This window comes from Neovison vison, chromosome 4, assembly GCF_020171115.1.
Source record: "Neovison vison isolate M4711 chromosome 4, ASM_NN_V1, whole genome shotgun sequence".
In the NCBI taxonomy this organism is placed as follows: domain Eukaryota; kingdom Metazoa; phylum Chordata; class Mammalia; order Carnivora; family Mustelidae; genus Neogale; species Neogale vison.
Genome location: NC_058094.1, coordinates 209,198,078 through 209,328,601, shown reverse-complemented (window position 1 = coordinate 209,328,601; position 130,524 = coordinate 209,198,078). Strand labels below are relative to the sequence as shown.

General features: G+C 41.3%; 2 protein-coding genes across 2 annotated transcripts; one reads left to right on the top strand and one right to left on the bottom strand.

Annotated features, from left to right (window-relative positions):
* Window positions 1-8,885: 8,885 nt before the first annotated feature.
* Window positions 8,886-67,457, bottom strand: KLHDC10 (kelch domain containing 10). Its single transcript, XM_044246565.1, has 10 exons — window positions 67,185-67,457; window positions 36,017-36,103; window positions 19,330-19,551; window positions 17,958-18,112; window positions 15,161-15,309; window positions 13,510-13,594; window positions 12,372-12,438; window positions 11,822-11,869; window positions 9,882-10,021; window positions 8,886-9,240 (listed from the first exon to the last, which is right to left on the bottom strand). The coding sequence occupies exons 1-10, from the start codon at window positions 67,354-67,356 to the stop codon at window positions 9,031-9,033; spliced, it is 1,335 nt and encodes a 444-aa protein (XP_044102500.1). The 5' UTR covers window positions 67,357-67,457; the 3' UTR covers window positions 8,886-9,030.
* An 18,557-nt stretch (window positions 67,458-86,014) lies between these two features.
* Window positions 86,015-105,913, top strand: ZC3HC1 (zinc finger C3HC-type containing 1). Its single transcript, XM_044246564.1, has 10 exons — window positions 86,015-86,177; window positions 88,010-88,121; window positions 91,084-91,234; window positions 91,816-91,899; window positions 99,493-99,620; window positions 100,801-100,955; window positions 101,849-102,092; window positions 102,471-102,683; window positions 103,110-103,316; window positions 105,474-105,913. Exons 1-10 carry the CDS (start codon window positions 86,032-86,034, stop codon window positions 105,540-105,542), a joined length of 1,509 nt encoding a protein of 502 aa, XP_044102499.1. The 5' UTR covers window positions 86,015-86,031; the 3' UTR covers window positions 105,543-105,913.
* Window positions 105,914-130,524: the final 24,611 nt, after the last annotated feature.

Below are 130,524 nucleotides of genomic sequence, written 5' to 3'. Positions count from 1 at the left end.
CCTGTCTCTGGCTTCCAGCTTCCAGTTGTTCTTAGGATAAAAATCGGACTATGTGTCGGCTCTTTATCATCCGCCCAGCCTGCCTCCCCTTTCTTGCCTCCCATGCCTCTTCCTCTGGGTCCCCGTCCTGCTGCCACCAGGCTTCTTCCCCTTCCGGAAGACTCCAGGAGCTGGGTTTGGGCTCCGTCTGAATTCCCGGTCCCGGTGTAGTGACACTGTCCCTCGCGCACTTTCCAGCTCCTGGTGCATGTTCACCGCGGCCTCGGAGAGGCTCTCCCTAACTTTTCTGTGTCCAGCAGCTCGGAATCACTCCCTCAGCCTCACTAGCGGCCTTTCCTGGGACCGTCTCCCTGCTCCCCACCGCCCTCGGAAGCTGCGTGCAGCCAGGCGTGCTCCCCGCCGCCGCGCCGGCTCCCCGCAGGCCACGGGCGCCTACTAGGTGCTCAGTTAGTCTGGGGCGCGAGCGGGCGCGCGCCGGCCCGGGCCCCGGCCTTCGCCCCCGCGCGCTCCCTTCTTTGGGCCGGGGGCCGAGCGCCCCCTTCCGGCCGAGGTCCGCCGCCGCCCGCCAGGGGTAGGCCGAGAAGGCGCTGGCTCAGGGCGGTTGGCGTCGCGGGGTCGCAGGCACGAGGCTGTTCCAGCCGGAGCCTGGCTTGCGGAGGGGAGGCGGCGGGGGGCGCTCCCGCACGGCTCGCCCCGCCAGCCGGGGGCTCCACGGCCCCCAGGGTGGCCGCTCTGCGGCGGGCGATTGCAGGCAGAGCCAGCCTCCGGTGGGGTTCGCGGAGGTGAGTAACTCCGTAGGCGCGGGAGTCCGCCCGCCAGGCTTACCCTGCAGTCCCGGCGTGCGGAGGAGGGAGGCGCGTGAGAACGCGCGGTGGAGCCCGCGGGGAGCCCGACGCTGGGGAAGCAGGGCGCCCCGCAGGTCCAGGCCGCTCTGAGCGACCTCCAAGTTGCCGTTCTTAGGGATCCCATGGTTGTGAGCGGGAGGTCGTCGTCCTTTCCAGGGAGTTGGCCGTGCAGGGGGAGCTAGGGGCAGGTGCCAGCGCTGACCCGTCGTGGGATCCCGGCTGTCCCAGGACACACTCCACCTTGTCCTCCGGCGTGAGGCTCAGGGAGAAACCAAGACCCTGGAGGTCTGCACGTATTCCTGTGCAGTCGCCAGAGCACGGAAGTTTGCTCACGTCCGCTGGGGGAGATGTTGTCGACATTGTTGGCAGTCACAGGGAGGGCCACCTCAGCCAGGCAGCCAGGATGAACTGATCAGTCTGGCCTCTCTGAGGCGACACAGAGAGAACCTTAGCTGCTTTTTCTTCCTTTCGCAGCTGCCACTTGCACTAGGGCTGTACAGCTCGCGACCTGCGGTGGGCTCTGAAATAGTAAGTGGCCGGAGCTCCCACTTGTCCCTGTCCTCCTGTCCTCCATAGCCCAGGTTACTGCCCCGCCTGCATGCGCTGTGCTGCTGCCTTCCTTCCTCCCAGAGCTGCCCAGGCCGTCCTGGAGGCTGGCCGCTGGGCAGGAGCTCACACACACTCAGATACTTGAGAATCAGAAAAGCATCTCACTGCTCCACTGGAGACTTTGGGGCCAGACCCCGAGGCCTGTGCAGGACGGGCGGATTTGCCGGCTCTGCTCTGTGTACCGCTCAGAAGCCCTCCATCTCCTCTCACGTCACTGTGGAATATAGGAAAGAAAAAGCCTCCAAAGTGATGTTCTTGCTTGATTCTATGAATGGACAGCATGGTGAGGAAGGGACTCTGGGCAGCAGAATAAAACCGTGTCTAAACCTTGAGAGATTGGTGTTTTGTTTTTAAATTCTCTCCCTCCCCTGCCTTTTTTTCTCCTACTAGCTCCCAAGACTGGCTTTTAAATCAAAGATTTCCAAATACTAGTCAAGTTATGACTTAATCAATAAAGAACTTAAAAACACTAATACTCCTGAGGCACCTGGGTGGCTCAGTCCATTAAGCCTGACTTTTGATTAGCTTAGGTCATAATCTCAGGGTCATGAGGTCAAGCCCTGTGGAGCCTGCTTGAGATTCTCTCTCCCTTTACCCGCCTCCCCCTCATGTACAACTGCACTCACTCTCTTTAAAAACAAAAACAAAACTAAGACTCCAGCCCTACCTTTTGAATTACCCAGTTTTTTACAGCCTAATTTGGTCAGAAGGGACCCAGAATCACAATATCCTGAAGAAGGCCTCAATCCAAAGAGCTGTGAAGGGTTGGGCTTTATTAAGGAGAAAAAAGGGGAAAAATGATCAAAAAACCATGAACGTACTTAAAAAATCCAGCAGTCCCTGCTTTGGCCCGTCACACCTCCCAGGCCATCTTGCTCCTGTTAGCTCTATGGGCTGTTTTCCATTTTGTTTTTGATACCTTCCTTTATGCCTCTACTTGATACGCTTTTCTGGTTATTGCTTAATTTGAGACATTCTATGTATTAAGTTCCTGCTATGGAAGATGAGGCTTTAGCTCACTTATATCATCACCCAGCAGCCCCCCCATCCTCTTTGTTTCTTTACTGGTTAACTTTGTAACTTTGAGTCAATACTTCATTTCTTATGACAGCAGCTAGAGAGCAGTAGCAGTAAACACCCAGCCGCGCTTCCTATGTGCTAGGCGTTCTTCAAAGCACTTCGCATGTGAGTTAAGCCACACAGTAATACTGACTGAGCCCAGAACTAATAAGCTTCGGTCCCCCAACTCTCCAGATCACCTCCTTCCAGAGCTGTGCTGTGGTAGCCACTAGCCATGTGTGACTGTTCACATTTTAGTTAAAATTAAATAGAATTAAAAATTTAGTTCTTCACACGAAACACATGGAAACCGGATGGTTTTATCAATGTTCTCTCCCCTCAAGCAATTACTGCAGATTAACCATAAGAGAACTGTTCAGTTATAATGGCTTAGTGACAGCATTTTGACGAACTCGAATTTTATCCATGGAACTAGAAGAAGAAAACCCCCCAAACCAACTAAGCCACTGAAACCTAATCCCACCCAACCCAAGCTGGGGCTTAACTGAGAACCGAATCAGATACAAACAAGAGTTCATTTCAAAGCTCTGGCTGGTCGGAAGTCGAAAAGGTATTGGGTCCATTTCTTATTCCTGGTAGGTCTCAGGAGAGTAGACCTCAGAAGGGGTAGGAGAAAGAAAGCAAGGGAAACAAGACTGCTCCGCCTAGTAAGTGTATTAACCGTACCTTACACATTAAGGGGTAGAAATTACATGTTTTCCTCTCGTTGGCTTATATTGTAATATCTAAGATTATTAGTCCCCAGAGGGTATATTTAATCCAATCGTTTGTCGATGGAAACACTGAAAGCTAAGAGGCGTGTGTGCGGTTCTGGATGGGAGACCTTACAAGTGACCAGACTTGGAGTGTCCACACCGATGCCAGACTTCAGAGTTCACAGAAAAGCACTGCTGGGAGAGGGGTCCTAGCTGATGGCAAAGCGACACAAAGCCGAGGTTTTGGATAAAGAAGCATCTGGAAGACCAAGGCCAGAGCTGGGAACTGTGGTTTCATCCCTAAGGGACTCCTGCGAAGGGCTCAGTTCCTCCTGGGTCTCTTCTCTTGAATCGTAAACAGTTGTGACTCCTTATGTAAAGATTCACATTTTCCCTTTGAATTTCCTTATTGCTCCTCCAGCTCTTCAGAAATGTCTTGACACATCCACACACACTCGGCTAGTGGTAGTTCGGGGAGTACGCAGGGTGGGACAGGGAAAGGAAAAGGGAGCGTGCTCTGCCGCCGTGGTCACTCACTCTTCTGCTGATGTCCTGAGGGGAACAGCGTTCTGTTGCGGGGGCGGCTGTGTGTCCACGAGTTCCAGACAGTGAGCAGAGGGAAGGAGCCCCAGCAGGCAGCGGTGGAAGGCAGATGACTCACAGATATGACAAAGAAAAGTGGGCCCTGCTGGGTCGGGAAAGGAGCGGCGGAGGTGGGTGGACCGAGGCTTCCATCCCAGCGGTGAGCTCACATACACGCAAATGACCGTCAATCAAGGTAGCCTTGCGCCAAATCGATTTGGATAAGATTTATTGATCAGATTGTTTTTAGAAAACCAACAGCAAAACACTGACAAGGTACATAAATACAGATCGGACATTTTAGGGTAAATTCACTATTTTTCCTACTTGCCTGTAGGAAACCAGGTAAGGTGGAGAAGCTGTCCTGATCATATGGCATGCACACCAGACTGCAAAAGGACTTCCACACTATTGAACAGGACTGTGGCAAATAGCTTGAAAAGTAAGGCAAGCATCGTGTGTGGCCTAAGCACACCCTGTACGGAGAGCCAAGCCCAGGCCTGCCCTCAGAGACTGCGAGACAGGTTTCCCTTTCTTGCCTAGGTTCTTCCAGTCAAATGCTCATCGGCAGGTGCTTTTACAGGGAGATGCCTGGCGCTGTCCCTGCTCAGACTCTGTGTACAAGGAAGTGGCTCTGGAGAAAGTCAGTGTGTTTCTGATGCCTCCTTTGTATTCTAAATGTGCAACTAGTAAAACAGCAATTGCTACACCTTGGTGAACCTGCCTCTGACTCACCCTGTACACTGACTGAGCAGGGCCTTTAAAAAACTTCTAGCAAGTGAAAAAAAAAAAGATAAAATCATGACTATTAGACTAAAAAGATGGTACCACTTTTGAAGCACACCTCAGAACTTCTTTTTGTAACCCCAGGTAAGAGAAGAGGTCACTTTCTGGCAAATCCAGTGACCTCGGAAGGGAAATGCCATCGCCGGCACGATCCGCACGACATGCCCGGAGAGTAGGGAGCCCTGCCGAGCCCGCCTCAGGCGCGGCCAACACTCCAGGGGCCCCAAGGAATCTGGGGAACCAAAGCACTTGAAGCTAACACAGACCAGTCTAGGGAGCTCATGACCACAGGACCAGAAACCCTCATCCGTCCTGGAGCTCAATGCCAGAACAATGAAGAGAAGGAAAATGGCTTTTTGTGCTACATCAGAGTGCTGGCAGCTGGACAAATGAAGAACGGTGCCACTTTCTAAACATCTTTAAGACCACATAAAAACAAACCTCTTTTACAGAATGAAGACCAACACAGACTTCCAGGATAATTCAACCTTTCCTACATGCCAAGCTATATGGCTGGAAAGGGTATTTCCAAAGGGAAAATAAGGCTCCTGCAAGAACAGAGGAAATGCAAGTATTTGTCAAGAGCCAAAGAAATGTGTTCAAATGATGGGATTTCCTCTGCTTCACACACAGTAGCTGCTTCTTCCCGTAGGCGCAGAGAGCTCTTTGGTGGTTAGAGGAGAGACAGCCTGGAACTCAGGGCAGGAACACTACGCCGAAGCAGAGGAGTGAAGAGTTAACATCTCAACTCGGGATTACCACCCATGGGTCCTAATTTCAGCGTTCAACAGCTGTCATCAAATTGACAATTACGGCTAATAGGGCTGCTTATATGCTTGCTGGTTTCTAGCCCTCCGTGATTCTTCTTTTTCATTTCTAACTACTTATTAGCCCCACTCCACTAAAAAGGAGGTGCTTATGGGAGAGAGCTAGGGAGGAAGAATATAAATGAATCAATTGTTTGATAGAAAAGTTGAAACACTGATTAATTATGAATTTCAATTATCTGTGCTTTACCCTAGCTACCCTGGGTAACCAAAGGTCACTGTTAATAAACCTTTTGCTTAGAAAAGTTAATGTTTATTATTATACGTTTAAATCTAGCTATGTAATGGAAATGAATAATTTAGAGCAAATTTTTACACCAAGTCACTAGGGCCCTGAAAAAAAAATTCTGCCAGTGGAAAGGATTTCAGTTTGGCCCCTGAAGAACAGTTAAAATTTCCATCTACTCTATATTGGCTTATAGATTTTCCAGAATGTGGAAAATATTTTATTAAATGAAGAAAGCATCATTGTCTTCATTTAATCACGTATTATGTTCACAGATAAATTAGTATATACATGGGAGAACTGATAGTATTAAATATTAGGCTTTAATTCTCCATTTAGGAAATTCTTTACAGGTAGACTTCTCTTTTTGTGGGCAAAGAAATGTAGGAAGATACGCACACATGAGATAGTACAAAGATGACTGGGGAAAAGTCTCAACTCTAACAAGCCCAAGGAATAAAAAGTCTTTAAGAGTTGGAGTAAGAAAACACAGACTTGAAGATCCAGACTGACCAAGAGTTGGTTTATGCTAGCTGATCACATCTCACATTCTTGATATAAGCTGACTCTAAAGCAATGAGCTGGCTTCCCAAGGCAGATTAAAAAAGAAAAAAAAAGTAGTCTACCTGCTTTATAGTTACACCCTATATATAATCTGTATATATTCATATGTGTTTCTATATATTGCACTTCAATTTACAGGACTGCAGTAAGATGGCAGGGAGTGCCTCAAAGAGGCAGAGAAGCAGCAGGCATAAACTTTTCTAAACCAAGTAACAGTGTCAGGAATTCAGGGCGCTGGTTACAGGTATACTAAATGGCTGGGGAACCCCCTATATAAAATTCTAGTCATGTACACTTAAGTCATCATACACACAGTCTCATTTGGCATCCAGAACATGTGCATATGTGCGGTTCTATAGCACTCTGAGCTGGTCACACCCACATCCTTTTCACTAGTATTATATTAAAAGAAGACACTTTAGACCAAGGATCTGTACTTTTATAAAAACATCACATACAAGGTCTTGGATGTCAGGCCTCCAAAAGTCTACCTCAAAGAAGACTGCCCTCAGAAGGCTTAAATCCTTTTTTGCCAGCAAGTGTGGATTGAATTAGACTTTCTTTCTAGCTCTCCAGTGTAGCAAAGCTAGAGATCTGCTTATTTCCCAAGGAGCATGGGAAGATAAGAACAGAGGCTGAGCATTCAGGCTTTGGTCCCTATATAAATCCATGACAAAAATCCTTTTACCACCCTAGACAGCACAGCTTATTGAACTGGATATATTCCACCAAATATCCAGAAACCAGGCTGGAGTTATGCAGCAAAGCCTTGTCTTGAACTCATGGCACTGCTCAAACTGACTTGCTCTGGAGAGAGCTCCTCACTGGAGTAAGCTAAGCAGTGGGTGGTAAGAGGTTAAATGTCAAACAGACTTGGTCATGGCAAGATTGGGGGAGGGGGGTACCTCTAGAGGAGTTGCTCCTTCTCCTCCTCTGGCCCTTACCCCTCAGTCCCCCCAAAAGGACCCAAACTCACAGGGGGAGTGGTATTCTAACACCTTGCAGACTATGGGCACCATGAACTCAACCCAACATGGGTGGGATGTTCTAATAAGGCATGGAAGTTAAAAGTCCAAGTCTAGAGACCACAGTTTTCTCTTCCCCGGAACTCAACAATGGATGGTAACTTTAGCTACAACTCAAAAGTGATTTTAAATCCACACATGAGCTAAAGAGATCCCTTCTGGGATGAAGGAAAAAAGAAGAGTAACTTTAAAAGCTAAGTGGAAAAGAGGCACTTAAAGGAAAAAAATATGTCCCAAATCTCCCATCTGAGCCTCCTGTCGTGAGATGACCGATGGGATGATCAGCACGTGCCTTCTCGTATGCCTGCAGCACCTGGCGAACACCTGAGGACTTCCAAATGCTCACATCTCAGTGACTTGCTCAAATATCTAGCAGCCTGATGGCAAAGAAGTGAAAATTTAGGTCACTCCTTTCTTAGAGTTAAAATATAAGACAAAACAAACAAACAAACAAAAAAAAAAAACCCAGAACTAAAACTTCACACCAAAAACTAATGATCCTCAGTTTCATTCCTTCCTCATGCTAGTTTTTAAAATGATACTTAGTTCATCGGGAAGGATGACTTATGGCTTCCCCCACCTCATCAAGACCTTTTATCCAATAACTAGACAATTACTCACAGCACCATGCACATTAAAAGCAGACAAAAAGGGGAGACAATAAACTAAGGGAAAAATCAAGAACCAGTTGGCTTTCCAGAGATAAAACCTGTTGCCTGAGAAAATGGCAGGTGTGTGGCCCAGTGTCAGAAAAGAAACATCTGTGAAAAGGGAGTGGCCAATATGACCGTTGGGCCTCACAGTCTGGCGCCGAGGCCCTCCCTGCCCTGCTCTTCTCTGGCCTCTTACAAGCTTCTTTATGTCCCATGGCATTTACGCCACACATTTAGGGTCTACAAGTCCCCCCATGAAGAAGTCAAAGAGATACTTGAACCCAGGAATAATAAGCACAGGAGAATTTTGAAACTGCCCACAACGAAGAACTTTGACCATCATAAACTCCTTGATTCAAAACGTTCTAGGTGCCATAATTTCTAAGAGCCACAATAAAACACACAACTACAACACACACATAAGCCTTGTGACAAGCCAAATCTAACCATTGCTGGCACCATAAGGATGAGAAAAGAAATCACTAATCAAGAGTTGCTGAACTGCTTGACGTTCCTCCAAAGTCAAAGGATGGGTTTGGGTATCTCTGCAGCAAGACGTCAACCCGTGCAGCCACCAGACCCAGCTACTCAATTAGCAGCATCTTGGAAAACAGTAAGTTAAACATCTAGGTTTGCATATAACCTGCACGATTCTCAAGGTTAGCCTTCTTGTTCTATCCTGAAACTTCTCATTGTTGTAGCTAGACTTAAATATTTAAAAATTTTATTTTTTGTGTGTCAATGATGCTTCTTTAATTTGTAGAGCACTGGCTAACATGGTCATAGTTTCAGAGTTCCTTTAAAAAATTATCCTATCTTGATTCACAACATTATTAAGGTACCTTAAGACTTTCCCTCAACTCCATCAAGGAAGAGGGAGTATGTGAATGTGTGTGTGTGTGTGTGTGTGTGTGTATGTGTGTTGGGGCAGGAGGGAGAGAAGCAAAGAAAGAAGCACAAGGGAAAGTGAGATTTCCATAAACTTAAAACCAATTTACAGAAAGGCATCTGATGTATTTTCTGAATAAGGCCTTGATCAGGGTAACCAATCCTCTTTGTAGCACATTCTACACTGCCCATAAATAAAGGAGTCTCTTTAAATTAACATTTCCAGTATCAATGAACAGTCCAGAAATCCTCATTTCAAGCGCTCGATGAGTCCCTGTGTGAGTCCAAGGTGCAGAAGCTGTGTTCGGGAGAGGTTTGCTAGGTTAGGGAAGGCCGCAAGCAGCTTCTCCCATGCCAGTTCCAGCAGGCTAGGTACCACCAGCCAGATCTTAAACAATGACCCAGTCCGTTTGTTTTCATGGATGTTCACCACTCCTCCATGAATGTACATGCAACCAGCCTGTGAACAAACGGCAGTCAAAAGGGGATAAATTCAAATGGGAAAGAAACAGATACTGAGGCTGAAGAGTCAGCAAAAAATGGCCCACTAGGCCAAAGTGAGATGAGGTGAAGCAAAAAAGAATTTCTCACAGATCCCAACACAGAGATCAAGAAGGGTTTAAATAATGACTGAGTTACTAGGAGAAAACTGTAGCTTTTTTCTTTTTCTTTCCTTTTTTTTTTTTTTAACTTCAGCAAACATTAAACTAACATTATATGAAGTATTCACAGTGCCAAATACTGGGAATACAAAGATGAAAATAAAGGCCCTTGCCTTCGTGAAACTAATGGATCTTTAACAACAGGCTTCGTGGGGATAGAGCTATTCTGCCCTCCCAGAAGACAGCTTTTCTGTCCCTACCAGGGCCTGAATGCCACACACAGCCTTCCTTTCACATTTCTGCTGCTTTTAAACTGTGTATATGGTTTCTCTCCCCTTTTCTCAGAGGGAGAGCTAGCTTTGTCTTGAAGAGAGTTGTAGAAACCCATTCTTAACTCAAGACTGCTAACTGCAGAATCTTTTTCTTTTGCTAACTTTGCTGAAAAGATTTCCTTATCACCTGCAACTATGTAAGGAAGGTTAAGAAAACAAAAACTTACCGGTGTAACAGCTGCACAGTGAAAATAAACTGGCTCGGGCATGGTAGCCGGGAGCTTCACCCACTGAAAAGTCTGCAGATTCAACTTCCAGATATCTCCCAGGATCACTTCTCCGTTATAGCCCCCACAAATAAACACATCTATCAAGAAAAGAGAGACCCCAGATCACACAAAAGAAAAGAGACACGACAACAGCATGTTTCGTAGTAGATCACCGGGCGAGCTGACAGGGGACCAGTTCTGTGCATCTCCTCCAGCACAGATGACTGTGGCTGGGTGACCCTCTCCGGCTGCTGTCATGTCCCTCAGTAAAGTACGGACACTGTGCCTGGATCTTTGCTAGGACCAGGGATGCAAGTCTCTAAGCAGGCTTCATGTCTGGGTCCTCAAATCCAAATACCTATAGGTGCCAGGCACAGGAAGTGAATGAACAAGAAGGTCCAGGGAAAATAAGCCAAGAGGAGTGCACACACTCTAAAGGGGGAGATGGTGATGCAGCGCTAGCTGACCGATAACTTGTGGAACTTAAGGCCCACAACAGCCAGATCTTCTGATTTTTCCACAGAAGCTGGAAATCTGGATTTTTTTTTTCCCTAAGGGAAACATTTTGATTTTTAAGTGTTATCCACTAATCCAAAAAAATTTAAGACACACACGAGCCAGTCAAAACATAATTGCAGGCCACCAGTTTGCAAATCCTTCTTTCAAATAATGTTCTAGAAAGGATGGATATTTGTCTGCCCATAAAGACAAACGTCCTCTATGCAGACATTTAACCTGAGGAGAAACATTCATTGCAACGTTCAGTTCAGGGGCATAAAAGTGGTTCTTCCACGCTTTCTTTAGCCAAAGGAGGACAGTGTGAAGCCCCATTTGATCTACACAGTTCTTTCTTTCAACCGTCCCCAAAATCAAAGGTTCTTCATCATTGTTGATGTTTTATGTTTGTAAAGTTAGATAGTTCTAACTGGTCAGCTTGTAACATTCAAATGAAATGCCCCAAACTAAGACTGAATTCCACTAGTACGGTATCTGGCCTCAATGGATCAAATGATGAGATGTCTTCATTCAGGTCTAGATCAAGCTCAAGCCAATACTTAATTAAACTATAAAACACACTGGAAACTTCTTTGGCTAAGATTCAAGAAAAGTTTAGCGCCAAGGCAAAGTATAGCTTTGCTTCCTCGAGAGGCAAAGCTGAACAACGCAACAACGCCACTATCTACACATCTTATCCAGAAAGCAGAAGCATCATAAAAAGCAGCTTTGTACTGGAGATGGCAGCATAATCCTAGTTAAATCCCAACTAAACTGCTGAAAGGATATGGGCTCTCAAACTCACTTATACACACCTTCCCCCCAGGAAAAATAGAAGGGGGTGTACCAAACCATAAAATAAGCTGTAAATTAGAAGACAGGAGGGCTGTCCAAAGAGGAGTCATTTATCACACTCGGACGAGGTAGGCACAGCTGCTTTGGGAAGCCATACAATGCCTCTGTTGTAATACAGCCAAAGAATGAGCTAAGAGTCCTATTTGGCATCAGAGAGAGCACAGAATAAACTTTATGAAATACCACTCTGAAGGAGTTACTGTAATTTTAATACTATGTCCACCGAGGTCTCAATTATATGTCAAGATTATCAGTATTACCCACCATAACCACAGACAGCTTTGGGGTGGGGTGCTGAAAGGTCAGCCCGTAAAAGAAAAGCTTATTTATTGCCAGTCTTTGAGTTCTCTCGTAACTGAGGGAACCCAGACACCCCACTCATGTACCTGATGAAAACCTCTAAAAGAAGCATAACTTTATGGATTTCCCTTGAGTTTAAGCTATAAGAAACAGACTCTTCTCAAAATTGTGCCCTTTATATACACATAAAGACATTCTCAGCACATACAATTATAAAACGGAACTAGAATGTTCTTTAGAAAACTTACCATTTTTTATTTGGACACAACTGTGACATCTTCGGGCTGCAGGAAATCCTGCCAAACACATAATAAACAGAAATTCCATTATTCACAGAAAAACTAAGACTAACACTGATGTGCCATGGCGAAAGACACACTAGGAATACTCTTAGACACTTAAAACAATCCCATTGTTGCATTAAGCAAACACTGACTAGTCCTTCCAATCCTTCCTTACTTCACACTAAAAAAAAGCCATCCAAGTCTCGCTGTAACCGTACAGGGGTTACAGGGGAACAAAACGGGATGGTAGGGGAAGGGGTTACTAGTGGCTTTTCCAAGTCCTTTTACCCACAAAAAGATGGGTGGATCTTGATTCAAGTGTCTGCTTCCTAACCCACCCACATTTCCCTGCTTCCTCATTAAAAGTCTCTGCACAATTACAGAGGAAGAATAATAACTGGACCAGCATAACGGATTTTACTTGTCCTATAACTAAGAGTACTTCCCCCCTTCGAAACAAGTAAAAATTAAAATATATTTATTAAAGATAAGTAAATCAATATTTTAAATTTACCTATTTTTTCATGGGGTTTTGTGGCAATTTCCTCCCATGCGTTCGTTTCAAGGTTGTATGCATGGATCTTGGGGAGAAAAAGAAAGAAAGAAGAATCACACATGTAATTTTAGCTAGACTGAAAACCGGATTTTTTAATAATAGCCTATATAAACACGTATTCTTAGTTGGAAAGTCTTCATTTCTTTTGCCTTTCTCCAATCTTCCCTAATTCTAAAAGAAGGCAAAACATTAAATGATACAGTTAAAAGTTAAACAGATACAGGATTCCTTTTTTTTTTAATCACAGAAAAAAAAGAAAACAGTTGGAATTCTGCAACTGTCACATTTTTTACAACAAACATTTGCCATTTTTATACCAGAAAGTAAGTAAGTGTTGATAAGAAAATACGATAATGCAGTTTTAACAAAACTTGAAAAAGACCAATAAAGTGCCAAAACAGCCCAGGGGCTCTGTAGCCTAATCTAGATTCCTCCTGGGAGATGTTGATTTAGCAACACCACAGGAGTGGATGAATAAAAACCCATCAGAGTGCAGCTTCCTACAGATGCACAGTCCTAGACCTGCAAAGTTCTTTCTAAATACACAGCACTGACGATGACAAGGCTGTGACATCCTGAGCATCATGGTTCCAGTTCTCATTAGTTTCTCCATACGAGCTACTATCTCTTCCTTTTAGTCACTTTCCCCATCCAGCTTATGCCCGGGATAATTTTCATGTATTTTCAGAGTATGATCGATACAATGGTCAACTGGAAAGCATATCAAGGACAGAGTTTGGCCATATGTTATAAAGAGCATGTAATATAAAACAGGTGTTAAGGGGCACCTGGGTGGCTCAGTGGGTTAAGCCTCTGCCTTCAGCTCAGGTCGTGATCTCCGGGTCCTGGGATCAAGTCCCGCATTGGGCTCTCTGCTTGGCAGGGAGCCTGCTTCCTCCTCTTTCTCTCTGCCTGCCTCTCTGCCTACTTGTGATCTCTCTTTGTCAAATAAATAAATAAAATCTTAAAAAAAAAAAAAGGTGTTAAGAAACTGTTCCAAAATTCAAATATCTATAGTCACAGAATTATCTTACTTAGTATGAAACATGCCTCTCTCTGTCCTTTTCTCTCTCATTATTATTATTTTTAAATATACCTTGTTTAAGGAATAAGCTGTCCAGGAAGTACCACCTCCCAAGATGTAAATCCTCTGCCCATCATGTGCAATTTCATGTCTGTATCTGAAAACATACATGGAATCTGTTTATAATGAAGTGAAAAATGATCTACCTAAGATTTTGCCATAAGGCTTTTGTTGGATAATTATTCATAGTAATAAACTGTTAGAAACAATCTAAGTGTTTAACAATAGTGAATTGGTTAAATGAATTACAGAATAGACATAAAATGGATTAGTTCTATCAAGAACTTCTTTCCATGTCATTAACTGAAAAAAAAAAAAGTTATGTAAGAGCAGATAGGCTGTAATCCCATGAAAAATTTATACATACACAAATATGCAGAGAAAATGACTACAGAGATAGATCCAAAATGTTAACCCTGGCTATCTCTAGATTTATATTATATTTTTTTCATTTTCTTCATTTTACTTATCTGTATTTTCCAGATTTTCTAAAATCTTTTTGTGATAACTTTGTATAAGGAGGGAAATTATTACAGAGTTTGTAAAAAGTGATCTGTCTACATTTCATTAGAAACCCCACAGTATGGACTTTCAAATTAAGATACTTATTTAATAGATACAAAAATATCAGAAGAATTCTGCCACATAGAACTGTGATTATAATGTGAAACACCTACCAGGACTTTTATCCAAGCAGTCTAGCTAGAAGTGAAACCATTTATAATGTGTCCATAAAATGATTCAAGAAGGCAACCATGTGAAAATGCTTTGAAAACTTAATCTATTTCCTCCTTTCCCTGAAGGCCCTGGTGCTGATAAAATAAATTACATCAAAATTATTCCAGCAGCAGCCCACCCCGGAGTCCTCACATGGTAGCTCTGCAAACATCAGCCCACTGCCGTCCTACAACAAAGATAAAGCCTTCCTTAGAACCTCTAGGCCGTTTTGTTTAAAGGAAACTAAGAGATAACTGGATTCATCTAAACAAAGTGAATAAAAAACTATTTACTGTCTTTGCTTTTAAACTGGAGAGGAAAAAAGTATTTCACAGAAGTATTTCTAATTCTAAGAGGCAAGTCCAAGCAGGAAAGAAAAGTGAAAGGCCTAGGACTGCTCCCAGAAGGTGGCTAGGAGCACCCTATGATGTCTGCATGCTTAACAGGGCACTTGAAATGAAGGTCCTCCCCTCCTCTCATCCACCCGTTCAACCACCACGCCCAAGTCAATATTCACTGAGTACCACTATGGGAATTGAGTGCCACAGGCTCTCTGGGTATACAGCTGCGAGCAAATGAGCCAAATAATCCCAAAACGCAAGTTAAGAAGGCAAATCAAAAAGTAACTAGAAAGTGATTGTTTTGTCTGTAATATGGTATTTAATTACATTTGCTACCACTGGTTTCTTCTTCAAAGTGTTACTATCTTCCTAATGCAGGAAAAAATGAGATATAAAAGGAAATACTATGAGAAAAAAATCTATGGTTAAGGGGGAAATATCATTCCTTAACCAGATGACTTTTCTTTAATGCTGAGCTGGAATCTACCAGCAGTTGGCTATTTTAACCAGGCTGTAAGAGTTTTCGTCAAACCGTATTAGCATTATTCAGAAAAAAGTCAAACTTAGCAAGAAAGAATAAATATGTTTTGATCCTAGAACCTCACCTCTCTTCTGGCAGATCACAGGACAGGTTGTTTGGTTTTAGTTGTGTCCACTCTCTTGTATTGAGATCTAGTTTGTGCAGATCTGTGCTGTAAATGTAGCCAGTTGTCCCTCCAAAAACATAGAGAGAGCCATTGATGATCGCCATGGCCTGGAGGGCAAGGAAAGGTGAATACCATTGATTCATTAACGCCTGGTTAAAGCATACAAACGTATTCAATACCCCAAAATGAGACTTCATGAAATTCTCTTCTACTTTTTAACCTTCTAAAAGAGCAGACCTTTAAAAGATTATAGATCTGGGGGGAACCGAGGTGGCTCGGTCAGTTGAGCATCTGACTCTTGATTTAGGCTTAGGTCATGTCATGGTCCAGGGATCAAGCTCCATGTCATTGTGCTCCCTGCTCAGTGGGGAGTCTGCTTGTCCTTTTCCCTCTGCCTCCCCCAACTTGGGCTCTTTCCCTCTCTCACTCAAATAAATGAATAAAAAATTTAAAAATTATAATAGATTTTATTTATTTATTTGACAAAGAGAGACACAGTGAGAGAGGGAACACAAGCAGGGGGAGTGGGAGAGGGAGAAAAAGGCTTCCTACTGAGCAGGGAGTCCAATGTGGGGGCTTGATCCCAGGACCCTGGGATCATGCCCTGAGCTGAAGGCGGACACTTAACGACTGAGCCACCCAGATGCCTCTAAAAAATAAAATCTTTTAAAAATATACCTAAAAATAAATAAATAAAAGATTAAAGATTTTTAGAGAACCCAGGGATTATTTTTAGAAGGGTAAAGCTTTGGGGTGCCTCGGTGGTGCAGTTGGTTAAGTGTCCCACTCTTGGTTTTGGCTGAGGTCATGATCTCAGGGTTGTTAGATCAAGCCCTGCATGGGGCTGCTCAGCATGGAGTCTGCTTATGACTCTCTCTCCCTCTTCCTCCGCCCCTTCCCCACCACATGCACTCTCTCTCTCTCAATCTAATACATAAATAAACAAATCTTTAAAAAGAAAGAAAAGTTAAGAAAGAAAGGTAAAGCTTTGCTCAACTACAAAGCAGTTCTACCTAGATAGGCAAGAGCACTGGATATCGTTTAGGGATCCTGGCCAACCAAAGAATGTATACATCACGGACATGAACATTTCCACGCAAAGCTGCTTCTCTTTCTAAGCAGTATTAAGAAAGATGCTCTCAGGAAGAAGCAGATATGAAAATAAGGCACCAGAACCCCTTAAGTAAAATGTCTAAAGCTGGTAGTCCTAAAAATGTCACATTTTCCACCAGACTCCCGTCAGCATAAATTCAGCTTTTGTTATGGTCATTTCTCAGAGTTTTAATGCCTCCTCCAGTGGAATAGAGCTATCCAGTATGTACCTCTACACATAGCTCAGGAGGTATTTATTATCAGTACTAATGTTGGCCAGTTGAAAAAGAAGCTAAAGATGCTTTTAAGTTTAGCCCATTACTCTCCAAGGGTCGCCGATGTTGGAGGGTTGCTCCCTATCTTTTTGGATAGAACTTTTCAGACCTAAGGTTTGAAGCACTGGAATTAACTAGAAACTAATGTCCACATAACCTGTGTTTCAGCTCAGCCTAGCCTGTATTAAGTCCCTTCCAAGAGCAGATATTATCTACTCTACTACTTAGGTCAGAAAGCTCTCCAAAGAATCATATCATTTTAGAGATGACAGCACCTTGACCATATGTAGAGCCCAAACTCATTGGGGGTGGGAGTGGAGGCAGGGTGCATCCTGACATTTAAAATACTTCTGTAGAGGGGCGCCCAGGTGGCTCAGTCAGTTAAGCGGCTGCCTTTGGATCAGATCATGATCCCAGGGTCCTGGGATCAAATCCCAAATTGTGCTCCCTGCTCAGCAGGGAGTCTGCTTCTCTCTCTGCCCCTCTCCCTGCTCATGCTTTCTCCGTCTCTCTCTCTCTCTCAAATAAATAAATAAAAATCTTTTAAAAAAAAAAACTTCTGTATAGATCTAGGTCATGATCCCAAATTGGATTAGAAATAAAGAGTGAGAGGGACGCCTGGGTGGCTCAGTTGGTTGGACGACTGCCTTCGGCTCAGGTCATGATCCCGGAGTCCCGGGATCGAGTCCCGCATCAGGCTCCCAGCTCCATGGGGAGTCTGCCTTGCTCTCTGATCTTCTCCTCGCTCATGCTCTCTCTCACTGTCTCTCTCTCAAATAAATAAATAAAATCTTTAAAAAAAAAAAAAAAAAGAAATAAAGAGTGAGGAAAAAAAGGAAAGGAGGTAAACAACCAGATTTGCAAATTATGACTTCACATCAGAACTGAAAAATCGGTGGGTGCCTGGGTGGCTCAGTCAGTTGAACACCTGATTCTTGGTTTCAACTCAGGCCATGATCTCAGGGTCTTGAGATCAAGCCCCGTGTGGTGTTGCATTCAGTGGGGAATCTGCTGGAGGATTCTCTCTCTCCCCCTGCCCTCCCCCCACTCATGTGTGTGCTCTCTCTCTTTCAAATAAATAAATAAAGGAAAACAAAAAACCTAGGGACATGGGTGGCTCAGCCAGTCATGGGATCCTGGGATCGAGCCCCTTGCTGGGGAGACTGCTTCTCCCTCTGTCTCTTCCCCTCCCCAAAGACTCATACTCTCTCTCATCTCTCAAATAAATAAATAAAATCTTCTTGAAAAAATGAACTGAAAAATCAAATATTAAACAGTGAATTCATTCTCTGTTTAAAAAAAAAGTAGTAACAAATATTCTGACATTGTCCTTAGAACTAGAAAGATCTGCACTAATACATCCTCCATGATTGGCCACAGATTGGTACCTGTCCGTATATACGGCTGGGTTTCTTCCCCCGACAGCTGAGTAAAGCCCATCTCTTATACTTCACGTTACACACATGGACGTCATTGCCGTTGCTCTCACCAAACGGGATGCCTGTACCTCCAAACACCAACAGGTTGTTTCCATGCAGCACAACTGGGGAAGGAGACACACATGTCCATTATGTACTGGCTACCTGCGGTATGTTCCCACGTAAACCCAGAATAAGAGAGACTAAAAAAATGTCTGCTTTAATGCTCTCTCAGAAGGTAACTCAAACCACTGATATCTAACTACTATAAAGTTCTGCAGGAAAAGGCTTACTTCAAACTGTATGGACTAAACCATAAGGCCAGCTCGTTGTTAGGTATGTGACACGTATTCAGTACATGTTTGTGGAGTTCCTGAAATACTGTGTCTAACACTACTAGAGGACATGAACTATGGCACGGCACTGTCACTGAAGACAGTTCAAGTATGCAGCAAAGCAGAGGAAATGAAGTATCATCTTTGCCTCAGCAAAGACCCAGCAGGACTCTGGATGAAGGGATAAAAGGATCATTCTGTTTTTGCCAGGGGAATGAATGATCTCTACATTTTAAATTATGCTTCTGTCACCTTAATCCTTCACCAGATAAAAAGAAACACCAATATCCTGCTGGTAACTTTGGTGTTCTATTTCTTCTGTTCCTGCCACCACATGCACACACGCACGCGCGCGCACACACATGCACACACATTCTTTCTCTAACGACAAGTACCCCCCAAATCGTGCTACTATTTTACCTCAATGGCATTTTGAGAAATCAATTGTTCAGCTGATATAGTTTGAGAGCCAGCATGTCCCTGGAGCTGTCAGAGCCAGGTTTCAATTCTTGGATGATCTCAGTGAAGTCCCTTAAGGCCCCTCTAACATCCTGTTTTCCATTTGTACAACGGCAATAACTCTAGTAAGTGCATCACAGAAATGCTGTGAGGTAAACGGATACTACGTGTGGAGTACTTTGCTCAGAAGCTACTATCGTCATTATAAACCCCCTCTGTTGAGCCTCTACTATATTTTACTTAGCCTGTATCTGCTACTCTCTATTAAACCCTCTGAAATATTATTAATCCCATTTTACAAGTAAAGACCTTGAACCTAAGAATCATCAAGCAAGGAAACGGTATACAGCTAGATTCAAACTCAGGACTAGCCTCCCAAGTGATTTTGAACCACCCTGCTGCATTCTTACCACAGTAGCAAGTCTATCCCTTAACAGGGTTTAATCATATGACAGTATTATTACAAATTATTAACAAGAACCATGTGACACTGACCTGTCCTCACAGACATTTCATAAAGTCAAAAGTTCAGAACTGCTTGCACTCACGTGACATAGATGCCAATTCCCGGGGCATGTAGCCATCTGTGCCCATCTGGTGCCATACTCCTGTAGCAAAATGATACCTCCAAAGCTCCCTGAAGAGAGGATAGTCTTCATTATCTGGCCCTCCAGATTCATCATAATCTGGGTTATAACCTCCAAACACATAGAGGTTGGTATTATCTGCCACACAACGATGTCCACTTCGTGCTGGTGGAGGTCTGTGGCCTAGGAGAGAAGAAGATGGTTTTCCACAGATGGCCAAGCAGATTAAAAGCACAAACAAATTTGGTCACAATCATTTTAGCTTTAAGAGGGAACCAGGGAAAATTTATAACATTGATTTACTTTTTATATGCTTAGGTTATTTTTTACATTCACACATGACTACTTAAGTTTTTAAGGAGCTAGTCTCCATTTCTATTTCATACAACTAACTTTCAGATTTTGGTCACTGTGAAAAGTTTTTTTTTCCAAGGGAGGTAAAATAGCATTATAAATTCAAAAAAATGGTTGACAACTTGAAATTTTCAAGAAGGAGGAGGGGTTTAATAAGCAAAAAGCTAACAGGACAAATTTTCTTATTTCCTTAGAGGAGAACAAAAACACAGGCCAACTAAATTAAACTGAAAATATTAGAGAACTACATAAATATAATCACAAATGTGAATGAGTCATGTATAAATAAAAATACACACACATAAAACCTATGATTTGTCCACACTATATAATTATACACTTAAAAAGAAAACTGGCTTTCAAAGAGTTATAGAAAGATTTAGAATTAAATACCACTCCAGACAGTATGGCAGTTAACAAAAAATATCCTTATAGTTATCTCAAAGAGCATCTTTCATCCTACTGAGAGCTTTACTAAAAAAAGCTATTCCTACAGTTTATATTTGAAAGCTATCTGAAGTTTAAATTGCATCAACTAGTTCACTAAAAACTACTTCGAGATTAGAGTAAAAAATCCTAAATTTTTAGATTATTTCTATTATCCTTACAATTTTTTATACCAGTCTACACAAACTCTTACATAGCTGCAGAACCAAAGATGCTTAAATCCATACTGGATGGAATAAAAAGCCACAATAGTTGTCAGTCACCCTAAAGACTTACCTACTTTCCTATACTAGGAATAGATATTAGTATAATGTTAATTAATATTTAGGATGATGCTGGACACCTAACGAACATGTTATATTAAAAAAAAAACACTTATTACCAACCTAACATAGGCCTTATGCATTTTGTTAATCAAAATCTCACTTCCTGGGTTATAAATTCAAATAAGAACAGAAAAAAAGTTGCACCTATCTAGAGAAACTAAAAAACAAATAAACCACAAATCAATCACTGAATCCCTCAACTCTGACCTGTCAGTCCTGTTTGAGAATCTTTGATGACTCCTTCCTGCTCAAGTACAGTTTTCAACCCACAATTTAGAGCCTTTCACAACATAACTTTGGCCTTATAGCTCACACTTCTGCCCAAGTTTGTCTCTCTGCTTATAAAGCCAAGTCCCTCCCTTAGCCCTTGGCCTGGTCTCCTACCCTTCAATGCCTACTTGTGGAAATGCCTCCAAATCCAGCCCTTATAGCTTTCTCATCAATAAACCCTAAGGCCCTTAAAGTTCAATACCCTGCAATTCAAATAATAGGATATGCACACACAGCAAGATTATTATACTGTATCTGTGTAAATACATGAATATAATATTAGACAAACTATAATCAGTTGGAAAATTTACTCACAAGCTGTGATTTACCTCAACTGAAGAACTAAATTTCTCTTTCTAGGAATCTCAAAACACAGAAAGTGTGGTGTAGAAGAAAAAGCAAAAGCTCCTACAAATGTCTAGATTTGAATCCAGGTTTCTAACTGCTACCTTGAGCAAGTCACTGACCCTCACTGTATCTCAGCTTCCTCATCTGTATAAGGGGATATTATGCTTGTACCTCACAGATTTTTCAGATTTCTATTAAAATGCATATTGGCTTATATATTAATCTTTTCAAGTGTGTGAACTATTTGAAGAAAGAGGAATGTACTTGCATTGACCTTTCTAGTACCAAGCCCAAGGCACACAAAAAACACTAAACAAAAATTTATAAATTTTTCTCTACTCATTTTGTGAACATTTGTTTTTCTTCTCCAAATAGGTTAGAAGCTCCTCAAAGGCAAGGATCATGTATAACAATTGTCCTGTATTACCCGTAACACCTGAAACCAGTGGAGCGATATAAAAGACACTAGGAGACAGGGCACCTGGGTGGCTCAGTTGGTTAAGCAACTGCCTTCAGCTCAGGTCATGATCCCGGAGTTCCAGGATTGAGTCCCGCATCAGCCTCCCAGCTCCAAGGGGAGTCTGCTTCTCCCTCTGATCTTCTCCCCTCTCGTGCTCTCTCTCACTCCCTCTCTCAAATAAAAATAAATAAAATCTTAAAAAAAGAAAAAAGACACTAGGAGTTTCATGATTCTAGTTTCAGGTTAAAGTAAACAGTGACAGGGATGATCAAAATAGTGTATAGCTCTCAATGGACTTTGGTATCATTACATTTCAGAGATATACGATTTCAGGGGCAGGGGCTGGATTATGCAATGGTCTTCTCAAAACAGAAATGCTTCTAAAAATTAGTGAGACATATTTAAAGAAAAAACAAAACAGAGTTGTTGTGGTCAACAGATGGGAGCTTTGAGAATCTTTATAACGTCATATGCTTTACTCCCTGAAGTCAACAGATACTTTTCTAAAACTGCTTTTGGACAAATATTTGAAAAGACATACACTATATTCTAGGATTTTCTCTCTATAATTTTCCACTATGAGTTACTTGACAACTATTTTTGTGACAAATATAACTCAAATGGATTAAAGGTTGAGGAGTTAGTGAAAAGATGGTCTCATATTTATTCACTCATTCATTCATTCATTAAGCCAAAAATATTACTGGATACTTGCTTTGTACCCAGGTGTTGCCTAAGGTGCTGGGGATACAGTGATAGGACCACTATCATTTCTGTCCTCTAGAGCTTAAAGTCTAGTCCTGCACTTTCAATGCAGTAGCCACTAACCGTGTATTAATGCTGAGCACTTGAAATGAGGATGGTCCAGAATGAGATATGATTTCAATGTAAAATACCCACTGGATTTCAAAGACTTCGTATCCAAAAATGAATACAGAATTACTAATTTTTGTATTGAATGTATGTTGCAATGTATTTTTGATGTCCTGAGTTAAATAGAAGTATTAAAATTAATGCCACCTTTTACTTTTTTAATGTGACTACTGGAAATTTTTCCATTTGTGGCTCACATAACATTTCTATTGAACAGGGCTGGTCTGACTCAATTGCTGGCTTTTGTAATTCCATTATCTATGCAAATTAAACTGCTGGGTAAAGAGAATCTGATCAATGTTTGATAAATATTAAACATGCTGTCAAGAAGTCTGATAGCTGTGAGTAAAAGGTAACTCTTCTTTCTCTTCAGTCAGTAACTAGAGATTTCTTTGTACATATTTATAGCCCAAGAGTGACTGACATATCAGAAAGTTAAATTTTACTTTGAATAAATCATGGGAATTTGTCAGGGCTAATGCCAGGGAGACTAAGCACTTATTTTCATTGTGTGGGATATAGCACAGTTTCATCAGCCTTGGCCAAAATAAAATTGGGTTTTAGATTGTTAAATAGTTCTCTGAATCCTCCCCCAAACTCTCCATGTGCAAATCCCACTTTCCTAAAAATGACTTGCTACTAATGAAATTACCCTTTGAATTAGGTTACCTAATTCAGAAACTTCCACTAGAAAATGTAAAAAACTCAAGCGTAAAAAAGTCAAAAATTAAAACTGAACTAATATGCAGAGGTGACTCCCAATATCCACAAGGCAACATCCAGCTAAGGGAATGTGTACCTATGATGTCTGAACCATCTTCTCTTCCGTGGGCTCACCTCATCACAAACACTTGCTCTTTAACCCAGGCAGAAGAAAGAGCTCGTGGTAACCAGGGAAATGGGCTTTAGTTTCTACTCCAGCCCAAAGGAAAAGAGAAGCTAGCTGCCCAACATTAAGGTGACAGATGATTAGCCGGATTAGTCAATGTTTTCGCCATTAGTATTTTAACAAAGCTTCCTTTACATATGTTCACATGCAAATGTCTGAGTACTTCTGCGTCAAAGGAATATATGCTTTAAAGTGTTACAGATGCAATGTGACAGAGCCATATTGCTCTCCAAAGAGACTGGAAAATTATACTCCCAAATGATTTCTGGAAGTGCTTATTTCTTCACACTCTCTTTAACCTCCCTCCTGTGTGCCCATTGGAAGGGTACAAATGAGGGTCAGCTATCTGTATTTCCCTGATTTTTTACTAGTGCACATGTTAACCAGCCCATTTATATTTCTTCTGTGGGGAGCTGCCAGATCATACCCCTTGCTTTTCTATCTACCTAGTTATTATCTTACAGATTTGTAGAAATTATTTATTTATAATATTTCTTTCATCCAACCTGCTACTTGTCTTAATTTTATCTTTTAATGTATGGAAGTTTTTGTGTTACTGAATCTCCCAATCTTTTAATAAAGGTTCCTTTGCAAAAAAAAAAAAAAGAAAAAAAAAAGACTGCTTTATATCTCATTTATCTCTGAATCATAAAATTATAAAAATATTTTCATTTAGTTCTAGTAATTTTACAGGTTTTTTTTTAATACTCAGAAACTGAATATATCCAGAACTTGTTTTTGTGGACTCTATGAGGTAGGACTCTAATTTTCCTCCCAAAATGTATAGCCTTTTGCCATCAAACCACTTCTGGAAAGCCATCTCTTCTATACTGAGTTGAAATGCCAACTTTATCACACACTAAATTGACATGCTCTAGAGTAGAATTAGGAAAATCCCAATATCCAGGTCTAATCACAAACTTGGACACAAAATCTATTACTTTTTAAGAATGCACACAACTGGGGCACCTGGGTGGCACAGTCGGTTAAGCATCCAACCCTTGATTTTGGCTCAGGTCCTGATCTTAGGGTGAGATCGAGCCCCATGACCGGCTCCACATTCAGCACAGAATCTGCTTGGGAATCTCCCTCTCGCTTTGTCTCTCAAATAAATAAATAAATCTTACAAAAAAAAAAAAAAGAGAGAGAGAGAGAGAGTGCACACAATCAATATAAAGCAAAATCACAGAAACTTAAATACAAAAGCTTGCAAGTAAAATAGCATATAACATTTATTGCTTAGTAAATTTATTACTTACAAGATGTAGCCACCTCTAAATATTAATTTGTGGGGAGGCCATTAAAAAAAAAAAAAAAAAACCTTTACTGCTGAAAGTATTAGCTAGTTATAAATATCAAATAGCCTAAAGGATATATTCAGTTTCGTTTAACTGGTCACTTTTTTCCAAATATAAAGCTTTCCATTACCTCGACCAGAGAAGACAGGTCTTCTATTTTACATCTGGAAAACTGGACTGGAAAGCCAAGGAGGAATGAGCCAGCTGGCTCCCGTCCCTGACCAGCAAGCAGACCTTTTTACTACTCCCAGAGTCCAAGCTGTTCAGGCAAAAGCAATCTATTCATACCAGCAAGCATTATTACATAGTTATATATGCATTTCCTACCAGAGGAACTCCGTACCCTATATGAGATGCATATGTAAAGATCTGGCTTCTCAGGGCAGATAATCTTAGTGTAGAAGATAGCAGCAATAAAATAAATCTGCTTTGACAGACTCTGGTGTTATGATGAGTTCATTTCAAGTACTGAGCACAGCATACTTGAGGTAGTTGTTACACTTCCTAGTTATATATCATCATTGGCTTCTGGACTCTATTCAGTTCCACCAGCTCTGCTAATTATCAACTCCTATACCATTATCACACTGTTTTAATTATGATAGCTTTGAAGTATCTTCTCAATATCCAGTAGAACAAATTCCCCTTTCTGTTACTTTTTCAAAGAACTTCTGGGCTGTTTTTCTCCATCTATACTTGCAATCAATTTTGGAGTCAGTTTGTTCAAAACAAAACAAAACAAAACAAAACAGAACAAAAAACCCCCCACAAATGTAAGAAGTCCCTTGAAGGATGCCAGGGTGGCTCAGTTCATGATCCCAGGATCCTGGGATCCAGTCCCACATGGGCTCCCTGCTCAGCAGGGAGTCTGCTTCTCCCTCTGCCTGCCACTCCCCCTGCTTGTGCTCGCTTGCTCACTTGCTCTCTGACAAATAAATGAAATCTTAAAAAAAAAAAAAATCCCTTGGGACGCCTGGGTGGCTCAGTTGGTTAAGCAGCTGCCTTCGGCTCAGGTCATGATCCCAGCGTCCTGGGATCGAGTCCCACATTGGGCTCCTTGCTTGGCGGGGAGCCTGCTTCTCCATCTGCCTCTGCCTGCCATTCTGTCTGCCTGTGCTCGCTCTCTCTCCCTCTCTCTCTGACAAATAAATAAAATCTTAAAAAAAAAAAAAAATCCCTTGATATAAGATATCATCTTATCCAGGTGATCAAAATTAATGTCATCATAACAGGAAAAATCAACACCATCTGCAAGGGACGTGAACACAATATTACTTCAGGGTGGGGACTGTGGGGTTGCCCAGTCAGCTAAGCATCCGACTCTGATTTTTGGCTCAGGTCATGATCTCAGGGTTGTGAGATCGAGCCCTGGATGGGGATCCATGCTGGCTGTGCAGCCTGCTTAAGATTCCTGCTCTCCTTCTCTCTCTGCCCCTCCTTGCTAGCACTTCCTTTAAAAAAGAAAAAAAGACTTCAGCATTCCTACCAAAAATGCATAAGCTGAATGTAATCATGAAAAAAACACAAGATAAACACAAATGAAGTGATATGTCACAGTATAACTAGTCTATAATGTTGAAAAATATCAATGTCAAAGCTAAAGATCTATGAAAACTGAATGCAACACATGATTTGGCATTTTCTTTTACTACAAAGGACATCACTGGAATAACTGGCAAAATCTAAAGGTAGGGTGTGTAAATCAGATACTGGTGTTAATTTTATCCATTCCTTCTAGTGTTACTAGTGGTAATTTCCTATTTTGGACTTGTTCTGCAGTCAAAGAGAATATTTGTTTTCCAGGAACACTAAAGTATTTAGGGGTAACAGGGTACATGTCTATAGCTTACCCTCAAACGGCTCAAACAAAAACAATATACATGTGTATACATATACATGTGTCATATATGCATAGAAAGAGGGGGTAAAAAGGAGAGGAGAGGAGAGGGAAGAAAAGAGAGGGAACAGGATCAAGCAAATGTGATCAAATGTTAACATTTGGAGAATCTGGGCAAATGGTATAGAATTTTTTTTACCATTCTTGTTGCTTCTCTGTTGAGTCTGAAATTATGTCATGAAGGAACATAGTTTCTAGCCATTTATCCTCATCTTTTTTTATAACCATCAGTATAGATTGTTTTGTTTTTTTATTTTTAAGTACTTTAAAATTTTCCATACAATGGTGAATGGTTATCTCTTTTGTTCTATTTTTTAATTGGTTGTTGTTAATATATACAGAAATAATTTATCTTTGCAAGTTCAAATTTTATCCAGTCAACTGTCTGAATTCTGGTATTAGTTATCATTAATTATCTCAGATTTTACAGTAGACAATCATGTACATGTTATTAATGACAACTTTCAGCTCTTTCTTTCCAATACATGTACTTTTATGTTTTTCTTGGTCTTCTATGGTATTGCACTTTCTCTAAAAGTGCAATAACCTCTAGAACAAGGTTGAAGAGTGGAGATGATAGTGGGCATTTTGTCTCTCTCTCTTTTTATAAATTAAAAGATTTTATTTATTTGACAGAGAGAGATCACAAGTAGGCAGAGGTGGGGGGGAAGCAGGCTCCATGCTGAGCAGAGAGCCCGATGTGGGGCTCGATCCCAGGACCCTGGGATCATGACCTGAGCCGAAAGCAGAGGCCTTAACCTACTGAGCCATCCAGGCGCCCCTCTTTCTTTTTCTTTTTTTTTTTAAGATTTTATTTATTTATTTGACATACAGAGATCACAAGTAGGCAGAGAGGCAGCAGAGAGAGAGAGAGAGAAGGGGAAGCAGGCTCCCTGGCTAGCAGAGAGCCTGATGTGGGGCTCTATCCCAGGACTCTGAGATCATGACCTGAGCCGAAGGCAGAGGCTTTAACCCACCGAGCCACCCAGGCAGTGGGCATTTTGTCTTACTTTCATTTTAAATTGGTAATGTTTCACCATAATGTATAATATTTGCAACTGGTTTCTTACACATAACCTATACAATAAAATAAATTTTCCTTTATTCTTGGCTGCCTGCCAATTTTTTCCTTACCAGGAATGGGTATTTTTTTTTTAAATTAAATTTTTTATTGAAATGGAAAATACAGAAAACTGCATATAAGAGTATAGCTTGGTGCATTTTAACAAAATGAACACACTGAGAATCAAATTTTATTCAACTTTTTTGATATCAAGAAAATCTTGTTCGTTTTTGACTTTTCTGATTTTGCTGAAATAATTAAGCTTTCTTATTTTTCTTTCCTTTTCTCCTAAGAAGATCTACATCCCATTACCTCTAATATTTTTTTTAAACCAATAAACTTGTGGCACCTGGGTGGCTCAGTCAGTTAAACAGCCGACTCTTCATTTCGGCTCAGGTTATGATCTCAGGGCCCTGGGATCAAGCCTTGGCTTCCCAGCTCCTCTCTTAGCAGGGAGTCCACCTGAGGATTCTCTCTCTCCCTCTGCTCCTCTGCCACTCGCAAGCACACGTGACTTCCCTCTCTTTCTCTTTAATAAATCTTTTTAAAAACCATAAACTTCTGTTTTCCTAACAATATTAAGAATAAACCACATATAGGCGCAACTGGGTGGGTCAGTCGGTTAAGCGACTGACTTGTGATTTCTGCTCAGGTCATCATCTCACGGTGTTGAAATCAATCCCCTCCTGGGGCTCCTGGGGCTCCATGCTGGGCTGTGGAGCCTGCTTAAGATTCTCTCTCTCCCTCTACCCCTCTCCACCTTCCCCCCAGGCTCCTGAACTCAATCCTCTCTCTCTCAAAAAATAAACAAAGGAACAAGTCAAGCAACAAACCAACTACACACGGAAGGAAACTTGGCTATTAACAGTGATTACTTCTGGACAGGGGAATAAAGTGAAGAGTAAAGATGTGAAGGGGGACCTTTGCTTTTTTAACTTAACATTGTGGTGAAATATAACACATGTACAGGAACACATATAACTATAAATGTATAGCTGAACGTATTACAAAAAAGGCAATCACCACTCGGGTCAAAATACTGAATACTGCCAGCACCCAGATGCCCCCTTACCTGCTCCTTTTGGCCACAACTCCCTGCAACCCACCTCTTTCACTTCTAGAGGAAGAACACATTCCCTAATTTTATGGCAATCATAAAACTTGCTTTCTTTTAATAGCTTTATCATACCTAAGTTTGTGTACCTAAACAATATTGTTTATTTTGGCCTAGTTTTGAAGTGTATTTTAGTAGAATGATATAGTATATATTCTTTCTGGGCTCTTTCATTCATAATTGTTTCTGAGATTCATTCATGTTGTTGGGAATGAAGTGGTCTGTTCATTTCCATTGTCAAATAGTATTTCTTTGTATGAATATATACCACAATTTATCCATTCTACGTTGCATGAATAGACATTTGGGCTGTTTCAAATTAGTGACTCTTAATGCTGCTATAAATATTTTTGTAAATGTTTTCAGGTGCACAGGGACCTACATTTGTTGGCTATAAAATCCAGAAAGGTAATTTGTGAGTCACAATACATGGAAATCTTTACCTTTGCTAGAAAAGTTCAAACTGCTTACAAAATACTTATTATTGGTATTGTCAATCTTTTTAATTAGGCAATTCTTATCCATTTGTATACCTGTTTCATTGTGGTTTTAATAGGCATTTGTCTCATTACTAATGAGACTGGGCACCTTTTCCTGTTTTCTGGTCAACTAGATTTTTTTCTTTTGAGAAGTATCTGCTCAAGACTTTAATACATTCTCCTATTGAGATGTCTTTTTCTTACTAATCTGTTCAAATTTGTTATATACAGATAAGGACATTCATTTTTCACTCTATGTATTCCCATATTATTTGAATTTAAATAAGCCCATATTACACCTGTAAATTCTGAAACAAAAAATAAGACGATCTTAAGCAGTTTTACTTTCTCCCTATACCCCATTTGTTTAAATCATCTGAAATGCTATAGAATGTTACTTATATCTATATATTCATACATATAAATACACACATGTATTTATATTATTCTGTATTTTTAGTTACAGAATGTTATATATATATATATATATATATATATAAAATATACATATACACACATTTATTTCTGTATTTTTATAAATCTTTTCTTAACAATTAAACTTGGGCTTCCCAGTCCCTCTATTTGGATGTAACTCTTTAAGTTTTACTGGTTTCTTTCCACACCGTAGCTTCCTATATCCCAATCTTCCTCTTTCTTAGATTTGTTTTCATTTTACTGGGAATAGCTCTTCAAAGTAATTTTCTCAAAAAGGCTATGTGTTGTAAACTTTCAGAGTTCTCATTTATTTTTACCCCCATTTAAACACTAGTGAGGGTACAGAGTTCTATACTAGTGGGTACAGAGTTCTGTTCAAAATAATTTTCTCTCAGGGGGCACCTGGGTGACTCAGTCATTAAGCATCTGCCTTCAGCTCAGGTCACAATCCCGGGGTTCTGGGATTGAGCCCTGCATCAGGCTCCCTGCTCGGAGGGAAGTCTGATTCTCCCTTTCCCACTCCCCCTGCTTGTGTTCCCTCTCTCGCAGTGTCCCTCTCTGTCAAATAAACAAATAAAATCTTTAAAAAATAGTAATTTTCTCTCAGAACACCGAAGGTCCTTATCTTCTAGCAAATTGTTTTGCAGGTGAGAAATCCAACACCAGTCTGATTCTTGGTCTTGGTCTAAGACTAAGAAAATGTAAACAATTTTCTGTCCTTGGAATCATAAGGAGTTCACCAATGTATAGATAGATGCTTTTGTTTTTGTGTTCTTCCTGCCTATTCCTTGGTGGGCCCTTTATACTTGAAAAGTTAGTCTTTCTTCAGTATAGGGAAATATTCTGTGTTTCCTTATTTTCCCCCTTCCACTATCTGATCTTTCCTTCTGTGATCCCATGATATGGATAGTGGAACACTTAGATTTATTCTCAAAGTATGAATTTCTCTCATGTATTTTCTCTTTTGGTCTTCTTGCTTTATGGTCTCTATATTGCCTCTTTCTTACTTTCCTTAGAATTGGTCTTAAGCTTTCTTTTAATACTCAAACTGCATCTTTTGGTCAGCAATCAAGACTTCAACACAGAAATAATTTGTTTTTTTTTTAAAGATTTTATTTATTTATTTGACAGAAAGGTCACAAGCAGGCAGAGACAGAAGGGGAAGCAGGCTCCCTGCTGAGCAGAGAGCCCAATGTGGAGCTTGATCCCAGGACCCTGAGATCATCACCTGAGCCGAAGGCAGAGGCTTAACCCACTGAGCCACACAGGCGCCCCCATAAAAAATTCTTTAATCATTCACTTTTCTCCACAGCAGTTGGTTTTTTATTTCTGGACCCAATTCACTCTTGATTCTGAGGAAATCTCCTATGATCAGATCTTCTTAAAGTTCCATCCTGCTTCCTCCTGTCCTGCTTCCCCAATGGTCAGTTATTTCATTTGTTCATCTTAGTCATCCCTTTTTCAAATCTAATCTCCCTCAGATGTCTGATGGACCTTGATCACCTATTTATATTAATAAATGAAGGACTACATTGGTTGGTAATTGTGAGAGACAAGGATTTCCTCAACAGTTGTAATACTTTGTCTCCAAACCTCCAAATGGGAGGTCCCTCTCACGGTGGGCCTCTGCAGGTAGGTGGTAGACTGACAGACACGTTGCCCTTTAGGAGGAGAGAAAAGGTGAGGAGCTTTGCCTTGGTATTGCCCGAATGAGAAAGGCTGTGTTTCGATGGTATGGTCCTTTAATGTACACCACACCTTGATGGAGCTCCCTTTCTTTTCCTGTCCCTGTTCCACCTCCCTCATCCAAAGTTCTGCTTTGTGCCCCTACTCTCTCTCCAATCCCAGTCCATGTGAACACAGGCTGCTCAACCTTCCCCAGGGCAAATCCCCTAACTCTGCCTGAGCAGCTGTCCTCATAGCTTTATCCTAGGAACTAATGCTCTTGCCAGAGCTCTTTGTGTGAAGAGAGAGAAGTAAGGGAAATAACTGTTTTGGAGGAAGACCCTTAATTTGCCTTGATGTTCCACTTTTCCTATACCTGCTCCCTATTCCCATACTTGCTGACACTGGGCCTGGAGTTTCAGGAAAGAGGCCCTACTAAGAATTCTCTGACTTGCAGCGTGCAGCAGGAACACCTACTTTGGGTTCCATTTTGTTCTGTTCTGGTTTCTCAATCAATATAATTCCAACTGCTTTCTATTGCCCTGAAATTCCTTAGAATTTCTGGCATTATAAAATAATAATGAAAGTAGCTAAGATTAATTCAACATTGGCTAAATGTAAAAAACTCAAAGTGCTTTGCACATAATATCTCTCTTGATCTCACAGTAACCCTAGGAGGCAGGTACTACCATCATCATCCTTATTTTACAGATGAGGAAACTGAAGACAAAAAAAAAGGAGTAAGGAACTTGCCCAAAGCCACATGGTTGGTAAACGGTAGAGCCTGGATTCAGACATAGATAATCTGGCTTCAAAGCTTTCCTTTTCTACAATTATGATTTGTTATTCTTCTTATGTTTACTTTGTCTTTTGCAATGATATTAAGAAGCATGGAAACATAAATGGGTACATTTAGGCCATCATTTTGTAATGGAAACCCATTGTTTTTATTTTACCAGTATTGTTTCACACCACACTTTTAATTGCTTTATGAGAAATGAGAAATAGCTTTAAGAGAAAATGCAGGATCTCGTGAAGGAATCCAGTGACAGAAAATGAGCCCTTTGAAACTATTTAAATCAGAATGAACAGAGGTAATGTACTGGATTCCCAAAATGAGTCTTAAAAGTGGCAATTTCAAAAGCATAGATTCTTTTTAATCTAAGAAAACAATAAACACCAGCATTTTTGTGTTCTCAACAACTCATTAGCTTACTGTCACACCACCAAGAGAAGTTGAGAACATATGAAAAGTTTAGTCCCATCCTATTTCCTGACAGGGGCCTTTTAAATAATTGAGTTGGGAGATGCCTGGGTGGCTCAGTAGGTTAAGCAACTGCCTTCAGCTCAAGTCATGATCCTGGAGTCCCAGGATGGAGTCCCACATCAGGCTTCCCGTCTGCTTCTCACTCTGACCTCTCCCTGCTCTTTTTCTTTTTTTCTTTAACCTCTCCCTTCTCATGTGCTCTCTCTCCCTCAATCTCTCTCTCTCTAATAAATAAATAAATCTTTAAGAAAAAAATTCAGCTGGACTGAAATAGACATGATATACCTACCACAGGTACTGTGCTACAGACTGGAGATAAAGAAATGAAAGGCACTGTCCCACTACCCCTGCCCTTACAGAGCTTACAGTCTAACGGCAGGCATGGAAAAGGAAACCAACAACTATAATTCAGTGTGATAAGTGCTATGATACAGGCAGGTACACCAAGGGTGGGATCAGAACAGAGACAGGCCTTCGAAGGAGATTTCCCTGGAAATAACTCTTACACTGAGGGTTCAAGGATACATTATTATTGGTTTGAGGAGATTGTAAACTGAATGTATCATGTTTTCTCTCAAATCTGCCCCACTATCCACCTATATAACACATTTAAAGAGCACAACAGTCCACACAGAACACTCCTCCTCTTCAATATTAGCCAAATCAATCAAGTCTCATCAAATTCTTCTCTCTTATATTTAAAATCAATTCCCTACCCTCTGCCTTCGCTGCAGCCTCTATCACTGCTCACCTTGATAACTAAAATAACCTCATAGCTGGTCTTTCTGTTAAATCTCTTCACTGGTTAAAAAAACAAAATGATTCTGAAAACTCCCCTTGGGTGGTACCCCCACCACTTGATCTGGGCCTTCTCCAGCTTCTTCTTGATCTGGGACTTCTCCGGCTTCTTCTCTCCATACTCTTTCCCACTATGCTGAACCCCCTACAGTTCTCTGAGAGTCTGTGCGCCATTTTGCCTAACTGCCTTTACTTAAGCTGTGTGGTCCCCATGATTGAGATGTTCTAACCCTCCCTTGCTCATTAACACCTACTCAGCCTTTAAGTACATCTCCTCTGAAGTCATCCTGCTGGCCACTCCTTTCCTTGCTCCCCACAAGTTGAGTCAGGTACGTCTTTTGTGTAATCCCATACCATACCACCTCATCAGGACACTTATCACAAAGAATTACACTCAAATTATTTTCTGTAATTGCTCCTTTATCTGATTCTCTACTATCTAGATATTGAGCTAGTACACTGCCTGTTGCACAGGAGGCAATCAAGAAATACTAAAAGAATGAAAGAATGAACGAACGAACGAAGAGAATTAAGTCTGTGAAAGCTGATGAGAGAACCAAAGGAGATAATGGAGAGGACAGAATGTTGGAATAATACCCACCTCTAGTGGGTAGGAAGTAAGAAGCTAGTGAGGGAAACAGAATGAACAATCAAAGAGAAGAAGAAAACATCTAGGATTGTACAGTAAAGTAACCCAAAAGAAGAAGGAAATTTAAGAGGTGCAGGTGGTCAACAGCATCAAACACTACAAACAGGTCAAAGAAGGCGAGAACTAAGACAAGACCACTGACTTAGAGGCAGTCACTGGTGACTGATGATGGTGATGCTGGGTTTACCCCCGCCTCCCTCAGCACTGGCAGAGACATCTTCCTCAGCCATTGTTGGAGGCAAGTTAGGGCTAACAAAATAATCAAAGGTGTGCAACTTACCTGTGCTAATCTCTTTTTTCCATTATTAAAAAATTGAAAAACAGAATATTCAAAAGAAAATAACATCTCACAACCAGATAATGATGCTATTTCACTGCTTTCTTTGTTTTTTTATATTTATAGTTGTACAAAATTGGTACTACATTAAATTCTACATCCTAATTAAACAATTTCTTAATTGTACTTAAATTTAGTCAGCCTGAGTTAGCTTTCTCATTGTAAAACAATAAATTAGCATTCTAGTTCATAAATGGGAAAAAAAATTATAGAATTTGATGTGCCTGCTTGGCCATGTATGCACAATGGTTCATGCCACATAATACTAAAATTATATCTTCTTAATTTGTATCAATAAAATTATTATTTATTCTAAAAGCTAGCACACTACCCTAAGTATCTTATCCTGACCCATTTAGTCTAGATTTTATTCTTTCCATGCTGTGGAACATGGTGCTAGAAATAGATTAGGTACTAGATATAGAACATCTCTAGCAGCTGAAGACTTTTTTTTAAATAATCCTCAGTTAAAATTAGACATAGTGGTTTATAATTTAATGAAGTCTAAAGCACATTAAGCATACTTGTCTGACAATTTGTTATATCTAGAAAAAATAGCGTGAACCAATTTTCAACCCTCATTTCAGATTTTTTTTCCAGTGTACAGTATGTTTTGGTGGAAAAAATAAGAAATAGAAGGAATGCAACATTTCTAAAAGTAAGAATTACTAGGTCAAAGGATGTCACCATTTTTAGTTTTTTTTTACATTATATTGCCAAACTGAATCCAGATAAGCTGAGTTAAATGTTCACTTCCCTCAGCATATGAGCTTCATGTCCCCATACCCTTGCCAACACTGGGCATTCTTATTTTTAGTCTTCAGCAACCTCATAGGTGAAAATGATATCTTATTATTTTAAGTATCATGTTTATATAATAGTAAAACTGAGTATTTGCTCATAGTTATTGACTACGAATTGATTTTTATGTCCTTTTACCTATTTTTCTAGTAGGCATTTATTTGCTTTTTAAACTGTCGATTTATATATAGTATATAGTATATATAATAGTAAAACTGAGCATTTGCTCATAGTTATTGACTATGAATTGATTATTCATGTCCTTTTACCTATTTTTCTAGTGGGAATTTATTTGCTTTTTAAACTATCTATAAGAACTCTTTGTATATTCATGATAGTAACCATTTGTTAAAAATAGTACCCTCTTTAATTTATCTTATTTATTTATTTATTTAATTTTTAAGTTTATTGAATACACTGCAAGGGAATGGTGGGCAGGACAGCAAAGGAGAGACTGTCTGCCATTATTTATAGTTTTTGACGTAAGAGGTTTTAAATTTTATATAATCAAACAAATTAATCTTTATTTCTTCCTTAGAATATTTAGAAAATTCTTTCCCACACCCATATTTTACAGAATATTCACTCAAAGTTCTTTCTCATACAGTTACAGTAGAATAATACTGATGTCAGTTAGATGATTTATTTCCACCATCTACAATCTAATACACATTGACTCTAACTCCCTAAAACTTATAATTACAATTCCAACAGTGGTCAACATGAAACACAAGTTTAAAATTAAGTTCTAGACTTTTCTTACTCCAATTTTAGCTGTTTAGACAATTTTTAAAAACCGGATATTTGAGTTTAGAAAATTCAAAGCTCCCTTTACCCCATCCACACGAAGCAGAGATCTCTTGCTAGTTATCACCCACCTCTCAAAAACCTGTTAGGGATCCTTATGATGGGACAGGACTGAATGAAGCGCCTCCTAACTGGGTCCCATCGTATTTTCTTCTTACCTGTCACCACAATTATCAGCAATCAGTCAGACACATACAACACATGGCAAATAATACATAGTTACTGTAGTTATAAAGACAGAAAAACAGGAAACAAAACAATACTTGAATACAGAAAGAAGTGATGTAAAGTAGCATTTAACCCTGTTTTGGAAGTCAAAACAAAATTAAATTAATATATAAGCAGTGATGAAGGTATTCAACTCATCCCCAAAGAGTACGAACAACATGTACACCATTTTTCAGAATTCTGGTTCAACAGTACATGCATTCAATAATCACCAATGCCATCTTGTGGCAAAAATTCACCAGGAGCTTTACAAACAGATTAGAAATTATGACATTTTTAAAAATCAGTGAATGTCAAAAAAGCAGCTCTGGCTAAAATTAATTTGGCATAATGTCGGCTTCTGTTTTCTTCCAGGTTTGGTATTCTTTTATCAGTTAAATGGTTAAGAGGATAAAGCAATGGGCACCATTCTTTGCATATGAAATAAGCTGATTAAAATGTTAGGTGACAACCAAATAAAGCAAACATTTAATATCTTGGCACTTCCACTGGGGGAGAGAAAAAAGGAAATTCATCTGCCTTCCCAGGAAGCGAATCAGCTCCATATTAATCCCAATTAAAATTTGCTTTCTTATAATATAGTAGAAAAATATAAAGCATTATTGAACTGGTAAGTGGGATAATTTTGTCTCTTTCCGAAGTTTGATAGCTCCCAAAGATAGCTTTAACTGGCAATACAATTAACGTATGTATAGAGTTTAAAGTTTACCAAGAGATTCCACACATATTACCTCATTTGATCCTCACAACAATTCTATATGGATTCAACAGTCATTTCATTAAGTATCTGCTATGCCTTGAACCCTAGCCAAGGCCTTAGGGTAGTGCAAGAAGGAGATGACTCCTACCCTCAAGAGCTCTTGGTCTTGTGAGGAAGGCAGATGTCTAAACAAATAATTATATTACAGTGAAGTAACTGCCGTAACAGTAGCCATAAAAACACTTTGAGGAAGATATTATCATCTTCATTTTATAAGTCAGGAAGCCAAAGGAACATTAAGTGACTTAATGCCTGACCCAGCATCCAAGCTCAGCCTGCCGGACTTTAAAACCAGCCTTCTATTGACTTTGAAAACAAAAACAAAAACAAAAACAAAAACCAGCCTTTTATCCACTATACTATACCACACTTACCCTGCCTCAAATTCCTTAGAAAGTGTACAGCTTTTGGGTTTGGCAACTGAAAATACATTTAGATGTTTATCAGCAAGGTCTGGTTTGTTTACTGTTGTACTTGTACACAGAGACACACAGTGTGTGATGAAATCGCATTACTGGTGCATATGTACTTATTATTGTGGAGAGGACAGACTCCTTGGCAAGGGAAAGAAGTATTCATTTTTACAAAAGGGTTATCTTTTAATCGTCCAAGTCTTTTAAAACAGCAATGCCCAAATGTTGGTCTACAGACTACTGCTAGGCTAGGATAAAGACTGACCAGCCCAAAACAAAATGAGAAAAAAGTGGACAAGGCAATGTTTTGTTTTGGTTTTTTAAAAGGTAAAATGTTCCATTTAAAGGCCTGTCCTTTTTTTCAGGGATTGGGAATTTTGTGTTATTAAATATGCTTTATTTTATGAAATGAAGGTGATAGGAAATGCATAGTTGGTTTCGGTTTTATCATTCTTTCTTGGAAAAACAGAAATTTACAAGTCTATGTGTAGCCCCAAAATACATGTATTTTTAAAATTACAAGTTAATGACATCCAAAATCTGAAGAACCACAGCTTTAAATCAACACAATTTTTGTTGATTAACTCCTAAGTCCAACATTGTAAACCATACTGTCAAAGGATACATAAAATTTATGAAAAACTTCCCCTGACCTCAAGAAGCTTATATTCGAATTAGGGAGACAAGACAGACACATAAAACAGTTAGATAGCAATACAAGACAGAATATAACAAGTGATTAGCTTAAAATTTGACATTTTTATGTATCAAAAGTGTTAAAATGTACATACCCTTTGACCCAGCTATTCCACTTCTAGGAATTTATTCCTAAAGAAACAACCACAGATGCATGGAAAGATGTATGGACAAAGATACTCACTATGGTATTATTTATAATGGTAAAAAATTAGAAACACTTTCAATGTCCAACGATAGGGAGATGGCTAAGTAAGTATGCTAAATAAACATACTTAAATATGTTCAAATTCCATACACTAAGAAGTATATACAAGAATATTTATTAACGTGAGAAAACATTCACAATATATTGCAAACAAAAAATGCAAATACAAAATAGTACCAAAGTATGATACCATATTAGCAAAGAAAAAAGTGCTTGTATAGGTTCATGAAAAATACAGGAAGCATATACATAAAATTTTAATTGTGGTTATCTTTGGGTGGTTATTATGAGTGAGTTTTGGATTTTTCTCCTTAAGGCTGGTCTTTATTTTCCAAGCTTTCCCATTGAGTAGGCATTACTTTTGGACTGGAAGAAAAATAATATTATATTACTTTTTTTTTAAACTGTGTTAAAAAAATACTGTAAAGAAACATACCAAAGTGTTAACAGTGGTTATGATTAAGGTTGAGGATTACTTCCTCTTTTATAGTATCCAAAAACTCCATGATTTATTTTATAATGGAAAAAGATACAGAAATTTAGAATAGTACTAAGGGAATAATACTGAAAATTACTGAACCAAAGTTACAATAAAAAAATCTTTTTGATGTTTTCTCAGAGCTCTGTCAAACATCTTTGGCCTGTTTCTCTCTCAGCCACCAACATACATCTGTCATAGGCACAAGCTAATGTTGACTCTACAGAGGTTAGGCCCTGGCTTCAGAACCCACGTTTTCTTCCTTTACCCGAAGACTAGAAACAGAGAGAAACTAGCAACAGAGCAACTATGTGCCTTTCTAATTTCATATAGGTACATTCCTGGTCTGAAGTTTTGTTCAATAAATCATTGATTTTTATATATTCAAACTTCCAATCTTCATTTGTGATTGCTTCTACCCTTCAAAACAAAAACAAAAAGCACAATTTCTTCAATATTTATTTTTTGCTAATGTTTACAATTTTTTTAAAGAAATCTCTATGCCCCACATGGAGCTCGAACTCAGGACACGGAAATCAAGAGTCACATGCTCTACCAACTGAGCTAGCAGGCACCCCTATTTTTTGCTAACTTTTAATTTTTTTTCCTTTCTATTAAATTTACTTCTTTATAAATATGACATAGGCATTAACAGAAATAGGGGGGTAGGCTGAGCACACTCCCCTTTCTCCAAAGGCCAGCAAATAACACAGAAGCTATTTTTTCAAAGAAAAAAATCCATAATCAAAAGAAGAAATGTTTTTGGGTGGACTAACAGTATGAGGAATCGCTGAAATACAAAAACATGGTCCTATACACCTAGAGTAGAGGGCTACTGCAAGTGGTCAGAACAGCCCCACAGTAAAATAATCCCAGAGGTGGAAAACAGCAGGAAGAACGGAAACAACTTACAGAATTTACAGGTTAGGGGGGTAGCACAGAAGTTACAAAGCAGATCAGCCTCTCCCCCATTTACCTCTTTGGGATAAACATTGTAGAATAGAGAGAGGCATTCCCAGATGGGAATAGTGGCATCAAACAAGACTGGTGTCACTCTCCAGGTAGGAACAAGGAGTATAAACACTGGATCAGAGAGATAAGACAGAACCCTGGATGGATACTGACTTCCAGGTAGAAGAGGAGACACTACTACAAAGAAGACTGGCAATGGTACACTCCATCCCATTCCATCTCTACCCACTATCAGCAGAGACCTGCTGCAGTAATAGATGTAACATTTACTGGAAGGCTAACAAGGACTCTCAAACAAAGATAAATGAATATAAAACCAAGATTCCAACATAAAAAGGAGGCATGAATGTGACAAATAGAACTCACACCCAAAGAGAGTTGACAGGTTAAATAGGGTAAGACCTTAGATCAAGTACAATTAATATCCTCAGAGATATGCAAGATAATAATATATTTATTTAAAAAAGAAATCAATTGGAGCCCTCAGAAATTAATTTTTGATCACTTAATTAAAACACTTAAGAACTGAAAAGATATAGTTAATGAACAAACTAAATTGGTACAATGAAAGATGGAGCCAATAAATTCACAATTGGGTACAGAAGGAAAAAGAAGTAGAAAGTATTTCACAAAGTTAAGATATAAAAGATTTAAGCAATTTCAACCAAAATTCCAATTGCCTTTTTTCCAGAAATGGACAAGCTAATCCTAAACTTCATATGGTAATTCAAGGAACCCAGAAAACCAAAGCAATCTTGAAAAAGAACTAAACTGGAAGACTCACACTTTCTGACTTACTTTCAAAACTTACTACAAAGATACGGCATAAGGATGGACATATAGATCAACGGAATAGAATTTATTTTTATTTTTTTTTAATAGAATTTATTTTTAAAGATTTTATTTATTTATTTGACAGAGAGAGAGGGAACACAGCAGAGGGAGTGGGAGAGGGAGGAGCAAGCTTCCCGCTGAACAGGGAGCCCAATACAGGGCTCGATCCCAGGACCCTGGGATCATAACCTGAGCTGAAGGCAGACGCTTAACAACTGAGCCACCCAGGTGCCCCAATGGAATAGAATTTTTGACAAAGGTGATAAGACTACTCAATGGGGAAGAACAGTCTTTTCAACTGATGGTCCAGATACCTACTCAAACTCTCAATTGTGAGAGTGAAATTAAGATACCTTTTAATGTACAAGAACACAAAAATTTTGTTTCCCTCAGATTTCTGGTGAAAGAATTACTCAAAGATATATACCTGGAGCTAAAAAAAACTAATCCAGAAACACTAAACAAGGTATAAGAAAAGGGTAAGGAGAAAAACCAGTAAGGCCTTAAAGTTAAGTGCTGATTGGAAAAAGAACAAACACGGTTTACTAATTTTCAAGAAACTACAATCTCAGGTGATATTGACGGGAATAACTGTGAGGGTAAGAAAGGGAAAGCGGGAAGGGAAACAGAAGAATGATGAAGTCTTTCCCTTGTTCAGAAGAAAGATATAGAAAGTGATTAATATAGACATTGATAGAAAAATACAAATTTGAGCATTGTGCAAAAAAATTTAAGAGTACTAGATGGCTTCACTCCAAACACTGAAGGAAGATATAATACTTATCTTATACAAATGCTTTCAGAGAATAAAGAAACTCATGTGTGAGACTAATAGAGCTTTGATATCCAAATCTGATAAAGACATTAAAAATAACTACAGGTCAAAATCCCTTATAAACAGGCACAAAACTTTGAAACAAAAGGTTACCAAGTAAAATCAAACTTATATAAAAAGGATAATACATCAGGATCTAGTGAAATTTATTCCAAGAATATAAGACCGATTTAACATTAAAAAATCAGTATAATTCACCACACTAACAGAATAAGGAGAAAAACCATATGATCATATCAATCATGTAGAAAAAGCATTTGATAAAATTTAACATCCAGCAAACTGGAAAAAAAGAAACTTATGCTCACACAAAAACCCGTACACAAATGTTTGTAGTAGCTTCATCAAGAATAACCAACATCTGGAAACAGATAACAACCTTTCAATGAATGAGTGATATAACTGTGGTATATGCATACCATGGCATAATACTCAGTATTAATGAGCTACTGATCTGTGTAACAACTTGGATGGCTCCCAAGGGAATTGTGGTGAATGAAAAAAGTCAATGACAAAAGGTTACATATTGTAGGATTCCATTTACATTACATTCTTGAAATGACAAAATTTAGAGATGGAAAACAGATTAGTGTTGCCAGGGGTTTACCAGGGGAAGTAGCTGTGAGTATAAAAGGATGATTCAAGGGTTCATTGTGACCGATCTGTTCTATATCTTGACTAGGTGGTTACACAAACCTACACAAGTGATAAAATTGCCTAGAACTCAATACTAACATACATACAAATAAATGCATGTAAAACTAATGAAATCAAAGTAAGGTCAGTGGGTGGTATCAATGTTAACTCTCTGGTTGTGTTATATACGATAGTAACAAGATGTTATCATTTGGGGAAACTAGATGAAGGGTAAATGAAGCATTCTATATTACTTCTTATAACTACATGTGAGTCTATAATATCTCAAAGTAAAAAGCATAAAAAATTTAAAATATGAAAAAAACTGTGTTGATATGAGACAGACTACATTCAAAATGATACGTCTAAAACAATTACAAATATTCTAACAAACAGAACTATTCAACATGACCTAAAAATTCTGATTTAGATGACTATGCCACACGGTATGTTCCTAATGCTTTATACAATTCAGTGTCATTTCAAAAGAGAAGCAAATTAATACTGTATTCAGAATCACAGTTGTGTAGATTGCTCACTTCATAAGAGCTTCAAGTGACTAAGTGGGGCTGAAATCCAGCCTCCATTCTACTCTCCAATGCACCCAAAGGACTATGTTTATCTAAAAGAGGCATTTTTACTTATTTACTTATTTTTAAGATTTTTTTTTAATTTTTAAATAATCTCTACAGCCAATGTGACACTCAAACTCACAACCCCAAGATCAAGAGTCAATCTCCCCCAACTAAGCCAGCCAGGCATGCCTGGAAGAGGCATTTTTAAATAATTTGCACAATGGCACACTTCGGGCTAGCAGTGACCTACCCGTTAAGTAAATCACTTTCTTTTGCACTTCAGGAAAATTACTGAGAATCTATTCCTAGGCACTTTAAGTTTTTGCCTTTCAAAGCAAGAAGATCTGAAACCATACCTTAGTTCTGTTGTTTTGGTGGAATATAGAGTGTTCTTTAGGAGGTTTTGGTTCTGTCTCAAATCCTTTTTGAAACAAAGTGGTATATAAATCAATACAAACCAAAATATAAATTAGAGTGCTATACTGTACTGTATCACAGCATTTTACACATATATACGTATATATACATATATATGTTTGTGTGTGGTATAAAAACAACTGCATTCCCTTAATAATAATACTATTCTAAGAACTCATTTAATCCCCGCCACAACTCTGAGATAGATAATATTATGACTCCCAATTTATAGATGAGGAAACCAAGAAACAGAGAGATAAAGTAATTTTCCCAAGGTCACTTAGCTAAGGAGATAAAAAATCTGGGATGCAAACCCATACAGTTTAGATCCAAATCACTCTTTAAATTTTTTTAAGGATTTTACTTATTTATTTGAGGGAGAGAGAGCGCACGCGCGTGCATGAGACAGAAGTTCAGAAGGAGAAGCAGACGCCCCACGGAGCTAGGAGCCTGATGCAGGACTCGATTCCAAGTCTCCGGGATCATGACCTGAGTCAAAAGCAGTCGCTTAACCAACTGAGCCATCCAGCAGGTGCCCTCTTTAAATATTTTTTTACATTTTATTTATTTAAGTAATCTCTACACCCAATGGGGGGCCTGAACTCATAACCCTGACATCAAGCGTCATATGGCTTCCAACTGAGCCAGCCAGGTGCCCCTATATCAAAATCATTCTTAACCACTCTATATTAATGCCCTTAGTCATAATTCAACTCAGCACCCGAGAAATGCATCTAATAGAGGCACTTGATAAGTACTTGTTGAATGAATGACTGAACATTAAGGCAACAATTCTCAACTAAAAGTACATTCTCCCAACCTTCCAAAGAATTTGCTCTCCTTTCCCAAGACCTTGGTATTCTCTCCCATTATCCCATCATATTGCCACCTTATTAAAATAAAAACCACAGCAAATCACTTTAATGAATGAAATAACTAGTATTTCCCAACCCTTGGGTTTTTAGGAGTCAAACAGTTATGTATGAAACTGTATGAAACATGTAGTCTGATTCTTTTAAGGGTGTGAGCAGCTATTGACTACTTACTGGCTTACACAAGAATGTATCTTTACAGAGCTACAATATATTGTTTTAAAGATTTATTTATTTATTTGAGAAGGAGAGAGAGCAAGCACGGGAGGGACAAAGGGAGAGAGAGAATCTCAAGCAGACTCCCCACTAGCACAGAGTTGATGTGGGGCTCACTACCAGGACCCTGAGATCCAGACCTGAGCTAAAACCAAGAGCTGGACCCTTAACAGACTGTGTCACCCAGGCACCTAAGGGGAGTTGCAATATTGAGGCAAAAGCACCTATATGTTCCCCCAGATATCAGATATGTTATATTGCCTGTCTTTAAACCATTTACTTATCTATTTATTCAAAGCATTCTTTTTTCCTCAGATTTTTTTAAAGTTTTATTTATTTATTTATTTTTATTTTTATTTTTTTTAAAGATTTTATTTATTCATTTTGACAGAGAGAGATCACAAGCAGGCAGAGAGGGAGAGAGAGGAGGAAGCAGGCTCCCCGCTGAGCAGAGAGCCCAATGCGGGACTCAATCCCAGGACCCTGAGATCATGACCTGAACCGAAGGCAGCGGCTTAACCCACTGAGCCACCCAGGCGCCCCTAAAGTTTTATTTATTTAATCTCTACACCCAATGCTGGGCTTGAACTCTGGACCTCAAGATCAAGAGTCATACATTCCACCAACTAAGCCAGCCTAGAGCCCCTTTTTATTTAAAACATTGTTTTCATATATATCTCTGTTTATATATAAGCCAACACTAAGAGAGGAATAAATGGTTAAATGAATGAAAATCCTGGTTCTTGGGGCGCTTGGGTGGCTCAGTGGATTAAAGCCTCTGCCTTTGGCACAGGTCAAGATCCCTGGGTCCGGGGCGCCTGGGTGGTTCAGTTGGTTGAGTGACTGCCTTCGGCTCAGGTCATGATCCTGGAGTCCTGGGATCGAGTCCCGTATCGGGCTCCTGGCTCCGTGGGGAGTCTGCTTCTCCCTCTGACCTCCCCTCTCATGCTCCCTCTCACTGTCTCTCCCTCTCTCTCAAATAAATAAATAAAATCTTAAAAAAATAAAAAGATCCCAGGTCGTGGTATCAAGCCCCACATCGGGCTCTCTGCTCAGCAGGGAGCTTGCTTCCCTATCTCTCTCTCTCTCTGCCTGCCTCTCTGCCTACTTGTGATCTCTGTCAAATAAATAAATAAAATCTTAAAAAAAAAAAATCCTGGTTCTTGCCATCTCTGTTGCTCACCATTTCTGTTGTTTATTAAAACATGTTCATTTTCCCCTGCTGCACCTTCATTATTGTTTTCTTTCACAATAGTCTCTTGTCTCTTCTGACTTTACTCCTCTGACATTTATAGCAAAATGTGTGCCTATCATAAACTTCTGTAAAAGTGAAGTAATCACAGCACATTGAGAGACGTCTTCAAATCTTAAGAGGCTCTTTATCATTTGGTTTATGTAATTAGTTACTCAACTAAACAAAAACCTTGTTGGTTGAGGAGTTTTGTCTTTGAGGAAGGGGGGAGTAGGCACAGGAGGAATTGTACTAGGCTCAAACTGTTCCAAAACCTAGATGAGTATTGAAACCAGTGTTCATAAATGACTGAATGCTAAGCCATAGTGTCCTTCCTTAGGATTCATAAAAACCAAATAGGCTAAAAATTTTATAGATTAAAAGTTAATTAGAAAGAATAATTCATAAACTTTGTTAGATTAAAATATTAAATATAACAAAAAAATCTTGGGAACACTTCTGATTTAAAACAGCACCACCACATTCTTAACATTAATGAATGCTGCCAAGGCTTTGAAATACATTTTTTAAAAGATTTTACTTATTTATTTGATAGAGAGAGACACAGTGAGAGAGGGAACACAAGCAGGGGGAGTGAGAGAGGAAGAAGCAGGCTTCCCGACAAGCAAGGAGTCCGACGTGGGGCTTGATCTCAGGACCCTACAATCATGACCCAAGCCGAAGGCAGACGCCCAATGACTGAGCCACCCAGGAGACCCTGAAATACGTTTTTTTAAAAGATTTTATTTATTCACTTGACAGAGATCACAAGTAGACAGAGAGGCAGGCAGAGAGAAAGGAGGAAGCAGGCTCCCTGCTGAGTAGAGAGCCTGATGTGGGGCTCCATCCCAGGACCCTGAGATCATGACCTGAGCCAAAGGCAGCGGCTTTAACCCACTGAGCCACCCAGGCGCTCCCTGAAATACATTTTTAAATAAAAACTTCACCCTTTTGGATCAGCTTAATCTTTTGATAGAAAAAAGTAACTACGGTATGTACATTAGATGGTCTCTAAAGCTCTAAAAATTCTACAATTCTCAATGGAATCAGAAATGCTACAAGAATCTCAAAAATAGTTCGTGAGGTGCTACAGCAATAGTTCGTGAGGTGCTGGACTTGCTGGCTCACTGCCCAAGTTATTACAAACAATAAAAACAAAACAAAAAAGCAGATTACCAGGTCCATCCAGGTAGGTCTGGCATATTAATTTTGGTGGGAATCAGGTACTATTGAGACTAATAAAAATTATTGGCTCTCTTCCCCAAAAATGCACATATATACTCACAATTTTACATTTGATACAACTCCCTGAAGACCAGCCACAGACTCCGGGTTAAACTGTAAACCCCAGGTCAAAAAGTAAAAAAACATTCAACCCCAGAATGTTATAAATGTTTTTTCTAAAGGGTGGTCAAATGGAAGAAGAAATAGATTTACTCTATACTCCAGAAGAAGACACAACTGGAGAAAGTCCTAGAACTTGCAGGTGAATTAAAAGCAAGTCTTTGTAATAATTAGAGTCAACAATCTGAGAGCTTTCTCCACAACACAATGGGCAGCCCATTAATCTAAGAGGTCAAAATAAGTAGACCTCTTTAAAATAGAGATTTAGGGGCACCTGTCTGGTTCAGTTCCTAGAACATCCAACTCTCAATCTTGGGGTGTGAGTTGAAGTTCCATGTTGTACACAGAGTTTGCTTTTTTAAAAACCCAATACAGTAAAATAGAGATTTTTTAAAAAGTTTAGAGCTATTGTGGGAAGGATTCGCACACTGGATAGAAGACAGGATAAAATAATTTCTCAGGTCTTTTTCAATGATAACATTTTATGGTTCTAAAAAGTTCTAGAAAAGGGGAAAAAGGAAAAAAATAAAAAGTTAATTTTAAAACTTTTTTTTTTTTTTTTTTTTTTTTTACTGCTTGAAAGGTGTTTTCTGTGTTTAAGATTAAAAAAAAAAAAAAAAACACAAAGGGCGCCTGGGTGGCTCAGTGAGTTAAGCCGCTGCCTTCGTCTCAGGTCATGATCTTGGGGTCCTGGGATCGAGTCCCGCATCAGGTTCTCTGCTCAGTGGGAAGCCTGCTTCCCCCTCTCTCTCTCTGCCTGCCTCTCTGCCTGCTTGTGATCTCTGCCTGTCAAATAAATAAATAAATAAAATCTGTTATAAGTAAGTAAGTAAATAAATAAATAAATAATAAATAAAATACTTAAAAAATTTTTAGAAATAAATAAATAAAAAACAAAAAAAACCTGCCTGCATTTGCCTCTGTGTATCTGTGTCAATGTGCCGGTCTTGAAATGAAAGCCATAGCCAGAGGGCCTTTTCTTCTTAATTTAATATCACTTTTTTTTTTTTAATCCCTAACAAAATTTTGTTTAAAAAAAACAATGAGCTGGGGCACCTAGGTGGCTCGGTTATTAAGCATCTGCCTTTGGCTCAGGTCATGATTCCAGGGACCTGGGATTGAGTCCTACATCAAGATGCCTGCTCAGCAGGAAGCCTACTTCTCCCTCTCCCCCTCCCCCTGCTTGTATTCCCTCTCTCACTGTGTCTCTCTCTGTGAAATAAATAAAATCTTTTAAAAATATATATGAATAGGGGCGCCTGGGTGGCTCAGTGGGTTAAGCCGCTGCCTTCGGCTCAGGTCATGATCTCAGGGTCCTGGGATCGAGGCCCGCATCGGGCTCTCTGCTCAGCAGGGAGCCTGCTTCCTCCTTTCTCTCTCTGCCTGCTTGTGATCTCTCTCTGTCAAATAAATAAATAAAATATTTAAAATATATATATATATATATATGAATAAATAAATAATTTTAAAAAAAATTTTAATGAGCTAAAATCAGTATTAAACTGTATGTCAGAGCACCTGGGTGGCTCAGTCGTTAAAGTGGCTGTCTTAAGCTCAGGTCATGATCCCAGGGTCCTGGGATTGAGCCCGGCATCAGGCTCTCTGCTCAGCAGGAAGCCTGCTTCTCCCTCTCCTACTCCCCCTGCTTGTGTTCCCTCTCTTGCTATGTCTCTGTCAAATAAATAAAAAACTTTTTTTAAAAAATTGAACTGTAAAAAAAAAAAAACTGAACTGTATGTCAACTGACTAGAATATAAATTAAATAATTAATTAAAAAATAAAAATAATGAATATGACATACATCCTACAACCCTAGAAAATAATCAGTTTCTTTATGTATAGTAATAACCCACTTAGGAGTCAGAGTATATGACGTGGTTTTTTCCTGTTTGTGGATTTCCTACACTCTAATGAGTACCCAGTATCCAGAGAATGATCTTTCTTCCCAAAAATTATCCTTGAGGGAGAACAAGAAAGACTATGCATTGGGTGAGTGTAAATATAAGAGACTAAATATGAAAAACAGATTTGTTTTTAATCAACACACTGTGACAATTATGAACTAAAATTTTGCGGGGCACCGGGGTGGCTCAGTGGGTTAAGCCGCTGCCTTCGGCTCAGGTCATGATCTCAGGGTCCTGGGATCGAGTCCCGCATCGGGCTCTCTGCTCAGCAGGGAGCCTGCTTCCTCCTCTCTCTATCTCTGCCTGCCTCTCTGCCTACTTGTGATCTCTCTCTGTCAAATAAATAAATAAAATATTTTAAAAATAAATAAATAAATAGATAGATAGATGAATAAATAAATAAAATTTTGCAACCTACCTCCCTTAAGGACCGCCAAAGATGGGTAGCTCTTTAGAAACACTGAATCCTCCCTATTTCTGCAAGTGAAACTGAGGAACCAAGCAGATAGAAATTTGAAAATTTTATAGTTAAATGAGTCTATCCAGAAATGTCATTTATCACTTTGCTACTGATTCTGTTCCCTGATTAAAATTAGAAAAGAAATCAATTTTGAAGTGAAGACACAACTGCTCTTTATGAACTCACTTTCCCTTCTCTTGGGTTACCACTTTCTATTGGCAAATGCAGTGTGTTCAAAGAAAATACCCAGACTTGACCAAAGGCAGTAAAAGCTGTGTTGAACCAAACGTGGCAAAAAGCAACAAAATATTCACCAAATAACAAAATTTTAATGTCTTCTATCTAATTTAAAACTGTGTTTAGGGGCGCCTGGGAGGCTCAATCAGCTGCGTGTCCTACCCTTGATTTGAGCTCCAGTCATGACCTCAGGGTTCTGACATCAAGCCCCGTGTTGGGCTCCATGCTGAGTGGAGCCTGCTTTGGATTCTCCCTTTCCTGATCCCTCTGCCCCTCCCTGCTCACATGCACTCTCTCTCTTCCTCTCTCTCTCGCAAATAAAATATATATGTGTGTGTGTGTGTGTGTGTGTGTGTGTGTGTGTGTGTGTTAAAAGAGTTTAGGGCACCTGAGTGGCTCAGTTCGTTAAGCAACTGCCTTCAGCTCAGGTCATGATCCCAGAATCCTGGGATGGAATCCCACATCAGGCTCCCAGCTCCATGGGGAGTCTGCTTCTCCCTCTGACCTCCCCTCTCATGCTCTCTCACTCTCTCTCTCTCTCTCTCGTAAATAAATAAAATCAAAAAAAAAAAAAAACCTGTTAAAAGTTTAACATTTAAAATCAAGCTATTTTGGGATGCCTGGAAGGCTCAGTCGTTAAGCATCTGCCTTTGGATCAGGTCATGAACCCAGGGTCCTGGGATGGAGCCCTATCCCACTCCCCCTGTTTGTGTTCTTTCTCTCACTGTGTCTCTGTCAAATAAATAAATAAAATCTTTTTAAAAAATAAAAATAAAAATAAATAAATAAATAGAATAAACCTGTTTTGAAACACTGGTAACAATCCTATTATGTAACAAGCAGAGAGCCAATAAGAAAAACTTCAGTGCAAAAGTAAAGAATATAGATATGAATACTGCTAAAGGAGACATGACTGCCAGTAAGATACCTGCCTGAAGCATTATATTAAAAAATAACAGCTATTCTAAAAAACAAAATAAAATGTTATTTTTTACTCAGAAATAAAAATTTCTGAGCCTTTTATGTGTTCTATAAGCTTGCCCAGTATAAACAACTGGTAACAGTCTAATGATCTAAGGGTTCAATATCACTAAATACTTTCAAAAAGGCCTTAAAAACAGTTCAGGGAGAAAAAAAATGAAGTGAACCTTAAAAAGTATAGAGGCTATTAAAAATTAGGCAGCATTTCAAAATTCTAAATTTATATGTCAATTTGTGATATGAAACCTAGTATTTTTTCTCACATTATAAATAATTAATAGGTCCCTAGACCACCCCACAAAAGCCTACTATACCAACAGTGACAACTATAGTACTGTAATAATAGTATTACACAGCCCACGGTTTTAGAGCCCTGGACAAGGTGACCTCTCCCTCCTTCTTGACATACTCTCTTCTCCTGGCTTCTGTGAAATCAAGCAGTCCTGGTTTTCCTCTTATTTTACTGACCTTCTTTGCCTGTTTGTCCTTTCCTTCTCACCTTCAAGTTACAGTTTTTTGCCCTTATTTCTCTTTAATCCTCCTTGGTGATCTCATCCAGTCCAGAGGCTTTTAAATATCACCTGTATGCTAATAATTCCAAAATTTATATTTTGAGCCTCTACCTCTCCCTTGAGTTTGACTTATATATGAAGATTGCCTACCCTGTATCCTCCACTTGGAGGTCAAATAGGCATCATGCTTAATATAGTCAAAACAGAACCCCCACAATCCTGCTACTTCCAGTATGTTCCATCTCATTTAATGACACCATCATCCACCTAGTTGCTCAAGACAAAATGTGTGAGTCTTCTTGATTCCTCTCTCTCCTTCATAACTCACTGTAAACCCTATTAATGCTATTTTGAAAATACATCACATATTCAATCACTTCTCACTATCTATACCACTGTACCCTAGTCCAAGCTGCCATCATCCTTTGAGGAGACTACTTCAAGTCTTCTAAACAGCTTTTATGCTTCACTTTTTACCAATTCCCATACTCCATTCTCCATCCAGCAGCTACAGAGAACTTTCAAAAATGTAAATCACTGGGGCACCTGGGTGGCTCAGTTGGTTTAGCATCCCACTCTTGATTTCAGCTCGGGTCATGATCTCAGGGTCATGAGATGAGCCCCATGTTGGCCTCCACACTCAATGAGAAGTCTGTTTGAGATTCTTTCCCTCTGCCCCTCCCCCAACTTGTGTACATGCACTTGCTCTCTCTCAAAAAAATAAATCTTTTTAAGAAAAGTAAATCACTCAGGCACCTGGGTGGCTCAGTGGGTTAAGCCTCTGCCTTCCGCTCCGGTCATGATCTCAGGGTCCTGGGATTGAGCCCCACGTCAGGCTCTCTGCTGGGTGGGGAGCCTGCTTCCCCCTCTCTCTGCCTGCCTCTCTGCCTACTTGTGATTTCTGTCTGTCAAATAAATAAAATCTTTAAGAAAAAAAAAGAAAGTAAATCACCGACTCATTTTGCTTAGCCTAATACTCTCCAGCTCCATCCATGTTGTTGCAAATGCCAAGATTTCATGCCTTTTTTATGGCTGAGTAACACTCCAGTGTATGTGTGTATATGTGCACACGCACACACGCACACACACACACACACACACATTCTTTATCCATTCCTCAGTTGATGGACAGGGAGCTGCTAAGTCAGTCAGAGAAAGACAAATACCACATAATTTCACTCATATGTGGAATTTTTTTAAAAAAATTTATTTATTTATTTGACAGACAGAGATCACAAGTAGGCAGAGGCAGGCAGAGAGAGAAGGGGAAGCAGGGTCCCTGCCAAGCAGAGAGCCCAATGTGGGGCTCGATCCCAGGACCCTGGGATCATGACCTGAGCTAAAAGCAGAGGCTTTAACCCACTGAGCCACCCAGATGCCCCTCATATGTGGAATTTAAGAAACAAAACAAATGAGCGAAGGGGAAAAAAAGAAAGAGAAAGGCAAACCAAGAACAGACTCTTAACTATAGAGAACAAACTGATGGTTACCAGAGGGAAATGGGTGGGAGGATGGGTGAAATAGGGGTTGGGGATTAAGGAAGGCACTTGTTAGGAGGACTGGCTGATGGATGAAGTGTTGAATCACCTGAAACTAATACTATACTGTCTGTTAACTAACTAGAATTTAAATAGAAACATCTTAAAAATGTATGCTAATCATATCACTCCCCTGCTTAAAACTGTCCAATAGCTCCCCTTCACCTTCAGAATAAAGAAAGGTCACAAATTCAATTTTAGATATGCTGAACTTGAGGGGTATAAGGCATGTAGGTAGAGGCATGAAGAAAGCAAGTACATGTCCTTCAAGAAAGATTGGAGCAGAAGTTACAAAGTGGCCCTACTTACTAGCATATGGATAGAAACTGAAAACCAAGGATTTGGAAGAGAATACTTGAAATTTAAGTGGAAATAAAGAAGGTGGAGGTATAGGATCAAGACATGAGAACTCACATTAAGGCCTGGAAGATAAAGAAGAGTTGACAAAGAAGACTAAGTATGAGAGGCCAGAGTCATAAAAAGAAAATCAGACCTTAATACCTGAGAAGCTGAGGGAAAAGAATGCTTTAAAATGAAGAGGGGGGGTGCCTGGGTGGCTCAGTGGGTTAAAGCCTCTGCCTTCGGCTTGGGTCATGATCCCAGGGTCCTGGGATCGAGCCCCACATGGGGCTCTCTGCTCAGCGAGGGGCCTGCTTCCTCCTCTCTCTCTGCCTGTCTCTATGCCTGCTTATGATCTCTGTCTAGCAAATAAATAAATTAAATCTTTTTAAAAAAATAAATGAATAAAATGAAGCGAGGGGCACCTGAGTGGCTCAGCCAGTTAAGGGGCCAACTCTTTTTTTTTTTTTTTTTTTTAAAGATTTTATTTATTTACTTGACAGAGAGAGATTACAAGTAGGCAGAGAGGCAGGCAGAGAGAGAGAGAGGAGGAAGCAGGCTCCCTGCAGAGCAGAGAGCCCGATGCGGGACCCGATCCCAGGACCCTGAGATCATGACCTGAGCCGAAGGCAGCGGCTTAACCCACTGAGCCACCCAGGCGCCCCAGGGGCCAACTCTTGGTTTTGGCTCAGGTTATGATCTCAGGGTCATGGGATCAAGCCCCATGTAGGGCTCCCTGCTCATCAGAGAGTCTGCTCTCCCTCTCTTGCTCCCTCTCCCTTTGCCCCTCCCCCTGCTTACATGCTTGCTCTAAAATAAATAAATAAATCTTTAAAAAAATAGAATAAAATAAAGAGAAAGATGGAGGGTGAAAAGCATCCATTTGATTTGACAACACATATGTCATTTTTTTTTTAAGATTTTATTTATTTATTTGACAGAGAGAGAGATCACAAGCAGGTGGAGAGTCAGGCAGAGAGAGAGAGAGAGAAGCAGGCTCCCGCCAAGCAAAGAGCCCGATGCGGGGCTCGATCCCAGGACACTGAGATCATGACCTGAGCCGAAGGCAGCGGCTTAATCCACTGAGCCACCCAGGCGCCCCAACACATATGTCATTTGTGACATTAACAAAACCAACTTCAAAGATGTGATGGGGAGGTATGGTGATTAAGACAGCAACTCTAGTCGATGCTTTCACAAATATGAAGGGAAAAGGAGAGATCAGAAGAGATGAAACTGAAAGCTCAAATGCTAGAGGAATGATTTGATGGAGAGAAAAAGGTTGAAGTCACAGAACAGAGAAGTGATAATGTAAATTTTCTGAATAAGCAGGAGGGAACAGAATAAAGGCACAGATGGAAGAATGCTACAACTTTTTCTGATAATATTCAACATAAAAGTGTACTTGGAAAAAGAAAGTATTTAGAAAAGCCATACAAAAATTGTATGTGCTAGGGGTACCTAGGTGGCTTAGTCGGTTAAGCATCTGCCTTCAGCTCAGATCATGATCCCATGGTTCTGGGATCGAGCCCCACATTGTGCTCCCTCCTTAGCAGGGAATCCACTTCTCACTCTCCTTCTGCCCTGCCCCCAACTTGTGTGCATGCACACGCTCTCTCTCTCTAATAAATAAAATCTTTTTAAAAAATTGTATGTGCTAAATTCCTTAGTCAAAAAAAAAAGTATTTTAGACTGTGTAATGTAAAATAGCTCTCGTGTAAGAATAACTACAGATGTTGATAATTATTCATTCGATAAATTTTTTTTACCAGAAGCTGGACAGTGTTCTAAGTTTCTGTAGAATATGATGATAAGGAATAAGACATTATTTTTGTCTTTAAGGAACCCACACTTAGTATGTAGATAAATTGAGAAACAATCGCAATTCCGCATACTTAAGTATCATGATCCTTTGTAGGAAGGTGGCGGCACACAGAAGAGGCACAAGAGCATAGGCTTTGAAGTCCAACAGACTGGCCTGAATCTGTACTCTGACATTTATTAGCTACATAACTTTGCACAAGTTATGTAGTCTCTCACTTATCCTCAGTTCCCTGTCAGAAAAGAAGATGTAAAAGTTACTTACTCACAAGGTTATGAGGAGAAGTAAGTTGATGGCTGTACAACACCTTGAGCAGGTATTTTACAGATACACTGTGACTACTCTGTACAAGTAACCTATTTGCACTAAAAAAGAGAATTTTAAGAAGCTGTATAAAGTATACTTGAGTGGGTCTTAGAAGATATATAGGAGAATGGAACTCTGGGAAGAAGAAATGGTGTGCACGGAATAATGACAGTGCGAAACTGCAGTAAATTATAAGACTTTTCTTTTTAATCTCTCTCCCCACCCTATTCTGAGAATTTAAGTTACTAACTACAAGTACTTCTATATAGCTGAAATATAAAATGAAAGACATCGATGGTGAAGTTGGAGAGGTTAAAAAGGGACAAACAGAAGAATTAGGGTAAACAGGAGAAATCTGTAACCAACTGGATAAGGAATGAGCAAAAGGGGAGAATCTACTGTGATTCTCAGGTTTCTAGCTTGAATCACTAAATTGAGGAGTTAGCCATGAAATTAGTTAGGATAAGGAGCAAAAAGGAAGAACAGGTTTGGCAGGAAAAGTGATGAAATTATTTTTGCACATGATGAATTTAAGACACTCTTCAGTAACTTGGGTGATAATGTCTAGTAGCCATTACCAAACAGACCAAGAGTCTGTCTGGGTTGGAGACAGATTTAGGCATTGTTTGGAGATTAGTATATCACCCAGGGAAAATCTAAGAGTAGGAAGGGAAAACAAATAAACAAGCATATATTCTCAGATACTAATATTAAGGGGCAAATAAAGGAAAACTAATGAGACGTTCAAGGGCTAAAGGATAACAAAGAGCTCTTCAGGAATAGAGACTTTGTCTAATTTTATGTATTCTTAGGCTCTATGGGCTCTATACCTAGTACTATACTTAGTACAGGAGGTAGTCAAAATAAAAATCTAGAAAAGTTGGGCAGGATGAAGACTACAAGAAATCTAAGTGGATTTAGCAATTAGGAAGTTATTACCTTAACAAGAGCACTTGAGTGGAATGAAGGAGGCAGAAGTGAGACTGCAATAGATTGAAGAGAAAAAAAATTAAATAAGAGTCTATTATTTCTTTTTTTTTTTTAAAGTTTTTTTTATTTATTTGACAGACAGAGATTACAAGTAGACAGAGAGGCAGACAGAGAGAGGAAGGGAAGCAGGCTCCCTGCTGAGCAGAGAGCCCGACGTGGGGCTCGATCCCAGGACACTGGGATCATGACCCGAGCCGAAGGCAGAGGCTTTGAGCCACCCAAGAGTCTATTATTTCTGAAAGCTTGGCTGTAAATGAGAGAAACGGGGCACATCAGTTAGAAGAAAATCTAAAAGGTTATACATATAATAAATTGAGGAGGAATAGATTCTTCCTGATAAAATAAGAGAAAATATAAATGAGTGTTTATTAGTAAAACATTTTAAAATACAACAGTTTTGAACAGAATCCCTAGTTGTTGCTAGTCATACATAACTATTTATATAGTATTAAATAAAACATAATTCACTGATAAAGAACTAAAAGGAAGGCAAAATATCAAAATGTTGATCTCTTGGTCTTTAAGTGGAATTAGTATGGATGATTTTCAAGTTCTCACTCAATAGTTTCCAAATTTTAATAATGAGCTTGATTCCTTGTATAGTGGTCATGGTAGGAAGTGGAAGATAGTAAACTGTACTGTCTTAATGATATTTCAAAGGCAGAAAAGTTTAAGAGATTCTAACTCAAAGAAGATAGACCATAGAAGAGATGAAATATAAGCAGACTGGAAGCAGGAAAGAAATGGAAAGAAAAAATAAAGCCAACACAGAAATGAAATCCTCATCACACATAGCATAAAGGAGTACAAACACTGCTGAAAACATAGTAATGGACATGGACAACAGGACTGAGAAAAGCAAGCAAGATACAAATGAACTCTGAAAACCGTAAAATGTTGAAAGAATTAAAGAAGATCATCTCCAAAGGCAAGGGAAACAGGCAAAAATGAACTATGAACTATTGGAATTTCATCAAGATAAAAAGCTTTTATGCAGCAAAAGCAGTCAACAAAACCGACAGAATGGGAGAAGATATCTGCAAATGATATATATCAGATAAAGGGCTAGTATCCAAAATCTAGAAAGAACTTATGAAACTCAATATCCAAAGAACAAATAATCCAATCAAGAAATGCACAAGACATGAACAGAAACATTTTTGCAAAGATGTCCAACTGGCATACTTTTGAAGATGAAAAAGAGCTCAACATAACTTGGCATCAGAGAAATACAAATCAAAACTACAATGAGATACTACCTCACACCAGTCAGAATGGCTAAATTTTTTTTTTAGATTTTTATTTATTTTTTTTATTTGACAGAGAGAGAGAGAGCTCACAAGTAGGCAGAGAGGTAGGCAGGGGGTGGGGGAAGTAGGCTCCCTGCTGAGGGAGCTCAATCCCAGAATCCTGAGCTCATGACCTGAGCCAAAGGCAGAGGCTTAACCCACCAAGCCACCCAGGCACCCGAGAATGGCTAAAATTTAGCGAGTCAGGAAATGACAGATGTTGGTGGCAAGGATGCAGAGAAAGGGGAAACCTCTTACACTGTTGGTGGGAATGCAAGCTGGTGCAGCCACTCTGTCAAACAGTAAGGAGGTTCCTCAGAAAGTTGAAAATAGAGCTACCCTACAACCCAACAGTTGCACTACTGGGTATTTACCCCAAAGACATAAATGTAGTGATCCAAAGGGGCACCTGCAATCCAGTGTTAATAGCAGCAATGTCCACAATGCCGAACTATGGAAAGAGAGCAGAGATCCGTCGACAGATGAATGGATAAAGAAGAGGCGGTGAATATATAATGGAACATTACGCAGCCATCAAAAAAATAAAATCTTGCCATTTGTAATGATGTGGATGGAACTAAAGGGTATTATGCTAAGTGAAATGAGTCAATCAGAGGAAGAGAATTATCATATGATCTAACTAATATGTGGAATTTAAGAAAGAAGGCAGAGGCTCATAGGGGAAGAAAGGGAAAAAAAGGAAACAAGATGAAACCAGAGAGGGAAACAAACCATTAATCTTAGATTAAACTGAGGGTTGATGGAGGGGAGAAGGGTGAGGGGTTGGGATAACTGGGTGATGGACATGGGGGGGGTATGTGTTGTGATGAGCACTGAGTGTTATATAAGACTGATGAATCACAGACCTGTACCCCTAAAGCAAATACTCTATTATATGTTAATTAATTGGATTTAAATTATAAAACTTAAAAAAATTAATATGAAGAATTAAGGAAGATCTAAATAAATGAAAACATTCCATGTTCAGGGATTGGAAGACTTAACATTATTAAGATGGTAATACTCCCCAAACTGATGTACCGATTCAACGCAAATCCTTATGAGAATCTCTGAGTTCATACAAATTGACAGGTTGATTCTCAAATTTATATGGAATTGCAAGGGACCTAGAATAGCCAAAACAATCTTGGAAAAGAATAAAGTAGGAGGACTCACACTTTCTGATTTCAAAACTTGCTGCAAAGTAACAGTATGAGAGGCAGTGTGGTACTGGCAAATGAATAGACACATAGATGAACAGAACAGAATCGAGAATCCAGAAGTAAACCTGAATATTTATGGTCAACTGATTTTTGGCAAGAATGTCAAGACTATTCCATGGAGAAAGAACGGTCTTTCCAACAAATGGAGCTGGAAAAATAGGACAGTCACTTGAGATAACCCTTACCTCACACCAAACATTAAAACTTACTCAAAAAGAATCAAAGGCATAAATGTAAAAAAACACAGAGACCCTGAATTTGGAAAGACTTTTAGATATAATAAACTGGACTTTACCAAAATTTAAAACTTTTATGCTTCAAACAAAACAATTAAGAAAGTAAAAGACAACACAGAACATGAAAAATACTTACAAATCATGTATCTTGCAAGGAACTTGTACCTAGGATATGTAATGAGCTCTTAAATTCAATAGTAAAAGACAACTCAATTAAAAATGGGGCATGGGGGGCACCTGGGTGGCTCAGTGGGTTAGGCTTCTGCCTTCAGCTCAGGTCATGATCTCAGGGATCAAGCCCCGCATCGGGCCTCTCTGCTTGGCGGGGAACCTGCTTCTCTCTCTCTCTGCCTGCCTCTCTGCTTACTTGTGATCTCTCTCTCTCTCTCTCTCAAATAAATAAATAAAGTCTTAAAAAAAAAAAAAATGGGGCAGGGGCCCCTGGCTAGCTCAATCGGTAGAGCATGTAATTTTTGGTCTTGCAGTCATGAGTTTGAGTCCCACACTGGGTGGAGAGTATACTTTTGAAGATTTTATTTATTTATTTGACAGACAGAGATCACAAGTAGGCAGAGAGGCAGGCGCGGGGGTGGGGGGAAGCAGGCTCCCCACTGAACAAAGAGCCCGACATGGGGCTCGATCCCAGGACCCTGGGATCAGGGCCTGAGCCGAAGGCAGAGGCTTTCACCCACTGAGCCACCCAGGCGCCCTGAGAGTTTACTTTTTAAAATATTAATTAATTAACTAATTAATTAATTAAATGGAGCAAAGTAGCTAAAAGACATTTCTCCAAAGAAGACATACAATTAGTCAACAAGCACATGAAAAGAAGCTCAATGTCAATTATACCTCAAAAAAGTTGGAAGAGAAACAAAGAAAGCAAGGAAAAAATAAAGAAAAAATGCTTGACATCTTAAGTCATCAGGGAAATGCAAATCAAGAACCACAATGAGATGCCACTTCATACACACTAGGATGGCTGGCATTAAAAAGTCAGATTGATAATAACAAGTGTTGGAGAGAGCATGATTAAATTGGAACCCTTACACAGTTATGGTAGGAATGTAAAATTCCAGCCAATTTAGAAAAATTTGACAGTTCCTAAAATGAATATACATAGAGCACAGAGTTACCATATAACCTAACAATTTCACTCCTAGGTATATACCCCAAAGAAATGAAAACCTATGTTCACATAGAAACCTTTATTCAATTTATAGCAGCATTATTCTTAACAGCCAAAAAGTAACAACAGTCTAAATGTTCAATGGATAAATGGATAAACAAAATGTTGTTTATCTGTACCATCAGAATATTATTAAGCCACAAGAGGAATGAAGTATTGATATCTGCCACTTTAACATGTGTCAACTTTGAAAACATTACGCAAAGTAAAAAAAAGGCAGTCACAAAAGACCATATACCACACAATCCCATTCATATAAGAAAGTCCGTAACAGGGAAATCCACAGAGACAAAAGGTAAATTACTGGTTACTTAGAGGTGAAATGGGTCTGGGATGGGGAACCGAAAAGGAGGATAAGGGAATAGTAGCTAAAAGATATGGGATTTCTTCCTGAGGTGACGAAAATGTTCTAAAACTGACTGTGGTAATAACTGGACATATCTGATTATACTACAAACCACTGGTTGTTAAATAGTGAATTTAAATGGTGAACTGCATGGCATTTGAATTATATCTCAAGCTATTCAAAACATAAATGGAAATATTAAGAAAAAGTTTAAAAGATTAACTACTCTTATACTAAAGTAAATAAATTAAAAATGGAATTGCAAGGTATTAAGAAAAAAAATGCAACCAGAAGCCTATAACCTACAGAGCACAACTAAAGCAGTATTCAGAAGAAATCTTTTTTTATATATTTTTTAAAGATTTTTATTTATTTGAGAGAGAATGAGAGAGTGAGAGAGCATGAGCAGGGGACTCTGGGATCACAACCCAAGCAGAAGGCAGATGCTTAACTAACTGAGCCAACCAAATGCCCCTAGAAGAAATCTTATAATTTAAACACTTAGAAAGAATAAAAAGAACATTAAGCATCCAACATGAGAAGAAAGAAAAACAGTCACAAAATAAATCAAAGAAAAGCTAAACAAATCATTAAAACAATGAAAGAAAAAATAATAAATAAGAAAGCAGAGAAAACAGTAAAACTAATTTTTTAAAAATCCAAGAGCTGGTTCAAAAATCCAAAGACCAAGGAAAATAACCCAGGAAGTTTTTGTTTTGTTTTGTTTTTAAGATCTTATTTATTTATTCGACAGAGAGAGACACAGCAAGAAAGGGAACACAAGCAGGGGGAGGGGGAACACAAGCAGGAGGAGGGAGAAGCAGGCTTCCTGCCAAGCAGGGAGCCTGATGTGGGGCTCCATCCAAGGACCCTGGGATCATAACCTGAGTCAAAGGCAGACACTTAATGACTGAGCTACCCAGGTCCCCCAAGGAATGTTTTTAACCATTAAAGAATATCTTGCTCAACTGCACACAAAATAATTTTGAAAATTTGGATGAAATGGATTATTTTCTAAGATGATGTAAGTTATCAAAGCTTCCCCCAAAATATACATTGTAAGCAAATTATCATAAAAGTAGACATAATGGTCAAAGAGATCCTCTTCCCCCAAACACTCAAGGTCAAAAGATTTCACAGGCAATTTAATCAAACCTTCAACGTCAATGCCATTTAGCCAGAGAAAGAAAGAAAACAAACAAAAACAAAGAGAATTTTGAAATAATTTTTATGAAAGTGGCATAGCCGAAGAAAGATAAAACACAAAAAACTACAAAGTAATTTAGCTTATGAGGAGTGATACAAAGTTTCTAAATAAAGTTTAGCAAATAGAATCCAGCAGCACATTTAAAATAATAATAATACACGGTGACCAAGCGAGCTGATTCAGGAATGCAAGGATGGTATAGTAAATCTATTGTATAGTTCATCACAATAGTAGATCAAAAGATTAAAATTACATAATTTTCAAAGAAGCTGACACAGCTTTTGACAAACTTTACTTCCATATTTTTTTTTTAAGATTTCTTTATTTCAAAGATAGTATAAGCAGGATGGAGAAAGGGAGATAATCTTAGGCAGACTCCCTGCTAAGAGTGGAGCGGTATATAAGGCTCAATCTCATGACCCTGAGATTAGGACCTCAGGTGAAACCAAGAGTCAGACACTCAACTGACTGTGCCACTCAGGCATCCAAAAATTTACTTCCATATTAAGAAATCTTAATAAAATGGCAACCATGGAATATATAACATGATAAAACAGGTACACTTCAATCTAAAGTCAGATCTAACCTTAACAGGAAAGCAAAAAAAAAATCCCACTGAAGTCAGGAATAAGAGAAAGATCCTCTACTGTCTTACTGTTTAATGAAAGTACTAACCAAATTAATTTGACAAAAGAAAGAAGTATAAAAATTGGAAAGGAGTAGATAAAATTATCTTTATTTGGTAATAATGTGATCATTTAACTGCAAAGCCCTAGAAAAACAACTGGAAAACTATTATAGATAGTATTAGAATTCTAAAGGTGGCTAGGCACAACAAGATAAAAGATTATAAAAGTAGAAACTCCATTTACAATAGCAAGAAAAAAGATAAAAAGCCAAGGGTTAAATGTAACAAGAAATGTGGAAGGTCTTTATGAAAAAACTTTAAGATGTTCTTGAGAGATGCAAAAGAAGACTTAAACAACAAGAAATGAATATATCCCCTGTTCTTGAGCAGAAGTTTGAACCTCAAAAAGACATCAAATATCTCTAAATCAATCTGTAAATATAACACTCTACCAATAAGAACAACAACAGAATGGGGGAGAAGAGCTAAACAAGCAAAAGTATCCAGGAAAACTCTGGAACTAGAGTAGAGAAGACTATACTCAAAGAATGAGGTCATTAAGGTACAAACAGGTGAACTAATCAATGGAACAGAATAAAAGTGCCAGTAAGAACCCCAAATCATATGTAGGAACTAAGTGTACCTACAGACAGTATTTCAATACTGTGATAACTCCATAGCCACTTGGAAAAATAAAAGATTCGTACCTTAATACTTTACATAATTTATATTTTGTATAGATAAGTACATTTAACTTAAAATCATAAAAGTACCAAGAAAAAACATAAGACTTTTCATTTTAATCAGAAATAATAGCTAAAACAGTGGAAGCCTTTCTTATGACACAAAAAGTTAAAATACAACGAAGGATTGATAATTATAACTATGAACAATTTTTAAATTTCTGCTGAAAAAATATATCAGAAACAAAGTAAAAGCTAAATGACAAAGTGTAAAAAATATCTGCAACACATATCAAAGACAACTAATTTCCTTAAAATACAGAGTTTCTATAAAAAATATTCAACATCCCAACAGAAAAATGAACAACAAAAAAAACAGGTGAATAAAAAATATAAGCAAATGTTACAAATAAAGTTCACAAATACCGTTCTTATATCTATTGAAAAGATGAAGAAAAATACACCTACTAGTTGGCAATTTTAAAAAAGTTTGATAACCCACTCTATTACCAAGGGTGTGGAGGGTCAGCACCCAACACCAACAGTGAAACACAAACTGCTACAACCTCTATGGAAGGCAATTTGACAGTATCTATCAAAATTTCAATAGTACATAGCTTTTGACCCAGTAATTGCACTTCTAGGAATTTATTCTAGATAGACTTACTCATGCATAAAAACATACAGAAGGATATTCATTGTATCATCATTTACATTAGCAAGACTGAAACCATTTTAAATGCCCCTCCAAACAAAGAAATGCTATTTCTACACACATACACATACATACACACACACACACACACGAAATTTCTCATTGGTTGCTTATACGGAAAAGCCAATTATCTGGGGTCAAATGTAGAAGGAAAACTTGCCTTGTATCACACATTCTTTAGCACCATTTGGATTTCATGTCATGAACATATATCACATTTCACATTTTTAAATTAGGATTTCAATGCTATTTTTGCCCAGCTTTACCAGTTGTTACATTTTTCCTTTGTCAGTTTTTCAGTTTTCATTAGCAGCAATGTTAACTGTTATCCCAAGTAAAACACTGTATTTAACCAAATTCACACAGTGAAAGTACAATAGTAACTTTTGTTCTATTATCCCCAGGATCTTTTTGGCCCTGAGTTCTGCCTCTCCATACTTACTGTATAAAAATGTTCCCTGTTCTATACTGAGCATATACAGATTATGAGTTAGAAATCCAGGACCAACAAGCTATGAATTTCTTGGTCTAGGGGGCAAACACATAACCACTACTGCATTTTAGGAGACAGCAAAAAAGATAAGAAGCAAGGTTTCACAAGGTTTCACAACAAGGTTTCACAAAATATCATTTGTGCTCTCACCATGAATGCAGAGTCAAATCTATTTTTAATGTGTAAGAATTTGATTTTATCCATTTGTCCAGAGTCAATGGGGCTGTAGAGGATTGAACCCACTAATCAATCAAATTCACAAGAAACTAATTGCTTACATATAATGCCAATGCACTCATTTAGAATTTGAGACTATATGTGTATATGTATATGTACACACACACATATATGTATATGTACACACATATATGTATATGTACACACACATATATGTATATGTACACACATATAGTCTCAAATTCTAAATGAGTGCATTGTGTATGTGTATATGTACACATGTACATATACGCACATAATTAGTGTGTGTATCAAGAGTATCAAATCCTGCACATCAAGGAATCTTGCATAAATGGTTAAGTATCCCCAAAGAAAACCACATGGCCCTATGAGTGTGTATAGGGAGAAGAGAATAAATCAGGGAAGGTCCAAGAAGGCTTTCCTGAGAACACAGTGTGACTGAGCTAAGTTCCAATGGAAGAGAAGCTTAAAAAAACAAAAACAAAAACAAAAAACAAAAAAACAGAATGAGGAGTAAGAGAGTTCTTGTATGAGGGGATAGCATGTGAAATGGCCCTGTGGCAGAAGGAAGCATGATACATGTAATGAAACAGAAAACGATCAAAGAGCAAACCATGTGATATAGAATTAACTCGAGAATTAGACAGACAATACAGTACCTTTTAGGTGGTGTTTAAGATTTCTGCCTACCCTAAAAGCAACTAAGAGCTAGTAAAAGGTTGTAAGCAGAGTTTAGAACAGATCTGTGCTTGCAGAAGATGAACACGCTGTATGCACTGGAGGGCGAGAGTAGAAGCAGGAAGACTGCTTAGAAAGCTACTGCAGGGGAAAAATAAAGAAAAAAAAGAAAGCTACTGCAGGAGACCTAAGTGAGGGATGATGGCAGACTGGACTTGAGTTACGGTAGAACTAAAATAAACAGAACTGGGTGATTAATCACACCTGAAATGCAAGGGAGAAGAAAATTTAAGGAAGAGGCCCAAGGTTGCCTGACTGCATGGATAAAGATGCTATCACTGAAGGAGAGATAACACTCCAGGAAGATCGGGTTATTTTGTTTTGTTTCACCAGGAACTGGATAGTCGGTGTGCAAAAAGTAAGAAAGCATTCTGGACGCGTAGTATCTGGAAGTCTTGGTAGAGAAGGATGAAAAAAGGAAAACGGGATTAGAGTTCAATGGAGAGAGAAAGTTAGCTACAAAAACTTAAAAAAGAAAAAAAAAAATTTAACCTCAGGGTCAGCCATAAAATTGGCCTAGATATTTCTAACCCTAGCCATCACCTAAAATCTTTTTAAACACCTCAATATACAACCTTTCATTCCGGGGGACCAAGGGGGAGAGAGACTTAAAATGTCATGCTAGGGAAAATAATGAATTGGTGTAAAAGAATTCCAAATATATTGAGATATCAGATGTTCCTGATTCTGATAGTGAATAAATGGCAGAGGCCGCCTATTTGGTAAGGAAGACTGAAGCGCCAATCAAGGGGAAAAGAAAGTAAAAAGAAAAGGTTGATCACCCCATCACATGAATTTTCACACCTTAAACACGTTTATCTTTACCTCTGGACAAATGGCTGTTCTTGGCCTTGTGTGCTAAGGAAATGCAGAAATAGCTCCACACCTAAGCCCCATTATCAGAAATCATGGCTTCCACTGCCATCAGGTGGTGGCAGTGAGGAAGTGCAGCAACCAGGTTCTTGAAGCCTGGGAATGCCTATACCCAGCCCATGGTATAATCAATAGATCAAAGACCTAAATATAAGTAGTAGTACAGGGCAAACTGATAACAGTCTTTGGTAAGAGATTTATCTTCAAATCTGCCAATATACAAAAATGTAGGTTTTTACTATCCACTTGGGGTAAAAAAAAAGATTTCTCCTTTTTTCCCTCTTTTTAAAGATCACATATTTAGCAATTCCAGAATACCCAGTTTGATACTACCACGACTCAAACCCAACTCCTAGTATATTATATATTTGACTATTTAAAACTGCTTAATTGTTAATATTAATGGCACACAGAAATGGTTAATGTGCATTTCTAACACATATCAATAACTTCATCGCAAACAATTGACTGTCTCATTTAATGTGCAAAATTCCCTTTGTTATCTTCAAGTTAATCAAATAATTTTTAACTACTTGGAAGTACAGTCATGTTAGTAAAAGGAATTCAAAAACCATCATGTTCTCAAAACTCATTGGTTAAACAAATACATCCCTGATAAAATCAACTTCAACATTATTCACAAACAATATGGTGAATGATTAACACATCATTCCTGATAGTTCTCTTCAAGATAGAAATAAGCTTGCCCAACATAATATTTGATATTCTGGGCAGTATTTACTTCCCTATCTCCCCCCTACTACACTTAACTTACAAATGTTATCTTTTTTAAAATTGTCTGCACACACACACACATACATCGATTTGATTTGTCTTTGTTTTTTTAAGGCATCTGAACTCAAGGATAGGAAATTGTAGGCCAAAACGTAAAATAATCACATTGGGCGCATTTTTCCAATTCTCAATCAGCTGTTTTTATACAGTAAAGGCAGCATGATTTTGTCACTAAGTATATTCTTGATCTTCATTTTCTCCCCCCTTAAAATCCAGATTCTGCTCTGGATATTCCAAAATATTAATAATTTAACTAGTTTTTCCAAATTCTCTTGGCTCCGTTTCCCAGCCACATCCCAACCCCCCCCTCCCGTCCCCCCTACCCCACCCCGCGCCTTTTCTCCTCCTCCTTTCTTGTCTCAGAATGCCTAACTCTTACACACTCGAAGTGGTTTTTACAAAAGCACCCTTTGGAATGCTCTTCCCTCTTCTCTCCTCAATCTAGCACCCCTTTAAAAATAATTTATCACAGCTAGACGCCAATGTCTTTCTTTTACAAGATCAAACTGCGGAAGAGAACGAGCCTGGGAACAGAATAGGCGAAACATTTGGGAATGTCAATGAAACAGCGGCCTTTCCTTTGAAAAGAAATCACAACTCTCAGCACAGAGCTTTCAACAGAGCAAAAATACTTATTTTCGCTGTGTTCCTGCTCCCTCCCTGACCTCAAAGATACCCTTCCTTTTCTCTATGCCCCAATCCCTCTGCTATGCGTGGGCCTGCCTTTCCTCCTCCCAAGGAAAAGAAAGCCAGGGAGAAAAGAAAAGGTAGCAGTCGCCTTCCCACCGCGCCCGCAACCTGTCAGGACCCTGTCCCACGACTCACCTGGCAGGTGCGGCCGCCCGGAGAGTTGCACGAAGCGGTTGAGCTGGCCAGTCCCCCGACCCCCACTGCCCCCACTGCCCCCGCCGGCCCCGCTACCTCCGCCGCCGCCGCCACTGCCAGCGGCACCTCCTCCCCGCCGGCGGTTCCTGTCCCAGCCCTGGGCGGCCGACATGACCCGCTAACGATTGCCGCAGCCGGGTCCCAGCAGCCCCTGGCCCGGCGACACTAGCCGAGCCTCCTTCCTGGGCTCCTCGAGAGACCCGGGAGACAGGGGAAGGGGGAGCGCCCTGTTCTCACCAGTGACCAATGACTGGCTTACTTGGTGACAGACAGCCAATGGGCAGTCGTCTTCTTGGTAGGTGAAGGGAGGCGGGGAGAGACGTGGTAACCATAGCTATGGCTAAAAAAAAAAAAAAAAAAAAAAAGCGGGGGGTGAGAGAAAGGCAGAAGCAGCCACTCCACACACGCATCAACCGCGAGGAGCAGGCCCGAGTCGCGGCGACTCCTGCGGGATCAGGAGGGCCAATCGAAGGCCGAGTGAGAGAGGCCCCTCCTGCAGAAAGAGTCCCCGCGACAGCCGGTCCTCCAGGCACGGTTAGGGTTCAGGAACTCTTCCCATAAACACCGAAATCAGAAATAGGATATGCACATAATACACATATTTGGGGGCAATACAGTGTTCCGCCGGCTTTGCAGACTGAGATCCCTTTCCCTGACCGTTGACATACACAAAGGGCTCTGTTGGTGGAAAAAAAAAACAAAAAACAAAAAACAACAAGAGGCGGAGTCGAAGCTTAAATATAAGAGTGAGGTATTCCTGGATTTATCTTGTCTTTGAGTTGACTGGCCGAGCTCCTCCCTAATGAAATACAAGCCACCTCCGAAGCAAACAATTTTAAACCTGGTTAATAAACATGAAAAATGTTCAAGCTCACCAGTAGTCAGAGAAATACAAATGAAGACCCCAATGAGAAACCATTTCTGGCTTATTACGTTAGTAAAGATTTTCAAAATAACACCCAGCAGTGAGAAGACTGCCAAGAAAAAGGTACTTTCAAAAATGACTGGTGGCTATATGAAAATGTTTTGTTCAAATACTTTTTGCTTATAGAAAATTTGAACCACCTTTAACAGAAACAGGTATGAAAGTTCAAGGGGGAAATGCAGATATACAGATACACTATTCCAAAATTAAACAGAAAACTTGGCTTTGAAATTACTGGGCGCAGTGCTAAGCAGGAAAATACAGATAGTTTACAGATGTTTATCAATGATAAGGGAAAAGCGGTTGTATTCTTCAAGGAAACCAAAACTTTTCAAGGTTCTTAGATATGGTGGCCTTTCTTTCTTTCTTTCTTTAATGTAAACCTTTATATAGGAGGACCTTAAGTGATGCAAGGAAAAAAAAGAGAGAAAATCTGCTGTAGCTGAGGATGCATGTGCTTTTGGTCAGATTTCATGTCTCCACTAGCCCGGCCTCCTTATTTTCTTGCAGGCCCTCCCGGCAGGTATTTTACCCGGTAAGCACTATCACACACTGCTTATGAAAATGTTTGAGACCTGGGCGGGAGGGAAAGTTGGTGGCTCTAAAATATGAAAGTCAAAAAACAGTAAGTGCTAATCTTTCTAAAGAAACTGTACCACTGAGTAAACCAAATAATAGGTGAAGGAAATTTTATTTTTACAGGAGTATTCCAAGTAATAAATAAAGAATGATACAATATCATCATTTTGCAACCCCTAATAAATGTATCAACCCATTGAACATCCACTGCTAGCATCACAGAATGAAAGATGACAAATATGTGCCTCTAGAACATAACTGTGAAGTAGTCTTGCCAAAAAAAATTGAACCCGAATCTCATCGGATATCTGTTATCTAACTACCAATTTATAGGAAATACAGAGGACAGAGGAATATTTAAAAAATACTACAGTGATGCAAGCCGCAAAATCCAGACTATGGAATTTCTACAGGATAAACAAATTTCTTCAACAAATAATTGCAAAGGAAAAAGATATTTGGAAGGAAAAATCTATAGGGTAAAAAGAGATTTGTGATGGTGGTATAACTTCATGAATATACTAAAAATCATTGAATAGTAATGGTTGCACAACTTCGTTATTAAAAACCACTGCATTGTACACTCAAAAAGGGTGAATTTTATGGTGGATTTTATGTGGATTATATCTCAATTAAAAAATTTAAAATAGGGTGCCTGGGTGGCTCAGTGGGTTAAGCCGCTGCCTTCGGCTCAGGTCATGATCTCAGGGTCCTGAGATCAAGTCCCGCATTGGGCTCTCTGCTCAGCAGGGAGCCTGCTTCCTCCTCTCTCTCTCTCTGCCTGCCTCTCTGACTACTTGTGATCTCTCTCTGTCAAATAAGTAAAATAAAATCTTTAAAAAAAAATTTAAAATAATATGGGAAAGGAGAAATGAATGGGGAGCTAGATGGAACACATTTAACCATAAGCTGAAGCTGGGTGATGAGAACATAAGAACGGTTCATTACATTGTCTACCTTTGTACATTTTAAAAATTCTTCATAATAAAAAGGAAAAAGGGCACCTGGATGATGTAGTTGGTTGAGCGTTGGACTCTTGACTTGGGTTCGGGTCATGATCTCAGGGTCGAGCCCCGATTCAGGCTCTGTGCTCAGCATGGTGTGTGCTTCTCCCTCTCCTTCTGCTCCTCCCCCTGCTCATACTCTCTCTCTCTCCAGTACGTAAGCAAATAAAATCTTTTTTTAAAAAAGTCTACAAAATAAGATTAAATTAACCAATCAGCTGAAAACCATGTCATGTAGTTATATAGTATCTATAATACACATCTGATATGTATGTAATAAATCACTTTTAATTCTAGAAACAAAATGAGACTTTTGTTACTAACTAAATTTAAAATTATTAAATTATTTTAGAAACCTTTTGAACAGGTTACCACCAGAACTTTTTAATGTGGAATATAAGTACACTTTGATGGGTATTGACATTTGCTAAGGGGCCTTCATAATAGGGTGCAGTCACTTAGGTGACTCAGTTAGCTGAGCCTCTGGTTCTTGATTTCAGCTCAGGGTCATGAGTCCACATTGGACTCCACACTCAGCCGGGAGTCTGCTCAAGATTCTATCTCTCCAGGTCTCTCTGCCCCTCCCTCCCCCCTACCCCACTCCCTCTTTCTGTCAAATAAACAGATAAATCTTGGGGCGCCTGGGTGGCTCAGTGGGTTAAACCTCTGCCTACGGCTCAGGTCATGATCCCAGGATCCTGGGATTGAGCCCCATGTCGGGCTCTCTGCTCCGCAGGGAGCCTGCTTCCTCCACTCTCTCTCTCTGCCTGCCTCTCTGCCCACTTGTGGTTTCTCTCTCTCTGTCAAATAAATAAAATCTTTAAAAAAAAAAAAAACAAATAAATCTTTATTTTTTTTAAAGGTTTTTATTTATTTATTTGACAGAAAGAGCAAGCACACAAGCAGGGGGAGCTGTAGGCAGAGGGAGAGGGAGAGGCAGGCTCCTGCTGAGCAGGGAGCCCAAATGAGGGGTTTGATCCCAAGACCCCTGGTGACATTTAACTGACGGAACCACCCTGGTGCCCCTAAATAAATCTTTAACAATAAGTAAATAATTAAGTGTGTGCAGGCACAGCTGGCTGTGCACAGTCATAGAGCATGTGACTCCTGATCTTGGAGGTATGAGGTGGAGCCTCACACTGGATGTAGTGATTACTTTTTTTTTTAATTAACAAATAGGGACTCCTGGGTGGCTCAGTTGGTTAAGCAGCTGCCTTCGGCTCAGGTCATGATCCCAGCATTCTCGGATCGAGTCCCACATCAGGCTCCTTGCTCGGCAGGGAGCCTGCTTCTCCCTCTGCCTCTGCCTGCCATTCTGTCTGCCTGTGCTCTCTCTCTCTCTCACAAATAAATAAAATCTTTAAAAAAAAATAACAAATAAGTGTGCACAGACAATATGTACGTGCTAACGTAACATAATATGAAGTACCTAATACCACCTTTCAAGTCATCATACCAAAAACGTTCACTGGAATCTAATCAAGATTTAAGCTCCAACGTCCAGTTTACAGGAACTTTCAGGGCACAAAGGAACAGTCACATGACATGTAAAACAATCAAACAAATCCAGGGAGCCAAACTTTGCCACGCCTAGCCTGATTTCATCAATAAGTTAATGTCATGAAAAACAAAATGGAATAATACAAAAACGCAATGGGCAGGTGATGACCCCTAACAAAATAATAGAGGTCGGCAATGATGAAAAGGGACAAGCAGGAGTATGTGTATGCTGACAAGTACAATCATCAGTGAAGTATTCTTGCCAAAAAAATGAATCCAAATAAAGTCAAACCTGTAGCTCTATCAGTTTATAGGAAATACAAGAGACAGAGAATATGTAAAATAGTATCTTGGGGATGTAATCTACAAACTCTAGAATGTGGATAACTCTATGGAATAAATAGTCTATTTTCTTCAACCTGATTTTTCAAGAAGAGAGAAAAGGAACCCACAGATTAATAGAGTTTCAAGAAATATATCAACGAGGGGTGTCTGGGTGGCTCAGTGGGTTAAAGCCTCTGCCTGCCGCTCAGGTATGATCCCAGGGTCCTGGGATAGAGCACCTTATAGGGCTCTCTGCTCAGCGGGGAGCCTGCTTCCTCCTCTCTGTCTGCCTGCCTCTCTGCTTACTCGTGATCTCTGTCTGTCAAATGAGTAAATAAAATCTTAAAAAAAAAAAAAAAGAAGAAATATATCAACGAAAAGCAGGGTGTGGGCCTTGTTTGCATTTTGGTTAGAATAAGCCAACAATTTTTTAATGGGAAAATTTGATTGGATGTTGGATTATATTTGGGAATCATTACTAAGTGTTTAAGGTATTATGGATGGATGGATGGATTTTTTTAATGCATAGTTAAAATATGGTTTTTAAAAGCCGTCTTTTAGAGAAAAGTTACTGAAATATTTATAGGCAAAAGACTATAATGTCTATGCTTTGCTTCAAAATCATCCAGGCAGAGAGGCATGGGAGACACCATGAGAATGTAGATGGAGGCCTGGAGTTCATGCTTCATGTAGATGGGTGATGAGAATTGGAGTTCATGGCACTATTCTCTTTTTTTGCGTATATTTTAATTTTTCCCTCATAACAGGGTTTTTCAAAATGTTCTCAAAAGAACAGAGCTAAATTAAAGGGACTTATAGCAAAATGTATGGGATCTTTCTGAACAAATCAACCTTAAAAAACAATTTGGGGACAACTGGGAAAATTTTGAAATTTGGAACGATCACTGGAGGATATTGGGGAAATAACATTATATCTGATAGGTATGATAATGATATCAAGATTTTTAAAAATCTGTTTTTTAAATTATGCCTAATTAAATATTTAAGGACTGACTATCTTAACACCTCCAGATGGCGGGACCATCTCTATCCTCCTTGAGGCTTGCTCATGAAAATAGCTTCATAAGCAGTTAGAGCTTTCAGTTTACCCTAACTTGGAAAACAGGTCAGTTGGAATTAGCAAGAAGTCTGCATTGACAATATTTTCCAGGAAACTGTTTTATAAATGGTGAACACAAACACTGATTCAAATAAATTTCCAGGATTATTTTCCAGCAGAACTTCTATAATTACAACACTGGATGCAGTTAGAGAGCAGAGGATTGGGGAGGGGTAAAAAGTACATACTACGTTAGGAAATCTAGGAGTATTTATCTTACTGACATCTTAAACTCAGCCCTGTGTAACCCGGTGCCTCTGAACCCTGACTGCACACTGGACTCGCCTGAGGCTGTTGCAGAAAACACTGATGATCAGTTTCCACACAGGCCATTTGGATCAGAATCCCTGGAGCACAGGCACTTGGCCATATTTTAACATTCCCTGAGTTATTCTAATTTACAGCCAGGTGGAGAACACAAGTGTAGTCCTCTGTTCCCCACCTAATTTTATCACATGCAAAATGGCAGTAGTATCTTCCTTTTTAACAGCGTGTGAGTTATCGTGGGAGACCAATAAAACTGTATATGTGAAAGTACATGGAAGGCTGGCTCAGTCAGTGGAGCATGCGACTCCTGATCTCGCTGTCCTGAGTTCGAGCCCCATCTGTGGTGTGGAGCCTACCTAAAAAAAAAAAAAAATTAAGTACATGGAAAAGTATAATGTTTTATGTAAATGTAATATCATATTCTCACATTAGCAATCAATGTATAATAGTCCTTTAAAAGGTTTACTTCTTGGACTGTTCATTAGTTTGTTGCAGTTTAAATATGACCCAGAATTATATAAATCATATAAATTCCTTGGTGAATAGTCAAAGGTGACTAACTGCTTGTCATTAGCCCAGATCAAATCAGCATTGATATTCAGAAGCCCAAACTAATTAGTCCTTAGTTTACTTAATTACAAAAATTACAAGCATCTATACATATAAGCATTACACACGTAAGCATTACACATACAGCTGTCATAGAAACACAATAAATAAAATATAGCTAAGGTTAAGTTTGGCTGCCCAAAGAAAAGAAGGAAGAAGGCTCACATTTACTGGTCACACTTTGTGAACTAGGCATTTTTATGTATATCATCTTAATTAACAGGAGGATTGACCTAACATAGTATTTTTATTTTTATTTTTTTAAAAATTTTATTTTATTTATTTATTTGACAGAGAGAGAGAGAGAGAGATCACAAATAGGCAGAGAGGCAGGCAGAGGGAGAGGAAGAAGCAGGTTCCCTGCTGAGCAGAGAGCACGATGCGGGATTCTATCCCAAACAGGCTCCATCCCAGGACCCTGGGATCATGACCTGAGCTGAAGGCAGAAGCTTTAACCCACTGACCCACCCAGGCACCCCTACCATAGTATTTTTAAAACATTAAGTCATGAAATCAGCTCAATGGAACATGACCAGTATTTCCTGGAAGAAGGATGAAAGTGTAAAAGTGCAAAAGAAAAGGGGGTGAGGGGACAAAGGGATCCAGGAAGGTCTTGAAACACCTTGTCTCTAGGTATTCAAGTTGAAAAGGGCCTGCGCTGAAGCATTATATAAACGTTAATCTCCCCTCTCGATGTTTAGGCAGGCATTTGATCAACATAAGGGTAGGTGACCAAAGTGGTTACCAAAGTTTTAGTTTCTCAGAAGTCCAATAACTCCAGCCCTAAGAAACTGATATGGAGTGGCGCCTGGGTGGCTCAGTCATTGGGCGTCTGCCTTCCACTTAGATCATTATCCCAGGGTCCGGGAATCGAGCTCCCTGCTCGGTGGGAATCCTGCTTCTGCCTCTCCCACTCCTCCTGCTTGTGTTCCCTCTATCGCTGGCTCTCTCTCTGTCAAATAAATAAATAAATCTTAAAAAAAAAAAAAAGAAAGAAAGAAAGAAAGAAATTGATACGGAAATTCTGAAGGCAACTCTTTGCCCCTACCCCATGCCCATTTAAACACACACACACACTCACACACTTCAAAGCTTCCATGTTTCTTTGTGTAGCTCTAAATATAAAAGCCTGAATTTGCCTTTGACATTTGGAAAAAAGACCTTGGGCTTTACAAATGTAAAACCAAGATTTCATTCTGGAATAGGGAAGGAGTTAAACAATTCTGCTTGAGGGGACACTAGAAAGGCAAACTTTGTTAAGGAGCTTAGACTGAATCCTAATGGAAGGAGGAATCCTTGAAGTCTTTAAGAAAAGAGGTGACATGATCAGATCAATCTTTTCAAAGATCATTCCAGTGAACTGGGTTGAGGATTTCTTTTTTTTAAAGATTTTATTTATTTATTTGAGAGAAAGAAAGAGAGCGGGCATACACACACACACACACACACACACACACACACACACACACACACTTAAGCAGTAGGGAGAGGCAGAGGGAAAAGAAAACTAAAGCCCAATCCCAGTACCCTGGGATCACGACCTGAGCCAAAGGCAGACACTTAACTGACCAAGACCAACCAAGCCACCCAGGCGCCCAGGGTTGAGGATTTCTATGGGAGGCTATCCATGGCCATGGGTGAACCTGCTTACAGGCAGCAACCTCAGGAAAAAGACCTCTGCTCCCAGGTATCCTCTACCTGCCACACTAAAGATCTATCATGTTACATTATGCATATTTGAGAGGACTATCACAAAAGACTGGAATTCTTGTTTAGGCTATGATTTAAATGTAATATTGTTCTGGCAGTAAACCATGTAGTCTTAGAATCATCAATTATAAAGATAATGCTCTTGGGGCACCTGGCTAGCTCAGTCAACTCTTATCTTGGGGTCATGAGTTCAAGCCCCACATTGGATATAACACGCAGGTTAAAAAGTACAAATAGGGGCGCCTAGGTAGCTCAGTCAGTTAAGTGTCTGTCTTTGGCTCAGGTCATGACCCCAGGGTCCTGGGATCGAGCCCCATATCAGCTCAGCAAGGAGTCTGCCCCCACCATCTGCCTGTCCCCCAGCTCATGCTCAATCTCTCTCTCTCTCAAATAAATAAATAAACTCTTCAAAAAATAGAAGTACAAATAAATAAATAAACCTTTAAAAAAGCCCTTTATAACTGAAAGACTGAAACAGAATTAAATTTTTTGTTATTTAATAAGTTTATTTTACACTTGACATCAGGAAAATGACATTATGAGATGCAGTGATATATTATGTTAGTTCTTGCAAGCTAATAAGAAAAGGACAAGGGCTGCCATGACAGGTGAATATGAATTTGTGTCAAATGAAGGCTATGTGACATCATGGCAAGCAATGCAAAAGCCAGTTTCACAGTGGTTTTCATGTCCCAAGTCCAGTAAAAAATTGAAGTTTCTAAAGAAAACTGAATAATGGTCAATCATTTTTATTTTTATTTATTTTGGCAGGGGTAGGGGCAGAGGGAGAGGGAGAGAGAGAAAGTCTTCAGCAGACTCCACAGGGGCTCGATCTCAGGATACTGAGATCATGACCTGAACTGAAATCCAATCAAGAGTTGGATACATAAGTGACTGAGCCACCCAGGCGTTGCCCCCCCCTTTTTTATGGTCGTTCATTTTTAAAGTTATGTGACTGAATCATTTGAACGTTTATTTATTTCCTTTAATAATCTAATACAAAGTTCTGGGCTAAAACAAGATATTTTTTTCTAACATCTGCAATATTGAACTTGAAGCCCAGATATGATTTCCTGTTACCAATTCTAGCAATAACTGTTATATGTACATTTGATTCAGATTTAAGGTGACACTAAGTTAATCATAAGGGAACAAAACACTTTTATGAAAATATTAAGAGATATCCCATTAAATTGACTTTAGGAGCACACTCTCTGGCAAAGATTTGTAAAGTATTAAGTCTGATTATCCCAAACAAGTAAACAAACCTTGAAACTATTAATATCATTTTGCCTTTTTGGCGTGGTAAGCTTACATGTACAGGCACGTTCTGTATGTGTTAATACTACTGAAAATAAATTACACTAGGAGTTTAATTAAAGAAACTTAACTGGGCCATATTTTTTCTACTTTTCTCCAACATTGGTGATTGTAGCTTAGCAAACATCACTCATCAATGTGAACTGTTTTGAGTTTATGGTTATTTAATTTATAAGTTTATTCTGATTTTATCTTATAAGCACTAGAAGCAAAAGAAGATTATAAACAATTTATGCATTGAAGTAACTTTTGATAAAAATAACATGTCATCATTGAGGAGGAGGTTTTTTTCTGTGTAAAACAGAATGAACAAAATCAAAAGGTGGGACGAACATTAATCATTTTAAGAAATGGTGTTCTACCAAATGCTCAGTCTTGCTTAAAATAGATTCAGTTGGGTGTGTCACCCAAAACCAGTAAAATCCTAATCAATATACTATCTCTAGAGTTGTAAGAAACAGATGCAAACCATACAGTTATGGTCTCAATACAAATGTGAGATATTGTCTACACAGAATAGATGCTTAAGAAGTGCTTCTACTTAGGTGGGAGATGGTGAAATAGGATAATAATACATAATGTTGTAACAGTCCCAAGATTGGCCCAATAGCCATGAGTAATGATTTTGAGTCTTTAAATCAAATTCTAGGGGCGCCTGGGTGGCTCAATGGGTTAAGCCTCTGCCTTCAGCTGAGGTCATGATCTCAGGGTCCTGGAATCTAGCCCCGCATAAGGCTCTCTGCTCAGCAGGGAGCCTGCTTCCCCCACCCCCTGCCTGCCTCTCTGCCTACTTGTGATCTCTCTCTCTGTCAAATAAATAAATAAAAATCTTTAAATCAAATTCTAATTTCTAAAATGATGAGTACATCCTTACTGTATAATCTTCTGTACATAGAAGAACATATAGAAAAAGTGAAACTCTCGCATTCACTTGCCTCCCAATCTTACTCCCCAGCCCAAAAGACTGTTAATGGTTTGATGTCTGTTCATCCAGACCTTTTTCTGTGTATTTACAGATGTGTGCAGGTATTCCATTTTAGCTTGTTACATAGATGGGATTATACAGAGTGTATGCTACAGGTAGCTTTTGTTCTTCTTTACAATATATCTTGGACACATCATTTTTTAAAATTTTATTTACTTATTTGAGAGAGAGTGTGTGTGTACAAGCAGTGGGGAGGGACAGAGGGAGAGGGAGAAGCAGACCCTGGAATCATGACCTGAGCTGAAGGCAGACGCATACGACTGAGTCACCCAGGTGCCCCATTGCTACCCAGGAGCCCCATTGTTACTATTTTTTAACAGGACTTTGTTTTTCTCTCTCTTTTTCTTAACCTGCTGCCATTCTTCTGTCCTTTGGTGGTCAACAGTAAGAATGAGGATCTCTTAGTCCCAAAGCAGTACATTATCTTTCAGGTATAAGTTTACAAACACAACAACCAAATTAACAAAAATATTGATGGAAATGCTAAATTTCACTTAGGGGATTGTGAAAATAATGGCACTTTTTTTCCCTATCTCTATTCATTTCCTTGGTGTATTAGCTTGCTAGGATTGCCAAAATACCACATCCGGGGGAGCTTAAACAATAGAAACGTATTTTCTTACAGTCCTGGAGGTTAGAAGTCTGAGATTAAGATGTCATCAGGACTGGTTCTTTCTGCAAGTTCTGGGTGAGAATCTGTTCCAGGTCCCTTTCCAAGTTTCGGAGGGTTGCTCCCAGTCCTCGACTTCCAGCTGCATCACTCCAATCTTATCACATCATGCTCTCCCTGTGCATCTCTGTACCCAAATTTCCCTCTGTCTACAAGAACATCAGTCATAATGGATTTAGGACCCACTCAAATCCAGTATGACCTCATCTTAATTATATCTGCAAAGACCTCATTTCCAAATTCATAGGTTCTAGGTAGACATAATGAGGGGGGACACTATTCAAACCAGTATACTATCTCAATTCACAGACTCCCTGGTTTAAGTAGAATCTGTACTAAGTCTGAAAGAGAGAAATGAAAAAAATAATAATAAAATAAAATGAGAGAAATAAAAAATGTTAATGGTTTCTGTGTGAAATTATGGATTTTTTCCTTCTTATCTCTATTGTCAGAATGTTCTAGAACATGATTTTATTACTTTTAGAATAAAAAATAAAGAAATAATAATATATTATTGTCTTTAAGCATTGGCAACTTTTTAGGTAATAAAATTGCCTTTGAACTTGGCCTTGGATAATTTATTGGCATAAAGGGAAAGGGACCCGGGGAGGTAAAAGGGGTGAGGCTCCTGGTTTATATACCTGTTAAGTTACAGATTAACCTGAAAAGTCTCTTTCAAGGAGAAACATACTGTCATGTTTAATTATTTTAGTGTAAAAAGAAAATGTACAAAGTCTCATAGACTTATGGGATCCTTGGATAAATATGAACTCCAAATGCCATATAACAATGAAATTTAAAAACATCAGTAAAGATACCTCACTAAAAAGAGGTAGGGACCCCTTTATTTGTGTTCACTGAATTTTTGACAAGGATGTTAAGTACATTCAATGCAGAAATAGTCTTAACAAATGGTGCTTGGAAAACTGGATTTCCACAAGTTGGACTTCAACCTCAGACCTATATATAAAAATAAACCCCAAATGGATCACTGACCTAAATATAAGTTCAAAAACCACAACACTATTACAAGAAACAGAGATGAGTCTTCATGATCTTGGCTTTGGCAAGAGATTCTTAGATATGACACCAAAAACATAAGTAACAAAAGATAAAACAGATAAATTGGATCTCATCAAAATTTAAAACGTGTGCATCCAGGAAAGTCATCAAGAAAGTAAAAAGAAGGGGCGCCCGGGTGGCTCAGTCATTAAGCATCTGACTTCAGCTCAGGTCATGATCCCGGAGTCCTGGGATTAAGCCCCATGTTGCGCTGCCTGGTCAACGGGGAGTCTGCTTCTCCCTCACCCTCTGCTCCTCCCCCGACTTGTGCTCTTTCTCTCTCTCACTCTCTCTCTCTCTCTCTCAAATAAACAAACTTTTTTTTAAAAGAAAGTAAAAAGACAACCTACAGAATTGGAGAAAATATTTGCAAAGCATGTATCTGAGGATATCATAAATATATTTTAATATATCATGAATATATAAAGAGCTCCTAAACTCAACTAAAAGACAACCCAATTGAAAAATGGGCAAAGGATCTCAACAGAAACTTCTCCAAAGAATGGTCGATAAGCACATGAAAAGATGCTTGACAACACTATGATTAGGGAAATGCAAATAAAAAAACACATAAGATATCCCTTCATATTCCTTAGGAGAGCTAAAATAAAAAAGATGGACAATAGGGGCACCTGGGTGGCTCGGTCAGTTAAGCCTCAACTCTTGATTTCAGCTCAGGTCATGACCTTAGGGTCATGAGATCCAGCCCCACATTGAGCCCCATATCAGCTCCATGCTCAGTGGAAAGCCTGCTTGAGATTCTCTCTCTCTTTCCCTTTGCCCCTCCAACCTCCCCTGAGCAATCTCCTTCCCCTGCTCTCACATAAATAAATAAATAAGTAAATAAACCTTTAAAAGGAGGGCGGGTAGAGAGGGGAGCCTGAGTGGCTCAGTAGATTAACCAACACCTTCAGCTCAGATCAGGATCTCAGGGTCCTGAGATCAAGCCCCAAGTCGGACTCCCCACTCAGCAGGGAATCTGCTTCTCCCTCTCCCTCTGCCCCTCCCCACCCCCAGCTCATGATCTCACTCTCAAATAAATAAAATCTTCTTTTAAAAAGGTAGACAATAATCAGTGTTGACATAGATCAATGGAACAGAATAGAGAGCCCACAAATAGACCCTCAACTCTATGTTTAATCTTTGACAGAGCAGGAAAGAATGTCCAATGGAAAAAAGACAGTCTCTTCAACAAATGGTGTTGGGAAAATTGGACACCCACATGCAGAAAAATGAAACTGAACCATTTCTTATGCCACTCACAAAAATAGACTTAAAATGGACAAAAGACCTCAATGTGAGACAGGAATCGATCAAAATCCTTAAGGACAACATAGGCAGCAACCTCTTCGACCTCAGCCGCAGCCACTTCTTCCTAGAAACATTGCCAAAGGCAAGGGAAGCAAGGGCAAAAATGAACTATCAGGACTTCATCAAGATCAAAAGCTTTTGCACAGCAAAGGAAACAGTTAATAAAACCAAAAGACAACTGACAGAATGGGAGAAGATATTTGCAAATGACGTATCAGATAAAGGGCTAGTATCCAAAATCTATAAAGAACTTATCAAACTCAACACCCAAAGAAAAAATAATCCAACCAAAAAATGGCCAGAGGACATGAACATACATTTCTACAAAGAAGACATCCAGATGGCCAACACATGGCCATGAATAGGATACATGAAAAAGTGCTCCACATCACTCGGCATCAGGGAAATACAAATCAAAACCACAATGAGATATCACCCCCACACAGTCAGAACAGCTAAAATTAACAAGTCAGGAAACGACAGATGCTGGCGAGGATACGGAGAAAGGGGAACCCTCCTACACTGTTGGTGGGAATGCAAGCTGGTGCAACCACTCTGGAAAACAGTATGGAGGTTCCTCAAAAAGTTGAAAATAGAGCTACCCTACGACCCAGCAATCGCACTACTGGGTATTTACCCTAAAGATACAAATGTAGTGATCCGAAGGGGCACGTGCACCTGAATGTTTATAGCAGCAATGTCCACAAGAGCCAAGCTATGGAAAGAACTTAGATGTCCATCAACAGATGAATGGATAAAGAAGATGTGGTATTTATTTATAGGAATACTATGCAGCCATCAAAAGAAATGAAATCTTGCCATTTGCAATGACGTGGATGGAACTAGAGGGTATTATGCTGAGTGAAATAAGTCAACTAGAGAAAGACAATTATCATAGGATCTCCCTGGGGGGTTTGTGGGGTAGGGAAGGAAAAAATGAAACAAGATAGGATAAGGAGGGAGACAAACCATAAGAGACTCTTAATCTCACAAAACAAACTGAGGGTTGCCAGGGGGAGGGGCGTAGGGAGAGGTTGGTGGGGTTATAGACATTGGAAAGGGTATGCGCTATGGTGAGTGCTGTGAAGTGTGTAAGCCTGATGAGTCACAGTCCTGTACTCCTGGGGCAAATAATACATATATGTTAATAAAAAAGTAAAAATTTTTAAAAAGAGGGATAGTTTTAAAGAATTTTTTTTTAAAAATCAGTGTTGACAAGAACATAAAGAGATTAGAATCCTTACACTGCCAGTAGAATTATAAAATGATACAGCCACATTGGAAAAGTTTGAGAGTTTCTCAAAGTGTTAAACATAGAGTTACCAGATGACTCAAATTTTACTCCTTGATAATACCTAAGAGACCTGAAAACATATGTCCACACAAAAAAATTGGTACATAAATATCCGTAACAGCATTATTCATAATAGCCAAAAAATGTAAACACAAATGTCCATCAATGGATGGATGGAAAACCAAAATAAGGTATATCCATCGGTACAGTGGAATATTATTCAGCCATAAATAACAATGAAGTACTAATACACGCTACATCATGAATGAACCTTGAAAGCATTATGGGAAGTGAAAGAAGCCAAGCACAAAAAGCCACGTATTAGAGGCACCTAGCAGACTCAGTCGGTGGAGCATGTGACTCTTGATCTCACTGTTGTAGGTTCAAGCCCCATGTTGGGTGTAGAGATTACTAAAAAATGAAATTTTTTTAAAAAGCCATGTACTGTATGACTCTGTTTCTATGAATGTCCAGAATAGACAAATCCATAGTACCAAAATAGATTCGTGGTTACCAGGGACTGAGGGAAGGAAGGATCAGGGAATCACTGCTAATAACTATGGGGTTTCTTTATGGAGTGATGAAATGTTCTGGAATTAGATAGTGATGACGGCTGCATAACCCCATGAGTATACTAAAAACCACCCTATTAAAGGGTGATTTTTATGCTGCGTAAGTTACACATCAATAAAAAGCCCATAAGAAATCAAAATGTTTGATAAATGTGTAGCCACTTAAAAACCTATTGTCATGTTGTACAGAAATTAAATTTCCACTAGAAATGTAAATCTAGCTGCTTGGCACATTCTTGTACTTCATGAAATAATTATACTAGCAAACATAGCATGTTTCACTCATTCTTAAGAGGGCCTACGTAGTGTAAAAAACTTACCAGCAGAAATTTTTGTATATTCTCACATTGAAAAAACCACACAGACGGGGCACCTGGCTGGCTCAGTTGGAAGAGCATGGAACTCGTGATCTCAGGGATCGTGAGTTGGAGCTCTACACTAGATGTAGAGATTACTAGAGAAAGTGAATTTTAAAAAACCCACAGGCGCCTGGGTGGCTCAGTTGGTTGAGCGACTGCCTTTGGCTTAGGTCATGATCCCGGAGTCCTGGGCTCCCTGCTCAGTGGGGAGTCTGCTTCTCCCTCTGATACGACCCCCTCTTGTGCTCTCTCTCTCTCTCACACTTTCTCTCTCTAGAATAAAATAAAATAAAAACCCGCACAGACAATAAAGACAGTCTGGTAGCTGGAGCTATCGGCAGAGCTCTCAGCTTCCCTGGGATAAACAAAATTAATAAACTGACCCTGGAGTGAGATTAGCATGCCAGAGGGTCTGGAAGGGCACTTGGGATCCACACCATGGAAAGGAGGGAAAGGAAGCAGGATAGGGCAGGGGGAGAAGGTGGACTGTGATGAACTCTCAAGGTTGGCCCCAGGGAACCCCAAAGGAACTTCAAAGCTGGATGGCCCTTCAGCATTGTCCTAAATTGGGGCAAGGAGGCTGGGCCTTTTATATTATCACTTTTTTTTTTAAGATTTTATTTATTTATTTGACACAGAGAGAGATCACAAGTAGGCAGAGAGGCAGGAAGAGAGAGAGGGGGAAGCAGGCTCTCCGCCGAGCAGAAAGCCGAATGTGGGGCTCAATCCCAGGACCCTGGGATCATGACCCGAGCCTAAGGCAGACGCTCAACGACTGAGCCACCCAGGCGTCCCTGTATTACTATCTTGATTAGTCCCTGGATACAGGTGCCTTGGGGAAGGCAAATAGCTCCTTTCATTCTAGGAACTCCTAAAGGAAGTGACAGCTGAAGGCTTCTTGCTGGTGGTACCCCCAATGACTATAGGATATATTTAGTTCATTCCTAAAGGCAGCTCTGGATGGTGCATCACTGCCTCCACAACCTATGTGAGAATGCTTGGGAAGAAAACTAGCACTTACCAAGAACTACGTATCAATCATTTGCATAGACATTATCCCATTTAATCTCATAACCAGAGGTTACTCAGTCTCAAGGCCACATACCTAATGATGTTAGTGGGAGGAGGAGCCATACCTGACTCCAAAGCTCTTTCCTCCATATCACATTTGCCAAGGGACTCTGGAAATTAGATGTTTCAGAAATATTTATTGATCCATGTCTTAAAATTGGCATCTTTCGGGCGCCTAGGTAGCTCAGTTAGTTAAGCCTCTGCCTTCGGCTCAGGTCATGATCTCAGGGTCCTGGGTTTGGGCCCCACATCGGTCTCCCTGCTCAGCAGGGAGCCTGCTCCCCCCCACTCTCTGCCCGCCCTCTGCCTACTAGTGATCCTGTCAAATTAATTAATTAATTAAACAAACAACAAAAAAAGAACTTTTTAAAAAGATTTTATTTTTAAGTAATTTCTACAGCCAACATGAGGCTCAAACACACAACCTCAAGATCCAGAGTCATATGTTCCATTGACTGAGCCAGCCAGGCACCCTTCTCTTCAAGAATTTGAAAGCAAATCCCAGACATCCTACCAGTTCACCCATAAATACTTTGAGACATATCTCTCATAAGTCCTTTTTTTTTTAAGTGAGGACTTTTTTTTCCCCAAGATTTTATATATTTGTTAGAGAGAGAGAGAGAGAGCGCACAGAGAGGCAGAGTGGCAGGCAAAGGCCGAGGGAGAGGGAGAAGCAGGCTCCCCACGGAGTAAGGAGCCCAGTGCGGGACTCGATCCCATGACACTGGGAACACGACCTGAATGGAAGGCAGCTGCTTAAACAACTGAGCCACTCAGGCATCCCTAGAGTGAGGACTTTCAAAAACCATAATTAAAATGCCTTTATCACCTATGACAAACTAACAATAATACTTCAATCTTAACTAATTCTCAGTCCATGTTCAAATTTGCAAAGAAATGATGATAATGATTGGCAATGAACTTAAGCTGGCTAGGGAAAGAAGGAATAAGGGAGGCTCTGGAGTTAGGGATCCTGGAAAGGTGGCTGGATCAGGAGACTGAAGGTCCTAGGCGTGGGCACATTATTGCAGTTAGAAGCCCTCAGGGAGTGAGCTGAAGGAGTTGGAGGTGGTCCCACTTTCATCTGGGTCTGTGGTTCAGTCACAACAGTCTTCTTTTCCAATTGATTCGATGAGACCAACTCCTTCCAATCTAATCTCTCTCTCTTTTTTTAAAAGATTTTATTTATTTATTTGACAGACAGAGATCACAAGTAGGCAGAGAGGCAGGTGGAGAGAGAGAGGGAAGCAGGCTCCCCGCCGAGCAGAGAGCCCGATGCGGGACTCGATCCCAGGACCCTGAGATCATGACCCGAGCGGAAGGCAGCGGCTTAATCCACTGAACCACCCAGGCGCCCCCCAATCTAATCTCTTTACCACAATCTCATCCATGTTAACTCCACCGCCTGACCGTCCCGGGACAACCTGCAGACGAAATGAGGTCCTCCTTGCACACACTTGGCACTCCTTCAGAGCACTTCTAATCATAATCTCAAAACTACAGGAACACGTGTCTGTTTGAGATCTCACTCGGTTCAGACCCGTCTCCTTTGTTCACTGCTGTCACTGCCAACGCTTAGGACAACGTCAGCAGGGCACGCTCCATAAATACTTGTTGGACAAAGGAGGGAGGGTGTTCAATAGCGGCAAATACCACAGACTTCTAAACCCACCTGTAACACGGTTTCTAAGAAAGCTTCTAAATTACTCTCAAGTGACAGTGGCCATTTCCTCACTTGTAAAAGGATATAAGGTAGGAGGGCCATGTCAGTTAATTACTTTAAGACTAAATTTGGCCCCTCCTCCCTGTCGTCTTGGAGAAACAACGCTCTAAAAACCCCTTATCAGCCCCAATCCGCTCGTGCATAAAGAAAACGATTAATGTGGGTTTAAACACCAGGGGCTCCCGTGGTGGTTTACCTCATTCTAAAAAGAGGGTTTACCTAGTTCTAAGGTGGCCACGAAGGAGCAGGCCCCGCGGTCAGATTCTCCGAGTCGCGTGGGCAAACGCGCGGGACCGCGCCTCCGGAGGAGGATCTTAACCACGCAGAACGGAAGTTCCTGAGCCTTCAAACCCGCGGGGAAGCAAGTCGGCAACGGACCAAGATGGCGACGCCCAGTGAGGGGCAAGCTTTTGCCGCGGGGGTTGAAAAGAATTGGGGTGCAGTTGTTCGCTCCCCAGAAGGGACGCCCCAAAAAGTCCGGCAGCTGATAGATGAGGGGATTGCCCCGGAAGAGGGAGGCGCGGAAGCGTGAGTTCGCGGGTCCATCGTGGCTCCGGCGCCGGCGGATTGGACAGGGTTTGGGGAACGCAGGCCTGGGGGGATCCCCTGGGTGCTACTCGGTTGGCGGGGTTGGCTACGTCCCGGGCTGTGAAGGAGGATGGGTTTCCTTCATTTACTCGGCTTTAATCTTCTCGGGATGTACTGCCTTCCGCACCGCGCGCGGAATTTTGCCCCCAAACAGGTTTTGGAGGGAAGGAAATAAAAAAGAGGACCGCTAACTGAATATGCACCTGACATCTCAGTTGGGTTTCTTCAGCTTTTCTTGAGCCTTAGATACCTTTGGCAGCCTGATAAAGCTTATGAACCCCTTCTCAGAATATTTTTAAGTGTATTAATTAATTTACATGGGATTATTAAAAAAATAGTTACGTTGTAATGCAGTTATCAAGATAGTAGAATTTAAAAAGTGATGCAGTGGGGTGCCTGGGTGGCTCAGTCGGTTAAGCGCCTGCCTTCTCTTGGGGTGGTGGGCCCAGGGTCCTGGGATCAAGCCCCTCTTAGGGCTCGTTGCTGGGCAGGAAGCCTGCTTCTCCTTGTCCCTCTGCCCCTCCCCCCAGCTTGCGCGTGCTCTCTCTCAAATAAATGAAGTCTTTTTAAAAAACAAAACAAAATAATAAAAAGTGATGCAGTAACATGGTTCATTATTAAAGAGTTAATTAACATCTAGGAATGTCTGCGAACTACCATAATTTTGAAGTAATCATAAGCATAAATGACATTTCAAACCTGCAACCTTAATGTAGTGACAAAATATCTGATTTCCATTGGTTACATACTCACAGGTACTGCTGATGGTACTACATTTTGTGGGTTTTTATTACTTTCATAATTGAAGGAAATGCTAAATTTCAGTTAGAGGTTAGTAACATAAATGTCACTTTTTTCTCATCCAAGTTTATGGATCCTCTCAGTTTCTTTAAAGAACCACAACTCCCTGAGGCTCTCTGACTCTCCGTGAAAGTCTTTGAGTTTATTTCTTTTGAGTTATAGTAGTTGGTGTAACCCTTTTTTTATTAAAATGACTTGTCCTCAGTAGTTCCTCCCTCTGCCTCCCACATGCTGTTGAAATACCTTTCACTGAAAATAAGATAATTGTTTTGTTGGGGTTTTTCTCCTTGAATATTTTTCATGAAATTGCCTGAAGATCTTTACTTTTTTTTTTTTTTTTAAGATTTTATTTAGTTATAGGACAGAGAGAGCACAAGTGGGGGCGTGGCAGGGAGAGGGAAAAGCGGGTTGCCCTCAGAGCAGAGAGCCCGATCCGGGGCTGGATCCCATGACATTTAACCAACTGAGCCACCCAGACACTGCTGAACATCTTTACTTTGATTTGAATTTTCAGATTAGTTCTTTTTTGGGAGAGTGGGTACCAAGAGTCGACCCAGGTAGAAATATCAAAATTATTCTCCCTGTGTTAAAAGACTTAAATTTCTAAGGTGGTTCAAATTGTATAAGGTATAGAAGCCTTGCGTCTAATTTTGTGTTTACTGAAATTGTGTGAAATACTATTGGAGACCAGTGAGTGAGCTAGAACAGTTTGCTGGTATAGATTAGTAGGTATGGCCAAACTGTAAAGAGATTTGAATGCCAGACTAAACAATGTGGATTCTATTTAGTAAGTATTGTGAAACCATTGATAATTTTAAGCAGAGGAATGACATAACTGAAATGATTTTTAGAAAGGTTAAAATCTAGTATGGCGTGATTGATGCTATGATGTGCCACAAAGTGAGATACAAAATGTTTGGGCAAAGTGATGCTCTGGAAGGATTACCAAGAGTTCTGCCACTTTATTTTAGGAAGGACACATCTGCCACATTCCAGTCAGTTAATGGATCGCCCCAAGCAGAACAGCCTCCATTGGAATCTACAAGCAAAGAAGCCTTCTTTAGCAGAGTGGAAACATTTTCTATATCCTTTTTTCTTAGGTCATGTGAGCTGCACTTTCTCCCTGCTCCTGGAACTGTTACTCCTCCCCTTACTCTGATGTTTTAAATTCAAAATTAAACTTGGTAGGGGGCGACTGGCTGGCCCAGTTGGTAGAGTGTACAATTCTCAATGTCAGGGTTGTGAGTTCAAGCCCCATGTTGGGCTAGCTAAAATTTTGAAAAAAGATAATTTGGTAGGAAATTTTATGGTAAAGTTAGCATCATAAAATGTTATTCCTCAAAGGAGTATTTGAGAGGACCTGACATCGCTTCTTGGTCTTTTGACGACAATCAAGTGTTGAGATGACCTGACCTTTTCACAGAAGAAAACACTAAGAGCTTGAGAGCAGAAGAAATAATAATAACACTTTAATGTAACATGTTTTCACATATATTATCACATTCGATCATCCCCTTAAGCTTTTGAAAATAGGTATTATTATTTTTATACTTATTCACAGAAGAGGAAACCGTTTCGGGTAGGTTATGTGACTTGCCTCTGGTCAAGCTGCTGGCAAATGGCAGAGCCAGGGTTACAGCGTAAGGCTATTGGTACCTAAACCTAATGTTTGTTTGTTTGTTTTAAGATTTTATTTATTTATTTACAGACAGAGATCACAAGTAGGCAGAGAGGCAGGCGGGGTGGTGTGGGGTAAGCAGGCTCCCTGCCAAGCAGAGAGTCCAATATGGGGCTCGATCCCAGGACCGTGAGATCGTGACCCAAGCCGAAGGCAGAGGCTTTAACCCACTGAGCCACCCAGGCGCCCCAAAACCTAATGTTTTTTGAGACTGCCTACTGCACTTCCTGTCTCTTTCCGAATTTTCCTCTGTATATTATCTATTATTACATAACGAAATTACACTACAACTTAGTGGTTTAAAACAACCAACCACTTACGTCACAATTTCTGTGGGTCAGGAATGTTGGTTGGATCCTCCAGTTTAGGGTCTCTCACAGGCTGCAGTCGAGATGACAGTTGACCTGTACTCATCTTTGAGCTCCACTAGGAAAAGATGTACTTCCAGGCTCACTCACATGGCTGTTGGACTGAGGGCTTCAGGTCTATAGTGGCTGTTGGCTAGAGACCTCCCTACGTTCCTTGCAAAATGGGTCTCTCCACACAGAATTTCACAACATGGCAGCTGGCTTCCATCAGAGCCAGCAAGTGAAAGAGAGTATGAAAGAAGCTCTGATCTCAGAGGTGACGTCCCATCACTTTTGTCCTTTATTCACTAGAGTGATTTTTTTCAAAAATACGAAACGATTAATGACTTGCAGACTTTGTTGCATGGGTTACAGAAAACTTCCTTTCTGAACGACTTGTAAGTTGCCAGAGTGATCCCTCACTACCCACAAATGTTTTCCTACAAACAAGGACTTTTTTCTACAGAACTGCAACACAGCCATCAAAATCAGGAAGTTTCACTTAATAAATTACTACCATCTAACCCTCAGCCTCTAGTCATTTCAACAGTTGTCTTAATAACATTCTTTATAACAAAAGGAACAGTTGAGATTCCTGTTTTTCCTTGAGTTTCATGATTGTGATGCTTTTTGAAGATGACAGTCCCATTGTTTTGCTGAGTGTCGCTCCCATCCGTCTGCTCTTTCCTTCCAGTTAGATTCAGGTAGTGTAGGAGTCTCCCAGAATGGCGCTGTGTCCTCATTGCATCTCATCACGTGGCACAATGATTTTGACTTATCCCTTTCCTGGCAGTGATTCCTTTGAACACTTGATTCAGGGACTGTCTCTCATCTTTTCCACTGTAAAGTAACTCTCTTCTTTCTTTGTAATTAAAAAAAGTGTTTTGTGCAGAGGTGCTTTGAAACTATGCAAATATCCCTTTCCTCATCAAACTTTGTTAAGTAGTAATTTATTCATAGCAGCCTGGGCTGCTTTTTTTATTTAGTGGATTATAATCCATTACTCTCATGATATGTTTTGATACTCCAGTGATCCCTGATTTGGTAAGTGGGGGCCCCATGGGGATGTTCTTTCCACCCTACTTGGCTTCAACACCTCAAGGTGAGCAGCCCCTTTTACCCACCTTGAGAACTGACACCTGGCACTGAGCTGCCTCCTCTCACCCCCCTGGCTGTCTTCCTTGCTCACCACTTGATGGCTTTATGAATAAATTGCTCAGGAAGAGGACAGTATTTTAAACATCCTTCTACTGCTGCTCCTTGGAATAATTCCCGATTTTTTAAATCATCATTTTTTAAAAGATTTTATTTATTTATTTGACAGAGAGAGAAAGCAAGCACAAGCAGGGGTAGGGGCAGAGGGAGAGAGAGAAGCAGGCTCCAGGGGGCCCGACATGGGGTTCAATCCCAGGACCCTGAGATCATGACCTGAGCCAAAGGCAGACACTTAACTGACTGAGCCACTCAGGCACCCATATTTCCTGATTTTTGCTTGGTACTTAGAACCATTTTCTTTGGGTCTTTTTCGTTTTCAGCGGATATGAATTGATCACCACTTTAGATGTGACAGTCATTTATGTAACACAGCTGGTTAAGTAATTCTGTTACTTTTATTTAATTTTAATTTTATTTATTTATTTACTTACTATTTCTTTAAGAAGATCCCCAGCTTGGAGACCTTTAACGTTCATATCTAAATTCTGTTTTCTAGCCTTCTTTCTGTTTTCCAGCCCTCTTTTGCTGAAATTGAAACATTTTCAAATTCTTACATTTTGAACATATAAAATACACAGGGCTTTGTAGAGAAAAAATTCACAATTGTTCCCCTCTGGTCATTTTTCCAACAACTTTCATTATTCTGTGAAGTATGTGTGCTTTAAAAGTAGTTTTTTCACACTTTTCTTAGTGCTTTTCCTCTTCATCTGTTTATCCCCGTATATACAAAAGAATGAGTTAAAGTTTTAATTTCTGACTCCCTCATTTTAATATACCTGTAGCATGTTTTTCTTAACATGAATACTCTCTGAAATGGGCAGGTAAGCCCTCCGAGCTGTCTCCACTCGTCTGTGCGAAATACGGCTGGGTCACAGTGGAGTGTGACATGCTGAAGTGCTCCAGCTGCCAGGCTTTTCTCTGTGCCAGTTTACAACCAGCTTTTGATTTTGACCGATGTGAGTATAAAGCATAAATTATACTTTCCTCCATGTTCACAGATACTAGACCAATTTTTCCTGAAAGACCAGTCACCAAAAAAAAAAAAAAAAAAAACCCACAGTCACCTGTGTTGGATTGAAGAATGTGTACTGTCTCATAGATCAAGGTGACTTTGTGATTGTCTTCATCTTAATTATTAGCTTTGGTTACTATTTTTTTTTTTTTTTTAAACGAAGCTACTTTAGAGTGTACCTGACTTTATGCATTCTGAGGAACTAACAGCAGGGTATGTTTACTTTATGGTTCCAAAATATATGCTCAGACAAAGACACAAGGCACTTTGATAAAGCCTGGTGCTTGGAAATACCCTGCCTTATAAGGTACATGCTATCTCCTTTGTTCTTGATCTTAGGATCTTGCTCTAGAACTTGTTCTGTGAAAAATATTAAGATTATATAGTGCTAATATTTTCATATCTTTTAACATTATCTTAGTCATTTTTGTTTTTAATTCTGTCTATATTCTTAAAAGTTCTTGGCCATTTGATTTTGAATCTATATAACTTTTTCTAAGGCAGTACTCCCTTTGTGGGTTTCAGATAAGGACCGATGTGCTGAGCTGAAGAAAGCCTTGTGCACCGCCCATGAGAAGTTCTGTTTCTGGCCAGACAGTCCCTCCCCAGGTACTCATTTCCAGGATCTCCCATTTACCATGTCTTCTTGGTTATTGCATTTCTAGTATTGCCTGTATCTTTGTGAAAATCTAGTCTTTGAGGTTTCTTTTCTTCCTTTCTATTTGTGCTTTTCAAGAACTTACATTCATCCACTTGTTATTACTAAGCTTTATTATAGGCAATCAGCATGCCTATAGCTCAGCCATGTAGACATTATCCTACATAATTCTCACAGGGGCCCTGGGAGCTAGATTCTCAACCCAGTTTTGGGGGTGAAGAAACAGAATCAACTGGTGAGGAGGCAAAACTATGGTTTTATCTGATTTCAAACTGTCTGCTTTTCCCACTATAGCAAGCAATCTCCTGTTCTCCCCAGGCTTCCTTTGGTGCACTAATGGTGGCAGTTAAAGGGGGTTCCATTGCCTAAGCAGACTTACAGGAAGCCAGATGAGCGTGATTACAAACATAGTTTATCACAGTGAAATGACACATTGTGACAACAGCACTGAAGCCAAAGACTGCCTGTAGAAGGGCCTTGGAAGGCACACGCCCTTCAATCTGGTGACTTTGTGATTGTCTTCACTCTAATTCTTAACTTCAGTCTTTACTTTTAGAACTAAGCTACTTTAGAGTGAACCTGACTATGTATTCTAGGAAACTAACATCAGGGTATGTTTTCTTTATGATTCCAAAATTTATACTTAGGTTAAGAGACACTCTTTATGATTCCAAAATTTATACTTAGGTTAAGAGACACGGCAGGTTTATGAAGCCTCACACTTTAAAATGCCCTGCCTTATAAGATACATGATAGCTCCTTTGTTACTGATCTTCAGATCTTGATTTAGAACTTGTTCTGTGGGGGTGCCTGGGTGGCTCAGTGAGTTAAAGCCTCTGCCTTGGCTCAGGTCATGATCCCAGGGTCCTGGGATCAAGCCCCACATCAGGCTCCCTGCTCAGCAGTGAGACTGCTTCCCCCACTCTCTTTCTGCCTGCCTCTCTGCCTACTTGTGATCTCTGTCTGTCAAATAAATAAATAAAATCTTAAAAAAAAAAAACAAAAAACAAACTTGTTCAGACAAGGTGATGCAGTTGCTAATATTTTTATATATTTTGAAGTTATTTTAGTTACTTTTAATCGTGTCTGTACCCTTAAAAGCTCTTGGCCTTTAAGTGTTTGTATGCACAAAAAGCCCAAAAGGTAGTAACAAGTGGGATTTTTTTAAAAAAGGTTTATTTACCCATTTTAGAGAGAGAGCAAAAGTGTATGCATGAGTGGGGAGGCGGGTAGAGGGAGAGAACCTTCTAGCAGACTCCCACTGAGTATGGAGCCTAATGCAGGGCTTGATCCCATGAGCCTAAGATCATGACCTGAGCTGAAATCAAGAATCAGGCACTTAATTGACTGAACCACCCAGACACTCCAGCAAGTGGGATTTTTAAATATTTCACTGGTTGGGGCACCTGAGTGGCACAGTTGTTTGGGCATCAGACTCTTGTTTTTGGCTCAGGTTGTGATCTCAGGATCATGAGTTTGAGCCCTGTGTCAGCTTAGGGCTCAGCACAGAGTCTGTTTGAGATTCTCTTTCCCTCTACCTGTCCCCACCCCGCTCTCTCAATAAATCTTTTTAAAATAAATAAATATATCTTTTATTGGTCACATAGGCTTATTCCTGCTGAGTAACCAGCCTCCACAGCAGAGCCCTCCAGAGGGCTCACCAAGACCAGGGGCAAAACTTCACGCCTGCAGACATTAGTGCCATGCAGGTGTACCTTTTGTTTCAGTAGGACAGCTCGGGCCAATTCCAGGATCACTGATGCCTGGAAATGTTCCATGAATGACCACTAAGAGGAAGAAATAGATTGAAAGTGGGGGCGCCTGGGTGGCTCAGTCAGTTGGATGTCTGCCTTTGGCTCAGGTCATGATCTCAGGGTCCTGGGATAAAGCCCTGAGTTGGGCTTTCTGCTCAGCAGGGAGTCCTCTTCTCCCTCTGCCCCTGCTTGTGCTCTCTCTGTTGCTCACTCTCTCTCAAATAAATAAATAAAATTTTTTAAAAAGAGAGAGGGGGCGCCTGGATGACTTAGTGATTAGGTCTCTGCCTTTGGCTTGAGTCATGATCCTGGGGTCCCAGGATCAAGCCCCTCGTCAGGCTCCCTGCTCAGCAGGAAGCCTGTTTCTCCCGCCCCACTCCCTCTGCTTGTGTTCCCCCTCTCTCTCTCTCTCTGTCAAATAAATAAATAAAATCTTTTTAAAAAAATAAAAAAGAGAGAGATTCAAAGTATCTATAGAGGGCCATTTACTGATAATGAAGGGAAGATAAAAAGGGACTATTAAGGAATAACATTCTTAAAGTGAAGATGATGTGTAACAAGGAGATTCTGCTGTTGGCCTAGCTATTTCACTGTGTAGTAGGACTGACCTAAGTCCCATGAGGATGTAAATCCTCCCAGTATACCCAGTCCAGGTTTTTAGGATCTGCCCAGGACTCTGCTGGTGGTTCCCAACTCTTATTACTATACACTATGATTTCTTGGTCCACCTCCTTGCCAACCTCTAACTCCTATCCTGACTTTTTTTTTTTTTTTAAATTTATTTGACAGACAGAGATCACAAGTAGGCAGAGAGGCAGGCAGAGAGAAAGAGGGAAGCAGGCTCTCCACAGAGCAGAGAGCCCGACTCGGGGCTCGATCCCAGGACCCTGGTATCATGACCTAAGCTGAAGGCAGAGGCTTTAACCCACTGAGCCATCCAGGTGCCCCCTGACTTTTCTTTTGAGCTTGACTCATTTTCAACTACCTTCTAAACATTTTCATGTAATAACTTGTTGTAGGCACCTGGAACTCAATATATACAAAACTGAAGTCTTCATTTTAGACCTAAACCTTACTTCTCATATATTTTCTCCATCTTAAATGGTACTGACCCCACTCCCCCAAGTTATCCTATCCCCCCATCCTATCCCCTTAGATGCCCTTCTCTATCTAACATCACCACCCACTCCTGTGCATTCTACCTCCTAAATAGATCTCAAATGTGACCTTTCAATTATACCACCCTTGGTTTTTTTCTTTCCAGAGACTTTAGTGTGAAGAGAGGAAGACCCACAACTATTTATACTTTAATGCTTACATTTATTAAGCATATCTAATAAATACAATTTTGAAGTAGTTTTTTTCTAACATTTACCAACCTAAATTAAATCCCTTTAAACATTTTAATTTATAATTACTAATTTACTAGACTGATTATTTTGAACACATCAAACACTAAAGTAGACAAAATACTCACCACATATGTTAATTATAAAACATAAATTTTAACTTATGTTAAAACATTTTCATGGTGGGTTTAAAATCTTCATTGCTCTTTTGCCTTCATCAGTTTTTACTAATGTTTTCTTAGGATTGTAGGAATCAGACCAAACCGTAAATTGGAAAGTGACCAGAACGATGTTGGTACCTGGTTTTTTCTCCAAAGTTTTGTCAAACCAGAGCCACTGGTCATCAGAACATGTTTCCTTCTTACTGTTAAACCTCACTTGATTTTTTGTTTTATTTTTAAATTTTTATTTATTTTTTCAAAGATTTTGTATGTTTATTTATTTATTTATTTATTTATTTTGAGAGAGAGAGAGAGAGAAGACAGAGAGCAGGGGGAGGAGAAGAGGGAGAGGGAGGAGAAGGGGGAAAGAATCTCAAGCAGACTCCCCCGCGGAGCAGGGAGCCCAACCTGGGGCTTGGTCTCACAACCCTGAGATCATGACTGGAGCCGAAACCAAGAGCTGGACACTCGGGGTGCCTGGGTGGTTCAGTCATTAGTAGGTCATGATCCCAGGGTCCTGGGATTGAGCCCCGCATCAGGTTCCTCACCCGGCTAGAAGCCAGCTTCTCCTCCTCCCGCTCCACCCCTGCTTGTGTTCCCTCTCACTGTGTCTCTCTCTGTCAAATAAATAATATCTGGAAAAAAAAAAAACAAAAGAACAGTTGGACACTCAACGCACTAAGCCACCTTGGTGCCCCATCAACTTGATTTTTTAAAATCCATATCTTTTTTGTTGGTTGTAGTTTTTTTATAATTGGACTTTCCTAGTAAAATGATACATCTTTTTTAATTGATGGCAAGTGTCTTGACATATTTGGTTACTTGCAACAACTTTTAATAATTTGAGAATAATTTGGGGCACCTGGGTGGCTCAGTCATTAAGCGCCTGCCTGTGGCTCAGATTATGATCCCAGGGCCCTGGGATCGAGCCCCAAATTGGGCTCCCTGCTCTGCAGGAAGCCTGCTTCTCCGTCTCCCACTCCCCCTGCTTATGTTCTCTATCTCGCTGTATCCCTTTCTGCCATATAAATAAATAAAATCTTTAAAAAAAATAGTTTGAAAATATTTAATAAAATTAGAGACCAAGGGATGCCTGGGTGGCTCAGTTGGTTGGGCAGCTGCCTTCGGCTCGGGTCATGATCCCAGGGTCCTGGGATCGAGTCCCGCATCGGGCTCCTTGCTTGGCAGGGAGCCTGCCTCTCCCTCTGCCTCTGCCTGCCTCTCTGTCTGCCTGTGCTCACTCGCTCTCTCTCCCTCTGTCTCTGACAAATAAATAAATAAAATCTTTAAAAAAAAAAAAAAATTAGAGACCAAAATCTGGTTGCTAATGATATAATAAATGGTGAATAAAAGTGCTATTTTTACTGCTTTTGTACCTCTTAAGAACAAAACTAGAAGAGATTTTTTCCTTTCTCTTTTTCTTTTTTTTTTTTAACGCATACTTACAGTTGAGGGATAACTGACATAAAATAAACTGCACATATTTAGAGGTACAGTTTGGTAAGTTCTAACATATTTGTATGCTCGTGAAACTGTCACTGCGAGATTTCTATTTAATATTGTGAGTTTGTATTCATCTTCCCAATTTAATGCTGTATATTACTGTACCCTATTTTTCTTACAGTATGAGGTTTCATTGATCATTAAAAGTTTTTTTTAGCAGATTCTAACTTTTTTTTTTTTAAGATTTTATTTATTTATTTGACAGAGAGAGATCACAAGTAGGCAGAGAGGCAGGCAGCGAGAGAGAGAGGAGAAAGCAGGCTCCCCACTGAGCAGAGAGCCCGATGCGGGACTCGATCCCAGGACCCCGAGATCATGACCTGAGCCGAAGGCAGCGGCTTAACCCACTGAGCCACCCAGGCGCCCCCTTTTTTTTTTTTTTTAAAGATTTTATTTATTTATTTGTAGATCACAAGTAGGCAGAGAGGCAGGCAGAGAGAGAGGAGGAAGCAGGCTCCCCGCTGAGCAGAGAGCCCGATGCGGGGCTCGATCCCAGGACCCTGGGATCATGACCTGAGCCAAAGGCAGAGGCTTTAACCCACTGAGCCACCCAGGCCCCCCCAGATTCTAACTTTTTTTAAATTAATGAATAAATATCTTTGTTTTTTTTAATTACTTTTTTTTTTAATTATTTATTTATTTGAGAGAGAGAGAGATCACAAGTAGGCAGAGAGGCAGGCAGAGAGAGGGAGAAGCCGGCTCCCTGCCCAGCAGAGAGCCTGATGTGGGGCTCAATCCTAGGACCCTGAGATCATGACCTGGGCCAAAGGCAGAGGCTTAACCCACTGAGTCACCCAGCCGCCCCAAACAAATATCTTTATCAACTAAAGTCAGTGGTAGATATTAGGATTCACTCTGTTGTACATTCAGTGAATTTTGACTATATATATATAATGACCCTTATCCACCATGACACTATCGTATAGAACTGCCTCACTGCCCTGAAAATCCCCTGTGCTCTACCTGTTCACTCTCTCCTCCCCTCCTCCTGAATCCCTGGCAACCACAGATCATTTTACTGTCTCCATAGTTTTACGGTTTCCAGAATGTCATGTAGTTGGAATTCCACAGCATGCAGCTTTTCAGACTCTGCTTCTCTCTACATAGCACTATATTTTTAAGGTTCCTCAGTGTCTTCTAGAATTCACTTTTTTTCATTGCTGGATTGCCTAAAATACAATATTAGGTTTTTGCTGGGACACAAGGGTCCAGACAGCTTGATCCCTGTTTTAGGAGCTTAGATATTGTTGGGGAAAAAAGTCTATGTATATGAGATATTCAGTAACAAAAGGGTAACAACAAAACAAAAGTAAAGGAGCTATAAGAAACTAGGAATTTGGGGTGCCTGGGTGGCTCAGTGGGTTAAAGCTTCTGCCTTCGGCTCAGGTCATGATCCCAGGGTCCTGGGATCGAGCCCCGAGTCAGGCTCTCTGCTCAGCAGGGAGCCTGCTTCCCTGCCTGCCTCTCTGCCTACTTGTGATCTCTCTGTCAAATAAATAAAAATAAAATCTTAAAAAAAAATAAAAGAAACTAGGACTTCCCTAGTACTGTTGAAAACTAGAAAGAACTGGCAAGTACTATAATAGAAACTCTGTAAAAGCAGGAGCTTTTAGTCACTCACTGGTAATGAGACCTGGGTATGTTACTTTCATATTCCTTGGATTCCTCATCTGTAGAATTTGTATGATAATAATACTATTGCACTGGGTACTTTTTTAAAATTTAAATTCAATTAATTAACAGACAATAGGGACGCCTGGGTGGCTCAGTTGGTTGGACGACTGCCTTCGGCTCAGGTCATGATCCCAGAGTCCCGGGATCGAGTCCCGCATCGGGCTCCCAGCTCCATGGGGAGTCTGCTTCTCCCTCTGACCTCCTAGCTCATGCTCTCTCTCACTGTCTCTCTCTCAAATAAATAAATAAAATCTTTAAAAACAAACAAACAAACAAACAGTGAATCATTAGTTTCAGAGATAGAGGTCAGTGATTTATCAGTCGCATTTAACACCCAGTGCTCATTCATCATGTGCCCCCCTTACTGCCCGTCATCCAGGTATCCATCCCCCACCTGCCCGGTCATTAAGAGCTTTCATTGATGTTCCTTCTCTCCATCCTTCTGCCACTGGTGTCTAATAGGGATTATTACCTTAAATCACTTTAATGTCTGCTAAGCTTATTTTTTTGCATTCCAACTGACGCCTTACAATCTCTACTCTAAACTAATGCATATATCTATAATATCACTCTTTCAGGGGTGAGGATCCCAGTGACCTGGAATCAAGTCCCGCATCGGCCTTCTGGCTCAGAGGGGAGCCTGCTTCTCCCTCTACCTGCCACTCCTCCTACTTGTGCACACTCAAGCTCTTGCTGGCAAATATATAAAATATTAAATAAATAAATAAGCAAATAGAATATTTTTAAAAATTATGTGAAATTTAAAAAAAACTTTCGGTAATTTCTCATCATATATGTTAATAAAGTTGTGGTCTAGTTACTCTTTACACTTTAACCCCATCTTCTGCTCCTTTCTATAGGCACATTTTGTCCCAGTCCCGTGAAGCTATGTAGAATTCCCCACCTGGGCCCTTCCTTTGAGCCTTAGCTTTTACACACTGTTGTTGGTCTTCAAATTCAGCTTAGCCTTACTGCTTCTGAGAAACCCTCCTCGCCTTCAAATATTTTCTCAATTTTATCGTACCTGTCCCATATTGTTTTATATACATCTTTTATTTTTTACAATTTACACCAAATGATCTTCCAGTGTACTTTGTCTACAGATCGATTTGGGATGTTGCCATTGGATGAACCTGCTGTTCTTGTTAGTGAATTTCTAGATCGTTTTCAAAGCCTTTGTCACTTGGACCTCCAGCTTCCTTCCTTGAGGCCAGAGGACTTGAAAACTATGGTGAGTTTTTCTTGGCTAGCCTACAGTGGCCTTCAGTTGTCACTGCCAATTGTACATGAAGGATTTCTTTACATGATGGAGGATTTAGATTGCTATGAAGAGAACTAGTTGTTTGTCCCTTAACTGACCTTTTCCAATCTCCACCAGAAGGGCAACTATGGAGAGATTAAGTAAATGAGAGCCATTGAAACTTCTAGATAGGCTTCTTTAAATGGCATTACATTCAATTTTATCCTGATTTGTTACTTAAACTATTTAGCAGAAGATACTGAAATGTGACCTCGTATGGTTTATTGCATATCATTTCCCAAAGAAAATACTACAGGAGAAGTTACAAACTCCCTTCTCCCCTGTGAATAGAAATGAGAAATGCTCTGGCCTATGTGTACTTTGAAACTGAATATCTAGTGTCCCATTTCCTCACCCTGTAGACACGCCAAAGACAAGCTTTACTATAGGAAATAGAAGCTATTATTTTGCTTCTTCAAGTTGAGAGGCTGTTTGGATTTTAACCAAAGTTTAACTTCTGTTATTTATTTATTTAAGATTTATTTCTTTATTTTAGGCAGAGAGCATGGGGGGACGGGCAGGGGGAAGAGAGAGTCCCAAGCAGACTCCTTGCTGAGCACCAGGCTCGAACTCAAGACCCCAAGATCATGCCCCAAGCCAAAACCAAGAGTTGGGCACTCAACCAACTTAGCCACCCAGTTGCCCCAACTCTGTGCCTATTTTAAATGTCCCTTGTCCCTAGCCAAGGCAGCTTTTCTGTTCCCCTTGTCAGTTCTTTATTATTCTTAGAACAAAAATAAAGACCTTGGCAAGCTCTCTTGTTCTGTCAAGAAGTAAATCCAGCATCAGGTTAAGATATAAATAGTAATCTGTAGAAGTTTATAGGTTTCAGAGAAAATCTGCAATTGGTAAATTGAAAACAAATTAGAACTAAGAAAAGATTTGGTAGTTCTAGGACAACTGCTACCTTTCTCAGCAGATGCAGGGCAATTCAGAAAGCTTCTGTCTAAAACCTTATCCCTGTCCTAAAAGTGAGCCTTCCGTAATGAAGAGAATTGTCTTTGTGTCTGGGATTTCCTTCATGATTTTTGCCTTATACCGTCTAGATAATATTCTCATTTGTGATTTTTGTGGTTGGAAATTTCAGTTTGTTACCTTGGTTCCATTGTAGTGCTTGACAGAAGATAAGATCAGTCTTCTCCTGCACCTGCTTGAAGATGAACTTGACCACCGAACTGATGAGAAAAAAACTGCAAGCAAATTAGGCTCAGACATCCAAGTCCACGTCACTGCCTGTGTCCTCTCTCTGTGTGGCTGGGCGTGTAGGTTAGTCCGTGACTTTGCAGGGTACATGAGCTCTGACAACATCATACACTGGCATACATCAGTCACTAATAGTATTGGAGGTCCCATGATGTATCCTGTCAGAAAAACAGACAAAACCTGAGCAAGTGGCGAGGGGACAGTAAGAATCACTAACAGAATTCGAACTCGGGAATTTTTGGATACACCTGAACTTTGGTTTGTTTGTTTTTTTTTCACTGTCCCAGCTGAGAACCTGTGCTCTTGGAAACAGTGAAGCTCCTTTCTGTCTATAGAAAGGAAGAAAAATCTGTTGAATTCATAAAAACTACCAAAGGAAATGCCAGCTGGAGTCCTCAGGCCCCCATGTTGGTGTTCCCATTCTAGTTGCTCAATTTGGCTTAGACTCTCTCTGGTATAGAAAACTGTTGGAACCGGGGAGGGGAGGTGCAGGGGGTACCTGCCTGGCTCAGGCGGTGGAGCACTGACTGACTTATCTCAGGGTTGTGAGTTTGAGCCCCAGGTTGGATGTAGAGATTACTTAAAAATAAAATATTTAACAACAAAAAAAGAAAGAAAGAAAGGAAACAGTCTAGATTTACTTTAAACATACTTTCTTTGATAGATTAAGGAATATTTTTCATTTAAAAGAAAAAAGTTTCAAAAGGAATAGGAGAGATTTATAAAACATAACCTTCAAGATAGTCTTGCCTTAGAGCCTAGACCAAGACCCTTAGATCTTTCTCTGGGAACTTTGTGAGAGACAATGGAGTTGGGAGCCTGAGATGTCATGATTCCCAGTCCACTGGGCTGTTCCAGAAATTTGTTTGGCAAGACAGAGCATTCTCACGAATGATTACACTTAGTCCCTTGGAAATGTTACCCTTTGAGAAAACTCTCTTTCTGTTCCTGCCTAGTTCTTCTTTGGAACCCCTGCAGCTCTCCCTGATAAGCTGTTCACAGTGTATGAGGAAGGTGGGGCTCTGGGGCTTCCAGCAGATTGAGTCCTCCATGACAGACCTGGATGCATCTTTGGGCCTGATCAGCTCTCCCCTCCCAGGCCCTGAGGGGAAGCCGGAGCGCTTCCCTCTTGTGCCCGAGTCTCCTCGGAGGATGATGACCCGGAGCCAGGATGCCACGTGTTCCCCTGGCTCAGAGCAGGTACGGACTTAACTGGCTTGCTCGGGTGGCCTTTGTAAAAGCAGCACTCTTGCCAGAAGTGTTGTGGCGGAGAAGTTGGAGATTACCTAAGGCGGGTGGGCCTCACTTCTGACCACATTGGTCAGAAAACCACGTGTTTTTCTGAGCCAGTCGCAGTGCAGAAGCTAAATTCATGATTCTGTATCAAAATCGATGATTTTTTGGGAGCGTTTGTTTAGTTTTGTTGACAGTTCAGAAGGTAAATTCTTAAGAGTTTAAACTGTAAAGCATTAGCTTTCACCTGCTTCTAGGAAAACTGGCCATTATCCGTTATGGTCATCTTCTGACCCTTATCCTTTATGTCATCTGTGTACTACTGTTACCTCTTCTTTCCTTCAGGCCGAAAGGAGCCCTGGTCCCGTCATCTCCCGAACTCGGAGCTGGGACTCTTCCAGTCCCGTCGACCGTCCTGAGCCAGAGTCTGCCAGCCCCACCACGAGAAGCCGGCCGGTGACCCGCAGCATGGGAACGGGAGACAGCACTGGCCTGGAGGTGCCGTCAAGCCCTCTCCGGAGGGCCAAGCGTGCTCGCCTCTGCTCTTCCAGCAGCTCGGTGGGTCCACCTACGTGTAGAAATCCCTGCGCCAAGTAGCACGCCGGGGCCCCGCCATGTAGCACAGGGAAGCAGGCAGGATCCCTTCCTGGGGCCTGTGACTCTAAGGGGATAATATGAATTAAGTTTCAAGGTGGGACAGCTACGCTTGGGTGCCACATCTTTGCAGTGGATTCCAGAGAGATAGTAAATACTTCAAACCCATGGGGATGGCAGTGAGATCAAGGGAACAGACCTGACCACGTACTGTTGGTTTAACATAGAGGGAATGAAAGTATTTATAAAGAGAGTCAGCATGACACAGGCAGTGTTTAAAGGAGAACATCAAATTGGAAATGGGGGCACTTGTGAGATTCTGGACTGGACGACTCCTGAATTAACATGGCTTCCGCCCTTCATCAGCAATGTTTCTCTTCCCCCTCTCAGGATACATCATCCCGAAGCGTCTTTGACCCCACCTCTCAGCACAGAGACTGGTGCCCGTGGGTGAATGTCACATTTGGCCAGGAAACCAGGGAACATGGCGGAACAGAGGTAGACGCCAGTGCCACCGCAGAGCCAGGCTGGAAGGCCGTGCTGAACATCCTCCTGGCCCACAAGCAGTCCAGCCAGCCGGCCGAAACAGACTCCACGGTGAGAGAAGCCGCTGCCTGCGCATGCGCAGCCCTTGCTATTTATGGGATGAGGAACAAGAGGCAGTCCTATAATTAGCACCCTGCCTGCCCTCAGCATTCAGAAGTCAAGTTAGACTCAGGTTGGGTCCTAGAGACTTGGCATGGAACTGATTCAGTCTTCCTGCAGTTGGTTAGCATTTGGCATTCCCTCAAATTCTGGTAAATTCTTTGTCTCCTCAGCTAAAATGACACAAAGTAGAGAAGGAGTGTCAGAACAGAACCGGGTGGGCAGGCAGCTGCTCGGGCCTCATGTTGCAGACCAGCTGCTTTTTCTGCCAGGTGCTGTCACTTGCGTTTGGAGCCTGGCCAGACAGACCTTAGCTGTCGGGAGCTCTGTACTCCAACCCCCAGATTACAGTTTCGTTCTACACAGGGGACATGCTACTTTGCTCTGTTCCACAGCCCCGGGCTCGTGCACCGAGCCTCAGCTAGCTGTTGGAGTTGTGATCGCTGCTGCTTAGGGAATGTGGGTAGATGTGAATCCATCGTGACAGCTGAGAAAACAAGGGTTCACTCTGCGTCGAGGGTGCACTCGGTGATAGGAGGGTGAGCATTAAGGGATCATGGGAACTGGGTTCTCTTTCCTCTGCTGGCTCCTTCCCAAATTTGCCTTACAGCGTGGTATGAATAGAATAATTTCTGACCCCCGTCCTGTCCAAGGACAAAGTAAAATAATACTCGCCAGTAGATGTTTACAAGAAGCACTCCCAGGTTTGTGGGATTCTGCTGGAGAGAACTGTAGAATTGCTAAAAGCCCAAGAATGTACATTTGTACCCTTAGTAAGACAATGCAGGTGAAGAAGGGAAAAATCTTCATTTTTCCAATTTAAAAGCTTTTGAAGATACATAAAGCTATCTGAGGGCAAATGTCTGCACATATATTCTGTCCCCAGATCTTCCTGAAATAGAGTCTTATTGACTGCCCTCTGTCACTGTTTTACAAACAAGCAATCCCACAGGATTTTTGTGGGGTTTTTTGTTTTGGTGGTTTTTTTCATTTCATTTTGTTTTGTTTTTATAGTGGGAGAAGTTGGCCTCATAATTGGCCCTGGGTTCCAGGACTTTTGAGATCCTTTTTGGTGGTTTATCTTTAACCCTCCCACAGCTGCTATGACTGGAAAGTTGAGAGCTTAATGAGGTTGGTTAAAGAATCTTGATGTTAGAACAAAGTTTATGTTATTTTTTCAACTAAAGTTTCTTTTAACTTTGTCCCTCTATTCACTAAATTCCCCTCCATCATTAGTAAGAGCTCAGATTCTTCCCAGCCCCTGCCCCGGGACTTTTCTTTTACTGAAATACTCATCCACAAAGAGGATAGGAAGACAGTGAAAATGTCTTCTAATACCCGAAACTGGAGGTAACTTTATGGATTATCTTGCTAGATGATCATTTATATTCTCACTGAGACCCTGTGCTCTTCATTGTGACTCTCATAGGCAGAGGGAACCAAGCGTTCTGATTCTCTGAGAACTTCTATCTTTTAGTGCATTGCTTTGTCTCCCTGTAACACCATTTCTCAGAATCTCAGATCACCTCATAGGCATGATCAAGTGGCCGTGAGAATCTTCCTATTATTAGCTCTGCCGGCTATAAATGGAGCTGAGGAGTCCAGGGTCATAGTTTAAACTTTGAAAGAGTCATTTAACTTTGTTTTACCCTTTGGTCTTGGATTATACTGTTAACAACCCAGCGAGGTATCATGTGAATGTGAATCCTTATTCACAAGAAGTAAGGCCCTGGGGCCAGTTCAGCATCACGAATGGAAACCAGTGCAACATGTGTGCCGCACGAATGGTGGGTCCCAAGTGTCCGCCTCACACACAGAGATCAGGACAGATGCAGATCCTTGGAGGGAGGACTCGAGGCGTGTTTGACAGGCTCAGAGTGTGTTAGCAGTAGTCTGACTGTAGAATGCAGGCGTTTTGATGTTTAGTCTGGTTTTAAGTGTATATTAGGTATACAAAATAAAAGTAATAATATAAAATTCACTTGTTTTTCTCAATCCTAGACCCCATCCTTGTGAGAGAAATTTACAAACCAAGCCTTCAGGCTGTTACCCCACCCTTCATCTCTGTAAAAGAATTTAATCTCTAATAATGAGCTTTGCTACCTACAGAGTCTCTCGGAGAAATCAAGGAAGGTATTCCGAATATTCCGGCAGTGGGAATCGTTATGTTCATCCTGAAGCTATTCCAGCCCTTCCTGGAGAGAAGCGGAATGAGTGACTTTGAGAAATAAAGTCTGAATTCCTTTTCGGCCAGTTGATGCTAAGTTTTTCTCCGTGCCGGTTCAATCATAAGGAGCCCCTGTCCTTGCAAAAGGCAGTGAGTGTCACTGTCTACATCTGACTGAGGGGGAGCCTGTCTCCATGCTGGGGTGGGGGCAGGTGGAGTTCAGCAAGCCCACTTCTGTTAAAGGAATGTGGGGTTATTCCACCAGCCGGAAGACCAAGGACTTGAGCACTTTTACCCTCTTTCAGTACGCGGCAGTGTTTTGAGGACTTCTATCCCGAGAATATGACAGTATGTATTAATAAAACATTTGTTAAGATTCTTACTGCTGGAGAACTGCCTTCCTTCTTCCGTCTGGACTGATACAAACAAGGCAGACACTGAGAAAATTCCAGGGGAGCACGAAGCAAAATCAAGGTTTCAGTTTGCAGATTGGCTGCAAAGCCAAAAATTAATTATTAATTTATTTTTTATTCTAGTCAAAGAGGTATTTCTTTTTTTCTTTTTTCTTTTTTTCTTTTTTTGGACGTGAAGGAAGAGTAGGGAGAGAATCTCAAGCAGACAGCACTCTGAGCCTGGAGCCCTACACAGAGCTCGGTCTTGCAACCCCGAGATTGAGACCTGAGCCGAAGTCAAGAGTCAGACGCTGACCTGACTGAGCCAATCCTAATTTTTAAAAGGGTACATCATGTTGCTATCGCTCCTAAGTCAACCCTCTATGAGGCCAGTAGAGCTGTTTCCAGGTTATGTTTGTAGGGGTGCTCTTTTGCCTTTGGCCTGAGTGTTCATGGTCACTCTCTGTGGTCCCCTTAGCGGTTGACTGGTGGGGAGCTCTCTGACGTTCACAGAAATGAGACTTTGGGCCCCAGGTGGAAGCTTTTTGTTCACTGGTGACTAAGTGAATTTGGAGTCTGCCCTCTAGAAGCTCATATCCTCCAGGTCACCACTTCAGGAATGATGTAGAATCATTAATACAAGGTGCTCAAAAGGACTACAACCCTATTTCCAGGGTATAATAATGTGAGTAAATTTTTTAAATTCCACTGTAATTTTTATTTTTATTTTTTTTAATTTGTAAAAGATTTTATTTATTTATTTATTTGACAGAAAGAGATAGACAGAGAGAGAACACAAGCAAGGGGAGCTACAGAGGGAGAGGGAGAAGCAGGTTCTCCACCGAGCAGGGAGCCTAATGTGGGGCTTGATCCCAGGATCCCGGGATCAGGACCCGAGCCAAAGGTGGACACTTAACCAACTGTGCCACCCAGGCGCCCCTCAAGTCCACTGCAATTTTTCTTCTCTACCTGCCTCCAACGAAAACACATTTCTTTAAAATAGGCAAAGCTCCACAAGCTTGTTTTGTGTGTGTGTGTTTCAAGTATAAATGCAAGCAGATTGTGATAGACTTGGTGAAATTCAAGAAATGGTCTCTTTCATGTGGGAGGCACCGTGCAAGCCCTCGTGTAATGCACACATTATCACTACCCATCTCGGTCCTCCCGAAGTCTATCATTCAGGCTGGAAGACACATCTGTACACAAATGTTGCACAAGAATGCTCAGTATTGGGGTTACCTGGGTGGCTCAGTGGGTTAAAGCCTCTGCCTTCGGCTCAGGTCATGATCCCAGGATTCTGGGATCGAGCCCTGCATCAGGCTCTCTGCTCAGCAGGGAGCCTGCTTCCTCCGCTCTCTGCCTGCCTCTCTGCCTACTTGTGATCTCCGTCTGTCAAATAAATAAATAATATCTTTTTTTAAAAAAAAGGAATGCTGAGTATTCTGGGAGGAGTATAATAGAAGAATTGAGGGGTACCCGGCAGGCTCAGTTGATGGTGTGTGACTATTTTTTTTTTTTTTAAGATTTGTTGATTTGAGAGAGAACTAGCTCGAGTGGGAGGGGTAGAGGGAAAGAAAAAGAGACTCTTAAGCACACTTTGTGCTGAGCAGCGAGCCAATGCGGGGCTGGATCTCACAGTCCTGAGATCATGACCTGACCAAAACATAGAGTCAGATGCTCCACCAACTGAGCCACCCAGATGCCCCAAGCATGCGACTCAATCTCAGGGTTGTGGGTTCAAGTCCCATGTAGGGTGTACAGCTTATTTTAAAACAATGTTTTGGGGGGGGGAGTAAATTCTCATGTGTGGAATAGGAGAGAACTTCCAGGAAGGTATAGATTTGAGCTGGACTTGGAGATGAGTGGGAGACGTAGGCTCTGTGCGAACTGGGACCTTGTCCATCTTTTTTTTTTTTTTTTTAATTTTTTTTAAGATTTGTTGATTTGAGAGAGAACTAGCACGAGTGGGAGGGGCAGAGGGAAAGAAAGACTCTTAAGCACACTTCGCGCTGAGCAGGGAGCCAATACGGGGAACCTTCAGAACTGGGACCTTGTCCATCTTTTTTTTTTTTTTTTTCCAAGTGAACTCTATTCCCAACATGAGGCTCTAACTCATGACCCCAAAATCAAGAGTCACATGCTCTACCTACTGAGCCAGTCAGGTGCCATGTTGTCTGTCTTGTTTAGACAACACTTGAAACTGCCTGGCACACACCAGACATTTAATGAAATAAGGACATTTGAGGCTGAAGGAATGTTGTGAGCAAATGAGCAGAATTTCTTATGTTCCTGAAAGAGCTAGCATTCAGCTGTGGCTAGGCCTGTACACTGAGGAATAGAAGAGAACAAGTAAGAGAACAGAAGTCGGGCAAGACTGGAGTCTTGTGTGTTCTGCTAAGGAGTATGGTCTTGATTCTGTGGGAAAAGGGAAACTTTTTGAGCAAGGAAATGACATTTGTACTCGGGAAGATCATTGTGGTGTGTGTGGATAGCACCTTAGGGGAGACAAAGGCTCTAAGGGAGTGTGATGGCAGGGACAGAGGATGACTTGACAGGAAGGTCGGTGACAAGGTCAACGTGAACAATTTGGGTGTGACGAAGAGGGAGGAATCCAGGGTGACCTCAAGGTCTGCGGCCAGCCATTCCAGATTGAGAACCCAGGTGTGGAGGGAACACAATAGTCATATTTTTAACATTTTGAGTTCAGTATCTGTCTACAAACAATGTTCTAGAGGTCAGGAGAGGAGGACCCCATGTATTAAAGTCAAGGGTCTTTGTTTCAAATGCTCCAAATCTAGAGACTCGCATAGAAGTAAAGCCATCCACCTTATGGTCAGTCTGTGTAGCTACATACCCAAGGCTCGAGGCTACCCATCTGAGTTTCTGTTGAATATGCTGCAAGGCTGGACTGAGTGTACTTTCAAGCAGTAGCGGTTGTTCTCAGATGGGGTGATGCTCAATTTTATGTGTCCACCTCACTGGGCTGAGGGATACCCAGATAGCCCGTAAATTATTATTTCTGGACATATCCATGAGGCTGTTTCAGGAAGAGATGAGCTTTCAAATCAGTGAAGAAGTAAAGTAGATCACCCTCACCAATATGAGTGGGGAGCATGCAACCCACGGAGGGCCTGAATAGAACAAAAAGCAGGGAAAGGGTGAATGTGTTCTTTGTTTGAGCTGCGACATCTGTTGTCTCCTATTCTTGGACCTCAGAGCTCCTGGTTCTCGGGCCTTCGGGTGTGGGTTGGAATGGCACCACTGGCTTTTCTTGGGCTCCAGTTTGCATGAGACAATGATGGGGTTCCTTGGCCTCTATGATTGTGTGACCCAATTCCCATAGAGAAGGCATTTGTATGTATCTGTACATACCACACTAATTCTATTTCCCTGGAGAACTCTGACTGATACAGATGGAATTGACCTCATGAACTTCTTCCCAAAGCTGCTGTTCTTGTCCACACGCTAGAACATCACTCCAACCCCAGGCTACTCATTTTCTTATGAGTTGTTCCCATCAAAGTTATTGGTGTGATCTTTCTAGGAACCCACCTTTCCTGATTTGAGTCTTCATTTGAAAAAACAATTTTTCTTCTTTTGGCAGATACTTCAAAGAGAGGTAATTGGGATTGCTCAGTGGGTTAAGCGTCTGCCTTTGGCTCAGGTCATGATCTCGGGGTCTTGGGATCGAGCCCTGCTTCGGGCTCTCTGCTCAGTGGGGAGCCTGCTACTCCCTCTCCCTCTACCTGCTACTCCCCCTGCTTGTGCTCTCCTCTCTGTCAAATAAATAAAATCTTGGAAAAAAAGATAATTGCCTAAAACTTCATTTTTTGCTACTTTACTATCCTCAGAGTTGGTGCTATAAATCATCACGGTAAGGAATTTACCTGCTTTCACGAGCCATAGTAGGTCGCTTACAAGGATGCTGTGTAATCTCTGTGCTAATCATCTGCTGACAAATAGAACTTCCAATGCCTTCCTCTTTACCTCACAGGTGAGAACCTTCTTTTGCAGTCTTGGTCCCAGCATCAGGGTGAGCAGTGGTATCCTGGAGACTCCCTAGTTTGGCCAGTCCTCCCTGCCTTCAGACTCCCTTTTACTGTTCTTCTCCACTAAGGATCTCTAGGATCCTATATATGATTTTAACAAAGATTGTACTCCCTATCCAAGGAGACTTTGTTTTTACAGAGGGGAAAGACTGAAGTTCAATGCCCTTTAAAAATGCATGCGCCAGGTGGCTCAGTTGGTTGGGTGTATGCCTTCGGCTTGGGTCATGATCCCAGGGTCCTGGGTTCAGGTCCCACATCAGGCTCCCTGCTCGGTGGGAAGCCTGCTTCTCCCTCTCCCACTACCCCTGCTTGTGTTCCCTCTCTGGCTGTGTCTGTCTCTGTTGAAGAAATAAAATCTTCAAAAAAAAAAAAAAAAAAAAGACACACGCACAAGTGCAATCATACAGCTAAAGAATGTGGCAGAGCTGCCACTAGATCCCTACTCCCCAGCGTGCTGATCTTTCCATTACAATACAGCCAGGAATACCTTTCAGCAATGGTGGTTCTGTGAGTTTCTTTTCTGAGCACAAAGCTGAGATCTGCGTCTCACAGCTGAACAGACTTTCTCACAACTGCAAATGGGATACTGGTATCCAGAAGTGAGTCTTTCACCTGGCTCTTTTTAAATTAGCCAACTTTCACAGACTTAACAGGTGCAGCATGTTCCTTGGGGGCTCTCCTCTCTTACTCAAACCCTCAGACCAGTTGTGGCTGCCTCAGAGCCCACTTTTAAATCCGTTCCACCCTGTTCTGTCATAGCAACAAAACCAGCTGCTTGTCCAGCTCGACCAACAGCAAAAGGACAAACACTTCCTCCTCAGTTTTCCTTGCTATTTATAGTTTTAGTCCTGCTCTGGGTTTTCTTTGGCTTCCATGTAGCTGTCATCTGGGTCAGCTGACCCGTGCCCTCTGCAGTGACTCCCGCAGCTTTAATTAGAGACTGTTCCTTCCATCTCTGTCCCATGCTCTCTTTTCTCTCACGGTTCCTTGGCCAAAGTGTTGCTGGAGGTTACTGGTTTTCTTTCTAGAGTGCCGCTTTGTGCAAGTTGACAGTCCTATAGCAGAAGCCAGCCAGGAAGAGAGGGAAAGGGGGGAACCAAGTCTGTAAGAAGGTCTCTGAGAAGGAGGTGTAGGTCATGGAGATGGTTTATCCAATGAGTCAGGCCATTTTAATCATTTTAATTTTTTTAAAATTTTATTTATTTATTTGACAGAGAGAGATCACAAGTAGGCAGAGAGGCAGGTGGGGTGGGGCAGGAAGCAGGCTCCCTGCTGAGCAGAGAGCCCCATGCCAGGGCTCGATCCCAGGACCCTGAGACCATGACTGAGCCGAAGGCAGAGGCTTAACCCACTGAGCCACCCAGGTGCCCCCAGGCCATTTTAATATATACTTTTCAGCTTTTTGTCCTCATTTCTGTCAGCTGTTGTACTATCACATAGGTAGATATGAAGAAAAAAAAAAAAGGACTGTTCCCCACAGTAGGTCAGTAACAGCCCTCAAGAGAAGGAAGGAATAAAACGTCTGACTAGAAGGAATTCCAGGTTCACCTCCAGGATGCTCACAGTTCTCTTGAAACTTGAATTTACTACTGCTACAAATAGTTCTCATTCCAAGTCAGCCCTATGGGTCCGTACTATTCTAAACACTACATATTTTAATCTCGTAGCAAGTGAGGGGGACACAGTTACTATCTCTGTGTTACAAATGAGGAAATTAAAGCATAAGTTCATTGCTCTCCTAACACTCTGTCTGCCTCCTAATCAAGAATACAGTTCAAAGGAGGAAAAGCGATCTACAGGAAGACATTCACGACGTGGTCAGTTACTTAGAAGAAGAAGAAGCTGGACATGACTTAAACATCTAACCGCTGAAGAGTGATTAGCTCCACAGAGTACAGATCAGTGGAATACGATTCAAACTATTAAAACGATCACCATAATAAACCTGTTGTGGTATGGAAAGTCATTTGTCGTTCATGACATCCGTGGGAAGCGCAGCCATGCGCCTCTCTCTGCGGTGATTTAGATAGCCATAACTGGAAGAGAACTTGCGAGAATGGAAAGTTAATGTATTCAAGCGGTACACAGGCTGTCCTTCAGATTTTTTTTTAAAAGATTTTATTTATTTATTTGACAGAAAGTAATACAGTGAGAGAGGGAGCACAAGTAGGGGGAGCGGGAGCGAGAGAGGGAGATGCAGGCTCCCTGCTGAGCAGGGAGACTGATGTGGGGACTCATCCTACGACCTTGGGATCATGACCTGAGCTGAAGGCAGATGCTTAACCAACTGAGCCACCCAGGCATCCCTTTTTTCACAGTTTATAGACTGGACTGGACAGTCAACCTGTTCTAAATCTTAGGGAAGGGATTTAGAGAGCGCTCTGCCCTCTTTCCCTCCCTTCCTTCCATTCACCTTCAATCCACCTTCACTCCACTGTGGAATTTAGTTCATCTTTTTCTGAGCTGAATCTCTTCCTACCTGTTAGAAAGGAATGGCTACCCTCCCATGTTCCCTGCAGCGTTATTCAAGATAGCCAAGAAACTAAATGTCCATGGAGAGATGAATGAATAAAGAAAATGTGGTATCTGCATACAATGGAATAGTATTCAGCCATTTAGAAAAAAAAAAAGGAAATCCTTTTTAGACACTAAAACATGGATGAATCTTGAGGGCATTTTGCTGAGTGAAACAGGCCAGTCATAAAGACAAAAACTATACAATTCTGCTTCTCTCAAAAGGAGTCAGACTCATAGAAACAGAAAGTAGAATGTAGTTACCACGTGCTAGGAGAAGGGGGAAATGAGCTCAGTGGGTATAGACTTTCAGTTGTTCAAGACAGAACAGTTCAGTTGTGCAAGACAGAAAAGGTCTAGAAATCTATGCACAACAATATGCATGTAGTTCATGGTACTTACTATACTCTCAAAAATGGTTAAGATGGTATGTTTTAGATGTGGTTTTTACCACATTAAGAAGAAAAGAAATGGCCACTTCTGCAGAACCAACAGCCACTTGAATTCTGTCATTTAAACTCTTTGCATCTAGGTGTGGGCAGCAAGTTCATCATCCCTTTTCCCTTCCATTGACATGTCTGGGTACGTCTTTACTCTGAGACCCTCCAGCTGCCCCATGGTCTTGGTGGTCCGTGAAGACTCCTTCTCTAACAGGGGAAAAAAATAGATGTGAAACCTTTCTCCTATAGATATAAGGAAATTATCTGTCAAGTGAAAGGCTATTAAGTAAAGGATATTAAGTACCTAGAAAGTCTCCCTTCCTTAACCATCATGCCACATCCGCGGGAGCCAAAGTCCCTGTAGCCTACTTAGAAGGTCAAGATCAGGTGTGTGGCTTTGGTGCTGAGCAGTAATGCAGCAATACCTTCCAAAGCCACTAGATGCCACCCCTGCTCCACACCTGACTTCCTGGCAGGCCTTCTGAATTCTGTAGGAACTGCAGAGACAAGACAAACCTACGAGCTTGGCCTCCAGTCTTTATATTCATCACTAACAGACCCACCCTGGCAGGCATGACAGCCCTTGCTTTCTCACTGTGGCTTATTCTCATTTCCAGCATCATTCTTACATCATCCTTACTTTGCAACCTGTCTTCTCTCTTAACCCCACTGAGGTTCCTTGAAGGCTGAAGCTGCCTTGCTTCTTCCGCAGGCTTGTACAGAGATGGGAAAAGAGATGGACAGTGAGCACAAGACATCAGTAGGGAGAAGAGAGAAATGGAGAGAATGGATGTCTACGGAGGAGCCAGGGAAGGAAAAAACTTAAGGTAGGGGTAGGACCCTGTGTGCAAGAGCCACAGGGATGACAAGCAGATTTGAGCAGGAATTCAGCCACAACAGGAAACCCAGGGGGCCAGAAGCCATCGGCAGGTATCATCCTCGTGCCAGTCCCAGCACCGGCACTTGGAGCTGGGTCATCTCGGGGTCAACCCACAGAGCCACTAATGAACTCTGAGGACATGTTCCCAGGGGCACGGGCCAGCATGGTGTGTCATCATGGCCACAGTGCAGCCAGGACCCAGCAGATGACCATTTTCTTGTGAGGATTCCAAAGCCTATGACTAATACTAATTAACCCTGACTCATTGTGACACTGAGCACAAAGAGGTCATTGTCTCCTCCGAATCCAGTGGGGAAACGGACGTGTGGAGTGGGGAAGCAGCTTTGTTCCCTTAGTCAGTGGCACCAGGCCACGAGTTCATCACAGCCCTGCTCAAATGCCCTTGAAGCTGCCCTTGATGATCAGGAGCAGACACTTCCCAATGGGCTGTCCCGATGAGGAGAGGGGGACATTTCCTCAGGGCTGTTTCCATGTGGGCTAGAGCCACAGAACTAGAAACTCCTGGTTGCAGAGACTCCTTGGCCCCACCGCCCCCCAACCTCCTCTGCTTCTGCAGGGAGGCATCTGAAGGCCGGAGTGACAGCCAAGATCACGCGTGGGTACTGTGACTGGGCCAGGCCTAGAATTCTAAGGTTCTGCATGCGGCACCTCCTGTGTAGCCCCAAAGACAGCAGAAGAGAGGAGGGGTGTGGGAGTCACCCATCCGGCCTTCAGCTCAGCAGCCCGGGTTCAAATTCCAGATTCATGGGTTACCAGCTATGTGGTTCTGAGCCAGCTAGTCGATGCCCGGGTTCCTCCATCTATAAGATGAGACGAGTGCCAGTCGCTATGTCACGGGGGTATTTTGAGAAGCAAAGTAAATAGGTAAAGTGCTCAGTAAATCGTAGGTATTTTTTTAAGTATTATTTAAATAAGAAAGGTACCCCAGTCCTTAACTGCACCCAGGCCCCTCCGCAACCCTACTGGCTTCAACCCAGTCATCCCTCTGTCTGTTTCTCCGCTTTGCCTGGTCTTCCGGGTCCCCTGAGGGAAGGGAGCACTGAAAGGACAGGTGTTGGGCTCCAGAGAAAGAGACACACCAGAATTTCTTCCCATTACCCTTGCTCTGGGGAGGCTCTTTTCGCCCAGCAGCCTCCATGACATCACCCAACAATGCAGGTGCTGCTGGCTCAGCTCCAAGCCCAGCTCTAGAAGCATCAGGAAGAATCTTGGACAACAAGATCCAGACCAAGATAACCACATTCCTGCCAATCTCCTCGGGCCCTGGCTCCCGGCCTGGCAAGCCCACCCTCAGAAGGTGGGGGGGATAATGACGACAGGAGAGCTAATTACTGTCATCACCCTGCTGGGTTGAGAATACTGGCTTGTTTGTCCAGCGCGGCTTACCTGAGTCATCCATCCTGTAGCCTGGAGCCCCCTGGGCCTGGACCGGGACCAGCAGGCTGCCAGGAGTCTAGAACGGGCCACCGAAGCTGGCGAGTGCCTGCACTTCCTCCTTGCTCTCCCCTCAGAGGGTAAGTCGCGGCATTTGGGCTCTGGAGACACAGCTTGGAACCTCGCCAAGAGCCTGGCCCCGGTGTCTTTCTGGGGTGAGCACAGGCAGAGTGTAGGCCTCACAGCCTTGGGAAAATCGCCTCCACGGATGAGAGATGAAACCAGGAGTTAGAGAACTGCCCCGGCCACAGCTTCCTCACCGCCTCACCACTGAGGGGCTCCCTCTGCCCCACTCAGAGGGTCCCCCCAGTACTCCCCAGTACTCCCCAGGCTAGCCTTGAGGGCCAGCAGCCATCGAGGCTCAACTGGGCTTTGTTCCAAAGCCAGATGAGGAAGCCGATAAGTGCTCTCTTTGACAAAAACATTTTTTAAAAATATTTTATTTATTTATTTGACAGAGAGAGAGATCCCAAGTAGGCAGAGAGGCAGGCGGGGGGGGGGGGGCAGGCTCCCCGAGGAGCAGAGAGCCCGATGTGGGGCTTGATCCCAGGACCCTGAGATCATGACCTGAGCTGAAAACAGAGGCTTTAACCCACTGAGCCACCCAGGCGCCCCCTGACAAAAACATTTTAAAGGGAGAACTAGGAAATACATTTTCAAAATATCAGAAAATGAGAACCCAAGTCCACTACTCCCTGTCTCACTCACAGAGTGAGAGAAACAAGAAGCATGGGACAGAGAAGACATGTGGGCCCCTTCCCTGCAACGGGAGGAAGAAGTTTACAGCCTTGAGGTGATTTCCACGGTAAGAACCATCTGTGGCACAGCTGGTGAAGGGAACCCGAGAAGGCCAAATGGGGACACCTGTGGGTGGGACAGGAGACACAGGAAGCAGTGTCTGAAGGCAGCAATCCCAGAGGCCTTGGCATGTGGCTCTCTCCTTCCAGAAAAAGAGCAAAAGAGCCCCATAAAATGCAGCACAGGCCAAGAGGCCAGCTTACCCTCCCGACTGCCCCCCCATACCTCCTGGTGGGGTTGCTTCAGGCCCCACCTCTCCACAGCTGTGGCCACTGCCTGTCTCCCTCTTTCCCTGCAGCTCCCCAAGTAATTGGGGGCTTGGCAGGAATACCTCCCGCTGTGCAATCTGTTCCCCATTAAAGCCTCAGCGTTCCTGGTGCCACCCGTCACCCCTCATGCTTTCTAGTTTGGCAGGAAGGGCGTCTGATGACAGCTTATCCCCGGAGGGAAGGGAGAGGCAAGGCAGGAGGGTGGAGAAAGACCTAGTTGTGGCGTTGCTCACTAGAACAGGACCTCAGTGTCGTCACCACGGGCTTTCCGGTGAACCTGCCCACAGAGGGTGACTCCCAGCCCTGACCTTTCCGACAGCCTCGTAAAGGATATTTTGGCTCCTGGTAGGCAGGCAGCCATCCTGGGCCTTGCCTCACAGAGCTCAGCGCGGCGCTCCTCCACGAAACAAGGCCTCGGGGCTAGACTCCCGCAGGATGGGGGGCCTGGACCCTGTGACTCCAGAAGACTCTTCCTCATCACCACATATTCTGAGGGAAAATTTAGGACATGTGATCCAACAAGGAGGACCGAGTTTATGAAAACACGGCCATTTAGAACAACCCACGAGTCACCCAGTGTGTGTGGGCCCAGTGCTCTGCAGGCAGGAAGTACGGTGGTTCAGGGGACGACGGGGCTGGAATGGGGAGCCTGGCCCTTCCAGGGCCCCAGCACTGCATCACCCTGGAGACCTTGGACAAGTCAAACTCCATTTCATTCTGTCTCTTCAGATACTCAGTAATAAGTATCTAACTTGTTCAGAACTTCCTGCTGATGCCAAGAAGCCTCTGGGAAGATTGGCAAGTGTCTCTCTGTCTGTCTGTCTCTGTCTCTCTCTCACCAGCCCCCCACCCCCAACATGAGCTGTGAGGAGTTACAGAAGGATTTGATTTGGGGATGAGAGGTGCTACCGCAAGGGCGGGGGTGGGGTGCAGGCAGCAGCTGGTGTCTAAGCCAAGAACAGGGAAAAAGAGCAGAAGTGAGAGATGACAGTGGAAAGTCAAGGACCAAGGAAAAAACCCTGAGAAGTCAGGCCTAGAAGCTTTGGGCTGTGGTTTGGAGGAAGGAGGGGGATCGGGTGGTGCCCTGGGCAAAGGGACGTTCTTTCCCTCAGCTGAGGTTTCCCCTTCCGAGATGCGTGCAGACCTGACTTCGGTGCCCAGCCTGCCCACTGAGGAACAGGATGTCTGGGTGCTGGGCTGTGCCCCATCTCTGAGCACTGCCTGCTGAGCCAGAAATCAACAGAAACCTCCGGATTGTTCCCGGGGGGAATGCTAGAGCCGGTGTTAGCTCTACAGGACAGGTAAGGAGGCGAGTAAGACGATCCTGACAATTCTGATTTTTTTTTTTTTAGAAGATTGTATATATTTTTATTTTTAAAGATTTTATTTTTTTGAGAGAGAGATAAAGAGTATGAGTGGGGTCAGGGGGAGAGGGAGAAGCAGATTCACCGCTGAGCGGGGAGCCCGATGCAGGACTCGATCCCAAGACCCTGGGATCATGACCTGAGCCAAAGGCAGATGCTGAACCAACTGAGCCACCCAGGGCCCCATAAAATTTTATTTTTAAGTAATCTCTACACCTAACGTGGGGCTCGAACCCACAACCCCGAGAACAAGACTCACAAACAGGCTCTGCTGACTAAGCCAGCCAGGTGCCCTGAGAGTTTGGATTTTTGCCCCCTTGACTGCCTAAGTGGGAAATCAGTGCCACCCATGGTCCCCAGATCAATCAGGGAGTCCCAAGACAGTGCTTCATGTGTGTCCTCAGGCCAGCCTGTCAAGGTGTCACGGTGTCACAGTGCCACCAGCTGATGTCAGGTTCTGTGTCTCTGGCTTCTGCTTCCACTGCTGACCACACATACCCCAAAGCCACTTGAGGAAGTGCAAACTGCCATGCTTCGGGCTGCCCCGAGAAGTCGGGCTCTCTGTGTGGGGATAATGCCCCTCAGCCTGTTCACTGCCAAGCATCATCAGTGTGCCCCAAAGCCACAGGGCATGGTCCAAGTCCCCCAAAGCCATTCGTGCACAGTCTGGTTAAGCTTCCGGCCCCTGTCCTCAAACCGGGGCAGGAACCCAGACCAAGGATCTGCCGGCAGAGACACCACCTCTGACCTCTTCCTCTCCGCAGCCCTCTGCCCCTGTCCGTCAGCACCCTAAGGCCAACTTCGCTGTTGGGAGTCAGGACACAGCCAACATCCCCATTTCAGAAAAAAGCTCTTCCTTTCTATTTCCACAACTACAAGACCAATTTTAGGGCTCTTTTTCCTGAAACAAAGGAACTGGGTGCCCTCGAGCAGCTTTCCAGTAATTTTGATTGTTCCCAGGGCTTTGGGAATCTTAGGCCCAAGTTTCCACAGCGCACACCACGCACACCACGTTACAGAAGGGGGTGGAAATGAAGAAGAGGAAGCACCCAGCGGAGGCCTGAAAAATGTGAAATCACGTGTAAGCTGACTTTCAGCTGTTAGAACTCAGCTACTTCATCTGGTCCGAGTTCCTGTATTCCTAGTACGGGCCCGTGCCTGACCCAGGAAAGTGCTCGGGGAAATACTTGCTGCCTAGGTGAGCGAACAGACGTCACTGGTACAGGAGTTTGGAGACAGAGCTCACTTTGTCTTGCAGAATGGACAGCGTGAGCTTGAAGGGTTTCATTCTGGTCCCTTGAAGAACTTACTTTGATGGCGTTGATAGGGGTCTGGAAGACATGATTCCCCTCCCCCCATCCCGCACCTTGATGAGAAGGGGGAAGACCAGGCAGGAATTGGAGGGAGAAATTAGCCGAGGGCGGGGAAGGGGAAATGTGGGGCTAGGTTTAGACTGAGAAGTGAAAGGGGACCGAGTGTCCCAGCAGGTATGTGGCCTGACTTCCAGAGCATTAGGAAGCTTGTAACAGAAGATATACCTCTGTAGCTCCTCTCCAGCTCATGTGATGTACTCAGCATGGATGGGGGCATGAGAGAGCTTCTGTGCAAGCTTTAGCTCTTGGTTTTTGTTTGTTTGTTTTATTTTGTTTTTTAAGACTTTTTTTTTTTTAGTAATCACCACACCCAACATGGGGCTCGAACTCACAGCCCCGAGACCAAGAGTCCCATGCTCCACCGGTGGCCTGAACCAGCCAGGTGCTCCATTTAGTTTTTATTAAAATAAGGGTAACTAGCTTGGCAAAGAGCTTTATCATTCAACTCCATAGAATTAAGTGAACAGACTTAGTCTCAACTTCCTTTTACAGTAGAGAAAAGTGGAAATGGCAGAGTCAGTATATGGAGTAAGGACCTGGGCATATCCAACCCAGGACCCTGGACTCTTTCTACTATGGTATACTTTTTATTTATTGCATCACTATTATTAAAACACTACAACAGGAAGTTAAGGAAAAAGGTAGTTTCAAAAGCACCTTATAAAACATAAAGCTTTACATATACATACAATATTTGTTTTAATTGTGATACAGCCTCTGGTCAGGGTTACTGTGGGCCCACCCCTATGAAGTCTTCCTAGCAGAGCATGGGCTGCTGGCATGGTGAACAACCTGCCCAACTGTACAGGGCTTATCTCTGAAGTATGGGGCAAGGTAATAATAGATTTGAGGTCATGAAACCGGGGGTTTACTTCCTATTCTGCCCCTATTAGCTTTGCAGAATTAGGCACATCAGTTCGCCTTTCCGAACCTCGATTTCTGCATCTAGGAAATTTAAATATTAATTACACTATTGCCTTTATCACAGTATTATGAGGTTTAAGTGAGGTACTATAACATAATACTATATGTTATTTTACAGATTAAAAAGGTGTGTGTGTATGTGTGTGTGTACAATCTATAAACTATAACTGGTTTTTGCCTTTTGTTATTTTCTTTTGGGTGTGGGGGGATGTTAGCAATGGGCACATTTCCTGTAGTTTTCTAGTATAGTGGACCAGTCATCACCTACCCACCACCCATTTCCCTTTTTCCTTTTCCTTCCCAAAGGACCCGGCTTTTCTTAAATCCAGGGGTAGGCTTGTGCATCTCCCTCCCAGCATTGGAAGGTAAGGACGCTACAGCCTCATATCTATTGAGAGTGTGTATTTATTTAACCTGCAGGCAAAGATGAATGCCCTCCCAGTTTCGGGACTGTGATTTTGCAGGGTGGGTAACAGAGGATCTGCATAATCTGAGTCTTGCTTGCCCTTCATTTAACAAAGAATGACAATCAGGGTTTGGGTGTGAGCTCATAGAAAGGAAAAGATCAAGAAAGGAGCATATTTGAGGGGGTGTCAAGAGTTTTAATCCAGCCGCAGTTAACTTTGAGATACTCATTTGAAACCCATGGAAAGACATCTCCAAAGCAAGTTAAGACCATGGAGTTCATCGTTCTGTTCCCCTTTTTTCCATAGATTTGAATTTTTCCATAATCAAAAGAAAAAAAGAAACAGAGAAAGAAAGGAGAGAAAAGAAAAGAAAAAAGAATGATGGTGTATGACCTGGAACCCCAGGAAGACGGAGGAGGTCTGAGTACACTTGGTGTTAAAGTCTTGGGCCTAGAGGAAGTCCCCTGGAAGAATCAAGGAACAGAGCTCTAGCAACCCTGATATTTAAAAGCCAAGATGATAAGAGGTAGAGGGACACAGGACATGGAAGGATGTGTCCTGAAAGGTGATGAAGCAGTTTTCAGGAGGGGACGATCACTGGTGTCCTTTGACTAAGCTGAGGGCTGGGGATTGACTGTGACCTTGGGAAGCTGGAGGCTGTGGTTTCAGTGCAGTGGTGGGGGCAAGTTTGGATCAGGTGGGGGTAAAGAGACCAATAGGGAGTGCGTGTATGTGTGAACGATGACAGATACAGATAACACCACTGATGGGCTTTTACCTGGAAGAGAATGGGAGTGGTGGCTAGAAGAGCAGTTGGCTTGTTTGTGTTGCAAGAGAAAAGCTATTACCGAGTGTCTTTATGCTGATGGGAATGATCCAGTGGTGGGGGGGAGGGGAAACAGAGTGAACAGTGCTGATAAGAGACAGAGAGGGTTAACTGCAGGAGCAACGCCTAGGAGTAAAAAGTAGGGAAGAGTAGTATCCAAGCAGAAAAAAGCCAGAGGGGGAGACAGTCTCTCTGCATTGGTACAGCTCGTGTCTGTATATGAACCGGGGACCTCCAGGGCCCTTTGCAGCCAGCCTGAACATGAAGTCTGCTAAACATGGTAGAATGGAGACACAGAAAGAACCTAAATTCTCTGACATCGTGGGGTCGCTGGACCACCAACCTACTATAGCCCGTCCAGCCCCTGAACTTGCTCTTACAAGAGATAATAAATTACCTCACTGTGTAAGCCTGTTCGAGTCAGATGGTGGTAGTTGCTTTTAACTTTATTTTTTAAATAATTTTACTTTCAGAAAAGTTGCAAGAAGAGTAAAGAAAACACTCGTAAACTTTACCTAGAGTCCCCAACTTCTAACACTTTGCCATGTTTGTTTTCTTTTAATGTTTTGAAGATTTATTTATGTATTTGAGAGAGAGAGAGAGAAAGAGAGAGAGAGGAAGACAGAGCATGAGTGGGCGGTGGGGGGGAAGAGGGGGAGGGATAGAGAGAGAATCTCAAGTAGACTCCGCACTGAGCAGGGAGCCCAACCCCGGCTCAGTCTCATGACCCTGGGATCTCGACCTGAGCTGAAACCTACAGTGGGACACTTAACCGACTGAGTCACCCTGGCACACCTGCCATGTTTGTTTCCTAATTCTCCCTTTAAACACACAATCTCCCCCACCCCATCCCTTGAGAGCAGACGATATATCTCATGTTCCTTTACTACCTATACTCCTTCTTCAGTGTATTTCCTAAGAACTTGACTCTTGCCTCTTCCACAGTCACAGTCCAATTATCAAATCCAGGACAATATACTGATCCAATAATTTTATTTAACCCGCAGTCCATATTCGAATTTTGTCAACAGTCTCAATGTTGTCTTGTAAAGTATTTGTTTTTCCCAGCACAGGATCTAATTCAGGATGACCTATTACATCACTGCCATCACTATTCAGTCTCCTTTAATCTGCAACCATTTCTCAACCTTTGGTGCTTTTTTGTTTCTAGTCTTTGAAGAGCTCATGACTCTTTTTAACAGGCCACTTATTTGGTTATTTTACTTTATTAAGATGTTCTTCAACTTGGTTTGTTTGACGTTTCCTCATTATCAGTTTCAGGTTACACATTTTTTTTTTTCTCAAACTGGATTTTGTTTGTTTGTTTGTTTAGTTTTATTTATTTATTTTTAAGTAATCTCTACACCCAGCATGGGGCTCGAACTCACCACCCTGAGATCAAGAGTCAAGTCACATGATCTTCTTCTTCTTTTTTTTTTTTTTTTTTAAGATTTTATTTATTTATTTGACAGACAAAGATCACAAGTAGGCAGAGAAGCAGGCCGAGAGAGAAGAGGAAGCAGGCTCCACACTGAGCAGAGAGCCTGATGCGGGGCTCAACCCCAGGACCTTGGGATCATGACCTGAGTCGAACACAGAGATTTTAACCCACTGAGCCACCCAGGCGCCCCGTCACATGCTCTTCTGACCGAGCTAGCCAGGGGCCCAACAGATTATACCTTTCTGACCTGAATATTACATAAGTGATTTGTTGTCCTTCTCAAGGTACCACAATGGGAGAGACAAGGTTTCTTTTCACCTCACAGCAAAATGTTAATTTTGGTCGCTTGGTGAGGGTGTTGTCTAATTTCTGTACTGTATGGTTACTATTGATCCTTTTGTAATTAATAAGTAATTTGTGGGGACATAGTTTGAGACTGCATAAATGTCCTGTTCTCCTGAAGCAGCCCTCCCCTATTTAGCATCCACTGATCACTCTTGTCTAAATCAATTTTATTGTGATGAGGGGTGCTTTGGTTTCTTGTGGCTCAAAACCTTCTAACCAACAGATCTTAGAAAATGTTTGGTATGAAAAATGCAACTGTGTCCTTTTGAAGTGAAGAGAAAGGACATGTTTGCACCCTAAGTTGGCCTGGGGGGACCAGCCTTCCACGTAGGTGGCCACAGGAGGGTATCAGTTCCTCGGCAGGCCTGGGCCTCTGGCGGATAGGGGCCAGAGAGCACCAGGGCTGCAAGAGGGGCTCCGGAGGGTGGGTGGGGGACGTCTCCCCTTGAGAAACACTTTGTTTTCTTTTTAAAGATTTTATTTATTTATTTGACAGAGAGAGAGAGAGAGAGAGAGGGATCACAACTAGGCAGAGAGGCAGGCAGAGGGAGAGGTGAAAACAGGCTCCCTGCTGAGCAGACAGCCCAACATGGGCCTCCATCCCAGGACCCTAAGATCACGACCTGAGCCAAAGGCAGAGGCCCAGCTCTCTGTTTTCTTTATAAGATTTCATGCAACTTTTCTTTCTCTAGCCCAGACTTTTTGCCTGGCTCTTTGTCTGCATTTCTTTTTTCTTTTTTAAAAAATTTATTTATTTGACAGAGAAAGAGAGATCACAAGTAGGCAGAGAAGCAGGCAGATAGAGAGGAGGGAAGCAGGCTCCCCGCTGAGCAGAGAGCCTGATGCGGGCCTTGATCCCAGGATCCTGAGACCATGACCTGAGCCGAAGGCAGAGGCTTAACCCACTGAGCCACCCAGGTGCCCCTCTTTGTCTATGTTTCTAACAACTTCCTGGATGTTTCCATTTGGATGCCCTGTTGTCATCTCAAATTCAATGTGACCAAAAGTCACTTCTTGGCTTCCATCACTGTCATCATAATTATCCCAGTCACCTGGGCTGGAGCCTCAGAGTCGTCTTTGGTGTTTAATGTGTCCTTCTCCCTGGGCACTGTCTGTCTGTCTGTCTCTTCCCTGTTGCCTGGTCCCTCCTGCATCTCTTGCAGCCTCGTGCAACTCTTTCCCACCTGACCTGCCCTCCTTTGGCCCAGACCTCTTTGGTACCCCATCTAAACTGCTGTCCAGATTGGCTCTGCCTGGAGACCTTGCCTGATCTACCCGCCCTGCACACACTCTTGCCAGTGGAATCACTCCGAAATACGTGTTCATCCATCCCCCATCACTCTCAAAATCCGCCAACGATTCCCCATTACCTATGGAACTGGAGCTTTCCAAGTCTGATTTCAACAACCATTGCAAATTAACATTCCACAAGAGTCTGCCTAGCCAGGCTAGTCTACATAGAAACTTCCTGAACAAACCACATTCAGGCCACCTCCATGTCCTTCCCCTCTCCCTACCTAGATTGTATCCACCCTTTAAGGTTCAGCTTTAATCCTTACGGGTGCCTGGCTGGTTCAGTTGGTAGAGTATGCCACCCTTGATCATGAGTTCAAGCCCCATGTTGGGTGTAGAGTATACTTAAAATTGAAAAAAAAAAAAAAAGAGAGAGAGAGAGAGATGCAGCATTAATCCCAACTTCACATCAGCTCACATGATTCTTGGCTCTAAATTTCTATAGTGTCCATTGCTTATAACACCCACCTTTATTTCTTGATTACTTATTAACTTGCAACGTCTTTGCTCTACCGTGGTGATTAAGAATGTGAGCTCTGGAGGTGCCTGGGTGGCTCAGTCGGTTAAGCATCTGCCTTCGGCTCGGGTAGTGATCTCAGGGTCCTGAGATCGAGCCCCACATCAGGCTCCCTGCTCTGCAGGGAGTCTGCTTCTCCCTCTCCCTTTGCTGCTCCCTCTGCTTGTTCTCGCTTTCTCTGTGTCAAATAAAATCTTTAAAAAATAAAAAGGGTTTGATGTGATGATTAAATGACTTATTACACAAAAATACTTATAAACATAGAATTACCATGTGATCCAGCATTTCTACTAAGTATATATCCCAAAGAATTAAAAGCAGGGATTCAAACAGATATGTGCACACTGATGTCTATAGCACTGTCCACAATGACGAACAGTTGGGAACAACGTAAAATGTCCCTCAACAAATGAATGGATAAACCAACTGTGATATTACATACAATGGAATACTATTCAGCCTCTAAAAGGCCTGGAATTCTGACATCTGCTATAACATGGATGAACCTTGAAAACATTATGCTAAATGAATGAAACCAGCCATAAAAGCACAAGTATTGTATGATTCCTCTTCTGTGAGGTACCTAGAATGGGCCAGTTCATAGAGACAGAGAGTAGAACAGAGATTACAATGGGCTGGGGGAAGGAGAAATGGGCAGTTACTGGGTAGGAGGTTCTGTTTGGGATGATTAAAAAAAAACTTGAGAGCACCTGGGTGGCTCAGTGGGTTAAAGCCTCTGCCTTCAGCTCAGGTCATGATCCCAGGGTCCTGGGATCAAGCCACGCATTGGGCTCTCTGCTCAGCAGGGAGTCTGCTTCCCTTCCTCTCTCTGCCTGCCTCTCTGCCTACTTGTGATCTTTGTCAAATAAATAAATATCTTCAAAAAAATAAAAACTTCAGAAAATGAATGGTGGTGATGATCGCACACTTAAAAATGGTGAAAATGGTATATTTTATGTTATGTATCTTTTACCACAATTTAAACCCCCTTCTACCCAGAAAAGTGCTTTGAACAAAACTTGGCATACAGTACATGCTCAATAATGGTTGCTATTATCATCTCTCAACTTACCGTCTTTGCTAAAGCTAAACGATATTGAAGGTCGAAGGCGGCAGTAATGTGAAGAATGACTGTGTCTCTAGGCTGGACCACACAGATCTGGAAGTCTGATTTGTCAGTGCATCTGGAGTTCACCAGGCTCAAGAGAATCCACTCATATAGACTCATGTGGGTTAAATTCCTTGAAATTTGGGGGAGGAGCAAGATGGTGGAGGAGTGGAGACTGATAATTTCTCTGGTCCCAGGAATTCAGCCTGATAGTTATCAAACCATTCTGAACACCTACAAACTCAACAGGAAATCGAAGAAAATAGCAACAATTCTATGAACAGAAAAACGACCACTTTCTGGAAGGTAGGACATGTGGAGAAGTGAATCTGAGGCAATATTTGGAAAGATAGACACGGGGTCAGGGAGCTTCCATCAGCCGGCTACCCACCATCAAGTGAGAGAGCAGCAGAGCACAAAATCAGAACTTCTAGACGTCTGCTCCACTGAGGGATGTTGCTCCAATGATTGAGCAGGGGTGGGGGAATGGAGCCCTCATGGGAACAGTGTGGTCTCAGGAACCATGGGGTCACAAAAAGACTGGGGGTGCCTGAGTGTGGCAGAGCACAGGTATCATAGGTATCAGAGGCTCTGCAAAGACGGAGTTGAGGAGTGAGCTCTCAGGTTGGGGTTACCTTACACCATGATCTGAGGCACTGTCAGGCCACTGCTCTTCGAGCACAGACCCCACAAGTAGCAGATCTGGGGAGACCCCACCCCCTTCCTCCTCTGGGAGGAACGGCACAGGAGCACACAGCAGGAATCCGCTGGGTTTGGAGACTCCAAACAGGGCCGAGCGCCAGAGATAGAAATGCTTGGTCATAGGCTGGATGAACATGGAGCGGGCCAGAGACCAGGGAGACGGAAGAGATTGACTGCTTTTCTCTGAGGGCACGCTGAGGAGTGGGGTCCTGAGCTCTCAGTTCCTAAGGGGCCGGAGATTGGGAGGCCGCCCTTTTCATTACCATCCTCCAAAGTTGTAAGGAAAGTGTCCAGGGAACAAAAGCTTCCAAGAGCAAAACTGAGCAGATTACTTAGCATGGCCCCTGGCAAGGGCGGTACAATTCTACCTCAGGCAAGACACTTGAGAACCGATGCAATAGGCCCCTCCCCCAGAAGATCAGCAAAAACAACTGGCCAAGACCAAGTTCATCAATCCATGAGAACTGTGGAACTCCAGTGCTAGGGAAATGTAACACATAGAATTCATGGCTTTTTTCCCATGATTCTTTAGTCTTTCAAAGTTTATTTTTATTTTTATTTTATTTAAAGATTTTATTTATTTATTTGACAGAGATCATATGTAGGCAGAGAGGCAGGGAAGCAGGCTCCCCGTTGAGCAGAGAGCCTGACGTGGGGCTTGATCCCAGGACCCTGGGATTATGACGTGAGCCGAAGGCAGAGGCTTTAGCCCACTGAGCCACCCAGGTGCCCCTCAAAGTTAATTTTTAAATTTTTCTTTATTTTTTATTTTTCTATTTTTTAAAATTTTTCTTCTTTTCTTTTTCAACCAACATCTTATCAATTCCTTTTTAAAAATCTTTTTTTAATTTCCATTTTTATAGTGATATTCTATTCCTTCAGTGTATTTAACCTTATTTTTTCTATATATATGTTTTTCTTTCTTTAAAATTTGGAATACAGTTTTTTCTAACAGACCAAAATATACCTTAAATCTAGTGTAGGGCTTTCTTCTAGTCTCTGGCCTGATCACATTCTCTCCTATTATTTATGTTTTTTAAATTTTTTCTTTCTTTTTTCAACCAACTTTTATCAATTCCTTTATTAAAATCTTTTTTAGGGGTACCTTGGTGGCTCAGTGGGTTAAAGGTCATGATCTCGGGGTCCTGGGTTCAAGTCCTGGATCAGGCTCTCTGTGCGGCAGGGAGCCTGCTTCCCCCCCCTCTCTCTGCCCGCCTCTCTGCCTACTTGTGATCTCTCTCTCTGTCAAATAGATAAATTAAATTTTTAAAATATTTTCTTTATTTATTTGAGAGAGAGCATGAGAGGAGAGAGGTCAGCGGGAGAAGCAGACTCCCCACCAAGCTGGGAGCCTGATGCGGGACTCGATCCCAGGATTCCAGGATCATGACCTGAGATGAAGGCAGTTGCTTTAGCAACTGAGCCACCAAGGCACCCCAAATAAATTAAATTCTAAAAAATAATTTTTTAAAAATCTTTATAAAATTTTCATCTTTACAGTCATATTCCATCCCTTCATTTTATATATATATATATGATATACATATATATATATATATATATAAAAGTTTTACTTTCTTTAAGATTTTGGGGGGCAGTTTCTCCTAACAGAGCAAAATCTAGTGTGTGGCTCGGTTTTATTCACCAGCCTGATCATATTCTTTTTTTTCTTTCTTTTCCCCCTGGTTTTGTGTCTCTTCTGATCTGTTTGGTGTATATTTTTCTGGGGTCATTGTTACCCTTTTAGCATTTCATTCTTTCATTCATCTATTCTTCTCTGAACAAAATGACAAAATGGAAAAATTCACCTCAAAAAAAAGAACAAGAAGGGGCACCTGGGTGGCTCAGTGGGTTAAAGCCTCTGCCTTCAGCTTGGGTCGTGATCCCGGTGTCCTGGGATCGAGCCCCACCTCAGGCTCTCTGCTCAGCGGGGAGCTTGCTTCCTCCTCTCTCTCTACCTGCCTCTCTGCCTACTTGTGATCTGTCAAGTAAATAAATAAAATCTTAAAAAAAAAAAAAAAAAAGAACAAGAGGCAGTACCAACTGCCAGAGACCTAATCAATACTGACATTAGTAAAATGTCAGAACTAAAGTTCAGAATAATGATTATTAAGATACTAGCTGGGCTTGAAAAAAGCACAGAAGATACTAGAGAATTCCTTTTGGGAGAAATAAAAGAAGTAAAATATAGGCAAGTCGAAACCAAAAAGGCTATTAATGAAGTGCAATAAAAAATGCAGGCTCTAACTGCTGGGATTAATGAAGCCAAAGAGAGAATTAGTGATACAGAAGACCAAATGATGGAGAATAAAGAAGCTGAGAAAAAGAGAGATAAAAACAACTACTGGATCACGAAAGAATTCAAGACATAAATGATACCATAAGATGAAACAATATTAGGATAATTGCGATCCCAGAAGAAGAAAAAAGAGAAAGGTGGGCAGAAGGTATATTGGAGCAAATTATAGTGGAAAACTTCCTTAGTTTGTGGAAGGAAGGAAACAGGAATCAAAATCCAGGAGGCACAGAAAGTCCTCCTCAAAATCAATAAAAATAGGTCAATACCTCCATCATCTTATAGTAAAACTTACAAGTCTCAGAGTCAAAGAGAAAATCCTGAAAGCAGCTTGGGGATAAGAGGTCTGTAACTTACAATGGTAGAAACATTAGACTGGCAGTAAGCCTATCCACAGAGAACTGGCAGGCCAGAAAGAACTGGCATGATATATTCAGAGCACTAAAGAAGAAAAATATGCAGCCAAGAGTACTATATCCTGCTAGGCTACAATTGAAAATAGAAGGAGATATTTAAAAAAAAACTTCCAAGGCAAACAAAAACTAAAAGAATTTGCAAACACCAAACCAACCCTACAGGAAATATTGAAAGGGGTCCTCTAAGCAAAGACAGAACTTAAAAGTAACATAGACCAGAAAGGAATGGAAACAATATACAGTAACAGTCACCTTACAGGCAATGCAATGGCACTAAATTCATATCTCTCAATAGTTACCCTGAATGTAAGTGGGCTAAATGTCCCAATCAAAAGACACAGGGTATCAGACTGGATTAAAAAAACCAGACCTATTGATATGCTATCTGCCAGAGATTGATTTTAGACCCAAAGACACTTGCAGATTTAAAGTGAGGGAGTAGAAAACCATTTACCTTACTAATGGACATCAAAAGAAAGTTGGGGTAGCAATTTTTATACCAGACAAATTAGATTTTAAATCAAAGACTATAATAAAAGATGAGGAAAGATACCATATCATACTTAAAAGGCCTATCAACAAGAAGATCTAACAATCGTAAATATCTATGCCCCTAACATGGGAGCAGCCAGTTGTATAAACCAATTAATAACAAAATCAACAAAACACATTGACAATAATACAATAATAGTAGGGGACTTTAACACCCCCCTCACTGAAATGGACAGATATTCTAAGCAAAAGATTAACAAGGAAATAAAGGCCTTAAATGACACACTGGACCAGATGGACATCACAGATATATTCAGGATATTCCATCCCAAAGCAACAGAATACACATTCTTCTCTAGTGTACATGGAACATTCTCCAGAATAGATCGCTTCCTGGTCACAAATCAGGTCTCGATCAGTACCAAAAGACTGGGATCATTCCCTACATATGCTTTGAAACTTAGAAACTAGCATTCCCCACAATGCTTTGAAACTAGAACTCAACCACAAGAGGAAAGTTGGAAAGAACTAACATACATGGAGGCTAGAGAGCATCCTACATCCTAGAGAGCATTCATCCTAAAGAATGAATGAGTCAACCAGGAAAACAAAGAAGAATTAAAAATTCATGGGAATAAATGAAAATGAAAGCACAACTGTTCAAAATCTTTGGGATGCGGCGGTCCTAAGAG

Bases quoted from the DNA above. Each gene is read 5' to 3' on its own strand.
- ZC3HC1 (XM_044246564.1), top strand. From the start codon at position 86,032: ATGGCGACGCCCAGTGAGGGGCAAGCTTTTGCCGCGGGGGTTGAAAAG. The intron at 91,235-91,815 runs GTGAGTATAAAG...TGTGGGTTTCAG, and splicing joins AGCTTTTGATTTTGACCGAT to ATAAGGACCGATGTGCTGAG. The intron at 103,317-105,473 runs GTGAGAGAAGCC...TGCTACCTACAG, and splicing joins CGGCCGAAACAGACTCCACG to AGTCTCTCGGAGAAATCAAG.
- KLHDC10 (XM_044246565.1), bottom strand. From the start codon at position 67,356: ATGTCGGCCGCCCAGGGCTGGGACAGGAACCGCCGGCGGGGAGGAGGT. The intron at 18,113-19,329 runs GTGAGTGCAAGC...CTCCTTCCCCAG, and splicing joins GGAATTGGCATCTATGTCAC to TTGTGCTGCATGGAAACAAC. The intron at 9,241-9,881 runs GTAAGTTTTTGT...GTTTGTTCACAG, and splicing joins ACTGTGCAGCTGTTACACCG to GCTGGTTGCATGTACATTCA.